The 109,677-nt window shown below is 38.4% G+C and overlaps 2 protein-coding genes across 17 annotated transcripts; both read left to right on the top strand.

The window, feature by feature from the left end:
* Positions 1-397: 397 nt before the first annotated feature.
* Positions 398-20,826, top strand: THUMPD3 (THUMP domain containing 3). Of its 2 annotated transcripts, none has more exons than XM_019984605.2 (10): positions 398-553; positions 1,996-2,284; positions 3,340-3,417; positions 8,966-9,442; positions 11,479-11,609; positions 14,361-14,430; positions 16,712-16,827; positions 17,831-17,941; positions 18,694-18,817; positions 18,992-20,826. In XM_019984605.2, the coding sequence occupies exons 2-10, from the start codon at positions 2,030-2,032 to the stop codon at positions 19,139-19,141; spliced, it is 1,512 nt and encodes a 503-aa protein (XP_019840164.1). In that variant the 5' UTR covers positions 398-553; positions 1,996-2,029; the 3' UTR covers positions 19,142-20,826. The 2 variants fall into 2 exon arrangements, with proteins under 2 accessions (XP_019840164.1, XP_070632380.1); XM_070776279.1 differs by lacking the exon at positions 398-553 and adding an exon at positions 587-869.
* Positions 20,827-30,144: 9,318 nt separating this feature from the next.
* Positions 30,145-109,356, top strand: SETD5 (SET domain containing 5). 15 transcript variants are annotated; one of them, XM_070776273.1, is made up of 28 exons: positions 30,146-30,469; positions 63,414-63,473; positions 66,233-66,419; positions 66,977-67,074; positions 67,232-67,456; positions 70,815-71,007; positions 71,290-71,395; positions 71,722-71,930; positions 72,269-72,327; positions 72,855-73,033; positions 73,973-74,011; positions 77,262-77,504; positions 78,073-78,221; positions 78,588-78,705; positions 79,434-79,543; positions 80,493-80,742; positions 81,132-81,215; positions 81,858-82,115; positions 82,789-83,109; positions 83,474-83,716; positions 88,956-89,085; positions 96,074-96,318; positions 99,239-99,295; positions 101,192-101,662; positions 104,526-104,824; positions 105,704-105,837; positions 106,315-106,403; positions 106,747-109,356. In XM_070776273.1, the coding sequence occupies exons 6-28, from the start codon at positions 70,916-70,918 to the stop codon at positions 107,353-107,355; spliced, it is 4,494 nt and encodes a 1,497-aa protein (XP_070632374.1). In that variant the 5' UTR covers positions 30,146-30,469; positions 63,414-63,473; positions 66,233-66,419; positions 66,977-67,074; positions 67,232-67,456; positions 70,815-70,915; the 3' UTR covers positions 107,356-109,356. The 15 variants fall into 15 exon arrangements, with proteins under 15 accessions (XP_019839927.2, XP_019839923.2, XP_070632376.1 ...); XM_070776274.1 differs by lacking the exon at positions 66,977-67,074 and adding an exon at positions 58,381-58,559; XM_019984367.2 differs by lacking the exon at positions 66,977-67,074 and having other exon boundaries at positions 71,779-71,930.
* The last annotated feature ends 321 nt before the right edge of the window (positions 109,357-109,677 follow it).

Raw genomic sequence — 109,677 nt, 5'->3', positions numbered from 1 at the left:
TTTCAGCAACACTGGCTCATACACTAAAGGCAAGATTTCTGGCCTCACAGCAGCCAGGTTCAAATCCCAGTTCTGCCTCTAAAAAGCTGCCTTTTAGACAAGACAGTCAACCGTTGTCAGACTCAGTTCCCCCGGCTTTAAAAAGGATGGCACCTGCCACTTGAGAGCTATTGAACAAATGACGCGTGTGAAGCGCTCACTCAGTGCCAGTGCCGCTAAGCGCTCTCTAAAATTAGTTACAATGACGACAGGCGACGAGGCCTGCGGCCTTCCCGGTTCAGTTTGCTGAGGACTCAGTCCCCAACCGCAGGGGCGGGCCACCACAGATTGGGCACCACAGCGTACAGACCTTTATACGCATGCTCTTCCCTCAGCGACCTCCCACAGGCACCTGCCCCCTACTCGGAGCCGTTATGGCCGCGCCACCAGACTTCCGTTTCCGGGTCACCGAGGCGGCTTCCGGTGGCGAGACCGGGCGCGCTAGGCCGGCGGGGTTCCGAAGCCGGAAGGGTCTACACTGACGGCCGGTTAACCGGACGCTGGGAGTGGCCAGGTGGGGCGCCGCTGACCCTCGGCAGGGAGGAGTGACCTTCGTCTTCCGACCCGGACGGGCACTGGCTGCATTTCAGCCCGATCTGCAGTGGATCCCTTCTAATTCCCTCTCCCTGGACTTTACGTGCTCCCCGGGATTCCTGTGATTAGGGCCCTTCGGGTGGGAGTCGGGAGACGTGGGTTTCATTCCCGCCTGCGCCACTGGTTGGCACTCTGACCTTGGCTGGATACGCCCTTCCGTGGGCTTCCGCTCCCTTATTTAGTGATTGTGAGCTCCTTAATGGCAGGAACAATGGGCTTCCTTGTTGACTCAGCTGGTAATGAATCCGCTTGCAATGCGGGAGACCCGGGTTTGATCCCTGGGTTGGGAAGATCCCCTGGAGAAGGGATCGGCTACCCACTCCAGTATTCTGGCCTGGAGAGTCCATGGGGTTGCAAAGAGTCGGAAACGACTGAGCGACTTTCACTAATGGCAGGAACGGACTTTTATTTGTGTTAGATAGTGTCGCCTGTCCCGGGTACAGAATAGGGACAGTGTAGGAACTCTGTGTCTGCTTAAGTTGTTTTGGATCCCGAAACTTTGAAAATCTGCCGAGAACTTTTGATCTCCACCTACCAGCTCTCTAGTCCTTTCTAGTCCACCCTGCCTCCCACCGTACCAAATGCTCAGATAAAGGAAATTTCGCTTACAGTTAGTTTCAGATAGTTCACAGATCTCTACTGATGCCCATTCATGTATCCCAGAGCCTGCCCTGTCCTAGGCATTCAAATATTTGTAATCACAAGACAGTAGATGTTCAGTTAATTTTTTTAAATGCATGAATCACTATCCATTTCAAAGAGGAAGATAGACATCCTTAATTAGCAAGTAGGAACTGGCAGTAGTATGCCATTCTTGCATAAGTCTTTTAATAACCCTATGAGAGAGCCGTTATTCATTTCCCATTTGGCAGGTGGGGAAATAGAGGCAATGGAAAATAAACTTATTTTAGGTCATTCAACTTTTGAATGTCCAGGACAAGAATTCAAACCCAGGTCTGAAATTCCAAAGCCCCCTGTTGTTAACTACTAGCTGAAGAAGGATTAAATGCGGAAATATTTTTAAATGTGCTCTAGCAACCTCTGTTTTGAGATTAACTTCTGTAGTTATGTGATGACTATCATCAAGATGGGTGATCTCAAACCAAAAGTTGCATGCTGTGGAAAGACTTATCTGTCTACATTTCTTCCATAGTATCTGTGTTGCTTTTTTAATAATACTGTATTTTAAATCCTCCACTTTGACCCATGTTATTCAGTCCTTATAACTTTGGTGAATACTGATTTGGTTATGTTGGATTGTTCTGCTAGACCTCCAAATTAAATATTTTTAATTATAGTTGAAGTAAGAGGTGATAATATTTGGGGCATTATTTCTTTTTCTTTTCTGTACTACTTTTAAAGGGACTATATTCAGGATCTTGGAAGCACTGCCAATATGTCTGATGTTCAAGAAGCCACTAACCAGCTCCTGGATGTGAATCTTTGTGAGAACCAGATGTCTATACAAGTGACTGAAAGTGGCCCCAGAAGTGAGTCTGAGCACCTCCAAGTCACTATTGGTGCCACTGTGCCTACTGGTTTTGAGCAAACAGCTGCAGATGAAGTGAGAGAGAAATTGGGGTCATCATGCAAAATCAGCAAAGACCGGGGCAAGATATACTTTGACATTTCAGTGGACAGTCTGGCTCAGGTTTGAATGAAGCAATATTTAAAATGGCTTTCTAAATAGATGATTTTATGTTTACTTTCTTAGTTTACAGACCTCTCTGGAATCCTTACTGCTTTTCTTTGCTCTGCCCTATATCAGGTGATTTTAAAGTATTCCTGCATTTTCTGTTGGGTATTGATTTGTAAGTTTGCTTTATTTATTTATTTATTTATTTATTTTTCTTTTAGAATTGATCCTAATATTTCCTGAGGATCAATTCACCAGAAAAAATCCTGTGAGACTCAGGAAGAAATTCTTAGTATCTGTTATTCCTCTTAGAATTTATTTACTTTGGCATGTAGCTGAAATTTAGACTCCAGTACTGAAGCATAAAGGGAGAGATTTTTCTATCTGTGTCAAATTTATTCATGCTCAAAAGTAATTAGGATCACTGAAAGTGAGAAGTGAAGGTCAGCAAACCGCCATCCCTCTAGAGTAAACACTAAGCTGTATCTCATTACCACATAAGCAACACGGGGCCAGGGATTATTGCATGTGTTTTGGGGCTTTTTTTGGTTAACATTTCCTAAGCTCTTAGTATCTGGCATATAGTAGGCCCTGTATTTTTCATCCAGTGTTTAGTTAATAACCTCAGCAGCTTTGTAAAGATAGGCACTATCATTATCCTCATTAATCATTAAGCTTAATAATAGGTAATTTGCACAAGGTTACTTAGCTAATAATCACCAAGCTGGAGATCAGACCCTACACAGTATACCCCAGAGAGCCGTGAGGGCAGAATAAAGCCCCATTTCACTGCTTCATCTTTTCCTTCTCTCCTAACTCTGCTGCCCACAGAATACTTCTAGCTTCTAGTCTTCCATCTGTCTTTTTTCCTTTTCTGTAGGGGAATAGAACCTGATGGGTAGCCAAAAAGATGGGAGGGTGGGGAAATGGGAAAAATATTAAATACAAATTATAGGTATTAGCTGCTTTAAAATCTTTGTACCTAATTTTTATATTTAAATGTTGATAGTTTATGCACTTCAAAAGCTTGCCCAGAATTTGTCTCTTAAAATTTTTTTTTCCCTACCCAGGTTCATTGTCTGAGATCAGTTGATAATTTATTTGTGGTTGTTCAGGAGTTTAAGGATTACCAGTTCAAAGAAACAAAGGTAAGCTTTCCTAAACATGGAAGCTAATTTTGAGCCATCTTCCCAAAGAGATTATTTCCACTTTTCATATTCTGTGTATCATTTAGCATTACTGCTTCTTTTATGATCATAGAATACTGGGAGGCTTTTACAGTAAAATCCAGAGATTTGTTGATAATCCATTTTCAAAAGTTGCTTTTAAAAATAATTATTGCAGGGTGTGGGGAATGGGTGAAGGAAGTCAACAGATACAAATTTCCAGTTATAAGAGAACTGAACATGGTGACTGTAGTTAGTAATACTGTACTGCACATTTTCCAGTTGCTCAGATAGTAGATCTTAAGAGTTGTCATCACCAGAAAACTGTATGGTAACAGATGTTAACTAGACTTGTTGTGTTGATCATTTTCCAGGGTAAACAAATACTGAATCATTTTGTATATACCTGAGACTAAAATTATATGTTAACTATATCCCATTGTCTTTTAGAGGGGAAAGAATAACAGAACAAAGAAATAAAAATCAATATTGAAAAACAAAAACTTAACAAGAAATAGAACAAATGATTTGACTTTCTGACAAAAGAAAGGCACCTTAGATGAGCTTTGCTGATATATATGGATTCAAATAGAATTGCTTCCAGGCTGTGAAGCAAAGAGCAGGCATCAGTTTGTGTCATCTACCAATAACACTTTCTCTCACCATTCTATTTTTTGCCCTGCTTTCTTCTCTAACTTGTTTTTTGCAATAAAGCCAAAGCAATATCTAAATACTCCTTCAGTTGTTAGGACAACAGCTTTGTTCCTAACTTGTATTTAGCATCAGATTCCTAAATATTGAGATGCTGCCTAAGCTGAAGGCTGAAAATAGATCACAGTCCGGCTTTAGTATTTTTCCACATTGCTTTTTAAAGGTCTCATTTCGAGTCAAATGCTTGAAAACCTTTTTCTTTCAGTTTTATTGCCTATATTAGAAATAATCTTTTTTAAAACTATGATGTGCCGCCTGATTGTCTAATTTTTATTTATTGGTAACAGGTTGATTTCCAAAACATCATTCAGAAACCAGTCAAACTGATATGAACCCACAACGTAGAAAAAAACAGATCGAAAAGAGTTCAGACTGCAAATAGATGATAATTTTATTAACTAAAAATGTAACTTTTAACACTAGTTTTATAACCCTTCAGCCTTCTAACGGGCATTGCCAACCAAATCATATCTACAAAATTAGTAAATAACAGGCAGGCTGCTGACAATCTTTGCTCTTAAGTATTTCAAAATTTTAATAGCTGATTCTATACATGAATAAATGTTGACATATTTTTAAAATATGTGTCCATCTTAAATTCTTGCCTCTAACCTACTAGGGTATTATTAATAATATTTTCTTCAATTGCCATGTTTTTGCCATCCTGGAATTTGTATTATTTGGGGTATTCTTGATCTCTCTAATTGGAGGTGAATTTGGTATTATGGAGCCATATTTCCAGAGCTGCCTTCTAAGTAACTGCAAAGCAGGTTACTGATAGAAGTCCCAGAAGAAAACAGCAAGAATTAAAGTAGATTTTCAGATCTTTGCAAGAGCAACTTCTGTTGCATGTGACCGTGAAAAATTGTTAAGCCCTTTGTGGACTTGAGTTGCAACATGCCCCCAGTAGAACTTTGTTTTGTTTGGCTTCTAGTTTTCATTCTGTTGACCATCAGTTTTTTCCTTTGTTGCATTATACTTTCGCATGTCTATAAAAACCTGTTAGTTTAACCATCCTAATGGGTTCTCTATTTTTAAATACTCAGATGATATCATTAATTCTATTAGCTTTTTTATTAACTAATTTTTTTAAAAGGGTAACACCTGTGATTTAAGTTGTTTAGCCAGTTTATATATTTATTTAGAACAAAATTGTAAAGATTGAAAAGATATACAGTGAAACATGTTCCTCTGTCTTCATACTATCCATTTCCCTTCTTGAAGGCAACAGTTATTACCAATTTCTTAGATATCCTTCAAGAGATATTTTAATATGTATATTTTTTTTACATATTTACACAAATGGAAGTATACTGTACATACTGTTCTGTTCTGTGTTTTTACTTGTCATCTTGGAGATCACACCGCTATCATTGTTGGATTTGACTGCATCACAATGTAATCAGTCCCATTTTAGGACATTGGGATTGTCCACACTCTCGTCATTACAGTGGTGCAATGAACATCCTACATACATCCATGTACATGTTCAGTCTGTGGATCATTTTTCTGTTTGATAAGTTTATCCCATTGATGTTTATTGATACAACAGAAATGTGTGGTCTTGGTTCTGTCATGTTTATGTTACACACATTTAGCTTTTTAAAAATTTATGTGTTTGCTTTTTCCACGTGCATGTGTTTTAAAATATTTGGAAAGTTTGTGATCTTTCTCTAGCTGTTAACTTTTATAAATACAACTTAATCTACTGTTTACACAGTATTTCTTGAATCTCTACTAAGAGCAGTGATGAAGTTGGCATATTTTCCACGTCTCTCCTTCCTCCCTTTTTTTTTTTTTTTCCTTCCTCCCTTTCATCCTCCAGTTTTATAATTTTTCTTGGTGCTGACCCATATGCCTTTAAATCCTTTGAGTATACTTTAAAAAACATTAGCTTTAATTTCTGTCCTTTGACCTCAGGGTACAAGAGAAGAAGATATCAGTGTGCTTAAATTACTTGCCATGTTCTGTTACCTTTCCCTCCAAGGATACATCCCTTTGTAACATTTACATTCTGTTTTGCTGTCATAATCTGTATGTTTGTTTTTTGTTTTAGTCTTTTCATTAAATTGATTATAGGCACACTGCTTGTCTTTTTGTTACAGGTTTATCTCTTGGATGGCATGAGTTCAGAAATGTTTGTCTTTCTCCTCTATTCTTGATTAATAGTTTGGGTTTAAAATTGGGAGTCATGCTCTCCTTCCTTAAGAATATCATAGACATTGTTCATTTTCTTCTAGCATGAAATGTTGCCATGGAAAAATCTGAAGCCACCCTGTTATTTCCCCCCCATATTTGTTGCTTTCTTTTTATTTCTGCTTGATGCCCAGATGATTTTTTTTTTTCAATCTTTGAAGTCACCGGAATATGTCTCCTTGTTGATAATTCCTAGTTAGGACATGTCAAGCTCTAGAGCAATTCATATCCATTTATATTTAAGTTTTCTTGAATTATTTTTTTAATATGTTTTATTTTAAATCCCTTTATCAGGGATAAACCAGTTATACATATGTAGGATCTCTTTGGACTGTCTTTGATGTTTTCTGTTGTTCTCTCTAGTCCTTTTCAAAATCTTTGCTCATTTTTACTGTATTTGCTTTGTTTCCTTCACATCCCTTACTGTATTTTCAGCAGTGGCTTTCATAAGTGGTGCTCTAATATAATCTTCATTTTTGCAATGGTTTTGTTTTCTCATTCAACTTTTTCTTTGAACTCTACAAGCTCCTGTTTCATCTTCTTCTGGCAGCTCCCCTCATCTTTTTCCTGCTTTTATATCTCTTCTTTGAGCTCTTATGTTGCAGAAGTATTTCCTTATTAGATTTTTTTGATGTCATGTCAACATATACTCTTGCCTGGAAAATCCCATGGACGGAGGGCCTGGTGGGCTGTAGTCCATGGGGTCGCTGAGGGTCGGACACGACTGAGCGACTTCACTTTCACTTTTCACTTTCATGCATTGGAGAAGGAAATGGCGACCCACTCCAGTGTTCTTGCCTGGAAAATCCCAGGGATGGTGGAGCCTCATGGGCTGCCATCGATGGGGTCGCACAGAGTCAGACATGACTGAAGCGACTTAGCAGCAGCAGCAACATATCTCATCATGGATTTCAGTTGCTTTGTGTCAGTATCTTTCTGGTCACTGGTTGTTTTCTGCTGTTTGTTTTTCTGTCCCTTGCCTCCTTTTTTCCATTCATGTAAGTCTGGTGCTAATAAGTTTTGATAATTGCTCATCCTTGAATGAGGGAGTTCCTTCTTGATGGGAGATTCAGGAACTGTTCCAGGCCAGCAAGAAATCCCCCTGATTCACTGTGAAGTTCCTTCTGGCAAAAGGTTGTGGGTGAATGAGTTCTCCTTTTCCTTCTTTTTTTAAATAGCTTTATTGAGGTATAATTTCCATACCATTTACTGAGTTCTTTTAACCATTCCTTCTCCCTAGCTGGAAAGGTTCAGGAACTTTAAGGTTATTTACTATATAGAATATTTCTGCAAATCTCTATTCTTTCTTTCCAGCAAATAGAGCCAGTCTCTGAGATTCCTTTTTCAGCCTCCATTTCTCTCCTCTGCTGCCTTTGGAAACAAACAAGATTCAGGGAAGCTCCCTCTTGGTGCATTCTCTTCTTCCCTGCTTTTCCAGAGAATTTATTTGTTCCTCCTTTGCAGACTGTTCGCCCCTTTGCCTGAGATGTGTAGGTATCCTTCCTCAGGTGTCTTCCTACACCTCTGCTTGAGCTTCCCTGTACTCAGGAATTCTTACGTTAGAATTCTTATGTTCTGGTTCTAGATTAACAGATACCATGTAGATTCTATTACTATTGAGTTGGTGTTTCTGTTGTTCTTTTTCTTGTTGTTTTGGGTTTTTGTTTTTTTTTTCTTTTTGGCCATGCCGTGTGGCATGTGGGATCCTAGTTCCCTAACCAAGGACTGAACCTGCACCCCCTACACTGGAAGCTCACAGTCTTAACCTCTGGACCACCAGGGAAGTCCCTGTATTTACCTCCTGAGAGGAGCCTTGGTAATGAACCTAAAACTTAGATGATGCTAAGTTATATAAAGAAAATAAAATGAGAGTGACTTGAGAGTAGAGCAGGTCTCTCAGAGGATGTGCTTTTTAAACTGCTGTTGAATAATGAGAAGGGAGCCAGCAGTGCAGAGAGGCTATGTGAAGCACATACCTTCACATGTGAAGCAGAGGTGAGAAGCTTGGGAGAGATGATCCTGACATGATACAAGAAAAGAAACAGACAGGAGTTGGGTTATTTGGGCTTTTTAGGGAATTTAAATTTGCGGGGATGTAATCAGCTGCTGAGGTACTTTACACGTGATCAGATTTACTTTTTTCACAGATGACTGTAGATACTATTTAGATACTGGATAGATACCTTTTTAATTGTTAAAGTTTGGGTTTTTTTCTTTTCAAAAATAGTATGTATACACAGCCACAAAATTAAATAGGAAGTCAGTCATTGAGAGGTCTGCTGCCCTCCCATGTCTTTCATCCACCCACTTCCCCTCCCTGGAGGTAACCACTGTTAATAGTTCTTATTTGCTTACATTTTAACCTAGAAGCCCAGCTTGTGACCTACCATTCTATCTTGTATTATTCTGTAGTGGCCTTAATTTGTATACGTCTTAATATTCTCAATTAAGACTTTAATTTCCTCAGTTATAGGCATTATATTATTTACTCTTTTGTCCTGTACTCCTGCCACCCCCAACATAGCGATTAATGTAGTCCATAGGCAAAGTAGGAGTTTATTTGTTCAATTAAAGTGTTAAAAAATGAATGAAATTAATGGATTTCATTCTCTGTCTTTTATAGGAAGAAGTTCTAAAGGATTTTGAGGAATTGGCTGGGAAGCTTCCATGGTCAGACCCTTTAAAAATATGGAAAATTAACACATGTTTCAAGAAAAAAAAAACAAAGCGCAGAAAGTTAAATCCGAATTCAAGTAAACAGAAGATTGATAATGGACGAGGAGACACAACAGTTGAGAAGGATGTTAAAAAAGAGTTAACTAACAGTGTCTCAGATTCACAGATCTCAGACTATTATGAAAATCCAGCCATCAAAGAGCAGGTATCAACATTAATAGGTGATGGTTTGACATCTTGCAAAGATGAGACTGAGGAAAACTCAAAAGAAGAAGCTGATCCAGAAGTGCTGAAGTTTAGAGTCACATGCAACAGGGCAGGAGAGAAACACTGCTTTTCCTCAAATGAGGCAGCAAGAGATTTTGGGGGTGCTGTTCAAGATTATTTTAAGTGGAAGGCTGATATGACTAACTTTGATGTGGAGGTAAGTGCATGTTCTTACTGTGATGATTCAAGAAGGTTGTCATAACAAATTTGTAGAATTTTCAAGACTTAAGTCTTATGGACAATTAAACTGAGGTCACAAAGTTAATGGGGTATCATTAATAAGAGTATGAGCAATGGAGACAGAGCCAAATCCAGATTTGTACTCCACATAACTGTGTAGCTTTGGACAAGATATTCTGTCTGAGCCTCCATTTCGAACTGGAGCCAATAACACTTCATACCTATGTGTCCTAAAGGTTAAATGAGATGATACTTTTGAAGTATCTGGAATGATACCTGGTCTATACTACATGCACAGTAGTGGGGGAGCTATTGAGACTTGAGTTTTCTAATTTCTAACCTAGTGCTTTTTCTAACACGGTGTGGACACATTCAGATTATAAAATTCAAAGGAATTAAAGCAACTGTTTTGTTGTTGTGTGTCTTGGTTGCAGACTTTGGTACTGAAGTGGGGTATATTTTTAAAACAAACCTTGACCTTCTAAAACGAGGACATCATTACTAACACTCATCCTGGAGCCGGCTCTCCTCTTTCTTAAATTGCGCTATATTCCCAAGCTCAGATCCTCCTTTTTAACATGCTCACTCTCCTTGGTCTCAATCTTCTGCTATATGGGTGATTCCATGTGGACCATACTGACTAATCTTTCCATCTCCAACAGTTTAACAGCCTCTAGCAGCTGATGTTTTTACTGTTGCTTTTGGGACACTTGAATCTGGGGCAAGTCGTTATTCTTTTTATTTTTGCGTATCAAATTGGAAGAACAATTCCTCATTCCTTTTTCCTTGTAACAGCTGTTATGATGATGAACAGGCTGACTACAACAGTGATGTCCAGAGTTAGCAAAAGGGCTCAGAGGAGATTCGGGAGCTGTACTACCTGGGTTTATTTATTTATATTATTTGGCTGTGCTGGCTCTTAGTTGCAGCATGTGGGGTCTTTGGTTGTGACATGTGAACTCTTAGTTGCAGCATGCAGGATCTAGTTCCCTGACCAGGAGTGGAGCCTGGGCCCCCCGCCTTGGGAGTGCAGAGTCTTAGCCTCTGGACCACCAAGAAAACCCCACTACCTGGGTTTAAACCCCAGTTTATGAGCTGTATGACTTTGGGCAAGTAAAAGTGACCTCTTTCTGTCTTAATTTCCTTATCTATAAGAGGAGGAGGATAATATCTAGCTCAGAGGGGGTAGATATGAAATGAGGTAATAAATATAAAGTGTGTTGAACAGTGGTTTGCATAGAGCTAGGTGTTAACTGCTGCTGTTGAGATCATGATGAGGAAATTTGAGGTGGAAGATGGGAGAACTCATTTTTCTTTTATTTGAATAGTTTATATTTAACTGTGTGCTAGAAAAACTATAACTAGGACCAAAAAAATTTTTTCACAGGCATTACTTATGAGTCAGATTTTTTTAAAGTACTAAGAAAATAATAGGTGTTAAAGCATATGTGGCCTGGCATTAACAGTTGGTTAATCTAAATGAAGGGTATAGTTAAGAGTTCATTGTGCCAGTATTCTTCTAAGCATTTCTATATGTTTGGAATTTTTTCCCCCAAAGTTAAAAAATTTTTAAATGAATTTTAGAAGCCTGGAAACCTTCAAAATATGTTTCTCTTATAAAAATCAGAGGAAATCTGGTTATACCTAACTTGTGAAAACAGTGAATCAAAAGGAGAATAAAATAATTCTAAAATAGTATATACCTAAATGATTTCCTTTATATGAAGCTCAAGAAAAAATAATTTATCATGATAGTGGTCAGATTAATGACAATCTGGGATGGGCACTGACTTAGAGGGCAAGAAAAACTCTTTTTCTGGGTGGTGGTTACACAGCATGTACATGCAAAAATTCACTGCACTACATACTTAAGATTTGTGCATTTTACTGTATGCAAGGGATACCTCAGTAATAAAGTAACAAATTAATTAAGCCTCAAATTTTAAAATCTTAGTAATAAGTATAACTTGAACTCTCTTAAAGCTATTTTATTCTGTCTTATTTTGTTTGTAGGTTCTTTTGAACATCCATGATAATGAAGTTGTTGTGGGCATTGCGTTGACAGAGGAGAGTCTCCACCGAAGAAATATTACACATTTTGGACCCACAACTCTTAGATCTACTCTTGCCTATGGGATGCTCAGGTAGGACAATGAGTTAGCCTTGTAGTTTCAAGGGACACTTTGCTTTGAATTTTCCCTTCAAAATCTTTTGTGAGGTACTGTGTTAGAATCTAGTAGATAAAGAACAGGATAAAATGTTAAAGATCTCTTTCTTTGTATCCAATGTTGATTCCTTGAGATTCTGAAAAGATCACATAATTAATATCTCAATTTTCTTGATTTAAAATGAGAATGATAGTTTTCATCTGCCTTTTGAATGTAGTTGTCACATTTCTGTTTAGAAAGGATATATTCCATGTTGAGAAATACAACAAATTTTGTTCTGTTTCATTTCTGTGCAGTGAAGCAGATGGATAGCAGAGATTTGATAAATGTGTATAATGTATAAATGAACACGGAGAGCTTTTACTTATATGTTAAAATTCTATACTCACAGAAACCCAGGAATCATCCTGGAATTTTCTAGTTTTCAAAGAACAAAACGGCTTTCTTTCTTCTTTGCCTGTTTCCCTTTGGGTGTTTCTTTCCACCACTAGGATAAGATGTCTTCTCTAGGTTTCTGTTTGCCAGACTGCAAAATAGGTTTGATGTGAGACTTAAAGGATTATGAGTGAGGAATAAATGCAGAAACAGATGCAAAATACCTGTTACATACAGTACCTGGCATACCTGGTAGTTAATTCTATTTCATTGTCCTCCAATCTTTGCTTCCTCTTTTCCCCTGCTCATCCTTGGAATCCTAGTTCAACACAATTGGAACCTGTCAATCCAATGACAACAGTAGGAAAACTGGGCCCATTTGATTAAGGAAGAGCTCCTAGTCATCATTCATTTAACAAACATTTATTATCTACTGAAGGCATTATGGTAGGAGCCAGGAATATAGAGAATTATTATGGGTGCAACTGTTAGAAACCTAAATAAGCTAGTTTAAGATTTAAAAAAGTGATGATTGTGTGGGAGTGGGAATTAATAGCAAAATACTGAGATGTCTTGGGGAACCCACAGAAAAACTGAAAGCCATGTCTTAAGAAAAGTAGGATCCTGGTCTTAGAGAAAACCACCAGAAACCTAGACAGTCACTTTTATCTCCCCTGGGAGCCCATGGGCTCTTGGCTCTACTTATCTCTATAAATGGCTCCCCCTCATCTAAATTTATGTTTCCAATTTTAAATAACCAGGGTTTCTAGCTCTTTGTTCCCAATGGTTAGAAGAAGAGAGAATCTGATTGACAGTTTCGGTCATGTGTTTACTCAGACCCAGCAACAGTGGCTGGGAGTACAGAGTTGCTTACTCCCAAGAGGGTTGCCAAGGATTCTGTTGCTCTGTGTTTTGAGGGGCAGGAATGGGGAAGTAGAGCTGGACAGTTCAGTTCAGTTCACTTGCTCAGTGGTGTCAGACTCTTTGCAAACCCATGGCTTCCCTGTCCGTCACCTACTCCCAGTGCCTACTCAAACCCCTGTCCGTTGAGTCGGTGATACCATCCAACCATCTCATCCTCTGTCGTCCCCTTCTCCTCCTGCCTTCAATCTTTCCCAGCATCAGGGTCTTTTCCAACGAGTCGGTTCTTCGCATCAGGTGGTCAAAGTATTGGAGTTTCAGCTTCAGCATCAGTCCTTCCAATGAATATTCAGGACTGATTTTCTTCAGGATTGACTGGTTGGATCTCCTTGCAGTCCAGAACTGTGATGTTGGAGAAGACTCTTGAAAGCTGGACAGGCGTTACAATAAGAATCCAGTATTAAAGCAACTATGGTGGTTTAGTTGCTAAGTTGTGTCCGACTCTTGCGACCCCATGGACTGTAACCTGCCAGGCTCCTCTGTCCATGGGATTCTCCAGGCAAGAATATTGGAGTGGGTAGCCTTTCCCTTCTCCAGGGGATCTTCCCAACCCAGGCATCAAACCCGAGTGTCCTGCATTGCAGGCAGATTCTTTACCAACTATAAAGCAACTATACTCCAAATTAATTTGAAAAAGGAGTCCAGTGTTAGTCCTCAGGAATCTCAGTTTTGTGAGGGAGAACCATAATAGAATGTGGAAAGAATAGCAGGACAAAAGAAGGAAAGAAGAACCTTGTCACCTGTCTGAGGAGATATTTCATAGAGGCGGTAACATTTAAGCCACTAACAGTAATGCCTCTAATTCTGACTCTGTCACCTATTAGCTTTGCATCCACAGATGGATGGGTTTGCATCAGCTTATCTGTAACTGAGAATAATAATAGTAACCTATCTCACAAGGCTGTTAAAAGGATTAAAAGAGATAATGCATGCAAAGAACTTAATTCCATGCCTGGCAAATACTAAGAGCTGAAAACTAAAGTAGTTATTTTAATAGCAACCTTTATTGTCTTTAAAAGTAATTAGGAAAGGAATCCTGAAAGAGTAATTGCCAGTAAACTTGTATTGATACATGTTGTACTTGACACTTTTGAGTTTTCAATGTAACAACACAAGTTTATATACAGAATAACAGGTATTTTCTAAAAGCATATGTACATACACACACACACATGAAAAGATCTACAAGCCAAATTCCATTCAAAGTGAAATAGAGATTTTGGACGATAGAGGACTTTTAGTTATGTGTAATTTTTTTTAAGTGCCAGGCTATATACTCAACATATAGTTACAAATTTATCTTTAAAATAAATACTGATTGTTGTTTCTTCAGGCTGGCATAACAGACCTGTGATCTGACAGCATCAGGAATAGTTATTGTGGGTGTCTTGGCTGTTGACATCTGTTCACATAGGCTGTTTTCTTCTCTAGGCTCTGTGCACCTCAGCCCACTGATATAATAGTTGATCCGATGTGTGGAACAGGGGCAATACCAATTGAGGTAATAACTTTCCTTTAGCTTTTAGATAAGAAAGTGATACATCCAGAATGTTCTAGAACTAATGGGTAATGACCAAGGTTAAGTCCATGGACCCAAGATTTGAGTGAATTACACTAGTAAAGCTGGAACTTTTGTGATAAAGATGTAGCCACCTACTATAAATAGCCAAGGACTAGGCTTTAGATTAGAAGTCATGTTTATTCACTGGATTACAGAGAAGGCTGAGAATTACAAACTGATGCGTCCCATTTCTGTAGACAAATGGGTAGACTTGAACAGAAAAGGTAATTGAAGGCACAAGCATAAACTGGAAGAGGGCATTTAATCTCTATAAAGTGAGATTATGTTTCTTAATCCATTTAGGTTCTTGAGGGAGCAAGTATAGTAGTATGATGGGGAAACCTAGGAACATTATTTCGATTTTTTAGGATGTTTAGCAAGGTTACAAAGTTAAAAAAAAAACAAAAACCTCTCAAATCACATTGAGAGGACTCAAAAACTACCTGAAGCAAAGCAAGAAATGGAAAGGCATTTTCTAAGTGGAGAACATTTAACAGGAGAGTTTGCTTGAATCATTGTTATTAAATCAGTATTATCTAAACTTTTATAATTGAGAAGAGGGCACTCCCAGTAAAATTGCTTAAACTTGTGAAACATAGCAAGTTCCTTAAATATAGTATATGTAAAGCCAGTGGGAAGAAACTTCAGGGAGATACCACAGATTCTGAGTGAGCAGAAACTGGACACATGAACAAGTCCAAAGCAACCTACAAAGGGAAAAATAATCCAGAGTGCACTTAGGAAAGGACATCTGCCACCTGGGAATTAGGATCCCAGAAGGAAATCACAGTAGTCCAGATGATTGCTGTTTTCTGCTAGTATCAACTAGAGAAATTTACTCTGGCTCAGGAGCCACACAGAGGAAAATCAGTTGTTGTCGCAAAGAATTCTGGAAACAAAGCAGAGTGCTCTCCAGCTTTGAACCATGATGTGAATGTTGTCTGGAATAGCAGTGAAGGTCAATACATGTCAAGAAATATACAACTAGAGCTAGAGACAGTCCAGAAGAGCCCCTGGCACTGCCGATAGAAAGAAAATGTTCGAGGCCCTTCCATGTAGGGGTAGACCTGAGAATGTCAATGTAGAAGAACCTAGGCTGATATATGATCCAAATGAATGAAATTATGAAAGGAATTGACAGGTTATAGAGACAGTTTGTTCACCAAACTCTAAAATATTTAATTTCGAATACTCCCTTTAAAACTTGGAAGTACTACAAAACCCTTGTCTTTCAGGAGCTGAAAATCTACATAAATAGGTTTAGAAGAAAAAATGAATATTGGGCAATCAGAAATCACCTGAGGCTTTCATCACACCCTTCTCCATTACCCTCAAGGGTCTGGGCAAAAGAAAAAGCTGTGAAGCACTGTGTCCATGGGTGAGGGGGTATTACTGTTTACCAAGAAAGAGGTGCTGTTACTCATCCCTAAACCGAGAGCAGAACTGTTTGTGCTTTCATGTCAGAAACCTGTTAATCTGCACAGAACATTGTTCATGCCTAGGGCAGTGTGTCACCTCACTGCACAAATAATACGAAAAGCTCAGGGTTTATGTTCTGTTGACATATTTTAAACTTACAAAATCCTTTCAAGAATATAGTGGTTATCATTCAAAAGCCCATATAATGAAGATTACACTTCATTTAAATTCTTAAGTATTCGTTTCTCAGATTATATAAAAATCCCATAATCACAAAAGGGTATAGGTTAGTCAGTTTGATTTGGTTAACTTTTTCAAAGTACATTTAAAGTCTGCAAGGCCTCCTGTGTGGTAGGGAGTACTGGGTGAAGGATTAAATAACATACCAGACCTATCCTTAAGGAGTTCCCAGGTTTGTTGAGGAGCAGATAGGTACAGAAGTATGAAAAAGGGAAAAAGTACAGTGGCAGATATATGTACAAAGTGCTTTTGGAGAGGCAAATGAGAGACAGGTTGGAGAGCTGGGGTTGACATCAGAGGGCATGACGTTTGAGCTGGGACTTCAAAGATGAGTGAGAGTTGAGCAAACAGAAAGATCAGGAGGGTGTTTCAAGCAAGGGAGGTAGCAATGTTGACAGCATGCAGTGTTTTGCCACTTTAGAAAAGCATTGGATTATTGACTTGGATTGTCTTGAATATTGACAAGTGGTTGAAATGATTTTACCTTTAATCATTTTGGGGTTTTCTTTTTTTTTTTTTGCAGTTTGCTAATTCTGTTTTAATAAATACTCTTGTCTTTTAGGGGGCTACAGAATGGTCTAACTGTTATCATATTGCTGGTGATAATAATCCATTGGCTGTGAATAGAGCTGCAAATAACATCTCATCTTTATTGACCAAGATCCAAGTTAAAGAAGGGTAAAAATTTAAAAGATTTTGTAGCATCACTTAGATAATCAAATTTCATATTGGCTTTATGAATTAATACAACCAGTGCATTGTGACATTATAACCAAATATACATTCTGAGAGACTCCATTTAAAGTTGACTGAAACTAATTTATATTTTTAAAATATTTTAACTATAATTTCCCTTACCCTAATGCAACTATTTAAATTTCTGTCTTCCTTCTTATTCCTATATCTTCTTTTCCACATAGAAGAATTACATAGATTCATTTTAATTTTGTAAGTTTTCCATTATGCGTGCAGCCATCTAGTTGGGGACTTAATAGAGGCACAAGCGATCTTGTCTCTGGAAATGTTTTATTAAGTAGGTAATGTAGTTTGGAGAAGGCACCCCATGTAGGGGTGAGAGGAGGGGCCTTAGCTATCCTCCCAGGTCTCAGGGAAGAGGAAGATGGCAGTGGTGCCCTTTTGTCTGAAACTTAATTGAATACAAACAAGGAATTCAATCTTGTGCTAAATGTTACAGGAATTAGAGAAATCCAGGGGGAAGAGTCACCGAATACCAAATATTTGTCTATCCCACCCATATAATCTTTAATGTCTTCTTATTGGTATGCTTCAGGACCACTTTTGATGATTTCATAGCCTTGCAGGACCACGTGTATCCCAATATTTGATTCATTCAGACTCATAACTCATAAATCATTTTTTCATTTCAAAATCTGTTCTTATAAAACAAGTACATATTAAAATATTAATATTTTCTTATGCAATTAAAGTTGAAAATCAGTCTTAACTAATTTCTAAATTTACTTGTTCTTACATATTATAAGTGTTTTAGCTTATGATCTGTGCTTTCCACATACATGCTACCTTAAACATTTTTGCTAAGTTGCAGATGTTGTCACTGATTTCATTTTAATTTTTGGATACTGTAACAGTCTCTTGAGAAGTCTTTTTTTAATTTCATTCTTCAGGATATGTTGAAGCACCTTTTCTTTTGTCCCCACAGCAAACTGCCCTTGGGCTTGCCCATAGATACTATTCAGTGGGATATCTGCAACCTGCCACTAAGAACTGGCTCTGTAGACATTATTGTAACAGACATGCCATTTGGAAAAAGGTGAGACTTCTAAAAAATGAGTTTTACTTTCATTTGTTATTATATTAGTACCCACATATCTTCTAAATCTGTTGTCTTTTCTTTTGAGCTTATTCTGTCAGAAATCTTCGATTTCTTTTAGGAGACTTAGGTTTTTACTTCCTTTAACAGTATGATAGATTCACCCATTTTGTTTCTTCTGAGAACTCAGAAGTGTATTAACTACACTTTGATCCTGACCATCACAGGAGGTTCATCCACTTTGTAGCCCACTGTTGAATTACATTAATACTTCAGAGAAAGGTTGAGAAAATCTCAGGATGTTTTTTAATCACTGGTTTATGTGGCTTCCCCAGTGTTTCAGCTAGTAAAGAACCTGCCTGCCAATGAGGGAGATGCAGGTTTGATCCCTCGGTCGGGAAGACCCCCTGGAAAAAGAAATGGCAACCCGCTCCAGTAGCCCCATTGCGCTGTAGACTCCGACACCACGGAGCATACATGCATTTTGTTATATAACTGCTTATACTAAGACAACCTATATTAACTATTATAGTTGTCAGTTTCTTTTACCCTTAACCAGTTCAGCCCATTCAAGATTCTAAGCAATTTACTAGTCTGATCATTTGACACATAAATGGCAAAGCGTGGTTTTACAAGGCAACTTTTTTCATACTTCAGGATTTTCTTATTGCAATGAATTCCTAAGAACTTCTCATATACAGTCCTAGCTACTTACCTTTTGCAAAAGTAACTTATTCGACCTCCTGTTATAGGATGGGCTCCAAGAAGAGAAACTGGAACCTTTATCCAGCTTGCCTGCGGGAGATGAGCCGTGTCTGCAGACCAGGGACAGGCCGAGCTGTACTACTGACTCAGGACAAGAAATGCTTTGCCAAGGTGCTGTATGTTAGTGCAAAACCTCAGCCTGTGACAAATTTGGGACCTTTTTAACTAGACTTGGGGATATTTGAGTAGGATGTATTTTCTCTTCTCCCAGTGTTTTTTACTAAGACCTCTGAGTGGTAGAGAAGCAGTTATCAGCTAATTACTTTTCTTTTTGTGTATACACAGGCATTATCTGGAATGGGACACCTATGGCGGAAGGTGCATACTGTTTGGGTCAACATAGGGGGTCTTCATGCTGCAGTTTATCTCCTGAAACGTACACCTCAAAGTTTTGTTCATCCTTCAGAAGAAGATGGAGAAAGATGTCCTTGGTAATACAAAGATCGAAAATGATTACTAGTATCTGTGCTTCCTGACACTGAAAATATCAGCACAAAGAACTTGCTTTGAGAGAAAAAACAGTATTAAAGATTTGGTATAAATCTCTTCACCATAGTTAGGAAAAGATATAAATGGAATAAGTCTTATAAGAAAGTAGAGCTTTTTTTTGGCACTGTTTGAAAGGGGTAGTTGAGCAATTAGTACTTTTCTTAAAAGGCTTTAAAGATGCTAAGCCTACTAAAATGCTCCGGGATTTGGGTTTAGAACATTTTCAGGCTTTGTAACAGTTCCTGTTTTCCACTGTAGGTAGAAAGCTACTCTGGCCTCATGGAAAGGAAGAGAGCCTAATCAGAGCATGAGGTTACATTTCATTGCCTGTGCAGCTTTGCTGTTTAGTTGCTCAAGTTTTTTACATTAGTTTCTAAAAATGAAGCGTTATTATGCTTTGTAAAATAGTGTTTGTTCCATGACAAGCTAAATCTTATATAAGTCTTATATATAAGACTTATAGTTTATTATCTGCCTTAAAAGTTATAACATCAGTGAATAAGATTAACACATTAATCTGAAGATAGACACTCCTATTTGTAAATAGCAGCAAATACAATGGTAAATGAAAGGGACCAACAAGCCATATTTAAAGAAATTTTATTTTTCTTTCAGTACACAGAGGTGATGCTTTTCAAAATCAGACATAAACCTGTCAAAAGTATTTTTGTTGGCTTTTCTAAAGGACTAGATAACTGATGAATTAAAAACTTCACACAAGTCCTTCTGTTATTTTTCTCCGTCACTCTGCTGTGCCGTGCTTAGTTGCTCAGTCATGTCTGACTGACCCCATCGACTGTAGCCCTTCCAGATTCCTCTGTCCATGGGGATTCTCCAGGTTCCATGCCCTCCTCCAGGGGAATCTTCACGATCCAGGAATTGAACCAGAGACTCCTGCATTGCAGGTGGACTCTTTACCAGCTGAGCTACCATATATGCTTTTCTAGTTGCAGAAAGTCCTTCCCAAAACAGTGGAAAATGAAATAACCTAAAAATTAAGTCTTGTGAAACCAGTGCTTCCCTGGGACAGATTAGATGTGGAGTTTTATGTGGGATTCTGTATTCAGTTTATTTTGGAGTTCTGGCTACATTCAGCTTAGATTTTTCAGTGCCATATTAGTTACATAACAGTGCTATTCATAATTAACTTTTGATGTCTCATCTAGAATAAAAGGACAGTGTTTATTTCCTTTGAAAGAAAAGTTCAGATTAGCAGCATAATCCATAGTCCTTGTATGGTTTCTCTCTGATGTACCTCCCATTTGAGTATGAATTGGAAATGAGACATTTATAAGGGTCTTGTATCCTAGACTGGAGTTTCTACCATCATCAGAATGCACAGTTGCACTACTATAGGTTCAACATAATATCTTTCACCTCTGACAAAATAAACTGTTCAAACCTTTTAAAACTGTTAGTCCGCAGTCCACAGGACTAGAGTTCAAGGAACATGTCTGTTTTCTTTGCTGCTTACCAAGTGCCTGACAGACACATTTACCTACCAGCATGGACATTTAATATCTGTTGAACATAACGGACAATTTTGCATATTGGCTGTTCTTGAGTAAATCAAATTTGTGCCGGATCTATCATAGCTTTAGTCCTATTAAATACCATTATAAAAACATGAACAGAGTGGTTTAAGATGATATAAGTATGTAGTGAACACTGTAATGGTTCGTCATCCTCCTCCCTAGTATTGTTTTGTAATCTGGTGACAGGAACAGGAAATGTGCTACGTGAGGGACTCAGGAAAGCGAGAATGAGTTGTATATGACACTGCCACCTACTAGCTGTGTGATCTTGGTTTTTAACTTTTGAAGTGGGCCTGCTGCACCGTGGTAATGTGAAAAGATGGGGAAGGTAATCTTAATAATCTGAACAAAAAATGACTTGAGGTAACTGACCAGACATTCAATATTTTAGAGGGGGGAGAGAAATAACAGACATTGAGACAGATTTTTTAAGTTTAATGAAAGGAAAGGAAGATGGTTATCTCTCAGAGACTGACAATGTACTAGTGGCTAGAGAGAGAAACATTTGTTTAAACATTTCTTTTCAAATGTTAGTTAAGACTTTTAGAAAATTTTAGATTCTTAACATACCAATGTCAGACATGGTTCAAGTCTGCACTACAAGGACTGTAAAGTGAAAAAAAAAAGAAGTATTTTAAAATGTCTATCAAATACCTAAAGTACATTAATGCCCACAAGTGTGTATTATTAGTGAGTTAGGCAGAGAAAAGCCTTTTCCAAGTTCAGGTGAGGGGTTATGTAAGAATATAAAGTTTGAAAATTCTAGGACAAAAAAATCAAATTATTGTACCTTGGTTACATTTTTAAGTTCAAGAGAAACTCTCCTGTACCAAATTTTTAAATGTGCACAATGTGGAAAAAACTATAAGAAGCTTGCTATATCAACCCTCATACCTTTGTCCTAAGGCTAACACATACACCAATCAGTTATGAAGTAACAACTGTTTAATTATATATTCCATGATGAAAGAAATTTTTACTGGAAAGGAAAATGGTGTTTTTGTTTTCCCCAAGCCCAAATTTTGAATTTCCAACTATCTACTGTTGCTTGCCCTTTCTCTGTATGTCCTACTTAAAATTAAAACTCAACATGAACCTCTTTCCCCACTAAAACCTGCTCCCTGTCCTAGCATGCCCATCCTCCCAGTAATCCACATTTAACTCTGGGAGCCACTGTAAACTACACTGACAAATTCGACAGGTATGAAAGTTGATATATATATACACTATGCTATAGCATGTTTCTTCTCAGGAACCCTTTACATTCTTAAAAATTCAGGGCCCCAAGTAGCTTTGTTTACCAGTATCTTACCATATTAGATTAAAATGAGAAAAAAAGATTTCAGTAACAAATAACATTTTCACAGAAGAAACTATTTTCCACAAAGACTGGCAATGTTGTGTATTTTTGTAATTCAGTTCTCTGAAATTTCTGCCTTAAGAGAAGGGGCTATTAGAAGCTGGATTTTTACCTCCTGCATTCAGTTGGTTGAAATGTTACTTATTTGCAATTTTGTTATTTTATGTATTGCCCATGTAGAAATTACTGGCTCACCTCAGTTATAGAAATATTCCAAGTGTTGGCCCAGCTTATTACATAGTAGCTAAAATCATTACATTAAAAAAACACTAAGTACCAAAAAGATGTCAAGCTCCTTTAAGTTTTCCAAAAGTTCTACTTTTCACTTCCAAATTTGAAATTTCATCATTGATAACTGCTGTCAGTTGTTTTCCCTGAAAAAAAGCTCACCTCCATCATACTCAGAAAAATGTCTGCCAAACAGCCAACTCTGACAACAAAAATTTGACAGTCATTCTTTTGAGTAAAATTGGTGTTCTAAGAAAACAGGAGCTAATTCAGCATGCAGTTCAATTGCGTATTTTTTCTTGAGACAACCAGAGTACTTTAGCATGTAGCAGAAGCACCACATGTAAACTTTCCATTTCATAACTTATGTTTTTGGCCCAGATTTAAATAAATTTACTGTTTTCACAAGGACATCATTAAATGAAACATGAAACTCTGACCACTACACTGCAAATGGGTGGCAGTAAAGAATGACTGCTAGTTTGGTGCCACTGTATTTTGCCAAATGCTAGCAGTTTTAACCACCTTTGCTTTTCAACATTAGTGAAAATATCAGAATAAACAGATTTTAAAGTTATTCAACACTTTGTCTTAGGAAATGTTGTGTTTATTGTGCAGCACGTAGGACAGTCTGACGCTGCTGCTGACAACTAAAAGCAAAAAGCAAGCACAGCCATGTTTGTAGATTCATCCACTGTAAGGCGTTAAGTATATTTCTATGGATGAGATATTCACACACTTCATTCATGTCTGACCACAAATCTTACACTGCATTGTTAAACAGTAGCATTACCATGATTTCTTATTTTTCATCCCACACATATTCAGGAGCATCAGCTATCTGTAAAGTTTCTCTACTACCATGTATGTACGTTCCTTCAGCCAATGCCATATAGTAACTTGTCCTTTAATATACTTCAGTAGATTTTTATTATAGTTTTTTTGGAATCTATTCTCCCTCAGACCACTGAAATATTAATCTTTTTAGCATTTTCAGACATAGATGGTATAGTTGTGGGTTGAACATGTAGTCTTACAACCAGTCTTTTAAGCCAATGATTCATTCTTAAATAAGAAAAATATAAATTGGTTTATTTTGAGAAAATTTATATTCTAAAATTGTAATTCAATATAAAAGTTTATAAATTGTGAGAAAATATTTAAAACCTTATTTCACAATAAGACAACAGAATGTATTCATGTTCATGCTTAGGCACAAAGTCTACAGGATTTTATAACTACATAATACTGAGGTTTGCTGGGATTTTGAAGGCATAACCTAAAGAGTGAGTTCATACTTAAACCTACCACCTTAGGAAATTATGGAAAACTGAAGAATATACAGCACCATTCAGTTAACATCAGTGATGACATCACCACATATCATGTAGCCTCTACGCACTTGTGAGAATAAGTTATAAAGGTTAATGAGTTGAAAAGGTTGTTTAATTTTAGTATAGTATATCTGCTACATACAAATGAGTTTCATTCGGAGAGCACACTGGTGAGTCTAATTTGTTCCTAAGTATAACAAAGTTAGCCTAGGTACCTAACTAACACAATTGACTATATCGTACTATACTGTAACAGGTTTATAATACTTTTCACAGAAACATTAATACATAAACATTTTGAATTTTATAATACAGTACCCTGAAAAGTACAATAATATAGTACAAAGGCTGGCATAAAGGCATCGAGGGAACAGGCAAGAGTTACTGACTGGAGCGGGGAGAGGAGGTGGGAGATAGTAGAGTTGAAGGTTATCAGCAATAGGAGATGGAAAGCAAGCTGCAATTTCTCTCACACCTGACCTGGATGGCACAAGTTGTTTCCTTGCTGGATTCAATTCTATCTGAATAGCACAGATTCTGGGATTCTGGTTCTTCGCTGGATTCAATTCTATCTACCCTTTTGAATACCTAATCCAGTGATGTCTGGGTAGTAGCTCTTTTTTTCTCATCAGAGATGACACAATAGCTTTGGATTGCATTAACAGTTGCTGCAACCTCTATGTACTGGTCTACATTTGGATCCTGTGTCTCAAAGAGTAACAGTGCCTCCTCAAAGAAAACCCCTACATCGTGACACTGTACATGAGACATATGAACTAACTTACATGAATGGAGAGAAAGTTTGCAACTTGAAGGTTCATATGTAAGGGACTTAACTGTATTACGAAAAGTTTTGACCCTGAAGACCTCCATTTACTTAGGCAACAGGGATACAGCCAAAAACAAGCGAAGTCATGCCCTGAAGGAGCAAGCTAAAGAAGTATGCGGAAAACACCCCAATTAATAATTATGATTGTGAGAAATGCTATGACAGCATTCAGTTGGGGAACCCAATATACTGGAGTTAAGGCATCATGGAAGGCTTCCTTGAGAAAGGAATGTGTTGAGACTATTCTTTTCAGTGACTGACATTTAGCTAGTCCAAGTCTGTCTTTCCATCTTGACTGCTACCACTGTATATAAAACCTCATCATTTCCTGTTTGGACTACTATAAAAGAACCTAAGTGGTCTCTAAAAGTGGTCTCTTAGGTTCTAAAGTGGTCTCTCTGCCTTTAACCCTACAGCCTATCCTGTATGTGCACCTAGATTAAATTTTCTAAAAGACTGATTCCATCAGAAAAGACAGTACCCTAAACTGGTAGTAATAGCTAAGCAAATCAGACCAGAGTTTGGATCTCTGTTGCTGCTGCTGCTAAGTCGCTTCAGTCGTGTCTGACTCTGTGCGACCCCAGAGACGGCAGCCCACCAGGCTCCCCCGTCCCTGGGATTCTCCAGGCAAGAACACTGGAGTGGGTTGCCATTTCCTCCTCCAATGCATGAAAGTGAAAAGTGAAAGTGAAGTTGCTGAGTCGTGTCTGACTCTTAGCGACCCCATGGACTGCGGCCCACCAGACTCCTCCATCCATGGGATTTTCCAGGCAAGAGTACTGGAGTGGGGTGCCATTGCCTTCCCTGGTCCTTAATAAATTGCTATGTCTATAGGAAAGTTGTTCGGTCTCTTTGCAATCTAAAGTACCAGACTTCTGGGTCATGACCTAATGATGTATTCTATAATTAAGGTTGGCCTATGAACTTCCCTGGTTGGTCCGGTGTTAAGACTCTGTGCTCCCAATATTTGGTGAATTAAAATCTCACATGCTGCCTAAAACAAACTAGTCTTACCCTCCTGATGCGGATCCCTATCACATTTTGGATTAATAGTTGCAAACCATAATTTACCATACCTCTTCTGTGCACAAAAAAATATGATAGAAACATTTATGTTCAAATTTTATAAATCTTTTAAAAAATTAAGAGCACTTACAAAACCTTCAATTCTCTCATGCAAGTATGTTTTCATTCTACTCATTTTTTGTCCTAGGAGTTTAAGAAATAATATGGCTCTACTTCAAAAGGAGCTAAGTAGTGGGTTTGTTTAAAAAATTGTAATGAAAGTCTAAGGAAATCAAGGACAGGAAGAGGCTAAGTGCAAGGGTTTGTACAGGAAACCCAAGGAAGAGCTAAATGGCCGACAAATGTATTCAGAGACCGTGAGGCATCAGTTTCCTTTATGAATAGAATATTAGGTAATTTGGGTTAAGTTTCTCCGTAAAAAAAGCATTGTTTCTGTGGACTTAAAACTCTATCTGAAAATCAATTTCACATATAAGTCAATAAAATCAACATTTATTGAGTACTCAGCTCTAGGTTCAGGCACCGCGGAATCAAAAACAAATCCATATCCTTGAGGAATGCATGTAGTGGGAAAATAGACAAAAAAGGAAACTTCTTTCTCAAAAAAAAAAAAAAAAATTTACTTGGAATAGTTTAACATTCCTTCTAAAATAAAAACAAAACAATCTGACCTATAAGCTTCTGAAACTACTAAAGACAGGCATACTGTAGTCCCACAGGACTGTATTTATAGTGTGATTTCCAGCCTACCAACATCAGAAGGATATAAAAGACACAGAATTCTAATGCCCCCCACCAATCTTAACTGAATTCAGAATCTCTGGGTGTGAGACTGGGAGTCTGCATTAAATAGCAAGCCAATTATGTGCACTTCTCACATTTTAAGGAAAAGTTTTAAGTTAAAAAATTTCCCTTTTAAAGTCCTATTCCTCACTAAACTTCTGTCATCATTATTTTAATGAAATCCCACTTTCCTAAAATTCATGATGTATTATTTTTTGAAACTCAAAACACATCAACACTTGCTTTCTCAACATTGTCCAAGGCAGGTTTATCTTTAGAAATGGTTTTCTGGATTTAGCTGTCAGGAAATGGCAGCCTGAAAAATCCCATGGATATCGAAGCCTGGTGGGCTACAGTCTACAGGGTTGCAAAGAGTCAGACATCACTGAGCAACTGAGCACGAGAAGAATACAAATAGGTATTGGGTTGGCCAAAAAGTTTATTTGGGTTTTTCAATATCATACGGAAAGCCCAGATGAACTTTTTGGTCAATCCAGTATTAAAACCTGCCAACCAACCAACCTGGCAGGAGTCAGGGGTGGAGTGGGAGGAACTTAAATGTGCCAGAGGTTCCTTACTGCTCTGTATGAAGAGAAAATTATCAATGTCCATATAAAGATTGAAGGCAGGAGAAGGGGATGACAGAGGACGAGATGGTTGAATGGCATCACCGACTCAATGGACAAGAGTCTGAGCAAGCTCCCAGAGATGGTGAAGGGCAGGGAAGCCTCGTGTGGGGCAGTGCATGGGATGGCAAAGAGTTGGACAGTACTGAGTGAGTGAACAACATTAAGTATTCTGCAATCCACAGTCTGTAGCTAGAGCCTCACTGTCCACAGCAGTAATTTAAATTATATAAAATTTAAAATTCAGTTCCTTAGTCACAACTGCCACATATCCAGGGCTCAAGAATAATGTATGGTTAGTGGCCATCATGTCAGATAGCACACTACAGAACATTTCCATCACTGCAGAATCTTCTACTGGACAGTGCTAATCTAGAACACTAGCAAGCACACAAAAAAGTATTAACAGAGGACAATCTATCAAACCTTATAAAGACGTCTACAAGTCACTCATTCCGTTTTATTTAAGGTTGGCTAGCCATCAAGAAATACACTAGGAACTTAGGTACAACACTCAACAAGCAGCTCAGAATAGCTAAGATAATTTAAATAAGCACTGACAACCACCTGAGAAGTGCTATGATTCAACCTGCTATGTATGGGACCAAGAGAAAGGGGATTCTAGCTTAAAGCATAGACCACAGAAGGCAAGATCATAGGGGAGATGATATTTGAGTTTTAACAGTCTTTATTGGAAGGGTAAGGACTATCAAGGGTAGCATTCCAGGAGGAACCACCCCTACAAAGAGGTCCAATAATATTGTTTGGGTGTGTATGTGGAAAACTGTCACAAACAAAAAGGCTGTTAAGGTGAGGTTAGTCCATTGAGGGACCTTGTACATCACATTTGTGATGATGGAACGCATCCTGTCAGTAGTTACCAGGCAGTAAAGGAGCTGGATCGGTTACTTCCATGCTGCTATCTTTGTATGAGAACTACTGTCCTGGACACATATGAAAGTTGTATCAGCAGATACCAGAGACAAGAGATCCTAGTTCGAAGGATACTAGCCTTATGGCAACTGAGCTTGATTACTAACTCATAAGCATATCAATGAAAATGGGTTGAAAGGTATTCTAAGGATATAAAAGAGATGTTGCTGAACCTCACGTCCGGTTCTCAGCAAAGCAGTCGTCAAGATCATCTGGACTATTAAGAGGGTCAGTAGAATCCCAGCTGAGGTTAAAAAATTAAATGAAAATCAAGGTAAAGACTCCAGAATATCCATAAAAGAGGAATAAATGCATTTCTGGGCAAGAGTGAAGCCTATGCTCGAGCTGGGTAGCCTTAATTGGTGGTGAAACCTGTCTGGTTTCATGACTCACCGGGATACCAAAAACAGGAGAGGAGAAAGCCAATGGTATGACTGGGACAAGATGAGCAAGTGTAACAAACAGAAAATGGGCTGAAAGTATGAGTGAGAGTTGCTAAAAGGCCTGACTCTGAGAATGCAAGGGTGGGGAATTAAATTTTTAAGATCTAATCTAAAATGCTCTGTTTTGGCGGTGTAGCAACGGTCTCAAATGGGGAACCCAAGAGAGCATGCCTTTAACCTATTTCTCAACTGTCTCAAATGGGGAGAGTATAAAATTCAGGAGATCAAGCTTTTAACCTCTCTCTCAATCTCCTGGAAAATATGCAACAAAAGGATGTTAAGAAGTAGTAACTCGCAGTCTCGCTGCATAAAATAAGTCCTAGGTGTTGCCTGGACTTCATTTCACTCCACCACCCCATTATAATTATTTTGTGACACAAACTCAAGCCTGTGGGAAGATAAAAGAAATTGGGTTCGTCCTCTAAGTCTTATACCTGCTCGATCCCCTGCAGGACAACGCCCAGGAATAAGGTTAAGCCTGGGCAAAAGAATCCCGCCCATAATCGAGACTCGACATGGAGGCGATGACGAGATCGCGGGGGAGGGAGGGATTCTTCTAGGCCCAGGGCGGTCCTTAGGAGACAGGAGGCAGCAGAGAACTCCGATAAAGGTATTGCGGCACTCCCCTCCCCCTGCTGAGAAGGGTGCGGCCTTCTCTCCGCCTCCTCCACTGCAGCCACCTCAGGATTGCAGCTCGCGCCGATTTTTGGAGAACATGCACCTCCCACCCACAAGCCAGCGGCACCGACCCCCACTCCTCCCTTCAGCCCCACGGGTCCAGGAGCAGGTCGGGCTAGTCTTGTCCTTCAGGCAGCGGGCGCCCAGGGCGGAGCCGCAATCGCCACCACCCAGAATCCTCGGCCCGGCAGTCCGCCCCCACCTCCAGCGCGCGCTTCCTGCCACGTTGCGCAGGGGCGCGGGGCCAGACACTGCGGCGCTGGGTCTCGGGGAGGATCGTACCAACGACCGCCTCCCCGCCGACCCGCGCAGTGGTTTCGCTCATTTGGGACCCGAGCCAATAACAAGGGGCCGTTCCCTGAGCTTCAGCAGCCAATCAGATGCCGAAGCCAAGCAGGCGGCGGGTAAACCGACTCCCCCGAAGGAAGGGGTGGGTGGTAGGACGCCCGCGCGAAGCCACTTTCACTGACCCTCCCTTCCCACCCCCACCCCTACCTCCCCGTGGGAGGCCGACCGCGCCTGCTCATCCAAGTCTCTCTCCACCCTACCTACCTAAGCACCCACCCAGTGGGCAATGCGAGAGTCCCTAGGCGGCTGCGCACTCCCGAGGCTGTAACTGACAGGCGCTTTACTCCAACCAAAACACGCCATTTGTGTTTTCACACACGGCGGGAGCAGCAGCAACCAATCAGTGACAAGATAAGAGCCGGAAGCGCTCCTCCCTCTGCAGGAGCAATGGCTCCGTCCGGATTCGAGCCTTTTCCGCTCCCTTCTCCCTCCCCCTTCGGTTGCCGCAAGGCGGGCCGCACTCCCGCCTGCCTCTGACCACCTCTCTCCCTTTCAGCGTAACAAACGCTATTCTCCCCTCTTCCCACCGGGGAAAGCGACCCCCAGGTACCGGCCAGACGACCTCAGCCACCCATCCCCCCACCAATCCGCCGGACCCCCTCCCACCAGAGTTCCGCTCCCCTACCTAGCCGAGGCTCTCTGAGGAGCCGGAGCCCCAGAGCACAGCCTCTTCTCTAGGTGGCCCCGGCGGCTTCCGCTGATTGGCAGCGAGTTGGCCAATGGGTGCGGGGCGGTGGGCGGAGGGGCCAATGGCGCGGCGGGAGGGGGCGTGTCCCGGGTGCCCCTGGCGCCGGCGCTGGGAATCCCCGTGCGGTCAGTGGCGTTTCCGCTCGGGCAGCGGGCTGAGTGAGCTGCTACCGCCGCCGCCGCCGCCGCCGGGGGAGGGGCGGCCGCCGCCCGCCTGCGCTCAGAGACTCACGCAGCCCCAGTCCCGCCAGTCCGCCAACACTGTAGTGCCGGCCCCCCTCCTTCCCTGGCCCTTCCCCCTCCCCGCCTTTGGCTCGCTCCGCCTTTCTGCCCCCCACCCCCACCTCACGGGCACGGGCCATTCCCGGCCAGGAAACGCCGTGGCGCCGCGTTGGGCCTAACTCGAGTCCTGCTGCCTCCCGGGAGTGCCGTGCGCCGCAGCCCGGGCCCAGGCCTGGGACAAGGTAAGGGTCCAACAGAAAAGAGAGACCTACCCTCACGACCGGGCCCCGGGGGAGGGAAGGGTCACCTCCTCCGTCTCCCCGCGCTTGCTCTCGGGACGTGGGCCTGGCCCTCCCCAGGCTCTCAGTAGGAGGATGTTGCCCCTTCTCATCCCCCTCGCCGCCCCCTACACACCGTTGCACCCCTTTCCCAGGCGGAGAGGCCCCATCCGTAATCTCGTCGACCCCACTACCCTTTTCACGTCTTTCCTGGGTCAGGACGCTTCCCCTCCCCCCACGCCTCTTCACCCCTTTTCCCGGGAACTGCCTACTCCACGTTTACCTTTTACTTGAGGATAGGCCTCTCACTGCTCTCCTCTCAAAATACACAGGCACACTTTTTTTCCCCTCCCCAAACGCCACCCCCACCCCCGTTCGCGCGGCCTTGTGACAACTCTGATCCCTCTCGGGGGGGCTTCGATCTCCCCACCCCACCCCCGAATGTTCCTGGACGCCTTCCCCCTCGTCCTGGGGTCCCCATCGCAGATGATTGCTTCGTTTCCCACACTAAGGACATTACCTTCGCCACCCCCACCTCACATTCTTGGGCTCTCAGTGGCATAAGCCCCAGAATATCTGAGATGGCCTCACTGAATTTGTAGGGTTCTAGCTTGGAGTTGAGCCAGATTGTGTCGTTTTCCCTGCCTTGGGCGTGGAGAGCGATCGTTTGCGAACGTCTTTAAAGGCAGAAAAATGTAGCCTTTATCAATTCTCTTTCCCTCTGCGTGGAAGCCAGGGATGCGAAGTGAATGGTGGTGAGAAAAAGCCCTGGTTTTTAAGTAGGTGAATCGCGTGAGAGGGAAAGTTTCTGTTGGGAAAGCCCCTTCTATGCTAATTTGTTCTACAGAGCTCCTTTGCTCATCTCACTTCTTGGGAATAACTGGTCTTTCCCTTGGATACTGATGCTGCAGCCAGCTCTGCTGGTCTGGGTCAGGGGTGCGTGTATGACCTGCATTTTCTGCTTTCTCATGTTACTTGTGCAATGTGTTCACCACTAACTCATTTCTTGCCCAGACCTCTGGGTTGCATTGGGCTTTGTCTATACTTGGTTTATTTTTCCAGTTTTCCCCGTTCTCATAGTACTAAAAGAATCCCCAGGTTCTCTGCAAATTTCCTTTATCCCTTGATGAAACGAGTTGCATTTAAATGACATATTTATGACCAAGGTCATATTAACATTTTTGTTGGGCAGATGTTACATATTACATAGCAATACTGTGATTAGGGTGGATCCAGCTGAGTTGAGTGTTAAGAGCTTTTCAATAGAATGTGTACCCCCTATTTGGGAAATTTTCTTGATTAGTTTTATATCAGTGTTTGTAGGTCACTCTGAGAGGAAAATTATAAGTGGTAATTTGAGGTGTGTGGAATCTGAGCTAGTAAACCTCACCTTTTCAGAGGTTTCTGGGCCTGTTGGAGGACAGGAAATTTTTTTATTAGATTTCTGCCGGTTTTTTCAGGAGGATCATTAGTTTTCTTCTATAGCCAAAAATTCTGGCTCGTTATGGGATTAGAATCTTTTAAGGTTTACTCAGGATGTCACTATGTAGAAAATGATTATGTCCTTTGGTAGGACACAACACAAGCTTCTTTCTTTAACTGCAAATTTAAATTTGAGTGTAAAGAGAATGTTTAGCAAATTGGCCTTTTAAAGACTAAAGGTTAATCTTCACTCCTAAATTGGTGCCTTATTGAGTGTATATTTGGAATTTGGTAAATGTTGATTTTTCTAATAAAAAGCCACAGTTAAAACTAAAAGGGTGACCTTAGGATTGTTTCTTTTTAAAGGCATAATTCCAGCCCTTCTGGCATGGAGCACTGGTCCAAAAAAAAAAGAATGTGTAAGGAGTGGGGGTGGGGTAAGAAGAAGGTTGTTCCTTTGGGTTGGATCACAGGGGTGAGTATACAAGGCAGCAGCAGCTGCTGGCTCTGGAGCTCTGGTTGCTACGTGAGAAGCTTGAGTAGTGCTGGCTGCTGTCTCCAGGGAAGGACAGCAGTGCAGCGTCCATTAATGCTGTTGGCTGCAGGGAGCTGCACTTAGGCAATGGCTGCTTCAGGGCTAAGACGGAAACCTTGCTTTCCTGGGAATTTTCACTGCTGTGCTGGTTTGCATTTTATTGGTGGGGAGATGAGAATTAGCAATTCATAACCTTCTACCCATTTATGGATATCAGCATTTGGAAACTGGATCGTAGTTAAAGACTTTTATGTTTGGTTTTTGTGGCAGATTTTTGATTTTAATCTTGGGATTTTGCTTGGATAGGACCAGAAGTTCCATTTGAGTCCTAATTTTTCAATCCTTTTAAAACCAAGGTAATAAGAATTTAAGGATCTTCCTGAGAACCAGAATGGGGAAAATATCATTTGATTTTTCTGCAGCTGGCATGTTTTCCTCCATCTTTTTAATCATTAAATCAATTTTAATACTTTATTTGTACGGCTTCTTCCTTCCAGTTGTTAGACCATACTTACCTTATTGAACAGATGCTTTTGCTAAACATTTTACTATATTTAGGGTCTTAAACTCTAGAAACAACTGTCCTTTGCAGAATAATTTCTATATATAAATATCAAGTATTTTCTTATTTTCTGTTAGTAATAGATTTCTCCAAATTAGATTATTTCTTTAGAATTTGACCTGTGATATTGATTAATTATGTGTTGTGTATAGTTGTCTAACATCACAAGGATGTATATGTTTGACAGTGATCCATCTGAAATATGACAGACCACAAGGAATACTCAGAAATTGAATAAACCTAGTGTACAGGATACTTGAGATGATAGCCTCTAGGCCCTTTATGTAGTCTGTCTTCTTCCACGGTTCCCACAGTTTAGGAAGATCTCTGATCAAGCAGAACAGTTTGTTGAGTATGGAAGTACTTGAAGGAGAATCACCAGCCCCATATACCATCAGTTACATCCAATATTTAACAGATGCCTGTTATTGTCTCCCCCTAAGACTCATGCATCCTACATATATATATTTTTTTACTTCAGAATTTTAGTATGTTCAGTTTTGTGTAAATGAACCCAGTCATCTGTAATGTGTAGTATGACTGGCGTTTGTGGCGGGAACCAGAAAGAATGGAAATGAGTTTTGTCATTCACAAATGTTGCTTGCATTGTCTTTCAGTGTTGCAGGGGGACTAATGAAACAGAACCTTTAATGGATAACGTTTTAGGTGGTTCTAATTCTTATTACTATCACATATAAAAGATGCCATATCAGATAAGTATGGTGTCACTCATCCTGGCTGTTTAACATAGATACAAATGTCTTTAAGTTGTCTTTCATATAATATGAAAGCTACCTTATAAAATAATTGCTTTTAACTTGTATTTCCTGTTCGGAATCCCTTTGAGATCTAATATAAGATCATTTCCTTAAGAGCATAGAGGGCCTTTTCATAGAATTTCTTTAACCAGCATGTTTGAAGTTTTTACTGTCTTCTGATAGTGTTTTGTGTCCAGAAATGTACATACTTTTTGGACTTATTTTGGCCTTTCTGGAGGAGGATGGCCACTTCATTTTTTCCCTTTGGACAGGAAAATAATATTGTTCAAAATGCAGATGTGCAGACAACCACTTTTACTTTATCCTCTTCATATTCAAGTAATTTATGAAATATTGGGCAAAAGCTAAGGACGGTCAGTGATTGTTGGATACATCTTACCAGTGAAAAAGTGGATCGTGAATAAAATAAAGTTTTCTTATTTTTTGTTATTTAGGACAAACGAAACTTCAACTCTGCAAAATTGTGAAATAATATATATTTAGTAATACAACTCATGGTTATTTGTAAAAAGAAAAAAATTCTTTCAGTCACTCCTCAAAGTATAATGTACCTATGATAAATAACGATTGACACCATTCCTTGCTGCCAAAAATTCCAAAGTATGTGGTGAAATGGCATTTTTAACCTTTCTGTTGATGCAGTGACTTCTCTTGTGGTGAAGATTCAGGGTAGTTCATGAGAGGTTAACAGAATATCATTTCTTTAATTTCTCAGTACATACATTGTTTAATCAGTTAGTCTTATGAAAAATGTTGTGTTGTATATTCATTCTGAATTGAGTAGATACCCCATAGCTTGGTTGGGGGGGCAGTGTGTTGGAAAGCATTGCTTTAGAGAATTCTTATTCTGACAGTATATGAAACTCCTAACACTTAGGAAGAGAAGTATAAGAGATAAAAGGAACAATGAAGCAGAATCTCTGTCTACTTTATATCCGCTCTCACCAAGCAAGGAATTTGTAATCCCATCCTGCCTCACTCAGTTTTTCCATCATATTGATTTTGTTTGCTGAATACCTCAGGGAGAGATGTAAGGGTCACTTTAAGTATCTTTGACATAAAGACAGGGATAAGGAATTTCCTGCTTATTGGAATAATGTCTTAGTTTTTTAAAACACTACAATTATTGGATGTCTTTATCTGATATATGTGTCTTGATAGGATCTTACCGATATCTGTGCTCTTCTGTCTTCTCTTGAAGTATGAACATTCTCAAGAGTTTTGATGGCAGATTGAAGTAGTAATCATTTCCTTAGCCGTGTTAGTCATGTATATACACCTAGAGCTGAGGCTACTCCTTGGCCCGTGTTACGAATCACAGAAAAAGCAGTAGATGTAGGACTTTACTCAGAATGTCTCTGTCTGGGGAGTCAAGTTTCTGATGTGCTACCTAGTTGAGGGAAAATGCAGAATTCCTCGCTGTGCTGTTTGAAAAATAGATGGAAGGATGGGAGGAGCCAGAGACGTCTGCAGCAGGACTTGGTCTGAGTAGAAAAGGAAGATTTTTGTTTCAAATTGCCAGCTGCTTATGGCAAACTGACTCGCTTATTATGCCTCTAGTTGGCCTGTCAATATGGCCAAACAGCTAGATAAGTGCAGGGCAGGACAAAGGGCTCTTTGCACAGCAGGGAGGCAGTGCTGGTGGGGGAGGGGTAGGAGGTGGGAAAGGCAGGAGGAGGAGGTTCTTTTCCCTGGGAGATGATTCAGTTTGGCTTACAGTTAAAGAAAACATTTATAGTTCCTACTCAAGCGTTGAATTTGTGCCAACCATATAATGGTAACCCCAAATTTAGTATATCCCTGAATGTCTGGTAGGAACCCATCCCTTCCTCCAAGGAAAAATGAAATCTTAAAGCTTTGTATCCCCCTAAATTCAAATCACCTCCCCAGTAGACCAGTTCTAGAGCATCTGACTGTTGAATTCTCATTTAAAAATAGGAAAGAATATTGTATCTGAATAAAACCTTTATATTTCAGTATGTATATTGTCCATATTTGATTATTGGGTTAGACCAGAATAGTAGAATGATTTGTTTCCCTTTGTAAAATAGTTACATATTGTTAGCTGCAATTTTATATCAGTGTTATGAAGAGCACGCTTCAGCATTCAAGTGTTGGGTTGCCATCATGTAAAATGTTAACTAAAGAAAGGCTGCTTATTATTTCAGTCTCATCGCTACTTCCTGGACAACCTGATATTCCCTGGAGATTACCCAACCTCCCTTTTAGGTTAGGCACAACCTTATTTGATACGTAAGTGCTCAGCTCCCAGCTGCAAGTGGGGTGGTTGCATCTAGCTTATTAGAATTAATAATCACAGAATTGGAAGAGATCTGACATTATTCCTTTATACGAAATCATAATGAAATAATTCAAAGTTTGTGTAAGTTTGCATTAAAATGTTAAAAGGATCAATGTCCTGAATAGTATTTATAGTTACTTTTAAAATGTTGAACAGTGCATGTGTGCCTATTCTTTTTGTTTGGTTGGGTTTTTTGTGCCAGTTGTTGTTAAAAAACCAAAATATTGAAGAATTGCATTTACAGACAAGTTAGACAGCAATTATTTTGATTGCAAAAGGATTCCTACATTAAAAAAAATATATGCTGAAATTCTTTTAAATAAATGCTTAATATATTTTCCGAGAATTTGATTTTTAGACATAATTGATTTGAACTCAGTTTTCTAAGAGTACTTCTGTTGCTTGAATTGAGATACAACCTGCATTGCAATGTTACTAAACCAGACTTAGAGTTTTCCCTTATATCCAGACTGCAGGCGATAACAGAGGAAACTGGAGTGTTAACTTTTTTTTTCTTATGGATTTAGAGCTTGTGGCTGTTAGCAAAGAAGAGGTGTTTTAACTCAACAGAATAATTAAAAATATCTTTAATGCACATTTTAATAGTAAGCAAGCCTGACCATGTTTTGTGTCTTCTCCCTTAGTAAAAGAAATATAAATGTGTTACCCACTTACCATATTTTTATGCACAGTGGTCTTGGCAGTAATGATATATTTTGACCTGAAAAAGGAAATTTGAGTGACTAATTATTCCCATTAGACTATTTTTCATGAAATAGTATCAACATTAACATGAGATTTAGTGGACTGCATTTTATATTATTATAGAAATTTAGGGTAGTCGTTTCTTCTCTTTAAAGTTCATTCACATGGATTATTTCCATACGTTTGTGTGACTAAAATAGAAGCCACCTAGTTCAAACCCTGGCCTCCATTTCAGACAGTTTCCTCTACATGTCCTGAGACTAACATTGCCAGCACTAGGATAAGCGTCTTTTGTGCATATACATGTGCATGTACACGCACACAGGAATGTGCACTCCACTTTCCAGGTAACTAGAAATCTCGTCATCCTGGCTTCTAGTACTCCTATTACCTGAATCTTGCCAGAGTCCCTAAAAAGTTCCTGGCAAAAGTGGGGAAGGGGCATGATTTGATCCCACAGGTTTTGATAACTATTTGGCTCCCCAAACAGTTCATCTCATTTGCAATAAGACATAGCCAGCAGTAGGCCAGAATGGAGGTAAAACACAGCACCGTACCTCTTGTCTGTGCAGCTGCTCCACCTTACTTCCTGCTATTATCCCACAACGCCTCTCCCTAGCAAAAAAATAAAATAGGACAAAGGGGAAAAATTGGGTTGGCAGATATGATTTTTATTATGATTAGATTGTGGGCTTGTTTTTTATGTACTTAAATACAAAGCTTATTTGTCCTATTCTCAAACAATTCTCAAAAGTCCATAGCAAAAGAGATTTTATAACTGAAGTATCTTCTATTCTCTTTCTTGATAAACCATTTCAATTGTTAGCCTTCCGGGGAAAAAAAGATGTTTTTAAGCATACTTGTGTTTTATTGGTTGGTAACACAGTCACTATTAGCACCAAATGCCACCATATTAGCTTGAAGAAAGAAAAGAATTTCTTCTGTAGATAATGTTTGCAGTTTGAATTGGGAATTACTAACTTGTATAACTCAGATTTATGATAACAGTAAGGTTAAAAAAATTAAACCTTGATGAATCTACCCCTTTGCCTTAGTGGAAGTGGAATTGTTTGAATATAGATTTTTTTTCATCCTTCAGAGCTCTTTCTTCAAGCTGCTAATTTATGTTCTTCAAGCCTTGTTTTTTCCGTACCATCCCCCCATAAGAAATTTTATTGTTTTCTGATGGTGAAATTTTCTCATCCCCAGTCCTGAAATGTGAAGACTCAAGTAAAACCTAGTAATCTAATAAGGCATGTGCACTGCTGAATATAGTAAGAGGATTATTTCATAATTCTTAGAAATTATGATCTAGTTATAATGTTCCAGTATAGTGTTAGCATATTTAATAATGTTGGCTTGTTAATTTTGGTGTATGTCCATATGGATCTCCTTGTTTTATATTCGCACCCATTGTTTGTCATTTTGTTTAAGGTTGTTTTCTTTTTTTTTGTCTCCCCGTCTTTGTGGGTTTTTTTATTTCTGTCCTGTTAGGATCTTTGGCCTGTGTTGAAAAATTCTGTTTTCCTTCCACCAGCCTCTCTGTGTTCCTCAACACATACAATTTGTTTTCTGTCACAGCTCTGTGAAGGAGGATGATCTGCAGTTAATAATCAACTGTTCAGGCATTCTTGATATCAAAGGAAGGTTTTTTTTATGAGGAATAACCTGGAAGGACCTGTTGGCAATTACTCTGCCTTTATGTTACATTTTCCTTCATTGATGTAGGCTGTTGAGAATTGACTTATTTTATAAGAGAAACCAGATAGGAATGGAAGAGCCACAGTTACATATGGTTATTTTGAAAATAAATATTTAATATGATAACATTGGGATAGAATCTGAAAGGCACTTTAAAAAAAAAAAAACCTACATTTTCTAAAAACAAAGGTGTTTAATCACCTAAAGTAAAATAAAGAGAAAGACTTTTGAGGCACTGTGATTGATTGCATACTGAACATTTAGATTGCATGCTGTAGCATTAGATTGTTGGATGACATAAACTTTTATTTTCAGCAGACAGATTTATTTATGGCAATTGAAATTTTAATGTTATAACTTAATAAAGAATAAAAGGTTGAAATCATGTCAGTGCACATTTTAGGATGGGGCTAAATTATAGGGCTCGGTGGTAAAGAATTTGCCTTTCAAGCAGAAGATACAGGTTCAATCCCTGGAGAAAGAAATGGCATCCCACTCCAGTATTGCCTGGGAAACCCCATGGACAGAGGAGCTTGGCAGGCTAAGCATGGCATGGGGTCGCAAAGAGTCAGACTACTTAGCAACTAAACAACAACAACAAATTGTACCAAATTGTTTCATATTTTCATATTTAAACTACTTTTATTGGAAAAACTTAACCAAATATTTAAAAAACTGATTAAATGGGATAAAGTATTTAGAGCTTAACAGGTACTCATTTCTTGGTGGCACATATTATATAAGCAATATTAAAACCAGATACTTGCTAAAGATTCTTTTTTAAAAAATTATGCCAACATCCTGTATGAAACTCTGCAGTTACTATAGCCATACCGCTTTAGATTAAGTAGGTGATAATGCCAGTGCTCTTTGGAGCCTGTGCTGGATGAAGTGTTTTTGCTTTTTCTTCCTTACTTTACCCTTAGGCCATTAAGATTTGAAGTGTTGCTACGCATAAGGTATCCATTCATAAATTGAGTAGGAGCCTGATAAGGTCTTGTGTGGAGGTTCATGGGAAGACATGTATTTTTAGAAAAGCAAGGCTCTGGGTAAGTGTAGTTTTCCTCTCATAGTTTATCATGCACAGTTGGTATGAAAAGGAATAGCTGGACGTTTGTAGAATATACTAAGCCCCAAGAGGAGAAGTAAACATATCTAAATACAACTGTGCTAGGCAAGAAGGATGAAACAATTTTTTTGTATAGAATACCTTAGCTTTTCTGAACTCTGTAATACTAGAAATATGGTTCTTTGGAAAATAGTTAACCCAGAGGATTGAGTTGAATATACTGTGAAAAATGATTTTTTTAATTTAATCTTTTATGGATAGAGTGACCTTATGTCTTGGTTTCCCTGGGACACTCCTGATTTATGTCTCCCAAGTAATTAGTAATGGCACCCTTTTCACTCTCAAAAATGCCCTGGTTTGGGCCATAAATTATATCCTCACCCTAATTATAGAGGATCGTGGGAACTTTCTGTCACTCTGTAGCAATGCAGTTTTTTTGGAGCTCTTCTGATTGTCTTCTTTGCTAGGATTTTTCTGTTTGCTTCTCTGAACCCTCGTATTAGGGTCTTCCCTGATAGCTCAGTTGGTAAAGAATCCACCTGCAATGCAGGAGATCCCAGTTTGATTGCTAGGTTGTTAAGATCCGCTGGAGAAGGGATAGGCTACCCACTCCAGTATTCTTGGGCTTCCCTTATGTGTCAGCTGGTAAAGAATCTGCCTGCGATGCCGGAGACCTGGGTTTGATGCCTGGGTTGGGAAGATCCCTTGGAGAAGGGAAAGGCTACCCACTCCAGTATTCTGGCCTGGAGAATTCCATGGACTATGTAGTCCATGGGATCGCAAAGAGTCGGACAGGACTGAGCAACTTTCATTTTCTCTGAACCCCCATTTTCATATGGACGGTTTTAGAATGGAGAAGGAAATGGCAGCCCACTCCAGTATTCTTGCCTGGAGAATCCCATGGACAGAGGAGCCTGGCAGGCTCCATGGGGTCACAAGAGTCAGACATGACTTTGCAATTAAAGAGTTTTACAATGCCCTTTTTCTTTTTAGTGGTAGTGAGGAAGGGAATAGATACAGATTTAATTTTTTGTTATGAAAAATTCCAAATACAACAAAACAGAGGGGAAATAGAAAAAATGGACTCCCTTTGAATTTTAATGAAACCATTCCGTTTGATCAAGATAAGGTCAGTACACTGCACTTGGTTGATAAGTTTGTCTTTCTAATTTATAGGTTCTCTTTTCCTCATATTATACACTTAATGAAATTTATCATTGTGTTGAGTTCTTACTGTTGGATTTTGGAAATTGTGTCTCCATGTTCTACTATTAGATGACCCCCTGTGTAAATTAGAGATTAGATCCATTGCAAGTATACTTCATAATAAAGTACTAGGTACTTTCCTTAAGAGTTACATAATGTCTTCTTGTCTGTGTGATGTTAGGCAGCTGTTCAAGGCCCCAGAGAGTTTCTGTTTGCATAGTTTCTATTAAGATTTACCATACTAGAAATTAAAACAGTATTTTTTAATGTTATTAACTAATTTTAGAATAGCAATAACAAATCCTGCTGATGTATGTAACATGATTATGAAAAATAACTTTCCAGTTTTTTTAATGGTATTAACATTTAACAAATCTCTTTGGTGATAGAAGACAACTGTTTCTTATAGTTACTTCTGCATTTAATTTGTTGTGATAAATTGTTTTGGTTGACGACTGAAGAAAATCTGGCCTCCCACAGATACATAGTTGAAAAGAAAAAGCCTTTACTTGCTCCTTGAAAGAATCTAAGAACTTCAGAAGTTCTCAAACCACACTTCGAGAAGAACCGGCTTAGATTCTATCACTGCTTATTTTCTGTAATACTCACCCTCGTTAATTATGTGGGTCCCCTAAGATAACAATTTGAATAGGAAAGGCAAAATCAGTGCTTACTTTTTTTCCCCCTTACTTACTAGTTTTCAAGATAATGGGTTGGTAACTTAGCAACCTCTAGAGTTAAGCCATGAAGAGTCATTATTATTGTGTACTTAGGGTTTTATACCTGTTTGATATGTTTCAGTCTCTTTCAGTCATTAATGTTGACATTTAAAAATTGTCCCACATTTGGCTGTTAGCTCCAAAGCCTTTTTACTCCTTATCAGTCGTTTCCTGACTTGCATTGATTGATCTGTTGCTTTCTAGTGTGACAAGATGTTCCCGGATCATTTTGTGTATTTCCTGCTCCAAACCTGGACTTAACTCATTTCTTCAAAACTGATTTCTTTTAGTGGGAAATGGTATTTAGAGACCACGGTTTGGGTGTTAGAAGTGTTTCGTGCTCTTGGGTTGGACCTTCTTTCTAGACCACTTCCATGGATAGAACTAAAAAATGGCTTCATCCTTTCCTCTTTTTTTCCTTTTTCGAAATACCAGTTGTTGATACTATGTGGCAGCCTGGATGAGAAGGGATTTGGGGGGAGAATGCATATGTCTGGCTGAGTCCTTTCACTGTTTATCTGAAACTGTTGCAACATTGTCAACTGACTTTACCCCAATACAAAATAAAAAGTTTATAAAAAATAAAATATCAGTTGTTGATATTTGATAATTTTTATTTTGAATTTAGTGCTCCATGATATTTTTATAAATGTAGTCTTTCCCCATGCCCCAAATCTCAGTTTCCACTAACACGCAATGTAATTATCATGCTTTGCCCCACATACACACACAGCAGTTTTAGAATGGCAGGCAATGTGATTACTGGAAAGTGAGTTTGTTTTTGCCCTTAGGATATATCTTTCCAGAGATATACAGTCCAGTCAAATTACAGTGGTTTAAAATCACTTGGGATAGATCTTTGTGTGGTTATGTCACCAACTTGATAAACAGGTTAATTTGTTGTATTTCACTTTCAGACTTTGCAGGGATTACTTTCTGTTTTATAATTATATAAAATATGGTTTCTAAGTGGAATTTAAAAATCTGAATATACTCAGATCTAGCTTCTAGATTTTTCCCATTGTCTTCTTTTCCCATTCCTATTATGTAAGACTTAACAGATAAATTATGAATGATATTTAAAGTGAGATTTTGTCATGGTACTTCTATTATAACACAAGAAGATTTAAGTTAGTTTATTTACTAAAATTATCTGCTTCTAGATTTTTCAGTAAATGGGAACTTTTAGGCCATAGAAGAGGAATATAGACTTTTTTCTTCTTCTGTTGTCCAGAATTTCTTGACTTAATATAGACAGTTCAAGATAAAAGACTTCCTTTCTCTGGGAAGAAAGGAAAACTTTCTTTCCCCATTTGGGGCATGGAAAAAGATTATATTTATAAAAATATCGTATTTGGTAAAAGTTATCAAATACCAACAACTGATATTTTATTTTTTGTAAACTTGTTATTTTGTATTGGGGTAAACATTCTCTCTCTTGAAATGCTAAATCATTTTCCATTTGTCTTTGATGATTTCAGATACTTGAAACCTGACTAGCACTTGGGCCGTTGGTACCACTTGTAATACAGAGATCATCAATACCATTTTTTGAGTAATTCACCCTTAGACCTGAAATTTAAATATTATCTTAGAAAGTATGACATCTGATTTTTAACTTTGTCATTTAAAAGTAAAATTACTTGATTTTATATGTTTTAAGTTAAAAATAAAATTGTTGAAAATCTGAAACCTGCCAAATATTAAAAGTTTTATCCTTTCTAACACATAAAAGAAGTTACCACATCATTTCAGCAGTCTATTTTACATTCTAGTGTATTTATTTTTGTTGCTAAAATACGTTAAATCAAGATATGCCAAATGGTGACATGATAGTAGTTAAAGGTGTGAGTGTTCTGTGGAGAAGGCAATGGCACCCCACTCCAGTACTCTTGCCTGGAAAATCCTTTGGACGGAGGAGCCTGGTAGGCTGCAGTCCATGGGGTCGCGAAGAGTCAGACATGACTGAGTGACTTCACTTTCACTTTTCACTTTCATGCATTGGAGAAGGAAATGGCAACCCACTCCAGTGTTCTTGCCTGGAGAATCCTAGGGATGGAGAAGTCTGGTGGGCTGCTGTCCGTGGGGTCACACAGAGTCGGACACAACTGAAGCAACTTAGCAGCAGTGGTTCTGCAGTTGGGTAGACCTTGGTTCGGGTTCTAGTTTGTGGGTTTTCTTGCTCTGGCCTTGGACAAGGTTCTCAACTTGGTGAGTTTAATTTTTTGGCTACATAGGAATAGTGCATTTCTCATAAATTAGTTGTGGGCATTACATGAGCTGGTGCATATAAATTGAGGTAGGACACAATGGCTTTTAGAAAAGGAATATCCTATCCATGTTAGCTTTTATTTTGGAAGTTATTATTGTTAGGAATATTTGATCAGTTCTCTAAACTCTCATCTACATCTTAGGATGAGTAATGTAAATATAGCACCTAATTTTCAGGACTCCACTGGTTATATGAAAAGAACAAACTGTTAAAGGAATAATTGATGTATAGTTAAAATTTGAGGCTTCTGACTACAAATATACCAGTGCTTGCTATATGAATATAATTACATTAAAAATGTTAATAGAGAAGGGACGTTTAAGGAAACAAAGCTTCTTTTCAGGATCCAAGGTCCGTTTCAGACGTTAGAAGTTGTTTTATATAAACAACTTATATAGTGACTAAAGTTAAAGGGATTTTTTTTAACTCTGGAGTTTTAAGGTATATCATGAGGCCTTTTTAAGTGCCTTCAGATAAAGCTATATAACTCCAGGTTACTCATCTGGTCAGATGTTTGGGAGATTTTTGTTCTTAAGCTTTACTGAGGTATAATTGACAGGTAAAATTGTGATAAATGTATAGCATACAACTTGATGATTTGATATATGCATAAATTGTGAATGGATTCCAGCAACTAACACTTTTCATTCATCACGTTTACCTTTGTGTGTGTGAGAAAGCGCCTATAAATTCTAATCTCAGCAAGTTTCAGTTTTATAGTGTGTGTTATACTTTAGATCCTTAGACAGCTTTTTCATTGAAAGTTTGTACCCTTTTAGTGGCTTCCCACGGAGAAGGCGATGGCACCCCACTCCAGTACTCTTGCCTGGAAAACCCCATGGACGGAGGAGCCTGGTAGGCTGCAGTCCATGGGGTGATGAAGAGTCGGATACGACTGAGCGACTTCACTTTCACTTTTCACTTTCATGCATTGGAGAAGGAAATGGCAACCCACTCCAGTGTTCTTGCCTGGAGAATCCCAGGGACAAGGGAGCCTGGCGGGCTGCCGTCTATGGGGTCGCGCAGAGTTGGACACGACTGAAGCGACTTAGCAGCAGCAGCAGTGGCTTCCCGTTTCTCTTACACTCCTGCCAGCCACCATTCTACACTCTGTTTCTGTGAGTTTTTGTTTCTTTTTCCATAGTTCCACGTATAAGCAATGATTTCTCCGTCTTCACTTAGCGTAACGCACTCCAGGTTCCAATGTTGTCAAAAATGGCAAGATGCCCTTTTTTATGAATAATGTTCCATTGTAGGTAGGTAAGTAGATAGAGATCATGTTTTTTTAATACATTAATCGTTCAGCAGACACTTAGGTTGTTTCCATAACTCGGCTATTGTAAATAATGCCGCAGTGAACGTGAGAGTACAGATAGCTCTTCAGGATAGTGATTTTGTTTCCTTTAGACATAATCCCCAGAAGTGGGATTGCTAAATAAAATGGTAGTTCTACTTTTAATTTCTTGACAGACCACCACATGGTTTTCTGTAGTGGTTGCACCAGTTTACATTCCCACCAACAGTGCGTGGGGGTGCCTTTTTTTTTCCACATGTTCATCAGCTTTTGTTATCTCTTGTCTTTTTGATAACAGTCATATCAACATATGTGAAATGATGCCTTACTGAGGTTTTGGTTTGCATTTCCCTGATGATTGGTGATATTGAGGACCTTTTCAAGGATCTGTTGGTCATTTTTCTGATGACAGAGGATGAGATGATTGGATTCCAATACAGACTTGATGGACATGAGTTTGAGCAAGCTCCAGGAGTTGGTGATGGACAGGGAATCCTGGCATGCTGCAGTCCATGGGGTCACAAAGAGTAGGACACGACTGAGCAACTGAACTGAACTTAGGAAAGTACCTATTCAGGTCCCTTGCTTTTTTAATTTTTTTTTTTACTTGGCCGTGCTGGGTCTTCGTTGTGGCACTCGGGATCCTCAGTCTTGTGGCATGCAGGATCCTTGTTGCAGCAAGTGGGATCCAGTTCCCTGACCTGAATTGAACTCAGGACCCCTGCAGTGGAAGTGTGGAGTCTTAGCCACTGGACCACCAAGGAAGCCCCTGCCTATTTTTTAACTGGAATTTTTGTTGTTGTTCTCTTTTGGCTGTTGAGCAGTATGTGTTCCTCAGATGTTTTTTTATGTTAACCCCTTACCAGCTGTGTGGTTTGCAAATATTTTCTCCCATTCCATAATACCTTCTTGTTGCGTTGTTGGTTTCTTTTGCTCTGGAGAAGCTTGTAGTTTGTTTTAGTCTCACTTGTTTATTTTTGCTTCTGTTGTCTTGGCCTTTGGTGTCAAATTTTTAAAAATTTCAGGCAGTAAAGAAGATACTGGTACACACATACAATGGAATGTTACTCATCCATAAAAAGGAACAAAATAATGCCATTTACAGCAGCATGGATGGACCTGGAGATTGTCATACAGAGTGAAGTAAGTCAGAAAGAGATGTGTCATATAATACCACTTATATGTGGAACCTAGAAAAATGGTACAAATGAACTGATTTGCAAAGCAGAAATAGTCACAGATGTAGAAAAACAAACTTACAGTTACCAAGGGGGAAAGGTGGATGAATGGGTGGAATGAATTAGGAGATTGGAATTAATGTGTATGTACTGTGCTATGCCTAGTCGCTCAGTCATGTCCAACTCTTTGTGATGCTGTGGACTGTGGCCCGCCAGGCTCCTCTGTCTGTAGGATTCTCCAGGCAAAAATACTGGAGTGGGTTGCCATCCTCCTCCAGGAGATCTACCCAACCCAGGGAGCAAACCCAGGTCTCATGCATTGCAGGTGGATTCTTTACCATCTGAGCCACCAGAGAAGCCAAGTATGCACTGCTGTATATAAAACAGATAATTAATGAGAACCTACTCTGTAGCAAAGAGAACTCTACTCATTGTTCTGTGGTGACCTAAATGGGAAGAAAATCTAAAGAAGAGTGGATGTATGTATAACTGATTTACTTTGTGGTACAGAAGAAACCACCACAGCATTGTAAAGCAACTATACTCCAATAAGAATTAATTTAAAAAACTTACTGGCAAGATCAGTGTCAAGGAACTTATCCCCTTGTTTCTTCCAGGAGTTATATGGTTTCAGGGTCTCACGTTCATGTCTTTAATACATTTTAAGTAGATTTTTCTGTGTGATATAAGATAGGGGTCTAGTTGCATTCTTTTGCCTGTGGATATTCTGTCTTCCAGACACCATTTATGGTGAAGAGAGATTATCGTTTCCTCATTGTGTATTTTTTTAATGAATGAAATTTTAATTACTCACATTTTTATTTTATATTTTAGTTATATGCAAATCAAAAAGCCATTTTTAGTTTCTTTTACAGCTACCATAATTTACAGAAAATATAACACCAAAATGCCATTGTATAAATTTACATTTAAAGTTAAATTCAGACTTAAGCAGATTTGTATAGTTAAACTTTTTAAGAAAAATTATTCCATCAGAATCATCAGCTTTAGAAGAACTGATTTATATTTTGAAATGATTGACTAGAAATTTATTCCTTGTATCCCTTTTCTCTTTGGTAACCATAAGTTTGTTTGTTATGTCTATGAGTCTTTTTTTGTTTTGTAAATAAGTTTATTTGTGCTATTTTTTTAATTCCACATGTAAGTAATACCATACAGTTTTGTCTTTGTCTAACTTAGTATGATAATCTCTAGCTCCATCCGTTTTGCTGCAAATGGCAGTATTTCATTCTTTTTCATAGCTGGGTGATATTCCACTATACATACTGTATCTTTATCCATTTACCTGTTTACGGACATTTAAGTTGCTTATGTGCTGTCATAGCCTATAAAATATTCTTAACAGTCCTAGTAACAGAGATGCTTCTCAAAATTAAAGAATATCCAAAAAAGTCCTGATTCATAGCTTTTGCTGAATTTCTCCCCATTATAAATTCTTGATATCTTTGCTGAAAATTAGTTTGCCATATATGTATGCATTAATTTCTGGTCTCTCTAGTCTGTTCCACTGATATATATGTCTTTTTATGACAACACTGTACTGTAATTTTGTAATATAGTTTGAAATCAGGAAATACGATGCTTCAGATTTCTTTTTCTTTCTTAAGATTGCTTTGGCTGTTCAGTAAAAAATGCCTTTGGAATTTTGATAGGGATTGCATCAAATCTGTTGACTTTAAAGAGTATGTACACACTTTTAGCAATGTTTCAGTTGATGAGCATGAGCTATCCTTTCGTTTGTGTCTTCAGTTTCTTTCATCACTGTTTTATGGTTTTCGTTGTACAGATCTTTGATGTGGTTGATTTCATTCCTAATTATTTTATCCTTTTTGATGTTGTAAATGGGATAGTTTCTTAATTTCTCTTTCCTGTAGTTCATTGTTAGTGTATAAAACAATTGCTGTTTTAAATGCTGATTTTGTATCGTATGACTTTGCTGAATTTGTTTATTCTAAACACTTTAGGTGGAATATCTAGGGTTTTCTAGATATAACACCATCAGCTGCAAAGAGATGGTTTTACTTCTTTTCTGATTTGGATGGCTTTTCTTTTTTCTTGCCCTGGGTGACACAGATACAGGAATTGGGAGTTCTAGAAAGGGACAAAATAATGGCTAAAATTATCTCCCCCCTCCCCCCCAGAAGGCCTGGGGGATAAATCAGGAGATTAGGATTACTATATTACACACTACTATATATAAAATAGTTAACTAACAAGGACCTACTGTATAGCAAGGTAACTCGACTTGGTGTTCTGCAATCCTGTATGGGAAAAGAATCTTAAAAAGAGTGGCTATATGTACATGAATAACTGATTAACTTTGCTGTACACCTGAAATTAACGCAACATTGTAAATCAACTCTGTTCCAGTTAAAATTTTAGAAAACAATGATCTTTGCCCCAAAGCAGAACAGGAACTATAATCCACACACTTTTTAAAAAAAGACTCTACCTTTTAGCAGTGCATGCTGAAATATTTGTGAACAAAATGATGTTACTGGTGTTTCCTTTAGAATGAAGGAGAGGGGAAAGATGAAACAAGATTGACTGTGAGTTGGTAATTGTTGAAATGATATACATAAGTGAAGTCCCTTGTAAAATATTACTTTTTATTACTTGTCTGAAACTTTTCACAATAAAAAAGTTTAAAGGTTAAAGTAAACGTAACAACTTGGTTGTTTTGAGTCTTGTTAAAGCAGGTTAGTAACATATTCAAATGTTTCAGTTTCTCCCCATTGGTGCTACTTGGCTTTTGAGCCCAGTTCCTCTTGTGACAATTACATGATGTTTCCAATCAATGGAAAAACAGAGTGACTACACAGATATATAATGACTTTATACTAAAAACAAACTTTAATATTTTTAAAGTATTTAAAGAATTCAGGAAACTCTTCCTGACAGGAATTGTACAGGACTGAGGAAGCAAGTGGGTAAATTAATAGTATATTCAGTATACAGAAGATTTCATTTTATGAGATGGGTGAATTTCTGAAAGGGTATATTACAAATATCACATCAATGCCAAACAGTAAAGATTTCTCTAAGAAAATTAATAGAATATTTGGCTAAGAGTGCAAATTATTCTGTGACTGTTAGCAAGTCTAGTAGTAGTAGACTTGGTGAGTTACTAACAAAACTCAAACTGTAGATTTCTCTCTTCCACTAAATACTATTGCCTTGGAAGCAGGAAAATGGCTCCTATTTGCCTTCCTTTTGATCTCTATTTGCTTCTTTAATATTGTAACCCTGCATACCAATGTGCTAAGTATTGGCTAGTTCGAGTTTTTCTGTAGGATGTAGTAGAAAAACCCGATCTACCTTTTTGGCCCAATTTCTTGCTAAGTTCTATTAATGTTATTTTACTTCATTCTCAAAGTAGTGTTCTAGGGTGGTCTCAATGAACAAACAGTGGTTGCACAACTAGTAATAAGGTGAGTCAACTCTGTATGGTTCCAGGATTTTTTTCATTATACTGCATTACTTAGATTATTTAAGAAAGGCTCCACCAGTATAATGGCACCCCACTCCAGTACTCTTGCCTGGAAAATCCCATGGACAGAGGAGCCTGGTGGGCTGCAGTCCACAGGGTCGCTGAGGGTCGGACATGACTGAGCGACTTCACTTTCACTTTTCACTTTCACATGTTGGAGAAGGAAATGGCAACCCACTCCAGCGTTCTTGCCTGGAGAATCCCAGGGACGGGGGAGCCTGGTGGGCTGCCATCTCTGGGGTCGCACAGAGTCGGACACGACTGAAGCGACTTAGCAGCAGCAGCAGCGGCCACCAGTATAATCTGCCCTTTGCTCTCCTCCTGACTTTCCGCGTTGCCATCCGTCTGTAATTTTCCCCTTTTTCCTCTAGGATTGTTTGCCTAAAATTGGATCCGTCTGCAGGATCTAGATAGAGGAAATGGATGAGGTTTTATTGGACTTTGTCCCCTACTAGACAAATTGTAAATTCTGACCTCCTTGATATTTACCAGGATATTTACCATTCAGTCAGTTACAGGCTTCCTTTATCCCAGACTGCCTGCAGTTCAGGAAAGGGTGTAGATCAGAGGCCTATGAATCCCTGAAATTTTTACCTTGAGTTTTGTCTCTGCATTTTTCTGAGGGAACGGTTCATAAGCTTGATAAGATTCTCACAGAAATCTGTGATTACTCCTCAAAAAGGTTATTAACTATAAACATCCTAGGATTTATTCCTAAGAGAAAAACTTGACTCGGTTGATTTCTTCAGCCTGAAAAAAGGCCCCCCTTTGACCTGTTGGGCCAAGCAGCAAACTGTCACAGAGCCTACCTGTGAACATATTCAGTACTTGTTTTCTTATAAAGAATCTGGAAGTTCTTGTATTTTTGAAAATTCAAATAATTTTGCTACTGGAGATCAAAACCTGCTTGTATCAGACTGGCATAGATGCACACTCAGTTGTGCTTGGTAAACCAGTTTTTTCCCAAAGAAAATAACCTTTTGCAAAGGGAGTAAAAAAAAAGGAAATCATTAATAATAAGGCTAGATTCTGTAGAGTAAGGAATGGTGTCAAACAGCTTCCAAACATCTTTAAAACTTATTTTGACTTGTAAATTAGGATTTGTTTTTCATTGTAATAGACTGATAGCCAAATAAACATTCATTGTAGGTCCCCCTCAAAACAGACAAATACTGTTTCCTTTTAACAGTTCAGTAACGGAAAGTTGGTAGAAATTTAATGAATATGTATGCTCAAATAATAGCCAAGAGGTATTCTGCTAGAAAAACAGTAATGAGATAGTTGTACCTCAGGTGGATTTTCAAATATTAATGCTAAGGCAAATGGAGATCCTGCCTTATGGGTTTGCTTCTTGCTTTCATATACATATAGGGGAAGAGTTGGACTTTAAAACATGAAACACAAACTTGAGTCTTAGTGGATTCTTAGGAAACTAAATTCATTGATGAGCCATGGATTGTGTGATTTTTTTTCCTGCTTTAACCAGGGGCTTTCTGGTGGTTTGGCCTAAGAGGTCAAAGGACAGCACCTTCTCAGGCAGGGAGCTGCTTTGGGTTTCCTTTTTGTTTTTTTGGTCACACTTAGTAAATATCATCTGATATATTTATCAGAGTATAAATTGTTTAGCCCCAATTGGAAAAGATCAATTGGCAAATAAAATTTTTGCACTTTTTTTTGAGGCTAAAACTCTGAGATCAAGGTGTTGGCAGGAGTGTTTTCTCCCGAGGCCTCTCTCCTTGGCTTGCAGTTGGTCACTCTCTTGCCTCTTCTTGTGGTTATTCGTCAGTGTGTACACGTACCTGGTGTGTCTCAGTGTGTCCAAACTTTCTCTTATAGGACACCAGTCATATTGAATTAGGGCACATCCTAATGGCCTGATTTTTTAGGCTGTTTTTTAATTGAGACTAAATTGACATATTTCAGGTGTACAATATGATGCAGCCTAACATGCTGCAGTGCATGGGGTCACGAAGAATCAGACACGACTTGGCGACTGAACAACAAAAAAGCATAATGATTTCATAATGATTTGAATACAAAGTCTTGTTAACATATCTCACCTTAAATAGTTTAAAAAAATTTTCCTCTGATGAGAACTTTTAAGATCTCTTAGCAACTTTCAGACTTGCAGTACAGTGTTAACTAGTCACCATATTATAGATTATACATACCCCCATGACTCATTTATTTTATAAATGCAAGTTTCTACTTTTGACGCCCCTATAGCCATTTCTTCCACCCCCACAATTTTTGCAGTTTTAAAAAACTGTGCCCAACAAGTTTGGGAACCACTACTCTATAAGTTATTAAGGGTGGTCTACAAGAGATTTATCCAAGTCTGGGGCATAGGATTTCTTCTTATTATTTGTCTTAGTTTTCATATTGGTTATCAAGCACTAGAAAAGGATATGTACAATATTCAAAAACAGTAGTATTGAATATTTAGGAATATTTTACTTAGGAAAAAGTAAGTTTGTAAATAGAAGATGTTTTAACAAAAAGGAAAAGTGGAAGGTAAAACCTAAGATGCTTCATGTTCTCCTCAACTTGATTCAGTGCTGGAATTCTAGGCTTTGCTTACGGTCAGACTCTGATAGGACCGAAAAACCAGCAGAAGCGATTGAAAGAGATGGTAAAATACTTGGGAAATTTCAACAGGGCATATGGTTGTGATTATACTTTGCATAAGAATTTGGAGCAATTTACTAAACTCTTTGTATTTATTTAAAAGTACTGCTTTGACTGTGCCCTGGGGCTAATTTAAGTATTCCTTAATGAAGGGCCTTCCTGGTGGCTCAGTGGTAAAGAGTCTGCTTGCAATGTGGGAGACCCCAGTTCGATCCCCAGGTCCAGAAGATCCCCTGGAGAAGGAAATGGCAACCCACTCCACTATTCTTTCCTGGGAAATGCCATGGACAGAGGAGCCTGGCAGGCTGCAGACTATGGAACTGGAAGAGTCAGCCATGACTTAAGGACTGAACCACCACCATCAGTCAGTAAAGAATATGCCTGCAATGCAGGAGACTTGGGAAGATCCTCTGGAGAAGGAAATGGCAGCCCACTCCAATATTCTCGCCTGGAGAATCCCATGGACAGAGGAGCCTGGTAGGCGACAGTCATGTGGTCACAAGAGTCTAAACCACCACCACTCATTAATGAATGAGAATTTTGGCCCCAGTATAGCTGAAGTGTTTATTGAAACTGGTTTATCAAGGTTTTAATTTTTATTTCTTTATATTTTGGCTGCACTGCACGGCTTGCAAGATCTTAGTTCCCCAGCCAGGAATTGAACCCAGGCTCTCAACAGTGAAGGCATGGGAGTCCTACCCATTGAACCACCAGGGAACTCCCTGTATCAAAGTTTTAAATTATTTTTCATATTGAGATTTCCAGAGAATAGCTTTACAGTCCATAAGTTAAATATTTTTGATGTTTTGCAGATATGTAAAGTTTCTGAGCCTCATAAAAAATTACTAGCTAGTTGGTCCAGAGATGTTCATCTTCTTCTAGGGAAATAATGTACTTATTTTTCCAGAGCTTTCATTCTACACAGTAACCTACTATATAAGTAAATATAGGCTAATTTTTGGCTTACGTCACTGTTTATTTAACTTTACTGTTATCAATACAGTTTATGGCAGGTAGTTTGGTGATAGAATGTTTAATGGTATATATTTGCATTGACAGTGATTTGGGCCTCTTTTCCACTAACTGGATCATCAGGTATCTCTGCTTTGTGGTTCATGTAGGAATCAGCTATCTACATCCCACGTGTTTCTCTTCTGTGACACTCACCATTGTTAGTACTGTGACCCTTACCATTATTCATTATTGGTGAGTTATTTTTTGACTGTAAAGTATGCCTTCATTGAGTCGGTGAGCTTTTTTAACCCTAGGTTTGTCATCATTCTAAGGTTCTCGTACTCTTAAGAAATTGCTCATTAAGAACAGCTGGCCAACACCTCAGATATGAGCCATTGCTACTGTGATGATAAAGAGAAGGATAATCAGTCCTCCTCTTTTTAATGCTGTGGTTTCACTTATTTTTGCTTATTGGTGCATAACATATACCTACAGAAATACTATGTCACAGACTGGCTTGTGTGTCTGCTTGTGCTTAACTCTGCTACAAGGAGAAACTTGCATTCCCAAGAACACAAGAAATCTTATTATCAACAAACTCAAATCAAAAAATAATTGCATACAGGGACTTAACTTCCCTGGGCTTCTGCTGTAGGGGACTTGGTCACGGAGATTGGGTAGGGGGGAACACCGAGATCACACATGCCCTGTGGTGCAGCCAAAAAAGTTTTCATAAAATGAATCATAAGCGCCAAAAGCTTTTTTTAAAAATTGCTTTCAATCCTTTTTTTTTTTTGGCCACATGGTTTGTGGGATCCGAGTTCCCCAACCAGAGATTGAACCTGTGTGCCCTCCAGTGGAAGCAGAATCCTATAACCACTGGACCACCAGGGAATTCCCAGTAATTTTTTTAAGCGGGGTGGGGGGGGGCACGGGACATTTTTTCATAGCCATGTGTGTATAAACATTGCTCAGCAAATCAGTTGATGGGTTACATTAAGCTTTTTATCCATTTTCACTTTTGCAATGAAATGATGGTCTTTCCATATCACTGCCACCTGTCATCATATGCTAGCCACTCTCAACTATATTTAAAATAAACAAGGGACAACTTTACTCAGCAGATGTAATACATACAACCTGTATTTCTGGGATTTGCTTTAAAATAATAGTATAGAAGAGGAAAGGTTATAAATAAAATAAGATGACTGTGAGTTGGATGTTCATTAAAGCTTGGTAGGATCTGTATCAGTTCAGTACAGGGTTTTCTGTGATTTTATATTTGTTTGAAATTGCTCTTAATAAAGTTTTTTTAAGGTGCCAAAAAAAAAACCATATCAGACAAGTAGTGTGAACAAAATTTTGAAGGAAAAGGAAAAAACACAGGTTAATATCTAATTAACAAAGGCAATCTTTTATTCAGGCAAAGGAATTTGAACTAACCCAGTAGATATTAGGTATCCATTTTAAGTCTTAATAGTAGAATGATAATGATCATAATTAGGCCCTAGAAGGATTAGCATTATGGGAAAATGAAGAGAACCCAGAGGCCATGAGAGCAGTTCATTGCAACCTTGAATCGTGTTGCTGAATGGATAAAAGACAATTCGTGAAATATTTCAAAGGAGAAAGAATAGCTATTCATCTAGGCTCTCAGTCAGGTGCTAGTGCCAGCACAGAGAAAGGGAGGGATATTTTGCCTCATTTGCCCAGAACTTAGATTTGAACCATGTCTAGTGTAATAGGGGAACATATACCAAATGATTTATAGAAATTTGTTATAAATTTAGTCAATATTTTGGCACTCTTATAATAAACCATATTGATGAGCTTCTTATAGTTTCAAAATTTCTTCTCTTTCCAAGGGTAATTAAAACTGAAGGTATCATATTTTATACTACTGAGGCAGAACTGCTTCAACAGAGCTTTGATAACCTGTTTGAAGAGCTCAGATCTACAGATGCTATCTAGATGGTTAGCATAATTTGTTTTTTGATAACTGGGGAAAAAAATTTAGAGCTTGGTGCTGCCTTATCTCATGAGACAACCACCCCCACTCCAGTACTCTTGCCTGGGAAATCCCATGGACGGAGGAGCCTGGTAGACTGCAGTCCATGGGGTCTCGAAGAGTCGGACGCGACTGGGCGACTTCACGTTCACTTTTCACTTTCATGCATTGGAGAAGGAAATGGCAACCCACTCCAGTGTTCTTGCCTGAAGAATCCCAGGGACAGCGGAGCCTGGTGGGCTGCTGTCTATGGGGTCGCACAGAGTCAGACACGACTGAAGTGACTTAGCAGCAGCAGCATGAGACAACTGTAAGAAAGTACTTTGGTTCTGTAATAGTACCTTATCTAAGTTTTACTCTGAATATCCCAGCCCAAATTTAGTGAAAAAGTAACTGAGATCTCCTACTCAGCATAAAAGAATTTTAGAGGTCATCCAGTGCATTCAACAGTATGTGAACTGTGAACTTCCAGAGGTTCAAGCTGGATTTAGAAAAGGCAGAGGAACCAGAGATCAAGTTGCCAACATCCACTGGATCATTGAAAAAGTAACAGAGTTCCAGAAAAACATCTACTTCTAGTTTATTGAGTATGCCAAAGCCTTTGACTGTGTGGATCACAAGAAACTGTGGAAAATTCTGAAAGAGATGGGAATACCAGACCACCTGACCTTCCTGAGGAATCTGTATGCAGGTCAAGAAGCAACAGTTAGAACTGAACATGGAACAACAGACTGGTTCCAAATCGGGAAAGGAGTACGTCAAGGCTGTATATTGTCACCCTGCTTATTTAACTTATATGTAGAGTACATCATGAGAAATGCCAGACTGCATAAAGCACAAGCTAGAATCAAGATTTCCAGGAAAAATATCAATAACCTGAGATATGCAGATGACACCACCCTTACGGCAGAAAGTGAAGAACTAAAGAGCCTCTTGATGAAAGTGAAAGAGGAGAGCAAAAAAGCTGGCTTAAAACTCAACATTCAGGAAACTAAGATCATCGCATCCGGTCCCATCACTTCATGACAATTAAATGGAGAAACAGTGGAAACATCGCTTTTATTTTGGGGGGCTCCAAAATCACTGCAGATGGTGATTGCAGCCATGAAATTAAAAGACTCTTGCTCCTTGGAAGCAAAGTTATGACCAACCTAGACAACATATTAAAAAGCAGAGACATTACTTTGCCAACAAAGGTCGGTCTAGTCAAAGCTATGATTTTTCCAGCAGTTGTGTAGAGTTGGACTATAAAGAAAGCTGAGCATAGAAGAATTGATGCTTTTGAACTGTGGTGTTGGAAAAGAGAATCCCTTGGACAGCAAGGAGATCCAACCAGTCCATCCTAAAGGAAATCAGTCCTGAATATTGACTGGAAGGACTGATGCTGAAGCTGAAACTCCAATACTTTGGCCACCTGATGTGAAGAGCTGACTCATTTGAAAAGACCCTGATGCTGGGAAGGATTGAGGGCTGGAGGAGAAGGGGACGAAAGAGAATGAGATGGTTGGATAACATCACCGACTCATTGGACATGAGTTTGAGTAAACTCTGGGAGTTTGTAATGAACAGGGAGGCCTTGCATGCTGCAGTTCATGGGGTCTCAGAGTTGGACTCGACTGAGCAACTGAACTGAACGGAGTGCACTCAATCAATAGTCTTAATCACTGAATTATTGAGAATTCGTAGTTAACTTTCATTTTAGGATTTTCTTTTAGGCAGTAGAGAGTCTCTTCTAAGGAAGAGACTGTATGAAGACCCTTAGAATTGAAATTATTTTGAAGCTTATGAGAAAATATAGCTTTCCCACTGTGTTTATGGGAGTGTAAAATGGCTTTAATTTTGTGGAGCGTGGTTCAGCATCACTAGTAAATATGCTTGTGCCCTTCTAGTAGTTCCACTTCTAAGAATGTGTCCAAAGGAAATGTTTATACACGTGTATAAAGAAAGGCATATGTACATGCATGCAGTGCAGCATTGTGTATATTGTGGAAAATTAGCAACAATCTAAACATCCACCTGCAGAGGACTGATTTGAATTACAGTACATCCACAGAATAGAATACAGTGTTGTCATTTAAGAGAAATAAGTCTGTACTTATGCATATAAATGTCCAAAACTAAATGAGCCAGGTAGATTAAAGAAGAATAGGGTTATCACTTTCATCTTTGGGGACTAAACTTGTGTGAGAATTTCACTTCTACTTTTTATGCTTTTGTAATGTTTGTATATTTTTATAATATATTTTGTATTATACATTTTGTAAGTTTATATAAAATAAAACACTTAAAATTTATGTTGTTGTGATATTTATTCTTTTATTTATAAGTTAATAAAGATACAGCTGTTGGTCAGGAGAGGATCCCTGTTGTGCATATCAGAATTACTAAGCTTTAAATTCCTTTACTGCTATATACTTTGGCACCTCGTCAGCCAAATAATCACAGGACATGTATGGTCAGGTTCTGTTTGTGTTTTGAAGGTTCTTTCTGCCCATTGTTCATCATTCTTCTTCATTCTTAATAGAATTTTTCATGAGACCAGTCAATGATAAGTTTTGTCTAAACAGTTTAAAAGATTTATTACAGAAGAATCTGTTTCAGTGCTCCTCCGTGTCACTGCTAAACTATGGAGTGGCTTGGGTTTTCTTTCTTTGGGGGTAGGGTGGTGGTTTCACTTCAAGATGACTCATAAATTGTAGAGGCACACTTTAGGATTTTCTATTCACTTCATGGTTGTGAAAATGAAATACTTGGCACACAGGCAAACCAAAAGAGTTTTTACTGAGTACCTGCCCTTTTCTAGTTGGATAAGAGCAACATTTGTAAATAGCTCTTAACATCGTTTTTATACATAGTATAATTATATGAGTAGTTACTTCATGGTTATTGAATGAATGGATGAAGAAAACCCTAACAGCTCTAGATAATGTAACTCCCGAGAACCAGGAATGTTGATCTGAACTTGTTCATCTAACAGAACCAGTAACAACTGGCGCTTAATTTTTTTTTTTTTTTTTTAATTTCTTTTAGGAAATTCCCTGGCAATCCAGTGATTTGGACTCCGTGCTCTCACTGCAGAGGGCCTGGGTTCATTCTCTTATTGGGGAACTAAAATCCCACAAGCCGCTCAGCAGCCTCCAGAAAAAAAAAAAAATTTTTTTTTTATTCTGATGTTGGTATCTAATTTTCTTTCTTTACGCCACTACTGGGTATGTGGCTTCTTCTAAGTTAATATTTTTAAAGCTCTGTTTCTTTGCTTACTTAGAATAATGAATTAGACTCTAAACTTAAGACTCTGAATTTTTTATCAAGTAGAGAAATTTTTCCTAAACTAATGAAAGTATAAAATTAATGCCTTATAAATGTCCATAACCTACTTTGTCTGGAGGAAATAAACATTATTCCCATTTCAAGGTTTGGAAATGAAAAGCTATGATTGAGAGGAGGAGGCAAACAGGAGAGGTTCTTTTCCAGTCTAGTGGAGAAATGGCTCTAAAGCATGATCAGAGGCTACAGAGTAGAACAAAACCTTTAGGAAGTCTTTTGAATATAGCTCTTTAAAGAGATAAATCAAAGTTGACTGAGGGCATCATCTTTACTTGATACTTACAAAACTAAAATTTTCCGAATTGATTATTTCTAAGGACAGAAAAAGTCTGCATCCTTGGTTAGTTTCACAGTGAATATCTGTTTACCATTGTTAAATGGGTTATAAATAAAATACTTTTTTCCTTAATATAATCTAAAAATAATTTAAGATCGCAGTAGTTCCATTATTCACAGCCATGTGCTCTTATCCTGTCTCCCTCCCAAGTACAGTGAAGTATGTCTTTGTCTCTACAGTATTACCATTAATGAAGTTCTTCATGGGGAAAGAAATTTTTACTATGAACTGAAATAGGGTTTTTGTTTTTTGTTTTTTACTGGGTTTTAATTACCTCCTATTCTAGTAATTTAGAGCTTTTATAGACATCAGTTTATTGTGCCAAGCCCAGTTGCCCCTAGAGGGAGTATAAATTTAGGTAAAGGAGCCAGGGGTTAAACAAGTGTTGAAGGAGAAGGGGTGGGAGAAAGGGAAAACTTTATCTTGGCTCTACATTACTAAATCATGATCTTTTGTTAGTCTCTCTAGTTTATCAAAACACGTCTGTCTTTTCTTCTCTTCAGCCCTGCACTTCTAGATCCTTTGCCTGTATTAACTTGCTTCAGATTGTAAGCCTAACTTATACTTAAACTACCCCAAGTATGTGAACTTTCCCCCAGAACTCTGAGCTCTCTCTCTTAGAGTTGGTGTCTTATTTTCCCGTAATTCTTATTTATTTATTCTAATGCTTGTTTCTTATCTCTCCTAGATTTTTTTTTTTTTTTTTTGCATTTTTTCCCACATACCCTTTGCTCACATTTTTACTGTAGGAAAGTTGAAATACACATTGTTGGAAATGAGTGAAAATAATTTTTAGCCATCATCAGGTTATTAATAGCAGCTCTTCTCTGTTTACATATGTTTAAAAGTTACAGCCATTTAAATTCTTGATTGCTACAAGCCCCAATTCATGTGCACCTTTGAGTCAGCAGAATAGGTATTCTTTCTGTTGTACAATGAGAAGACGGACTTTCAAGACATTGCATTAATTGTTAGTGCCAGGATTCACAGAAATTTAGAGCATGAGGAAACCCAGTGAAGATTTTAGAGGAATTTAAGGTTCATCTATAAAATGTTATTTTTATGAGATCACCAGATTAAATAAGTTGTAGGTTAGAACTCAAATTTCCTAACTCCTAATACACTATTTTTTCATAATTTTTCTTGTCCCAAGATAAAAAGCTTTTATGTCGCTGTAAAACGGCAGTGTTTTTCCTCAATATCTCAGTTTGGATTGGAAATGGAAGATAAGCATATAATGTAGCTGCCACATTAGTTCTCAAACAAGTTGGTCATTTATATACAACAAGTTGTATATTTATTGCATTCTTAACTATTCTGTGATTTAAAAATTAAGTTGAAGGTAATAATCACCAAAAAGTCTTGTCAGATACTTTCCCCATCTTCTCTTTTTACTGTTTAGTCATTCAAAAGTAAGAAATTTAAATAAAGAGTATTTAAGAATAAATTCAGCTTATATGTATAACAAAATTTTGAATAATCAGATTCAGAAATTAAATCTTAAAATTAATGGTTATTTCCTTTTAACTAACCCTTATTGAATATTTCTCTGACATGTTTTCTTCTTAACTGAGTTGGGTTTATTGGCCTGTTAAAAGTCTTCTACTGCTTTTAGAGTTATTCTGTTAATCTGTTGATTTTTAATTTAATATTATGTAATAGTTTAAATATTAGGGTAGTAGATTTGACTGAACACATTGGTTTCAGAATGCATTTTAGAAGCTTGTGTTTTTAGTGAACCCCCGTTTAAAGGTTATTGCTTTCAGAAAGAAAAAATTTGGTTAATTGTGGCTTCTGGCTACTTAAAGAGTTTAGAGAATAGAGTTGTCTTGTATACAGACTTTTATTTAGTATTCCAGTGAAGGAGGATCCTAATAATTTCATAGTAACAATATTGTGTTAGCAGCCTGATAGCCAAAGCTCTGAAAAAGAAACCAGACCTAGGAGGTGAAGAATCTAGGGAGTATTTAAGTTGATTCTAGAATAGTAAGTTGTGGCTAATAGGTTGAAAATAATCATTACCCTCTCTTAAAAGATTAATATCACTGCCTTTGAGAAAAGTGGGCCTTGCAAACTGTAACTCAGCCTACCTTTTATGCCAGCCTAAGCGGGAAGAGATTATCTCTTTTTCTGTAATACGTGCCTACTTTTAACATACTGAGTTTAACATAATTTCAAAAATACCTATAAAATATACCTTTCTGGCCCTTAATAAATAAGATAAATTGTGCATAATTTATCTTTACTCTGAAATCTCATAATTTTGCCCTAGATTTCAAAGTGATTTTAAAACTTAGGAAAGCCACTATAGCTCAGAACATATATTTATGAGGATGAAGGAAAAAGGTGTAAAATTTCAATGTAAGTAAGTACCTTGCTGATAACATGAGAATTCATAAAATAAAAGCAATCTCAATGTTTTATTTCACATTGAATGATAGAGGATAGATATAAAGCCAGAGGAACTAAAAAGGGACACCATGAGAAAATGGCATGGTTGTATATGTCTAAATATATATTCACTTACATGCTTTGTCAGAGACCAAAATTTAGGAAGAAATTTGACTTTCTGGTGGTTTGTGGAGAGAGCTGATCAGAGACTGCTTCTTGGCTAAGTTTCTGTCTGCATAGGCTGTTAACAATTGTTTCTCTGGCAGCAGATCTTGTTCATCAGGATTGCATCATTTCTGGGAGAATGGCCAAGGTCCACAGCCACAGTACAAAGACTGTCTGAAGCATATGAGGCCTGTTCTTTTTCTGAAGCGGCACTCCTCTTCCTGCCAGTCCTCTTCACAGGATTACTGAAGCAGATTTGTTCTGAATTTCTTTCATCGGATTGGCTGTTTATTGGACTCTTGTCTCCCAGCTGCTTCCGGCTCACCTGGCTGATGCAATTTCTTTTTCTGAAATCTCTGTTGGAGTTGTTCTTAAAACACTTATTGTCTGTCTTCTCTGAGAGTGACCTGACAGATCACATGGGTCTTGTGCTTTCAGCAAGTCATATAGAGAAGAGACTGTCAGAATGACAAATACAGAGACTATTGACCATTTCTGAACCCAATTAAAAAGACAGGAGTAATTATAAACCATTTCTGGCATGTTCTTAACAGCCTTTTCCTTAGAAACTGTATGTATCAATAAATGGTGATTTCTCAAAGAGTACTCAGGACTGGGAGACCAGCTGGTTGTGTTTTTAAGTCTAAGAATTTAATACTATTCCTAGGGGTTCTGGAGGAGTGTTCTGATTGTAGTTAAATTGAAATTCCAGAGCATTTGTTGTTGCTAAAGGAGTGTATTTCTTCCTTGATGTAATTTCTTCCTTTTGTTTACTGTTACCCTCATGCTTTTCATTTTTATGACTTCCCTGGTGGGTCAGACGGTAAAGCATCTGCCTACAATACAGGAGACCTGGGTTCGATCCCTGGGTCAGGAAGATCCTCTGGAGAAGGAAACAGCAACCCACTCCAGTACTCTTGGCTGGAGAATCCCATGGATGGAGGAGCGTGGCAGGCTACAGTCCATGGGGTCACAAAGAGTCAGACACGACTGAGCCACTTCACTTCACTTCACCCTCAGGCCTTTCATTTGTATAGTTCTGAGTATGGTCTTTTAAAATGGTTTCTAAAGAATAGTTTATTTTCCAGTTTTTAATAAAGTTAGAAATCCATAAGATATCAGCATAAAGAACATTTACTGCTTGGTACTGGAATCCCTCAAACAACTATTTTCACATATATGATATATTAACACTTCAGATATTGATACCCTTTTCAGTTAAATTGACTTTGTCCCCCTCCCCAAAATCCTGGGTCATCACCTGTTTTCCTTTTCAGAGTGTAGAAAGCAAATTAAAGCTCTGTTTTCTACACTTCTTCCATTGTGTAGTTGAGAAATTGACTCTTGTCAGTCTTTCTGTAGTAGGATAAGAGGATGGAGAGATGTGTTGGGGGAGGAAAAGAGTAATGTGAGCTTTAATAGATGATGGTGAATCCCTGTTTGACTGGAGAATCACATGAACTTGATTAAAGAAAAGCCTGTGAGTTTAGGAATGGGTCAGGAAAGAAGCATCTTCTCAGAGAGAGAAAACGAATCCTTTGAGAAATGGAAGAGAATTCTAATTGGATGGAAAGAAAAGGATCACCCAGAGACAGTACTTACCACTTAACTCAAAGACAGTTGCCATTTCTACCTTTTATTTAGGTTCTGGGTTTACAGGAAAATAATGTAACAAGGTTAAAGGACAAAGATAAATCACTAGATGGAACATAGTATGGTAAACAAGGCAGAATACAGAAATGAAACAAAATTGCCATTAAAATATTATTTCTCTAGAATTCCATGCTGTGTGTCCATCTTTGTTATTTCTATCTATACTAATTTGTTTCTTAACTTTTTCTAGGTCTTCACAGCTTCTGGCAGATAATTTTGGGGGACTTCATATTCAGAGGTCTATAAAAAGGTGACTGAGCCAAGTAAATTCTTTTGTTTTAACTTTTGCACTTCAATGAATACTAAAACTTTAATTTTGATATAATAGTGATCATAATTTATTCAGCAAATATTCTCAAAAATTTCTGTGCCAGGAAATATTCTCAAATACTTGTTCTAGACTTTGGATCTATAGCAGAGGATAAAACACAGAAATCCTTGTCCTAATTGAGTTTATATTTTGGTAGTAATAGAGACAAATTAACAAGTAAAAGAAATCTTGAAACTGTTCCACAAAGAGATGTTAATTCTTATCACTCTTTCTAGGACATATCTCCAAACTGTATGATAAGTTAGTAACTGCTATAACTACTAAACTTTGTAAACTGTAGTAGGAACCTGTTGTCTTACGTTATAAAACTAGAGTAATTATAATTACATATTGCATATAGATAATGTTAGAAGTTCTTCAGTGAACTTTTAATAGCTACATTTTACATGTTATGTAGAAGAGGAACTAGGCTCAGGGTTATATGAGAAGTTTGGTTTTGCCATCTTTTTTATTATTATTAAAAAGGCCCAATATTATAAAAGTATTACTTGAAGCAAAATAACCATGCTAATCTAAAATGCCTTCATCAGAAGAGTGGGAATGGTCATGTAGAATTACAAAAAAGTTTTCTTTTATCTAGACACCTGCATTTTTTTAATGGTTATATAACAGTAATGGCTATGACAGGATTTTTTAGTGGTGTTGAGTAATTGGGGGTTGGGTTCTTTACTGAAGTATAACACGTGATTCGGATTCCAGTATTGGTCAAGGGTAATATTATTATTAGATTGCGTTCTGGTTATTAAGTAGCCTTTGGATTTTTTGTTTTTAATTCGAGAATTATACAGTGATATCAAATAAAGAGTTGTAACCAACAGCTCCCAAAGTTCAAAAATGCCCTTTTGGACTTACTTGATAAGTATTCTCTCTTCTGTTTTTTGTAGATTTTATTTCAGTTTCCCAGAGGCTCAGAGGGTATACAGATCTACTCTGTTTGAATATATTGTTAGGGAAAAGAAACATTTATGTGTAGGATGGGCCCCAAAGCAGAAAGTTATGCTAGTCACTTTTTTTTTTTTTTTTACAAGCTGTAAGGACAATAGATAGGAAGATCTTCCTTTTTCATTTCAGTCTCAAGTCGAATATGTCACCCCAAGTTGAGTAGGAGCAAGTGTATTGCCACACCCAGATTTTGGAGAGTCCTGGAGAAGGCAATGGCAACCCACTCCAGTATTCTAGCCTGGAAAATCCCATGGATGGAGGAGCCTGGTAGGCTGCAGTCCATGGGGTTGCACAGAGTCGGACACGACCGAGCGACTTCACTTTCACTTTTCCTTTCATACATTGGAGAAGGAAATGGCAACCCACTCCAGTGTTCTTGCCTGGAGAACCCCAGGGACGGGGGAGCCTGGCAGGCTGCCGTCTGTGGGGTCACACAGAGTCGGACACGACTGAAGCGACTTAGCAGCAGATCCATTGGTGAGATACAGCTCTTTCAAGTGTAGATGCCAGGGAGGACTACTTAGTTTACAGCTGTTCTAGCACTTTAAAATAATGATATAAAAGAAGAATATTATTTTTATGTGTTTTTAAAAATCTTGGCCTGATTCACTGTTCACAGTTGGTTTTCTTTTCCACATTAATTTGCTTCATATTTCAAAATAAGAGTCAAGCGTCTCAGATCGTCTTAATCATTTTAAAATTTGTATTAATCTCCTGGATTGACTCAATTAATATGCTATTACTTTTCATTTGATTTAATTTTTTAGTGTAAATAATCATTTACTACTGTGTTATTTGTCTTATCATGAATCAGTATATCATGACTTCTTACTATATATTTTTTTCTTTTTTTGAAAACCTTTGTTAACCTGAACCTTAACAGTCAAATTGAGTTTCTTTCCTCCCACATAAATTACTTCTTGTTACATTCTTTTAATGATTTTTTTTTAACAAAGCTGTAAAATCACTAATGTAAAAATCAGAGTACACTTTTTCCCTTTGCACCATACTTCCAAGTCTGTTAATCTAATTTTGTTTGTTTATATTACTGAGTTTGTCTTTCTGTTCCCAAATTCCACTGGCTGTGGTCACCAGTTCAGAGTATCCTCACTGCTTTTCCATGCAGCGTTTTCTCATTTTTATCATGAAACGGTACACTTGATGTCTTATGTGTTTATTCGTACATAGTGGTGGGTATCACCTTACAAATATAGTTAACCATTACGTCTTCTCCCCAAATTATAGTTATTAAAAAAAGTGTAAAAGTGTAAAAGGGTATTCTGTGTCAAAAGAAGGCAATAAAAAGCAGCTATTTTCAGTCAAATATAAATAAATTGATCACTTTTATTATCCTATTTAATTTGGAAGGAATAACATTAAACTGTGATAATTCTTTTGACCATTATCTGACTTAAAACTCATTAGTTAGGTCCTAGAACATCTTGTTTGATAAGCAGTTGTGAATGGGAGAAATGTGCTCATTGATGAGCAGACTATCTAACTTTTTCCTTTATCTGAAAAGAAAAAAAATGGAAATGAAAAGAGAGCATGATTTTTGTTACCTCACTTTGTGGAACATTAATGCAGAGCATAGTAAACACGGACAATGCTGATTCCTTGTATTTTATATCTATCCCTTAAAAACTTCATTCAAAAAAATAGAAAAATATTCATTAGCGTTTGCAATAAATTTAAAGACCTATCTGGTTACTAGATATTTTCATTTTCTGTGCTAGGATTCCTCATGTCCATAACATGTTGGTTGAGGCTCTGCAGCTCACCCCCACTCTCAGAGTGGCCAGTCTCCAATAATTGGACCCCGTGATTTCCACTCTCTGCTGTGTTGGACGTCATGAGCATTGCAATCCCTCTGGGAGTCACCACACCAGATACATCCTACTCAGATATGGCTGCTGGATCAGAGTAAGTGCTGCTTCCTAGGTAGTAGGTACATTACCAGTTTGTATCAAGACAAATTTCTTATGGGCATCTAATAGTAAATATGTAGTATTTTCTATACCCAAGCCTAGCCCATTATAAATGACATTAGACCGTTCCCTTTCCCCTGTAGAAGCTGGAGTCAAAAAAGAATTAGAAGGGGGAGGAAAAGAATTTGGGAGGGGGGAGGTATTTCTGAGTAAATAATTAAGAGGACTAAATTTTCGAGATAGTGATTATTTTCATTTGTTTTGATGGGTAAGGAAGACAAGTAGGTGTCACTACCTGCTTCTGTAGAGTTAATGATTATCTGATGAATGGAGGATAAGGAGGAGTTCTCTCCTGCTGATTTTCCTTGAAGGCCTCTTCCTATGTACTTCTCATTATTCTAGAGTAAAGGGGCTGCTACTGTATGGGCAGGTTACTTAGACCTTCTGATATTTGGGATAGAAAATGTGGAAAGCAGTGTCACCTGTTTTTTATAATATTCATTGCCTAGAAAGAGGACCTTCAGAATCAGTGGTACCAAACTTTTTTTTCAGCTAAGAGCAGCTTTAGGAATTCAGAATTTGTCGAAAAGTCCAATCCCTAAAATAGACTCTCAGTTCTTGAAGAATTTAAATGCCAAATGGCAATGAAGGTAGGCCTTCATTATAAAACTTTATATATTATTCACAGTTTTAAAATTTTTAGCCTTTTGTATCCCTTCTCTTTTAAGTTGTCCGAGATTCCCCCTGCTCACAGATTCCCCCTCTTGTCCTTTTACCTCCCTTGTACCCAATCTTCCTTGCTTACAGAAAGGAAGTGGAAGCCCCCTACCTTTCAAGACGAAGTGGCACTACACCAGGATGTGAAAGTCCAGCGAAAGAGACCCAAGGGGCCTAGGGGGCAGCACACCCCCAGAAGCCAAGTCTATTCCAGGCAGTACCAGGGATTAGGGTCTGGGCTGGAAAAATCCTGGTGTTTTGAATATGTTCAGGTCCAGTTCAGACTCTTGATCCCACAGCCACTTCTTGAGTGAGGTGGGTGTTGCTCTAATTCCCCTGTTTCTCTTGCCATTTTCACAGTCCCTGGGGATTCTTTCCCCTTCAGCAAAGTAAAGAAACTGTTCCAAAACTCTGGGTTCAACTGCATCCCTGATAATAGTGGTTTTCTTCCTAAAAACTGAGAATATTAGTAAAGAGCATGTGTATTTCTTCACAAAGCCACCTAGAATAACTGTTTGATGACTTCCTTAAAGAGGAAGACTTAAAATGAAGCTACCCTAAGACGCAGTCTGTTATATTCTGGGGTAGTCTGTAATTGAAAGCAGTTTTTGGCCTTATTCCCATATAAAAAAGAAGATGGAGGGTGGGGGGTGGGAAAGGGTGGATTGTGTTACTTCCAGAGCCCTTTTTGTTGTTTTGTTTTGTTTTTATTTTTTTGCATGCCAAAGAGATTTAGTTACACCAATAGCTGAAGCTTCCAATTTTATAACTGTTTCCCAGACAAAGTACTTAAAAACTTAACTGCATCAATAGGTAATTGTATAATGTTAATGGATTTATATAAAGTCAACCACTAGCCTCCTATAAGGAATGACTAACAAACTGTATAGGTAGACAACTCTAACATTTGTGAGAAATTTCAACAACAGCAAAAAAATTCAGTGTTGATTAACTCAGTAAGATTGGGATTAGTAGCTAAGAAAAAGACCTAAAACAATTATTCTTAAAACATGTATTTTTCCCAGAGTACAGAGGTGACTACCCATAATTGTTGCTTAGGGAGTCCAGAAATAATTACAGAATCAAAAAATGTTTCTGGCCTAAAAATTTGACTGCAATGTTTCTATCGCCTGAAACATTTTCATCTTTGATCTCCAGACAGATTTCCACTACTGTAGTCATACCTAATTTTTCAGTGTTTCATTTTGTATCCCTACAAGGCAAGAGAGTGTCAACACTTAGCTTATATACCGTTCTGTTAAATTGTTAATGATATTTGTTAATGCTTCATTATGCGTATGTCACTGTCACGCATATTCCACCATTCTGGGCACTCTGAGATTAAACCTGGTATTAAGGGCAATATATTCAACTAAGTAAAAAGACCTAGACCTTACTTTATGGGATTTTAAATCTGATGGCAGTGGTCTACATTATGTTTTGTTTTTGTTTTTGTTTTTTTGTATATTTGTAGGAAAACCTCTAGATGTAACAATAGAAGGAAAGACTTTTCAGAGTATACTGTCCTGCCATAAATGAATTTCAGAGGTAGTGTTACAACAACAGGTTGCACATTGTACTGAAACACAATTGATGGAGTATATCTGTTGTGAGCATGCCTTCTGTGTATGTGCCCAACTGTCATAGAAGTTTAAACACAGGGGAAGAAAGGCTACAATTACATTTGCATAAAATAATTGGCTAATAAAGAGATACAAACCTAATACTCAAATTCTTTATCAGTATTTTAAAATATAGAGAAGATCTGGTATATGTATATATGTCAAGGAATATCCTAGGAAATCATGTAGTTACCTGTCAATGTGTAATTATGCATTTAATCTGCAACCAGTATGGAAATTGCAAAGTTTCCTCATCAAAAGATATGAGCTTAAATTTTAGTATTTGTCACACATAAATAATATATTAATGCTATGCTTAACTACAAAGTATTATGACAATGGGATGGCCTTTTAACCTACACAATATACATTTTATTTTTATTCCCTAGACTTGCACATGAAGTGCATATGTTCATATTTACCCAGTTTGGAGATGGGTAAGATACAACCAGCATAGCTCCATCTCCATGGCCATCTTTTATCTCATGCCACTTTCTTTTATCCCGTCCAAAAAAAAAAAATCCATTTCTAATAAACAGCTGTCATGTTTCACCCCATGTGTTCAGTGGTACAAAATCTCTTACATAAAATATGTACAGCTCTTTGAAATACTTATTTATGTAGTAAATTAACAATGCTGTATAAAGTTATTACTTTCTCTTAACTGTCCATCATAGAAACTAAATTCTACCTTCATTTTATTAATGCTTGTTTGCCTTTGGTTTCATTTAGGAAACTCCACCTGTTTCCTAATAATCAGAGCTGATTGCCTCTCAGTGAGCCATATTCAGATCATCTATTTCTCAAGAATACTGACCTGCATTCTTGATGTATTCCGCCCCCACCCCTGCCCAGTTCCCATCTTGCAGACACTCTTTAAGTAATAAAATGCATGCACTTCACTAACAGAGAATACTTTCCTATGTCTAAAGTTCTTCTTCACCTAGAAATTACCTTTGCTGTTATTTATAAGATCCCTTCTCAGTTTTGGAGCATATAACTGGGTGAGTTGGATACATATCTCAGAATTTTCTTTTATCCCTCACTTCTTAGCTGACATTCACCACATTGAACTGCACACTTTGTTCCCACCAAGTCCTGTATTATATATATTTCCAAGCAGGAAAAATGTTTATTACGTGAAACAAACAGTATTCATTATTTGCTTCCCTAAAAGACCCTTTGATCCATCACCAAGACTGAGTTATGTGTGTCTTTGGAGTTTCTAATTTGTGAATCTCAGTGCTAGAGTGCTAGTTAATTTAAATGACAGATAATCCATTATTCAGTTTTGCAAAGTCAAACAGTTGCATTCCTTAATTATGTTTCAGAATTCTCCAAAACCTAACCAGTTACCTAAGCAATCAGTTAAGTTCTTTTTGCCCCAGAAATTGAATTTTGTCCTTAGCCACCTCTATCTTTTTATTATCAAATAAGGGCTACATTAAATTTCTTAACTTAAAACACATTTATAATTATTTTATATTAATAAATTGTGCTTAAACAGTTATTTTCCACTCAGTGTCGGTACAGAAAGCTACTCAACCAAGCTTCTCAATAAGCCTGGTTATTTAAGATCTTACATCATTTTCTTTAAAGGAAGAAAGTTACCCTGGTTTCCCAACTAGTTAGGTATAGTGGAAAGAGCACAGACTTTGGAGTCACATTGACTGTGTGACCTTGGTAAAGTTATATAATCTCACCACCTCAACTTCACATTCTGTAAAAATGGGGTGCTCTTTACCATCTTTAGTAGTTGCAGAGTAAACAATACTATAAATCTCCTAGAAAATAATAGACAATTCAGAATGGTACTTAGTACTACTGTTGTTATTTGTCACTAGAATAAACTTCTGAGTGCAGTTTTGATTAGTTTGAAGTTCTGTGGTATTACCATGCAGCTATTAAATAATTGTGTCCTTGATATGCTTGCATGTCATTGGTGGATGAGAAATTATTATTCTTAATATGTGGAAGGTGTTTGGGGGTTCATCAAGATGAGAGGTATGATAAATATAAGATGCCATTGTTTTTACCTGTACTTTCTTCAGGGTATCCTGTCTTGGTAGTGAATGGAAGAGGGCCTGGTCCCTGGGGCAGTGCAGAAGGCACTTTCATCATCTCACTCACTGCAAATGTCATGTGAGGTTTCATGGAAGTATTAAGAGATCCAATTAAGAAGAATAGTTCTGAGTCTAAACCAGCCCAGAGTGGCTTCTCTAGGGGAAACTCCCTGCTCAGCTGGTACGTTTGTGTTTGTCATTAGGGACACCTTGTATCCCAGGTGCCTGCTTTGAGACATCTGCCTATACTGGCTTCATGTTACACACAAATCCACATTTAATAACACTCCTACTGTTATTTATAGGCTTAGTTACGTTGATGACATTGTTTCACTGAGTTCTTTCTCTTACTCTAGTGGCTGGTGGTTGTGGAAAGAGGAGGGGTTAGAATGGGAAGTTAAGTCTTAGTTTAAGGAAAGATTAGGTGTTATGCTATCATGCATTGCTTTTCGCCTTTGTGCAGCCCTGAATCTGTGGAGGCTAGTCCAGCAGTTAATGAGAAGAGCGTGTATTCCACTCATAATTATGGGACCACTCAGAGGCATGGGTGTCGAGGACTGCCTTATGCTGTGAGTATGCATTTATTTCTCTCCAGAGCAGTGATCTTCCTGGAGTGTAATCCATTCTTATACATTGTGACTTTCTTGAAATGTTTATATGCAGCATGACGAAGTTGCCCCTTTTGCACTTCCCTGCCTCCAGCGGACGTCTAGCCCTGCATCATTGTTCTTGTTTTTATGTCCCAGTTGACCTTGGCATTTTGTTTTATCACTTTCCTGGTTGAAGCCAAAAAACGAAGGGTACTACTTTCTTCTTTCTTTCCATATGTACCATACTTTAGGGGAGAGAGGGGCCAGTGTTTGGACACTGTTGATTTAAAAAATCTTATTTTCAGGATCATAATTACGGAGCCCCTCCTCCTCCGACACCTCCTGCTTCTCCCCCTGTCCAGACGATCATCCCTCGTTCTGACCTGAATGGCCTGCCGTCGCCCGTAGAGGAACGCTGTGGAGACAGCCCGAACTCTGAAGGAGAGACTGTTCCTTCCTGGTGTCCTTGTGGTCTTTCTCAGGATGGCTTCCTTCTCAACTGTGACAAGTGCAGGTAAGATCGTGTTCCATCTAAATCCAACCCTGGGTTACTGGGATTAGGGTTTCTTATTAGTAGGGAAAAGCTCAAAGTATTCTTTCTTGTGTTTGTTAATGTAGATGATTCCTTAGTGCTCCTTGGCTCGAATTCTCTGCACTAGGTGAGAATTGCTGACAACAAGGAATGAGAGATTGATCTTAAAGCTATTGAATTTGATATGAAATTTAATGTCCTGGAAACATTTGGTAGGTGGGAGGAAGGGGGTAGTATATGCAGAGATACTTCTCCCATGTGTGCGATGATGTGCTGCATGCTGTTGGAAGGACTACTTTAAGTTTGTTTTCCCTCTTTAGGGGAATGAGCAGGGGGAAGGTTATTAGACTTCATCGGCGGAAGCAGGACAACATATCAGGTGAGCCAAAGATGGGTTAGGCCCATGTTTTGACACATACTATTTTTTGGTTTTAATATTCGTCCTAAGAACCCCTCTTGAAAGTTCCCATGAAAAAAAAAAGAAAGTTCCCATGATCCCCAGCTCTTTTCATGGACAGTCATTGAAGTCTTCTCAAAAACCATAGTAATTCTGTTGTTATGAATTAATTGTATCCAGAATCAACAGTTTAGGCCTATACTAATCAAAATATTGCCTGTGAGTGCACACACACACCTAAGAACAGATCTTTTTCTGTGTTACATACATATCAAGGCAAGGGAGCTTGGGGACTGAATTCAAGGCGGGAAGTACATATAGAGAATAGAGTTTGTGTGCTTAGTGAGAAAGATACAGATAGAATTTTGTTTTCATATGGATTGTGGTATTTATGTTCTAATAGAGTTAGTAGAAGTAATGACTTACTGAGTATGGGCTAGATCTAAAGGAATGAGCTGTTTTTTAATGCACTTAGGATTCTTATGCACTGTGAACTGACCTTTTTCCAGGTGGGGATAGCAGTGCAACAGAAAGCTGGGATGAGGAGCTTTCTCCTTCCACTGTGTTGTATACAGCAACACAGCACACACCTACAAGCATCACTTTAACTGTTAGAAGAACCAAACCCAAGAAGCGGAAAAAGAGTCCAGAGAAGGGTCGTGCAGCACCAAAGACGAAGAAAATCAAGGTATGGAGGGTAAAAGTATCTTAAATAGAAATATATCTGAAATAGCCCAAATGTTGGATAAAGAATACACCAAAGTTCTTTTAAGAAATTTGATCCAGATGTTTGATGGGCCACTTCTGCTCTGTTTGCGAAAATCAGCTAATCTTTGTTACGAACATACAGATCAACCTCTTTTCTGCCACTCCATACCATCACAACTGGCACATAGTTTCTTTTACTACAACCCCACATCCCAGGTATGAAATCCCAGCCCACCTGGCACAAGTCCGTGTGTACAGCTGCCTCCAGTCTAGGCTTCCACTGTCCTAAAGTATCTCCTGCCTCCTCAACCCCAAAACCCAGTCTGAAATTCTTGTGCTGTACATGCCCACTTCATGTTGTTGGTTGATTGTTTTTTCCCTTGTTTCAAAATATTCAGGAAACGTCTCTTGAACGGTCTAGGCTTACTCAGTGTTGTGGTCACTTTCCTGTATTCTCAACTAAAAAGTCTCCAGAAGAAACCTCTTCTGTTTTGTGTTCTTTCTTCCCCATCACAGCAACTTTGTTGCTTCTAGGTGACTTGCCCACCCCTTATTAAGGGGATTGGTCTTTATTTCCTTCTTAATTTCAAACTCGTAAACCTGTAGCCTTACTTAATATTTTTATATACTTTTTCTTTTAGTGTCAGGGGTACATATAGGATTTAAGTGATGCATGCTCTTCCCTGTTAATTACCTAATTTCAGAGTGGAAAGTATTGTTATTAGCCTCAGAGTTCACTGGCCTTATGCCACCCCTATTCTTGACAATAGTGTGGGGAATTCCATTGTATTTGTTACCTAGAGTAAACGGGACAGACTAGAACACTAGTTCTTGCCTTAGTTTTAGTCTCAGATAGGTGTAACTGTCATTCTTGGTACCAAGTTTTGTTTTGTTCTACTTGTTTTCCTCTTTGGGATAGGCATTTCGAGAGGGATCCCGGAAGTCCTTGCGGATGAAGGTAAGGGGTCTTCTTCTCTGATGCTGTGTTTTACTTCACTGTGATCTTGCATTTTGGTCAGCTTCTTTCCTGACATTGATGGTCTGGGAATCTTGGACTTTGCTTTTTGTTAGTTTTTAATTGTTGCCATTCAGATTTCATAGAGCCTTTCTCCAAAGTGGATTTTCTTGGCCATTTTCTAAAATATTTTTTCCTTTCTGTAATCAGGCTTTGTTTACTGGTTTTTCATTAGCTGCTTTTCTTGGGGTACAGGGTAAGTGACATTTTGCCAAACAAAATGAGGTTGATGTTTGGCCTCCATCTGATTGGCCTCCATCTGAGGAGTGAAGTTTTTCTGTTGATAGGGGATCTCTTGTGCACTCACCCTAGCATCATGTACACTTTAATCACCAGTTGGAAGGATAAATTTCATCAGTAGGAAAGTAGTAGTGTTGATGAGAATTATTCTTACTGGAATTACTTACTTTTGAGCTGTTTTCTCCTGGCATATCTACTTGGTATAGAAGACTCAGGTGATGTTAGTGTACTTCTTTTCTTTAGTTATCAAGTAAAAGCTTATGAGACATGATTTCAGATAGTGGTTGGATAATAGAGAAATTATGTACAATATTTAAAGAAACTTTCAGCTGATGAAGAGTTTGCCCAAAGGAAATTTGAATATACTGTCTGATATCTTCCTTTACCTATTTGTTTATGTAGAAGGATAGTGTACCTCCCAAACCATTACTTATGGCTTCAAAGTATTCAATTAGAATTAAGGTCTAGTTTAGTTCTGTAAGTATTCGTATATCTGGATGTGTAAATGATATAAAAGCAGAATCTTTGTTATTGACCATTATAGGGTAAACATTAAACTCTTTGAGTGAGGATAAGCTTTCTTAGGAAATATAGATGTAATACACATTTATATGTGGAACACCAAATTGACTCATTTAAAAAGATCATTATAAAAAGGTAGCACTTTTTATAAAATTAGAAGGCCTCACCTTGCATATGCCCATAAACAGACTTGTAAATAGCTGTATAAAAGATGGGAGAGCACTTAGAGCCCAAGACCACCAGAATCCTGGAATGTCTTGGAACACAGTTATTGTTTCTTTGCTAGATCGTTCTCCTGTAAGGAGACCGTTGCTCAGGGACCTTAAATAGATTTATGGGGCAGACATAGCCCTGATCCCAGGTGTTAAACGCTTTTCTTTTTTATCAGCTATTGTAACTTGCCTCTAGAAGTTTGAAACTTTCTGAAAGCTATTGACTGGCTCTCCCAGAAAACTACATGTTAACCCCAAATATTGCTTGCAGTTTTTGAGATGTTGACAGATAGCTCCATAAGCATGTTAAAATTTAAATAATTAAAAATTACTGGTTTATTTTGATTCTTGTATCATAATTCTGAGTTATAAATTCTGTACTCAGAGTTAATTGTTACTAAGAACCTTATCAAAGATCTGAGTGGGAACCATAGCATAAGAATGAGAAGAATCCATCATTTGGCTTTTTAACCCCAAAGTTGAATTTCCCTACTGGAAGCTGGTCTAAACCAGGGTTTTTCAACCTCAACACTGTTTGAGCCAACAACATTTGAACCAAATAATTCCTTGTAGGGATCAGAGCTGTCTTTTGCATTACAGCAGGCTGTGTAGCATCATCCCTAGCATTTACTAAGTGCCAACAAAGCCACATATTAATCAAAAATAACTTTAGGTATTACCAAAAGTCTTCTTGGGGGTTGAGAACCGTTGCTCTAAACCCACTGAGATGGCATCTCCAGTACTCAGAACAGGATAGCAGACTAGACAAGAGTTGTGTTAGTGAACAATAGCTAAAACTATGGCACAGGCTTCCAGTATACATTGTTTGACAAGTCAGAAGTTTAGTGATCACTACTGGATGCTTAAACCTGGGAATTCTATTGGGGCACCCCTAATCCCCAGTCTAATAAACTCCCTTAAGGTCTTAAGTTTTACACTTTTTCTTTTGCTCAGCTGCTACTGTCCACCTCAAGCAGGCAGTATTCTGTTCTCAATGTGTTGGCCTTAGGTGTTTGTTAGATCCTTTTGTTTATTGTTCATCCTTTTGGAATCTAGTGAGTAATGTGGAAAACAGTGGTATTAAATTTTTCCTTCCATTTTGCTATTCCTTGGGGGAAGGATAGTAGAGAATAGTCAATCAAAACTCGTGACATAGAAATGAAAGAAAGCGATTGTTACAATGGGTGTGTTTTCTCTCATTCGTGGAAACCATATTTAATTTTTGTATACCTGTTTTTGCAAGTTTAAAGTCGACATGGATTTATAAGTAGCTTTGGTATTAGTGTCTTTTCCTTCTAGTCATCACTAGTGTGAAATCATCACTATCAGTGTTTGTTTTGTTTTCTGATAACACCTTAAGTCCTGAACAGGAGAATTTATATCAGACTTGAGCTGTGGAGGAGGAGAATATATATCAGACTTCAGCTGTGTCTGTATGTCAGAAGCACATAAAGTATTTAGGAAGATGTTGGCAAGATATGATAATATTTCCTCAGTACTGTACTGTCACAGAGGGCAGCGGTTTTCCAAGTGAAGTGTAGCAGATTATAAGCATTTCCTACACTGCATCTACCCATGCCCCTCCCCCACCTTACCTCTTCATTGTGTGGCTGTTTTGCAGTGTCATAAATAGCATGCTAGAAAGATATACTGAATGATAGCTTTTTCTGTGGGAAGCAAGATTATGAGTTACTTACTTACTTGGGTCACATGTAGCTTTTAAGTGAAGATATATTAATTGTATAATAAGACATGCAAAAACATACTCCTGGATAGTAGTAAAACTACCAATTTGAAATGTCACACTGATGTTTGATAAATATTGAAAACTTAAGCAATGTGAGTATTTTGAAGTATCACTATTGTTCATTTTTATGAAGATTTTCTTACAAACTTGATGTCATTCTTCTGATAAATTTGGTTTTTATGATGTAAAGATGGTCATAAAATCGTAGTGATGGGATGGAATTGCAATCCAGATTGATTTCTTACTTTATAAATGAACTTTATAAACTGAACCTCCCAGCTTACTGGTAATAAAACCATGATAGAAGCCAGATCCTGACTTCCCAGGCCATTGCTCTTATGCCACACAACTGCCAAGTGAAAACTAATTTTCTCTGAATGTTTAGCCTGGCAGTCCCCCAGCCCACCCCTTCTCATCCCATCCTGTCCTTTTCATGGACTCTCCTAATCTACTTGACCTTTGTTCTCTACAGAATTCTCCTTCTGAGGCACAAAATTTAGATGAGAATACAACTGAGGGATGGGAAAATCGGATAAGATTATGGACTGATCAGTATGAAGAAGCCTTCACTAATCAGTACAGTGCAGATGTACAGAACGCCCTTGAACAACATCTACACTCTAACAAGGAATTTGTGGGCAAACCTGCTGTTTTAGACACTATTAATAAGACTGAATTGGCCTGTAATAATACAGTTATTGGGTCCCAAATGCAGGTAAGGATCAAAGGGTTAAAGACTCCTAATTAGTTGAGATTTTAAGAACTCAGGAAAAGGACATATTTTGAAATTAGCCTATCTTTCAGATGTATAAGGCCTTAGAGTAACAAAGTAGCCATCTATTGAGAAGCATCTTTAACCAAAAGCAAGTTTTGGTCACTTGAAAACTGTTCAGATACATACTTTAAGATATATATCTTTATTAAAAACAGATAAATTAGGATCTAGGAAATTTATACTGCCTCAGTAGAAATTATTAAGATTAATGGAAACCTAAGTTCTTACATTACACATAGAGCCACTAAAGTTTTAGTCATATTTTTCTTAGATTTTTTTTTTTTTTCTTTTCTTTGGGGGTAAGGGAGTGGCAAGTTCACTATACAGAACCTATTTCCTAGAAATACTAAGATTTTATCAAATTTTAAAATGTCTCATCATTGAGCTAAATAACATAGACAAGTAAAACCTAAAAGTATTAGTGCCTTTCCTGCAGTTAAGAGATAATTTAAGTGTCTGCTTAGCTCCTGTTGATATCATCTAATGTTAATATTCTGATTTTATTCAGCTACAATTGGGAAGAGTCACTCGTGTTCAGAAGCACCGGAAGATCCTGAGGGCTGCAAGAGATTTGGCTTTGGACACTCTTATAATAGAGTATCGAGGCAAAGTCATGTTACGGCAGCAATTTGAGGTCAATGGGCATTTCTTCAAAAAGTAAGACATCATTCATTAAGTATTAAGGGCTAAAGTGGGTCTAACTGAGCAGTATAGCTGTAAAAGCTATCCTTGTGGGTAGGATGCTCTTGCAGGAAAACTCACGCCTCTCTGCTATTTGTAGAGAAGTGCAAATAAATCTGCAAGTTGTTTAATCTGTGAAGTGGTGATGACTCCTTTCTAAACAAAGCATTCCTTGCTTTGTGCTTATTCTTTAATCAAAAGCAGACAAGCATGAGATGTTTTCTAAGTTTAGGCATTGCAGAGGGCTATCCCTCTTCTGTCATCATATGCTTCATATTTGAAATCATGGGGTAGCCTTTTTATTTCCATTGAGAATTACAGGAATTTTAATTATATTCCTAGACCATACCCCTTTGTGCTCTTCTACTCAAAATTCAATGGTGTAGAGATGTGTGTGGACGCACGTACTTTCGGTAATGATGCTCGATTCATCAGAAGATCATGTACACCAAATGCAGAGGTAAGATTTCTGTAGCAACTTCTCTTTAAATGGAACCACCAAAAGGACAAGTCAACTAAAGAAACAGTCTGAAAACTTCATCCAGATTAAGGTCTGTAGATGGTGGTTATAATCTTTCATTGTAAGAGATGAAAATCAAAAATAATGGTTTATTTATTCTGACAGGATGAGGTCAAGGAGTGGATTTTTTTTAGAGAAGGCAAAAATGCAAAAAAACAAGTTGGGATTTGCTAAAGAGAAAGAGCTAGGCTGGACAGGATGTCAGTGAGGTTATATTAAAAAATTGCCATACAAAAGATGTATCATTGGGCCAAAACTAAGGTGTGTGGTTTCATTTTTTAGATTTTAGGTGATCAGGTTGAAGGAGTGATTCTAGACATTTCTAAAGTTGATTATTTGGTGCATAATGAACACGCCCACATCAACTGCAGCGAGAAAATCCACAGAGCTTTTTTTATAGACTAAGAATTTTAATTTTTTGGTACAGCTGAAAACAGCTTTAAGATGTAGATCAGTGTTCTTACTCTGATTGCTAACATCTGAAAATTTCTTTATTTCAAGAAATATCATAAATTTTCAAGCAATTACTATATGATAGTATCAAATGGAATAACAGACTACCATAACTAAGTGAGGAAATATTATTTGAGTAAAAGGTTTTTTTTTTCCTCTTACGGAAAGTTTCTATTATTTTTGATAAATCATAATCATTAGCCTTGTTCACACAGGTGCGACACATGATTGCAGATGGGATGATTCATCTCTGTATCTATGCTGTTTCTGCTATCACCAAGGATGCTGAGGTCACCATAGCATTTGATTATGAGTACAGTAACTGGTAAGATCTCAGCCTTTCCTAACATGAGTGGCCTTGTCTTACACTTTAAGCTGTTCTTTCTGTTCAGTCTGCTTTTCTGCCTTGCCATTTCCTTTTTTTTTTTTTTTTTTAACCTTTTGTTTTCATAAGTAATGCATTTTCTGCCTAGAAATCATGGAGGGAAAGACAGAATGAGGGTGTTGTGTTTTAAGAGAGACAGGTACATAGTGTGATAACTGCTTACCAGTCTTCTAACCAAGGGTGTTTTGGCCTTTGCCTCTATGTAGCAAGAATAACAGAAAGAGTATGTATGTAACACTCCTAGAAATTACAGTAGTTATCTGTTGTTACACACACAGCTATTGTACCAACTATCATACAAAATAAGAATCTAAAGATTCACCTCATCCACTCACATCATCCACTCAGATCCTCCACTAGAATCCAGCTGTATATGACAATGCAGAAAAACAGATAGTAAGTCACAGATGATTATGTGATGGGTTTTGTAAAATGACTGCTTCTTTTGCCTTGATCCTTTTAGGCAATAGGGTCTATGTAGTAAACCGATGTCCGGCACAGGTATATGTGTGGTACATGAAGAAAAGGTATTAATAATAAGTAGGGAATCAGTAGGCAAGAGTGAGGACATGGTGAAGGCAGACACAAGGTAAGTATGACTACTTCAGACTCTGTCGCGGATTCACTGCCTTTAAATAGCACAAAGACAGTTGGGAGAACTGAATTTAGTGAGGACTTGCTTTCCTGTCCACTGAGTGAGTTTGGGTTATATAGAGAAATGGCAGAATATTGAAAATATTTATAGGACTCTCTCAATGACTCTGTTCAACTTGTTCAAAGATAATACCAAAGGAAATTGCTATACTAAGATTTCAAGATAATGAATAGATAATATAACTGATTTTCAAGGGTACTGAGACACGCACTTTTGGTTGTTTCTTTGGAGCAGTAATTATAAAGTGGACTGTGCATGTCACAAGGGGAACCGGAATTGCCCTATACAAAAAAGGAATCCCAATGCTGCAGAACCACCACTCCCACCTCCTCCAAGCCTACCTACCATTGGAGCAGAGACGAGACGTAGAAAAGCACGACGGAAAGAGCTAGAGATGGAGCAGCAGAATGAGGCCCCTGAAGAGGATAACAGCCAGCAACCAGAGCAAGCTCCTGAGAAAGTAACTGTATCCAGTGACCATGAGGTAATCTTCCCTGGTCAGAAGATGTTGCTATGGTGTTGATCCTCTTCATATGAAGAGGATCCCAGCTTGCTACATGTTGTTTTATGTAGGGAATCTATGTTAACACTTAATACCCTTCATATCAAGGTGGGTATGCATTCATTCATTCATTCTGTTTTTGTATTTTTTTTTTTTTAAAAAAACAATGTCAGGAGCATCCTTTTGGGTACTTACCAGGTTTCAGTGCAGTGAATTGTATTTATCATCTGTTTTTACCATGTGACCCCCATATAAGTAACACTAAAGCACTGGAAATTGTTTCTACAGAGTTTTAAGCTCCCAGGGAAAAACCAGGGGTTGAGTTTTTTCCTAGTTTAAGAATACAGCTGAATATCGCCTCTGTCTTAAAGGAAATAGACAATCCAGAAGAAAAAGCAGAAGAGGAGAAAGAAGAGGTTGCAGATGACCAGGAGAGCCCAGCTCATAACAGGAGGGTGGGTACCTTCTAACATCTTTTTGTTCCTGCTGATTCCTGCTACCTATGGCATGTGAGCCCCTTCAGAATTTATATCATTTTATTTCTTCAGTAAGTTACTATACCATCACCTTTAGGTCACAGTTTGGGTTTTTTCTCTAAAGTAGATTTTATAAAAATGTTTATAAAAATGTTTATTTTTTACACAGACACACATATAGTTCTCTAGTGGCTATTATCTGTTGATGGTTTTAAGAGGTTTCTTACTGACAGTCTGGTTTAAAAAAAACTGTCTTGTTGAAACAAAGTATCTTTGTTTGAGCTAACTTAGTTATTTCCTACATTTGTGTGACTTGACATTTAAAAAACCAACAAAACCTGCAGTCATAATGGATTCAAAAGTTCTTCTTTATGGCTGCAATCAGTCATGTTTATTTATGTCCTTGAGAAGCTGTTGAAGAAAATCTACTTGATTTTTTTTTAACTATGAAAATGCAGAGAAAAATTCGTTTTGATGGCTATTTTTCTTTTGTATTAAAAAGTTTCAAAATGGCTGACCTATTTTGAAATAAATGTCTATCAGTTTGCATTAATAATACTTGTGAAAAACTGTTGTCTTCTGGTAGAGGCTTCCTTCTATGTTAATGTCTTTTCTTTCTAGACCCGGGAAGATAGGAAGGTTGAAGCCATCATGCATGCTTTTGAAAACTTAGAGAAAAGAAAGAAGCGGCGAGATCAGCCTTTGGAACAAAGCAGTTCTGATGTAGAGATTGCTGCCACCACCTCAGAGACTCCTTTGGGAGAGGAGACAAAAACTGAAGCCCCTGAACCTGAAGTTAGCAACCCTGCTTCAAATATTGCCATCACAAGCAACCCACAGAGTGTTGGAGTGAACACCCGGAGGTCTTCCCAAGCAGGAGTAAGATGAAAAGACTCCAGGCCCTAGATAACTCTTACTAATATCAATTATCTATCTTTTGGAATGGCTAGAATCAGCGTTTTCAGCTTTGCCTTATTTTGCAGTAAATAAGCTGATTTGCTTATCACTTAGCTGATTTGTGGAATTCAGGGAAACAAAATTTGAATAACTAGATACTCTTAGACTAGAATGGAACTATCTACAGTTTCTGCCAGATAAATTGTTGGTGGTGAATTCATAAAGATCTTGTGGTTTCTCTTTGGCCATCTTTGTAGCATAGTTATGTACCTGACCTTTCATAGGATCTCAGAGTAACTCTTCTTTTTCCTATCTTTACCACAAATTCTAAGCCTTAAGCTAAAACCTCAGTATCTGAGGGAAAAACGGGAGGATTTACCTTCCCTGCTAAGAACCTAAAATTTGGTGGCTACTTTCAGCTGACTTTTGACCAATTTTATAAATATTTTTTGGAAAAAGAAGTAACAGACATCTTCCTGTAGCCTTTCTGGCTGGTTTAAATGTATAAATTTTGTAAGGATTACATTTGAAATTAATGTTTGTTAATGCTCACTTTTTTCACCAGTGAACATTCAGAGTGCTTAAAGTGAATAGGAAGCTGGATAAAATATTTGCTGACATTTCTAGTAAGCAGTTAACTTTGCTGTTATTATAGGATATTGCTGCAGAAAAACCAGTCCCCAAACCACCTCCAGCAAAGCCTTCTCGGCCCCGACCGAAGAGTCGAATTTCTCGGTACCGGACCAGTTCAGCCCAAAGACTAAAGCGTCAAAAGCAGGCCATTGCACAGCAGGCAGAGTTGTCACAAGCTGCCTTGGAAGAAGGGGGAAATAACAGCTCAGTAACTCCTACTGAAGCTGGAAATGTAGACAGTTCGGGAGAAAACAGGCAATTAACAGGGTCTGACCCAACCGTGGTATCAGTTACTGGATCCCATGTCAACCGTGCTGCATCTAAATACCCCAAAACCAAAAAGGTAAGTTACAAATCCATCTTCCTAAGTGTAGTCTGGCAAAAGCTGTTCCTTCGTAAAGTAAAAGGGTCTATAATCCTCAGGGGAGAAAAAGCAGTCTACGAATTATTAGATTTGAGATAAAATGCTTAGACACTGAGTCCATGCTGCTACCTTACTTTTGTTCCCATAATTTTTAAACAGAGCTTAAATTACTGATAGCTGAAATCATTCCTCCCATAATGATCATGGAGAGGGTGAGCCCTTGTGCTCTGATGATGCTGTTTTATCTACCTCTGTGCTAGTTTCTAGATGAGTATTGTCTTTGTGCTGCCTCTGGCCTTTACATCTGCAACATCATCAACTGATAGTCTCTTTTTTAACTTAGTATCTAGTTACAGAATGGTTGAATGACAAAGCTGAGAAGCAAGAATGTCCTGTTGAGTGCCCTTTACGTATCACCACGGACCCAACTGTACTGGCAACGACCCTGAACATGTTACCTGGTCTTATCCATTCCCCGTTAATTTGCACCACCCCCAAACACTACATTCGCTTTGGCTCACCCTTTATCCCTGAGAGGCGTCGAAGGCCACTTCTGCCTGATGGCACGTTCAGCTCCTGTAAAAAGGTATGTTTACGTGATTTCTTTTCCTTTTAACCTAGGATGCCTGTAATGGTGACATACCAAACACATTCTCTAGATAAGCACACTCTCCCCATATAATGAGTTAGTTGTTAAGCCACAAATATTGACGCATCAAGAGTCAGTGAGACTAAGGTGGGATGTATACTACATTTTGGTGCTCAGTTTGTCATAGCAAATTTGTCTTTGTGTTCACTGTTATCTTAGCAGTTGGTGACTGGGTAGAAAGGGGTGTTTTGTGTGTGCTCTTGTGATACTGGTTAACATGTCCATTTGTGATTATTCTGTAAGACTGGGCCCCAGGTACTCTAGAGCACTGTTGCACAAGTTAAAGAATGATCAAATTTTGTTTTGAATTAACTCAGTCACTATTATCATTTGATTGAGAGTAGAGGAAAAGTCCTGTCACAACTGACAGAATTCCTGTTCCTTGATCAAATGAGTGTTTATTCCCTAGTGATTATGGAACCTACTATAAAGTTTTCTGTCTCTCTCTTGCTGGTTTCTCTTCTGTAGTTATGTATTGCTTTTGGATCTAGTGGCAGTCATATTTGATGGTTGTTTATTTTTGGAATGCTTTCTTAATTCCCAGAAGCCCTGCCTATTTTCCAAAGGTGTCTCAAGGACAGGTCACACCCTCAGATCTATAATGTCATTTTCATGTTTCTAGAAGTATAGGACACCCTTTCATTTGGTACCTTTGAGGTAGAGTCTGTTCCCTGGAACACCCTTTTCTCTTATCCTCAGATCTGGATTCAGGCTGCCTTCCTCAGTGTCTGCCATTGCCCTCCTCCACTGGCATCACGTACATGAGGATGCTGCATATAGATTATTTGATGTGATGAAGTCTCCAACTCCAGGCAGGTCTTCCCTGACTCCTCAAACTTAAAGCTTTTCTCTTTTCCCAAAGAGCAGATACTATTTCTTGGGGGAGGGGCATAAAAGATGAACCCAAGTGTTGGGGGATATGGAGGGGAGGAGGGCAGCAGGGATCTGCACACAAAGCAAAGGCGCTACCACTGAATGAGCAACATACACTGAAGAAAGTCTTTTTCCTAATCTTAATCTAAGTGTTTGAGTCACTTACTGATTTATTTAGGGGAAATTCCCAAGTAGAACAGCTCCTAAAGAGAAATTTGATCATGAGATCTTTGCCAAAAGGGTTTGTGGGTAATGGAGTAGCATAACTTTTAGGTGTCAGAAAAGAAAACAGTGACATCTTTAAAAAGAAAATAAGAAATTTACTAAAGGAAATGAAGGTTAGGTCTCTGGGAATCCTTTATTCTATACCAAGTTATTTATCATGGATCTTATAAATTATCTGAGAAGGAAAAAAAATTTTGCCATTTAATGACCATTATTGATTAACCTTGGCTTCTCTGGTGACTCGGTGGTAAAGAATCTGCCTGCTTTGCAGGAGACATGAGTCAGGAAGATCCCCTGGAGAAGAAATGGCAACCCACTCCAAATATTCTTGCCTAGGAAATCCCATGAGCAGAGGAGCCTGGCGGGCTGCAGTCCATGGGGTCGCAAAAGAGTCGGACACGACTTAGCGACTAAACAGCAATAACAATGATTAACCTTATTCTGTAATAATTGGCGGATTTCATTAACTCTGGTATGGCATGTAAAACTAATCTTACCATTACTTTTAGCTCAGTCCCTCATTAAGGGTAATAGCCCAGAATCTACGTTTTCAGAGTAGTATCAAACAATTAGAGAAGCTGTCTTTAGTTTAGAGGAACAAGCCAAGAGATGGCTTAATATATATATGAAATAAACTTCTTCCTTTTGTTCTGTCTTTGGATGGACATAGTACTAGACTTCTAGGATGTTAACTGTTGAAGTGTCTTATCAAGTCAGATAATAGATTTTCTTTCTTTAATCCTTTAAGAAGGATTAATAATTATTAATACAGAATAATAAAGAAGTCTAAATTGTAAATAGTACGGACTACCTTCTTGAAATGCTGCCTTTATCATTCTGATGCTAGGTTGTAATCTTTCTATTCCCATCTTACTTTTTTCCAAGTAGCAGAGTTCTGTGAAAATCAAAAACGTGTAGAAATATGACTTCAAATATGATAGAAAATATATTTCTTAGAATTCTTTTTACCTGGTTATGGTTTCAGACTTTCATCTGTATCTCATCTTTGTGTCTCTCCACTGGCAACAGTTAGAAATCCCATTTAATTCATATTCATATTACAGTCTCTGCATGTATCTGACCATCCTTAGTCTTGTTTTATACAGGCTCTGCTCAGACTTTTATCTATTTGTGTCATATTAGTCTTTAAGAAGAGTTCAGGCTATGCATGTTGACACGTAGCCAAGTATCTTACTTAAGTTGAGTCTTTGAAAATTGTTTAAATCACAAGTTTAATATTTGCTGTTAATGTATCAAGATTATATTGCAAAACAAGAATATAACTTTTTATGGGACAAAATTAATGAAATTGGGTCCTGTGTAGAAATTGAACTCAGGTTTATCCTAGATGGAGACTTTTTTAGGCTGGTTAGAAAATACTCACATGGTGTAGAACCTAAGAAGATTTCCATAATAAAATTGTAATAAATTTCTAAAAATCACTCAGAAAAGAATATAGTTAGATAGATGAGAACAACCGTCCTCCATGGGGTTAGTTAAAACAGCATGTATTCCTAGTAGACTTACTCTATCATATCTGATTAAAGGAGGTATAAAGCCTTCATAAGTTTAAGAGTGTAAAGTTGCATGTGTATATTTGCATCGAAATTTTTAGAGTATTTGGCAGAATGTTTTATGATGTGTCTGTAGTTTCTAAGTTAAATCAATTCACAGCTCTTAACTAGCATGTTATAGTGTGTCTTGTTGAATTTTACTTGTTATTTTGAAATGGAAGCATTTATGAGTGGCTAACAAGCCTTTCAGTAGTATCTCTCCTTGTTCTCTCTAAATCTCTGAACTCACCTTCTAGGCATAATATGTGTGGGGCATTCGGTCTCCCATTTAGACTGAAAATGAAACACTGTGCTTTGCGTTGATATTTTATTGTGTGCACTGGAGTGATATTAATCTGTATACTCTGTACATAGCCTGAAATTCATTTGAGCTAGTTCTCACTGAACAGTGTGTGCCCAGTACTGTGCTACAAGCTTTCTTCACATGCACTGTCTCACTTAGTATTCATGATAACCCTGTGAGCTTGGGATCATTGGGTTCAATTTACAGATCAGAAGCTTCGGCTCAGAAGTGAAAGTAACTTGCCCAAAGTTAAGCATCTAGGAAGACGTGCAGCCAAGTTTCAATCCAGGTCTTTGGACTCTAAAACCCAAATTAATTCTTTCCCTTTCCCCATCATAATGATACTCTTTAAAACATTTCTATTGCCCATCTCTGAGCTTCCTAAAAATCTCTTCAATACAGAGTTCCAGAGAAGGAAGAAATGTTCTTTTGACCTTAATAACTGTAGCTAGAACTTGGGGAGAAGGGTCTAAAGTTAATTTATTATCCATACGAGTGATTCGAACTTGTTAGATACAAATAACTGTTGGTGTTCCTTCATTATGGGCCCTAAAATACTGTGTAGACATACAGTAGGGCCAGGAGGAAAGAGTTGATCAAGTTGCTGTGTTCGACCATAAGCTAACCAGAGCAGCATCTTATTCCTTAGAATGCCCCTGTCCTGGTTTCTATTTCCCATTTTGTAGTCATCAGATGCAGAGAATTCTTTTATGGGTGCACCTATTTGACACTGGAAATACATGAAATTAACTTACCTTGGAGAAAAGCATAGTGACCCCACATGAGTCCTGTCATCTGCTCTGATAAGAAAAACTTGTAGTAAGGTATCTATATAACAAAAAATTTTCACTCATTTTCAGTCTCCTGAGCCTAATTTTTCCCATCTATACAAGAAATGCTTTGGACAGGGTGACCTCTGAGGTCTCTTCTATGTAGGGAGTTATAGTTCTGACAGATCGTCTTCACATCAGTATTCTGTATGTGGGAGAGTAAGTTCATTCTTGGTCTTATTTTGGCTTCAGAGACTTGATCAAATCCTAATATGATGTGATTCAGTTGATGTTACCTCTCTTTTTTAGATATTCACTCTCTATCTCTTCATGTTTATACTTTTGCTTTTATTTGGCAGACCACAATGCCATTTACATGATGTAAATGTTTTCTTGGCTTCCTCACATTATTTCCTAAGTTCCTATTAGAATTGCTATCTTTGGTAAAGAGAATATTTACTTACCTGTAATATTGGTTCTCTAAAGGTGTAAGTTACAATCACCTTTACTCTTCCTATTTGGGATATGGTCTGACTCAGAAATTGATGTTTATCAAAATTCGATCTGTCTTGTGTCAGGGCAGGAGAGCCACAGAGTGGTGAGCAACCTACAACTGTGTGAGTGTATCTTAAGAGAACATAATTACAGGTAAGAAATTTTCTCTCTTCCATAGGTTGCATAATCTTACTATCCTTATCTCTGTAGGCTTCCTTTCTGAACAAAGTTTGTTTCCATCATTTTAGGCTCCAGTATTCAGTACAAAAAAAATGTGACTGATTAGAGAGCTCTTTTTGACTTTTTTCCCTTCTTGATTTCTGCAGAAGGATTCTGGTAATGATTTGCATTATTCATGCATAATTTAACCAAACTACTTAACAAGGAGGGAAAACTCACAGGATATTGAGAGTAGTCTTTTTGGAAGCATTTTGGCACTTGTAGTAAAGAGCTATTTATTCTCATCCAGAGTTTTCCTGTGAAACTTTTCTATTATTTCTTCAGATATCCCCAGCACAAGACAGACAACTCTTAAGAGATCTATGTTCTTTTTACACACTTACTTTATGTCCTAGCTTTATTCTGTGTGATCGGAGTCTCTTATATAAACGCTAAGATTTCTTCCTTCTCTTTTCTCATTTATTCCATTCTAAGCAGTATGAAGAGTTAAATAGTAATCATTTTTATTGTTTTTTTTTTTTTTTAAGTGGGACTTCATTATGTGTAATCCAGGCTTTCTCAGTTATGCTCCATAGAAGGAATTGATGGGGCAGTATCCTAAAATGCTGAAACACAAGACAAAAAATATTTTTGACTGTGGACCTGAATGAATGTGTTGTATTAATATCTGTCACCAGTTGATATTTAGTGACCCAGTTGATGCATTTAAAATAAATAGGTGAGCCAAATAGTTTTAAATGATTGTTGATAATTCCCTGGTTCTTTTCCCATTATAGCGATGGATAAAGCAAGCCTTGGAAGAAGGGATGACCCAAACATCATCTGTACCCCAAGAGACTAGAACTCAGCACCTATACCAAAGTAATGAGAACAGTAATTCTTCTAGTATCTGCAAAGACAATGCAGGTGCGTATGGCAAACCTTTCTGAATACATAAGCAATGATTACTTTGGGTCTACATTAAAAATTTCACTGAATACTTTAAAAAGTATGATACAAAAAAAAAAATAGCATTGTTCTCTAAATAGTTACTTTACATCTGTCTTTACAGAGGAAGAGAGAGATCTCAAGTCAGGGATCAGTATTCCCAGGACGGCAAAGAAGGAACTAGACAGTGTACAGATAACAGCAGAAATGGTTTTTAAAAAGGTTAGATATATTTAAAGTAGTAAGTTTAGGAGCTCTGTATCCGTATTTATAAGAGGGGAAATAAGAAAAGATGTGGGGCACTATTCAGGAAAGAATCAAAATTGTAGGTGATTGAGTGGGGTGGGATTTGTTGAAGGGGCACGGGGTGAGTAAAGTAAATGAGAAATTATTATGAATTGGTTGTTTTCAAAAGAGCTTGCACAATTAGTGTAAATTTTTTAAAAGACATGACCTTGAATCTAATTTAAAGTCCTCATATGAATTTTTAAACTGGAGGGTCATGAAAAGTCATCTGGTCCGTTGGTTTTGCTGTAACTCTTGCAGGGGTCTTGATTGCAATTGAAAGCACAGGTGCATGAACTTGATACCAACTTATTTGGGGATAGTCTATTACCAAGTTTCTCTTGGCCAGTAGTATTTTAATTGAAAAGTTCTGTGTGATTTCTGTTTCTTTATCTCTAAATCAATTTTGTGAATATTATGCAATCAAAACAAAATACCAAAATAAATACAGTGCTAAAAGTCATGCAAGTCTGTATCTAACATAGTAATATTTCAAATTTTCATAGAAATCTCTTGTTCATTGCCTAAGTAAATATAAACTTGAACTAAATAAAGAGATATGTACTAGTAATATCTGATTTATACTAAAACTTAGTGTAAGATTATATTTGGAAAAAATAGGCTGCTAAAAATAGGTTTTTTTCAAGTTATTGATTTAGTTTATTTTTCTATCCCTAGACTGGATTATACCTTATAAGTTATCACATATATAACCTCAATATAATAAAATCCCAGTGTAGAACATCTGGAAGATAAATGATACCATATATTTAAAATACTTTATTCTCTTCACCAGTAATTAGGAAGATTTACTCGAACCAGGTTAATATAACAGATTTTCGTCAATTTTATCAATTTTTTGGCAGCTTTTACAGTACAGTGAGACCATAACAATTGGAATCTTCGGTCTAGAACACATACATATGTATGTGTAGTCTGTGTGTTGTGTATGTTTGTATTTGAGATTGGGAAAGGGAGGCTGTATTAGCAATTCCATGTCTTGACTGGCAAAGATTCATAAGGAAAGTGCCTTCATTATTATGTGCCCTAGTTGGAATGGAGTTAAGACTGTTAGTCACCAACCTTTATTAAAGTTCTCTTGTCTCTAGCATCGAGAAAGATTCAAAGGATACACCTTGCCCTTAAGCAACAACATAAACTGGAAAATATTTAATTGAAACCAAGCAGTACTCAAATGAGCATCTTGGTATATTGCTACTAGTGTAAATCCTGAGGAGTTATTTTTATTTGTTGCTTTGCTTTCTTTGGTTTTGGGGTTTTTTTATTTTGTTTTTCTCATCTCAAAAAGACCAAGGAGATATTAATCAAGAAAGGGAGACAGATTGATACAGTGGATAGACTCCAACAGACCTGAATTTAAAGATCATCTCTACCCTTTACTGGTGCTTACTTCCCTATAGCTCAGATGGTAAAGAACTGCCTGCAGTGCAGGAGACCAGGGTTCTATCCCTGAGTCGGGAAGATCCTCTGGAAAAGGGAACGGCGATCCACTCCAGTATTCTTGCCTGGAGAATCCCATGGACAGAGAAGCCTAGTGGGCTACAGTCTGTGGGGTCGTAGAGTTGGACGTGACTGAGCAACTAACACACACACACCCTTTACTAACTCAAGCAGGTTGTAAAATATCTCTGAGGCTCATCTGTGAAACGGGTATAGTAATATCTGCCTTGTAGAGCTAATATGAGATTAATGTACATAAAGTACAGTATCGTACCCTCAATAGGAATTATTATTGTCATTATTATACACAGATTTCTTGTTGAACATTTATGGAAAATTTACAGAAATTAATCATATACTAGGATACATTAAGTTCTTTAAAGCTAAAGTTGTGTAGAAATAAACAGTATTAACTCTGCAGGCAAGGGCAAGTATAATGTTCATTATTTGTAAATGATGTGGATATATACCTAGGAGTCTAAATAATTGGAAAAAATAAACTGCTGGATATATAAAAATGCATAGCATTTATTTACCAAGAAAATAAATGAAGAAAAATTTGCATTGCTGAGCTCAACAAAATGAAGAAACTGCCTATGAATAATGGTGGAGACATGTAGAACAAAGCAAATCTGAGGAAAATTTTTTAAGTCTTGAGGAAATAGAGGGAACTTCCATATTCCTTAATGGAAAGAGGATATATAATGAGTGGGGTTTTTTTTTTTTCTTGTCTTCATACAGTTTCCATCAAGCTAGTTTGTTTGGGGTATGATTAAATGATCTTGGAAGTTTATCATAAAAAATAAAGATGAAAGTAACTAAGAAAAATTGAAAAAGTAATGACGAAGAAGTACCTAGCAGTATAAAACTAGTTTCTAATGTGACGCTGCAAGTTGGTAATTAGATTAGTACAGATTCAATAATGGATATATACATGGAACAGAACAGCCAGAAACAGGCTTTATGTAAGTGAAAGATTCTGTAAATTATAATTTTTAACTTACGTGGGAGATGGGAAAGAATTAGATATTTGCCAGAGTAAATTCTGTGTACATTCACTGTTTGGCTTTGTTTTCTTTTTTTAATTAAAGTTTCTATGTCTTTAGCGCTCTGAACTGATAGAGGACAAAGATAATGGGAGAAAGGATTTGCAAAAATGACAGGGAAGTAATATCTCTACTAGAAATTAGAGAAGATTTATCATGTGCATTTTTAAAAACCTAGTTGTAATTTTTCCAGCTACTTATTGTACAGAAGTAGGTGTGGACTAAAAGTAGAAGTAAACAGTGGACTTTTGCACAGTCTTAGTCATGAAGTGATTAATAATTGCCAATAATACAGAATAAAATGACCTGGGTTTCCATGAATAAAGAAATGGTAGAATTTGTAGTTTACCTTCTATTGCCTATACTTTTGATGAAATACTATACAGTAGCATTAAAATTTTTACTGTTGATTTATCAAATTAACCTCCTAAAAACAGTACAGTACTACTTTTGAATTAGATTTCAGTCATCTGAATCTTGAATCTGTAAGAATATTTATTATTATGACCAAATAAAAGTTTTCCATGGAAGGTAAAGGAGGTTCAATACTTTGAAATTTTATTCATAATTTATTAGCCAACCAAATGGAGGAGGAGGGAGTAATAGCATAGTAAATGTGATTTTAATGATAACATACTGAATGATTTTCTTATTTTACATCTATCTGAAAACAGTTGCCAGGTATACTTCATGTTGAAAAATAGATTAAACCTTTTAAATGGGTTATCAGATTATCCCAGTATTACCATTCTTATTTAACAACATTTAGAATTGTTGTCCAAACTGATTATCAAAAAAAAAACAAAACTAAAAAACAATGAGGTAAAAGTTTTGGTAAAGAGGATGTATAGGTTATCATTGTATACAAATAATATGCTTACCTACTTAGAAAAGCCAAAAGAATTAACCGAAAAACTGGTAGAGGCCAATAGGGTAGCTAAATACAAAAATATGTAACATACTGAAAGATTTTCTTACATGTTAGCAATCACATTTAACTAATATATAAGGAGAAATACATCTAATTCACAGTAGTAATGGAAAATAGAGACCAGTGGAGAATAAACCAAATTTAGAAATGTGGCAAAAAAAAAAAAAAAAAGAAATGTGGCAACTCTGTAATGAAGAAGTATAATATAAGGGATTCTCTGGTGGTCCAGTGGTTAGGACTCCACACTCTCATTGTCGAGGGCCTGGGTTCAACCCCATAAGCTGCCAAAATATTAATGATGATGAAGAGGAATATGAATGAGGGCATAAGTAGACAAAAGATCATGCCACAGTGCTCAGTGAGAATTCTCCACAGATTACTCATGAATTTAATACAGCCCCAGTCAGCCTTGGGAAGGGGAAGTATCAGCATAGTTGACAAATGATTTCTACAGTTCATTGACATGAAAAGTATACTGCTGCTGCTGCTGCTAAGTCGCTTCAGTTGTGTCCGACTCTGTGCGATCCAGAGACAGCAGCCCACCAGGCTCCACCATCCTTGGAATTCTCTAGGCAAGAACACTGGAGTGGATTGCCATTTCCTTCTCCAATGCATGAAAGTGAAAAGTGAAAGTGAAGTCGCTCAGTCATATCTGACTCTTAGCGACCCCATGGACTGCAGCTCACCAGGCTCCCCTGTCCATGGGATTTTCCAGGCAAGAGTACTGGAGTGGGGTGCCATTGCCTTCTCTGGAAAAGTATGCTAGAATAGGCAAAATAATTTGGAGAGCTTGAATAGAATAACTGGAATTGTCCAAACAATTTTACTAAAAGCGTACAGAATAATGTTCAGAACTAAACTCAGTATCTAGTAGGATAAATGTCATATTTCAAATCAGTATAGAAATATGATTATTCTATAATTACCAAATAATTTGGAAGAATATGCTAGCCATTTGCCCTGTGAAAAGGTTAGAACATTCTGAGTTAAATTTGAAAATTAAATATGGAGATAATGGGGAAATAGGTCATTTTTATAGTCTTGGGGTGGGGTGACAAAGACATGTCTGAGGCAGAAAATAAAGGAAATAGTTGATACATTTGACTAAATAAATACAAATATAAACTTTGTATAGCCAAAAACGACTTAATAAAATTAAAATATAATTGTTAACATTTTTTTCATTGTAATGGAAATATTTTTATTATGAGTGAAGATAGCAGGTTGTTTATTCAATGTGATTTAGACATAGAATCAGTAAAGCCATGTCAAGAAAGAGATTGAGATGAAAATACCCCAGGACATTAGTAGTGCATTAATTTGTGAATATGATTTCAAGTTAAGTATGAGTTTCAATATGTGGATGTTTGTTTATATATCTTGGGAATTACATAAGTAAAGGTACAAAACAATAAAAGATAAATTTAACCAGGAGATTTGATAGCTGTGTATGGCAAAAAGAAGAAAAATGAAACTTTAAAAGAAAATTTTGTAAATATAGTATTGTTCATAGAAAAAAGTAGGCACATTACCACTGGCCTGCAAACTTCATAAGGACGAGTGCTAGGTCTCTTTCGTTTAATATATTATAATAAATACTCAAAAGATCTATTTTAAATGAGTAACCTGTAAGTTGATTTGGAGATGGGAGAGTTCATCTGAACTCCGTAACTTTTCTGCAATGAACTTTATAACTTACATAATTGCTTTTAGTAGTTACAGTGTTGGACCTAGCAGTATAGTGGTCTTTTTAAAAGATTTCGCTGTTGAAGACTCTTGAAATATATAAACTTAAATGTAAGTTACGAATCACACGTTTGTTTTGTTTATACCTAGGCACTTTTCAAAAGGAGAAAAGAAAAACATAGTATCTGGAACAGAAGGAAATTACAAATATACTTCTAATCTAGGAAAGTTTTTAATTTTTTCGATATCTGAAAGGAAAAATATGTATCTCCAGTATTTTTTGCTTTTATTTCTTCTGTTTCACCCTCTACTGCGCTAGTTTAGTGCTTCATAACTCTTTCTGTGTAACTACTCCATTAACTCCAAATAGTTTCTGAGTGTTCATTCTCATGCTGACCATTGCTACCAGGGGAATTGTTCTGAAGCATAGCCGTGCTGCTGTCCCAAAACTTCTCCTCAACGGCTTGGGAGGAAACCTAATCATTTAACCTAATGATTAAGAATGTAGATGGGAACCAGATTGCCTATTCCCTCTTTAAAATAGGAATGATAATACTAGTACTAGATTTATAGAGTTATTCAGATTAAACCTGCTAATTCACATGAAGCACATAGAATAACGCCTGGTATGTAATAAGCCCTTAAAAGCATAATTTTTTTTCTCCTTATGCATAGCAGTATGACCACCTCCGTTGAGGTTCTTAAATTTATATTAAACATGTTTTATGTATGTTTTCTTTTTCTTATGCTTTCATAAACCCTTTTAAAATAGAATATATTTTTAAAAGTAAAGTATATGATAACCATTTTCCCCCACATACCTAGTTCAGTGGTTTCCATGTAAGAGGTACTAAACAAATAGAGTAAACGAATAAAAATAGATATTTCCTTTGAGAAAGTGAGATAGTTGCATTGCCCTGAGTAGTCACTAAAATTTAAAGCATGTTAACTTTCTTTCAAAGTGGAACTAAGAAGTCCACCGGAGGAAGTAGGATATTCCAATCAGAAAAAGAGTACCAACCTAGTTTTTGAAAATGAGGTTTACATAGAAATGATTTCACACTTTGAAGCACTCTAAAACTAAGTACTCAGTAAGGATCAGGTAATCATGTGTAACTCGCTCCTGCTGAAGCAGAAATATTAGGTAAAGAGCTTCTAAAGAATGGAAAAATAGATAAAAGCTTGAAACTGAGTTGGTGAACCAACAATTGAACAGAGAGTAATTTTAACACAGACACAGATTTGAGGGTTTTTTTAGAATGTGAAAAATATAAATTTATGTTTTCCACTACAAGAGATTAAATTAGCTCCAGGGATTAGTTATTTAAAGTGTCAGATTCATCTGATGAGTTTTTGGGAGGTTAGGGAGTTTTGAGAATCACTTTTAAGTGTGGCAGTTAAAGAACCTTTGGGCTTTTGGTTTGATTGCAGGAGATAACAGTGGGATGAGGCAAAAGTGGAGTTAGGAGCCATTGTGGGCTAGAGATTAATGGCTTCACTACGAGTATCCCTTTAGGCTGTAATTTCAAACCTCTCATCCAAGCTTTGTACTTCACAGACTTGTTGAGCCCATTAAAGAAATGGAAGTCTCGCTATCTGATGGAGCAGAATGTCACCAAGTTACTGAGGCCTCTTTCTCCAGTCACACCACCCCCTCCCAATCCAGGCTCAAAGAGCCCCCAGCTGACCACACCTGGCCCATCTCACCCAGAAGAGGAGTGTCGAAATGGATACAGCCTCATGTTCTCACCAGTCACATCTCTTACTACTGCTAGTCGCTGCAATACTCCTCTGCAATTTGAGGTGATTTGGGTTTGGTTGTTGGGAGTTCTGAATATGAAAATCATCATTTGCACCTCCTCATTTCAAATATAATACCATTCCAAATGTTTCTTTACCATGTTCTTTGCCCACCTTAGCAACAGAATGGGAAACCTCAGGGTCATTGTGACCTATTACCTGGTAGCCTCTCATCTTGGCAGTCTCTATACTTCCCCAAATAGGAAGAGTACTCCCACAAGTGATACTCATCTATCTTTTGCATGCGGTTCATGAACCTCCATACCTTTAGGTGGTAGTCTTGCTAGACCTTCATCTTTATCTTTACTGTGTGCCTTGGTGAAAATTGGCCTCTAGCTTCCTAGTAACCATTAAAATGACACCAGCCTGAGAGTGCAGATTATAGTGATTGGTTGTGCCTCCATTTCTTGGCCTTTAAATCAGTGAAGTGTCTTTGTTATTTTGCATTCTCTTTGTGGCCTCAGTAAACAGATTTAGAAAGCATTGAGGTATGGTTTATGGCAAGTTAGGATTTTCATTTCCAGGTTACTTTCCCTTCTTGTAATAACGTGTTAGAAATGAGAAGTAGAAAGAGGCTAGCAACATGCATTTATAAAAACCAGATTTATTGCTCACTCTCTGGTCACCTGTTTCAAAAAGTTAATTCTGAATTGCGTTAGTGTTCAAGTTTGAGTGATAGTAGGTTTATTGAATAGAATCCATGTGAGTGCATTTAAAAAAAAAATATTGCATGTTGCTTTGACTTCTAATTAAACAGACACTGTTCCTTCTCAGAAAAATTTGTTTTGATGACTAAACACAGCTTGCACTTCTCCAGATGTCTTGTTTGATAAAGGTGAATGTTCTAATCAGTGTCATCCTACCTGTTCAGTTTTTAAAAGAGGATGGGAATTAAAAAGACCTGAACCTTTAAATAGCTAACTCAGAAAGGTAACTAGCAACCTTGAAAATAAGAGGAAGCTATATTCTATGCCTAAACTACTTTTGGAGCAAACCTTTTTCTGAGAGGGGGGATAAAAAACCTTCCTGGTCATATTTGATTTCTAGGGAAGTTATCCTTTACCAAATTCCCTGTGATATTCTTTTAAGACAGATAGCAAAACATCTGATATGGGCCCTTACTAAGTTTACTTGGATCTAATTGCAGTTGACTTTTCATTTAGCAGCTGAAGTTTGAGGGTAAAATTTCATGAGAGGACATTCTCCCTGTCGGGCAGTAGATTATAGGAATAGAATTTCATAGTTTATTATATTATAATTAAAGGTAAAATTAGAAGGGGAGTTGCCTTCTAGAACAGACAGGTTTAGCACTCAGTGCATACCCTACCCCTTGTAGTGTTTTGGGTAACTATGAAACACTATGCAAATGTAAGGTGTTTTTTGTTTTTTTAAATCAGAGATCATTTTAGTGATGCATAGTCTAAGCATAATGTTAGAACACCAGGAAAGAAAGAAAATATTGTAGTATATTAAATAACTCATCCCTTCAAAAAGTTGAGTGCATGTTTTCACTATTTTAGTCTCATGATTTAACTAAGAAAATTTGGCCTGTTTCATCAGTGCAAAAAAAACCAGATTTCATCATCCTGGCTATCTTTATCACCATTTTAATTGCCATACACTTTCCTATATTCTAGTATGGGGAAGTAGGGAGCCTTATTTTCACCTAAGACTGTGCCACACAAATAGCAGAGAGAGATGGCACAAGTAAAGATCAGTTTGTTGGGGAAATAATATTTTTAAAAGGAAAGATAATCTTCCAGAAGAAAAGTGAGAAATGCTAAGAGGATGAGTTGAAAAGACATGTAATAAAAAAACAAGATCATGAGAGGGAAGCATCAAAAAAAGAGTAAAGCAGCATTGGGAGGGCAAGCTTAATGAACCCCTTCTTTCCACCAAAATAACCTTTCCCTTCCTGCCTTGAGAGCCATACCCCACTATCCATCCCACACATACAGCACCCTACCAAATGAAATTATTAACAGCCAGTAGCCCTGCTGAAGCAGCCTCATTTCCTCTGCCACAGAATTGTTCAGCCACCCAGGCCACAGCTATCTAGAGGCTACAACATTAGAAACCCTCCTCTTTCCTTGTCACGGCTACCACCATCATTCCCTGCTTTCCCTGCTTTTTCCCTCCATATCTTCCTATCCAAACTCACTGCCCAGTTACTATTTCACTCAGGAGTGCTGCTTCAGGCAAAAGCCCTAAGGATAAGCCCTTGTTCGGGACCAGAGGCTTGAAGGGTACACATCTGCCTTTTTTTTTTTAAATCCTTTTCTCTCTGTTCCTCAAAGTACAGTGGATTATGTTATGAACCATCTAGCCTGTGAGCTGGAGAATCCATCAGTCATAACTCCTGCAACTGTCATTCAAGAGGAACTGACCATCTCCCTAGCCCTGGCAGCCCCCTGCATGCTAAGCAATTCCCCTGGGTAAATATGGCAGGCCTGAGTCACACAAGAGAATGAGAAAATGTGACGTTCAGAAGAGGGAGTGGGGTAAAGAAGAAAGGTGCCCTGAAGCATGAGGGATGAGTGATAGGATGCCTATCAATAACAAATACTACAGGTTACTAAAATCTCATCTAACATAGAAAGACATAATGTAACAGTATAAAATCTCACCAATTTAACTCCTGTTATCCGCTTGAGATGTTTACTTATAGCATGAAACATAACCAGTTTATCCTTAAATGCTTTCAGAGACACCAGGAAGCATTTTAACAAGTCATTCTGTCCATTGAGATGATTCTGCATTTAAACATTTCCCTTGTGCATTCTTATCCCTCTCCCTGCCCCACCCCCACCCCACCCCCCCAAATTTGTGGCTAACCATCTATGCTTGCTTTTGCTTTATTTTTTGTTTGTTTTGTTTTGCTTCTTTGAGTAGATGAATAACAAGATGCTTTTCCCTCCTCTAGAACATATCCTCCCCTGAGAGTTCCCCTGCGAATAGGCCCGAGTCCCTGTCACCCGAGGTAGTTATCACACCATCTCAATCACACTTGGAGGCTGTGAGTGAGTGGGCATGAGTGTGTTCCTGCGTGTGTGGGGAGGGCTTGGGGGATCCGAGTGAATGGGGTGATGGGCTGGAGGGTGGCCGATTGGTCACTGTAAGGTGAATGAAACTTCCCATGTGTGACTCTGGTTACTCAGAATTCTCAATGTAGATGGAGGAAAATGAAGTAGGTGTGTGTGTGTGTGGTGGGGTTCGTTTTTGTTGTTTTTGAGGGAGGGCGGTGGGTATGGCTGAAGAGTTCTTTTAAAGTAGAATAGAATCTAGAAGTCAAGTTTAAAGGAGCTGAAAATATGGGAACCTTGTTAAAGTCTGACAAAGTGTGTTTGTTAAATAAGGAAGGTTAAATCAACAGTTGGTAGGAGCTGTCTTTTGATATTTATTATCTTGGGCTTGATGAAGGAGCAGCTTATATTGAAAAAGTTAGGCAGTGATTTATGCTTTATTCTAGAATTAATCTGACAGCTCTGTTTAACTGGATGTTTTGAGCTTTGGTTGATAGATTAAGCATCTTCTTTAGAAAGGCAGAGTCATAACTCAGCTTAAATCAGCCCATGGCTTCTGTGACTCAGGTGTCCATTCTACAGTGGTTGGGGAAATGGTTGCTGTACAGATGGTATCTCTTAGAATATCAAATCTTACTGCTATGGAGATGTTAAATTCACATGTTAGTGCTAGAGTTTCTTAACTTGTTATAAGATTTCGACAAAGGTAGCAGTGATAACTCCATGAATCCACATGGAGCCTTACTCCTCTTGAAAAGAAAGTTACAGTCGCTCAGAAACTTTTAGAAATATAGAACTTTTATTCCCACACCCTTCCAGTAAAACATTAGTGCTAAACTCAGTGACAGGTGACCAAATTCTGAATTGGTAGGATTTTATAGATCAGTGTGAAACTAAAGATTGTATTCTAGTGTACTAGAGGTTTTCTGAGTGGTTTTTTTTTTAGTCTTATTTTGTAAGGAACATAGAGCTCTCTCTCCTCAGTTGCTAAAGATTCTAAGATAGAATAATTTGGAGGCTGACAATGGTGTATTATCTGGGTTTCTGATTCTATTCTTTCTAGAGAGTTAGCTATAGTGGACATAGTGGCAGAAAATCTTTGATGTCAGAAGGTAATGATGACCAAGTAGATGGGTTTATTTTTGGTATGTTCCAGCATTTCAGATACTCTGCAGTGATGGACATTAGTGGTCTTTTGGTATGTTGACATACATTAGAGGATGCAGAAAGAATTGAGTGGCCAGAAAGTTTATGAGAAACACACATACTTAATAGTGGAAGTGAGTGAAGAACTGGTTGGTTGATGTCTTCAACTAATACCATTCTCCTTCCCTGAACCAGTAACTTAAAGACTTGACTTTTCGTCTACTTTCTACTTTCTTTCACCTCTTCCCCTCCTTCCACCTTCCATCAATATTAGTTTAGAAATGAATAACACCAGAAGCCAGTTATCTTAAGACACCATTCTCATCTCTGTGGCTCCACGGGGCTCAGGTAAATCCCTGATTATACTGCCAGTCCCTGAATGTAGTGCAAGGTGACTCAGCAAACCTGATGAAAGGCTAAGCAGGCAAAATAGTCACATTTGGCCAATTATCTAATTCTGACTTTCCCAGTATTCTCATCCAAAGACTTTAAATCAATTTGGGAAAGGCCAGGATTCTTTGGTAATCTGGCATGTGTACACTGGTGCTACATGGGACCTTTACAGATGTTAATGGCTTTCTCTATTCTACTTTCGTCCCTCTTACCTTTCCTTATTCACCTGTGCCCCCTCACTTCCCTTCTTTTCTGCCCTTTGACTTTTTCCTTTCTCCCCTACCCCATGTCTCCGTTGGTTTTTATTCTTTCAGCTTTGTCACCGAAAAGACCTGGACTTGACAAAAGTAGGCTACCTTGACTCCAACACTAACAGCTGTGCTGACAGACCTTCCCTGATCAACTCGGGTCATTCTGACCTGTCTCCTCATCCCTCTGTCGGACCCACCTCTGAGACTGGTTTTACAAGCAGGAGTGGAGAAGGACATCAGACTCTTGGGAGAAACTCGGACCAGACATTTCGGACAGAGTTTAACTTGATGTATGCCTACTCCCCATTGAACGCTATGCCTCGAGCAGATGGATTGTATCGAGGGTCTCCTCTAGTAGGGGATAGAAAGCCTTTACATTTGGATGGGGGCTATTGTTCCCCTGCAGAAGGCTTTCCCAGCAGATATGAACATGGTTTTCTGAAAGACCTCTCTCGTGGATCCATGTCACCTGGTGGCGAAAGGACTTGTGAAGGAGTCCCATCTGCCCCCCAGAACCCACCACAGAGGAAAAAGGTAAGTATTTCACATTTTATAGACCCTTTTGAAGAACATTAACTGAATAATTCAATAAGTAGTCACTGAGTTACCACTGTGTTTTCAGCACTGTTCTCAGTGTGAGGAAAATGAAGATATAAGACACAGTCTCTTGGCATGTTCAGTGAAAGACTATATATTAATACAATTTGATGAGTGTTGTAAATATTAAGCAAATTTAAATGCTTCTCATGTATGTGCCATACAGTTGGCTAGGCGATTCAAAGGATAAAGCAATGAAAACGAATAATGCTACTTTACATTTTTTATGCTACTTTTCATGTTCTGGGCACCATTAGGCTCTTCTTATGCATTTATCCTCACAGTAGTCCTATAAGATGGGTAATTTCCCATTTTGCAAATGATGGAATTTAATACCAGTTGCATAACTTGCCCATGGTCACAGAGATAGTATATGGATGAGCTAGGACACTCCCCAGGTCTGCCTGATTCCAGATGGTATGCTCTTACTGCCACCATGCTGTATCGCCGCTTTGATTTCGCCCTAATGGAGCTTATAGCAAGTGAGACTGAGCTTAGATAATTATATTAATGATGAGAAAAAAGAACAACTTAATAGAGGAAACCTGGCCAAGTTGGATAGTGGAGGGTACTTGAGGACAAACCAGAGGTTCATAGCCAAGTTTGTGAGGAATAGCGTGAAAGGTGACAGGTCACTGATTTGGCTGACCTCAAATAGTAAGTAATCATTCAGTCAACATATTGAGGGGATGAAGATGCTACAGAACAGAGCAGAATGAGTAACTGTGACACTCCATTGAGCGGGCAGCAGGAATATGACATGATTGAGAAGTGAGGAGAACAGAGATGGGCAGGGCCAGGCCACAGAGATCTGGTTTGGGGCTTGTCTTGTAGGTGGTGCCTGTTCTAGAAATTACAAAGCCAAAAATCTGCTTTTTATGTCAGTGATTTTCAACTAGGTTTATTTGGGAATGGACGGGAGTATTTGAGCTGTCCAATCAACTTCCATTTACTGGTCAGATCTAGAGATGCTTAAATGTCCTCTGTCTGTGACAGTCTCACATAACTGCCAAGTGTCTATGGTATTCTTGTTCACATGTAGGCTGGTGGCTTTTTATCTTTGCATTGCAGTGAAATACATTACCAGAATTCTTACACTAACTCCTTTCCATGATTGTGTATAGAAACTGCATGCACAAAATTGTCTTCCTTTGTATTTTGGTTATATTTTATATTTGAACAGAAAATTGAGAGCCCTAAGTGATTAAAAGGAGGAGGAAACACTGGCAGATAATTTGTAATAAAATAGCATTGGGGACACTTCCCTAGCAGTCTAGTGGTTAAGACACTGAGCTTCCACTGCAGGGGGCTTGAGTTGGGTCCCCAGTCAGGAAACTAAGATCCTGCATGCTAGGAGGCATGGCCACCCTGCCCCCACCCCCCACCAAAAAAAAAAAAAAAATTAGCATTAGGTTTAGAATACTGTTGCATGAGACTCACAGATTTAGAAAACAAACTCTGGTCGCTGCAGGGGAAGGGGGACAGTTAAGAGAGGTTGGGATCGACATGTCCACACTGCTATATTTAACAGGGATAACCAACAAGGTCAGACTGTATAGCACAGGGAACACTGCTCAGTGTTATGTGGCAGCCTGGATGGGAGGGGAGTTTGGGGGAGAATGGATACATGTATATGTATGGCTGAGTCACTCTGCTGTGCACCTGAAACTCTCACAGCATTGTAAATCAGCTATACTCCAATATAAAATAAAACATTTTTTAAAAAAAGATTACTCTTGCATGAACAGTATTGACTAGCAGGAACAAAAATGGTAACAAGTCTTTGGATTTCTGGTTTCATTTATTATGTGCAAAAATGAATGAAATCATGATCTGTTATTTCAGAAATATTGTTGAGCACCTGCTATCAGGCCAAGTTCTGTGCTGGACATTAAAGACAAAAAGCCAAACAAATTTGTTCTCTGCCCTTGTAGAACATAACAGTTTATAAGTATACAAGACACGGTGTTAGGTCGAAAGCCTGTGTAAGCACAGTGTGCTGTAACAGCCAAAAGGAGGTGTACTAGGTGGGGCAAGGAAGAGGGCTTTCAGTGTGGCAGTCAGGAAAGTATAAGGCACAGGAATGGCAAGTTGGGGAGAAGTTTCAGTGGCACAACTATAGGGATTTCTGGGGATTGAGGAAGAGACTTTCTCAAACTGCACAAACTCCCAGCTCTTCAGCTTCCCTTTTCATGTATTTTTGTTTGTTTTTGGCCATGCCACGCAGCATTTGGTATCTTAGTTCCCCATCCAGGGGTCGAACCTGTGCCCCTGCCTTGGAAGCACAGCGTCTTAACCACTGGACCACCAGGGAAGTCCCCCACCTTTCTCGGTGCTACCTTTGTTGCAGATAACTGTGATAGCACACTTCTGTTACATGGAACTGTGATCTCACAGGTTTTTCTGAAGGCAGAATAAAGGTTGAGGTCTACTGGTAAATGCCATTTTTCAAAAATGTCATCTCCTGGCATATTCTCTTTTTAAACCAGCTTCTCACTGATTTAAATATGTAGCCGTGCTCAGGTCTCTCTCACACCTGGAAAAAGTCACCTGTTGGTGCCTGCTTTGTTTGCCTGGCCTGCTAGCGGTTTCCTAGGGTTCCATGTTCTTTCCCCATTGCTGCTGCTGCTGCTGCTAAGTCGCTTCAGTCGTGTCCAACTCTGTGCGACCCCATAGATGGCAGCCCACCAAGCTTCCCCATCTATGGGATTTTCCAGGCAAGAGTGCTGGAGTAGGGTGCCATTGCTAGTGATCCACAAATGATGTCTAGCTGGAGTCCTATTTCTTTTTTCCTTCCTAGGTATCCCTGCTGGAGTACCGCAAACGGAAACAAGAAGCCAAGGAAAATTCTGCTGGTGGGGGAGGTGACTCCACACAGAGCAAAAGCAAGTCTGCAGGAGCTGGGCAAGGCGGCAGTAACTCACTTTCTGACACTGGTGCCCATGGTGTGCAGGGATCCTCAGCCCGAACCCCATCTTCCCCTCACAAAAAATTCTCCCCGTCTCATTCCTCTATGTCTCATCTGGAGGCGGTAAGCCCATCAGATTCCAGAGGCACTTCGTCTCACTGCAGACCTCAAGAGAGTATCAGCAGTAGGTGGTAAGTTTAAGTTTGATGCTCTTATGATTAAATTCAAGAGGGAAATAAACGTCTAGACTCTTTACCTAAGATATATGGAAACACTTACTTGAGAAAGCCAGCCAGCAGTACTATATACCATATTCGGCTGATTTAATAGTATCAGTCACAATCCCCGAACTTACAGAAGCAAACAGTTGCCACCAAGCCTGCAGAACAATATGTTGGACGGCATATAGTTGTGAACACAGAGGACTTATTTTATTCACTGGGCACTAACACTGCCTCTTCTGTTTTCTCATTTCATGTGCAAGGTAAGTCAGGAGATGAGCTCAGTTCCACTTAAATTAACATCAGGTGTCTCAGTTCCACGTGGCTAGCATATATGGAGAGTTGGGACACACTCTCCAAGTATTTGTCTAGTTTAATAGAGACGACAAATAAATAGCTAATAATAATGGCAGGTACTAAGTATCAAGTGAGTGAAATAAAGAATGAGGCATTTTAGGGATATTGAACTGAAGAAATGAGGTCTGGGAAAGAAGAGGCATGGCTCAAATGAGTAATGTTCATTAATCTGTGAGACATTACTACTACCTGCCAGTCACATGACTTCACAGAAGAGAAAAATAGCATTTCAAGATGGAGGTTGAAAGCAGTAGACACCTTTAAATCCCCCTTTTCCTTGATTGTTTTTTCTTTTCTTAAAGTGTTTATTCTTAGGTGCCTGACATAGTTTGAGGCAGAGAAAATGCCTTGTTTTAAATTGGTCATGAAGAAAATGTTTTAAAAGAGGATGTTTGAAGAAACAGCGTACAGCTGTTTGTCAGAGCCTTGTTTGTTCCGTACTCTTAACTCTCAAGTCCTGTGGCATAAGTGTACATCCTGTTGCCTTCACAGGATGGTTCCCACGTCGGTAGAACGACTCCGAGAAGGAGGGAGCATCCCCAAGGTCCTCCGAAGCAGTGTGAGGGTGGCCCAAAAAGGAGAGCCTTCTCCCACATGGGAGAGTAACATCACAGAGAAAGACTCAGGTGAGCCGATGGCCTTCTTCTGCCAGCCAGGTTCAGGGACACATGAGCCAGGCTCCACACAGTTTACACCAAATGCTAGGCTGAGGTGAGTCCATTTCTTAATGAGGTTGGGCTCCCTTACATGCAAAGTTCCAGCTCAGTCTTGCTTTCATTTTCTTGGGCTATAGCATTCTTAAGGTCTAGCGTTGCTTGCTCTCTGTCTGCTCTTTTTTCCCAAAGGATACCTTTCTGTAACTCATCTCTCCAAAGCCCTGGGAATCACCTTGATGAAGGATGAAGAGAAAGAAGGAGACAGAAATCAGATCAGGCATTTAAAACAGCCCATAATTAACCACTCATTTTGCCCTTCTGGCATGCTGCACTCACCTGATTTATCAGAGAGCAGCATGGGTTGGTGCTGGCATTGGTGACTTGAATGAATAATTGCTCTCTCTGACTCATTTTTAGAAAATGAGTTGATTTTGTATTACCTTCCAGACCCTGCCGATGGTGAAGGCCCAGACACATTGAGCTCAGCACTCTCTAAAGGAGCAGCCGTTTACAGCCCTTCCAGATACAGCTACCAGGTGAGGCAAGAAAGTGCTCATCTCTGGGCATAGGAATGTGTTCTGGGTTCCAAATGTTTTGTGATCCTGGTCATCCTTTGCAGTTGAGATATCGTCTTTGCATATAGTTTCAGCAGCCTTGGAAATAAGTCATCATCGGCTCACCTTCAGGTAATAAATCATGCCAGAAAATTGAAATGACCAAAGACAGCCATTTTACTGTCTTGGGTATCCTAAAAAGAACAAATGTTTAAGAAGATGAAGAAGAAGAAAAAGTAGGGTCTTTTAAATATCCATACAAGCCTAAAAGGCTTAAATAGGGACTTTTTCATCTCCTTATGCTTTTCCTCCCAACTCTTTCTAGCTCCTGCAGTGTGATAGTCCACGGACAGAATCACAAAGCCTCCTTCAACAGAGTTCCTCCCCCTTTAGAGGACATCCCACCCAGTCTCCGGGATACAGTTATCGAACTACTGCACTGAGACCTGGGAACCCCCCTTCTCATGGTTCTTCAGAATCCTCCCTCTCTTCCACGTCCTATTCCAGCCCCGCCCACCCTGTGTCCACAGACTCGTTGGCCCCATTTACGGGGACACCAGGGTATTATAGCAGCCAGCCGCATTCTGGAAACAGCACCGGCAGCAGTCTTCCAAGGAGGAGCTGCCCTTCTAGTGCTGCTAGCCCTACCCCACAGGGCCCCTCAGACTCGCCGACCTCAGACTCGGTTTCCCAGTCCAGCACAGGAACTCTGAGTTCCACCTCCTTTCCTCAGAACTCTAGGTCGTCATTGTCATCAGACTTCCGGACTATCAGTCTGCCCAGTGCTGGGCAGTCAGCTGCCTACCAGGCCTCCAGGGTATCTGCGGTTTCCAATTCACAGCACTACCCACATCGAGGGAGTGGGAGTGTGCACCAGTACCGACTCCAGCCACTGCAGGGGTCGGGGGTCAAGACTCAGACAGGACTTTCCTAGGGCTTCTGGATTTGGGCAAACAGAACTTGAATGAGCCCATAGCTGCTTCCTTCCAGCTGCCTCTGGAACCTAGGCCGAGCATATTGCTGGGGAAGGGGGTACAAGGTGCCAGAGGATTGGGTCTGGTCGACAAGAAACAAGACTTGTGGTCACGACTGGCTCTGGCCTTGGAGAAAGATGTAAATCTTGTCTGAAGCAGAGACTATAAAGAAGTTTCTCCCTGCTGTTAAGGGTACATTGTTGACAAGCAAATGGTGTTTTCGGTTAGTAACGATTCTAAGTGCAATGAGTTGTGTTGAAGCCTCCATCTCCCATCCTTGCCTGTAGCCTGTAGTCACTTGTGCAGTGAGGACATCTTTTTAAATCCAAAAAAGAAAAAAGTTTTCAAAGGAAAAAGTGAAAAGAGCCAATCTCAAAGCCCCAAGCCATCTGAGTAGTGTTAGGGTTTTATGCACTTAAGAAAAAAGGTGGGTATATAAAACAACCATTCCAAAAGCAGGTATCTGGCCAAGGTGTGTTCACTGAGAATATTCCTTACCTTTGTCTTAAAAACACCAAGAGGCAGGGATAGTGAAGCTTGGTGTGTGCTCTGAGGGGTTCCTGGATCTCTGAAGAAGTACTCATGGTCAGTTCTTGATTATTCAGAAGCAGATTATCGTAGTAGATTGTCTGAGCCCCCAGCTGGTACCAACCCACTCCCCTTCCCCAAGCTATTTCACAGCTCAGTAACCCATGAAGTAAGTAGGCAAAGAAAAGAGAGATGGGCCAGTTGCAGTGCTGCTTACCAGCCACTGACAATGCATTTGATTAGGAAGGTCCCAAGTAGTTTGGGAGTTCTTTGAATTTTATTTTTTCTACTCCCAGTTAATCAGGAGTTGCCAATCCCCTGAGTAGGACCGCCTCCATGATTGGAGAGCACGCACTCGTGACTGCAGGGTAAGAGTGGAAAGCTTTGATTGTGGAATGGCACCGACAGGACTGTGATTGTGTGTGGGCATGTCCCACGTTTCTTTGGGAGATGCTTATTTGAGCGTGGCCCAGGTGAGAGTGTTTTAAAGCCACCCACACACCTAATGACAGCTGTTCTGGATGAGAGATGAGAGCAGACTGGCTTCTCCCCATCAGTGCATTGTGCCTGTTGTACACCCCTGGAGGAGCCCTGGGGCCAGCCAGGTGGGGTACACAATCTTTTTAAATTCCATACGGTTGCCAGCTTATTTCTTTCACTTGTTTACTGTAATATCCGGCGTGTTTTTATTTATCTAATTTTTGTATTCAGTTATAACCATGGTAGGGGTAGCAAATATCTGACAGGTGTAATCCCTGGTGCTGCAGTGGACCTTACTTCTTTCTTTTGGACAAGATAATACTGTGAGTCTCCCTCCTTCCCTCCAATTTGTTTTTTCCTTTTTTCCCTCAGCCTCTTGCATCCCCTTTTCTTTCTACCCTCTCCTACAACTATCATATGCACAGTCTTCTCTCTTTGTGTGTGACTGTTACAAAATTTCACTTTTTCAAAATTCAAATCAGGTGTTTGCTCAAATGAGGGGAGATTTTTTTTTAATGCTGAAACGTCAGCAGAATACTTTTCTTTATGTTGTTTCCCCCACAAACCCATCAGTCTGGGAGAGCGTTGGAGTGGAAATCATGTTGCCTGGGATGCTGGTTTCTTTGTATATTATATAAAACGTATGTAAATGTCTCTCCATTTGGGCTGGGGTTTGCATTCTCCCCTTGGCTATTAACCAAGGGGAGAGGCCAGCGGGCAGGCGGCCCTCACCCTGCCTGGCACGTGCAGAGACCCCAGCCACTCTGTGTGGGCAGGGTGCTGTCAAGACCAGACCTCTGGGGGGGGTGGGGCGGGGGGTGGGGGGAACTCTTGGAAGGGAAGAAGTATCACTTCTTTCTCAAGTGGAGTGTTTACACCTTGCTGTAACATTTGAACTTTCACAAGAGATGTAATAATTTTGATAATAAAATTCTTAACCATAATAATCATAAGTTGAGAACTTCTTTGTCCAATTCTGTGACACTGCCTTGCTTAGTTTTCCTGAAGCTATCCTTAAAGGGAGCAAGATGGAACCACATTCAGGAGAGTGTGCTCTTGGTGGAGTTGTGTTGCCCATAATGGGGCCAGGAATACAGATTGATCTTCCTTCACCATTTTATGACTAAGATCAGGCAATAAGTGGGACTTCTCTGGTGGTCCAGTGGGTAAGAATCTACCTTCCAATGCAGAAGACCCAAGTTCAATACCTGGTTGGGGAACTAAGATCCAGCATGCTGTGGTCAACTAGAGAGCCCATACACTACAACTAGAGA

The sequence above is a fragment of the Bos indicus genome, chromosome 22, assembly GCF_029378745.1.
Source record: "Bos indicus isolate NIAB-ARS_2022 breed Sahiwal x Tharparkar chromosome 22, NIAB-ARS_B.indTharparkar_mat_pri_1.0, whole genome shotgun sequence".
In the NCBI taxonomy this organism is placed as follows: Eukaryota; Metazoa; Chordata; class Mammalia; order Artiodactyla; family Bovidae; genus Bos; species Bos indicus.
Note: the sequence above shows the minus strand (reverse complement) of the source record. Positions and strands in the feature narration are given on the sequence as shown.

Excerpts from the sequence above, each read along its gene's own strand:
- THUMPD3 (XM_019984605.2), top strand. The coding sequence starts at position 2,030 with ATGTCTGATGTTCAAGAAGCCACTAACCAGCTCCTGGATGTGAATCTT. Across the intron at positions 2,285-3,339 it reads CAGTGGACAGTCTGGCTCAG|GTTCATTGTCTGAGATCAGT; the intron begins GTTTGAATGAAG and ends TTCCCTACCCAG. Across the intron at positions 18,818-18,991 it reads ACAAGAAATGCTTTGCCAAG|GCATTATCTGGAATGGGACA; the intron begins GTGCTGTATGTT and ends GTGTATACACAG.
- SETD5 (XM_019984361.2), top strand. The coding sequence starts at position 70,916 with ATGGAAGTATTAAGAGATCCAATTAAGAAGAATAGTTCTGAGTCTAAA. Across the intron at positions 79,544-80,492 it reads GATTATGAGTACAGTAACTG|TAATTATAAAGTGGACTGTG; the intron begins GTAAGATCTCAG and ends TCTTTGGAGCAG. Across the intron at positions 99,296-101,191 it reads CCGAGTCCCTGTCACCCGAG|CTTTGTCACCGAAAAGACCT; the intron begins GTAGTTATCACA and ends TTATTCTTTCAG.